Source organism: Epinephelus lanceolatus, chromosome 9 (genome assembly GCF_041903045.1).
Source record: "Epinephelus lanceolatus isolate andai-2023 chromosome 9, ASM4190304v1, whole genome shotgun sequence".
Lineage (NCBI taxonomy): Eukaryota > Metazoa > Chordata > Actinopteri > Perciformes > Serranidae > Epinephelus > Epinephelus lanceolatus.
This window is the reverse complement of record NC_135742.1, coordinates 40,647,686-40,791,864: the sequence shown is the minus strand read 5'-3', so window position 1 is coordinate 40,791,864 and position 144,179 is coordinate 40,647,686. Positions and strand designations below refer to the sequence as shown.

At 40.6% G+C, this 144,179-nt stretch overlaps 7 protein-coding genes across 9 annotated transcripts in view; 1 reads left to right on the top strand and 6 right to left on the bottom strand.

Annotated features, from left to right (window-relative positions):
* The window catches only part of fxn (frataxin), a 13,840-nt gene extending 9,957 nt beyond the window's left edge, over positions 1–3,883 (bottom strand). Inside the window, exons 1-4 of the mRNA XM_033618635.2 lie at positions 3,711–3,883; positions 3,474–3,554; positions 3,012–3,103; positions 2,801–2,921 (exon numbers count right to left, since the gene is read on the bottom strand). Of these exons, the coding sequence (XP_033474526.2) occupies positions 2,801–2,921; positions 3,012–3,103; positions 3,474–3,554; positions 3,711–3,818 (402 nt within the window). The 5' untranslated portion in view covers positions 3,819–3,883. The remainder of the gene's footprint in view (positions 1–2,800; positions 2,922–3,011; positions 3,104–3,473; positions 3,555–3,710) is intronic.
* Positions 3,884–7,988: 4,105 nt separating this feature from the next.
* On the bottom strand, positions 7,989–31,995 carry LOC117252815 (3-hydroxy-3-methylglutaryl-coenzyme A reductase). The gene is made up of 20 exons (XM_033620016.2): positions 31,837–31,995; positions 27,983–28,159; positions 26,494–26,605; positions 26,276–26,363; positions 26,109–26,193; positions 25,910–26,015; positions 24,534–24,640; positions 24,329–24,448; positions 24,088–24,248; positions 21,410–21,663; positions 21,160–21,326; positions 17,215–17,409; positions 16,957–17,115; positions 16,447–16,604; positions 16,226–16,331; positions 15,962–16,132; positions 12,297–12,437; positions 12,044–12,202; positions 9,826–9,980; positions 7,989–9,183 (listed from the first exon to the last, which is right to left on the bottom strand). The coding sequence occupies exons 2-20, from the start codon at positions 28,145–28,147 to the stop codon at positions 9,129–9,131; spliced, it is 2,664 nt and encodes an 887-aa protein (XP_033475907.1). The 5' UTR covers positions 28,148–28,159; positions 31,837–31,995; the 3' UTR covers positions 7,989–9,128.
* A 31,242-nt stretch (positions 31,996–63,237) lies between these two features.
* On the top strand, positions 63,238–71,996 carry LOC117252370 (perforin-1-like). Its single transcript, XM_033619190.2, has 2 exons — positions 63,238–63,362; positions 71,307–71,996. Exon 2 carries the CDS (start codon positions 71,321–71,323, stop codon positions 71,708–71,710), a length of 390 nt encoding a protein of 129 aa, XP_033475081.2. The 5' UTR covers positions 63,238–63,362; positions 71,307–71,320; the 3' UTR covers positions 71,711–71,996.
* Positions 71,997–76,801: 4,805 nt separating this feature from the next.
* On the bottom strand, positions 76,802–78,966 carry ankrd34bb (ankyrin repeat domain 34Bb). Its single transcript, XM_033618585.2, has 2 exons — positions 78,747–78,966; positions 76,802–78,625 (listed from the first exon to the last, which is right to left on the bottom strand). The coding sequence occupies exons 1-2, from the start codon at positions 78,947–78,949 to the stop codon at positions 77,131–77,133; spliced, it is 1,698 nt and encodes a 565-aa protein (XP_033474476.1). The 5' UTR covers positions 78,950–78,966; the 3' UTR covers positions 76,802–77,130.
* Positions 78,967–90,541: 11,575 nt separating this feature from the next.
* Positions 90,542–99,732, bottom strand: dhfr (dihydrofolate reductase). The gene is made up of 6 exons (XM_033620083.2): positions 99,577–99,732; positions 99,331–99,380; positions 96,014–96,119; positions 94,942–95,065; positions 93,278–93,393; positions 90,542–90,712 (listed from the first exon to the last, which is right to left on the bottom strand). Exons 1-6 carry the CDS (start codon positions 99,666–99,668, stop codon positions 90,631–90,633), a joined length of 570 nt encoding a protein of 189 aa, XP_033475974.1. The 5' UTR covers positions 99,669–99,732; the 3' UTR covers positions 90,542–90,630.
* Positions 99,733–100,967: 1,235 nt separating this feature from the next.
* On the bottom strand, positions 100,968–114,315 carry gtf2h2 (general transcription factor IIH, polypeptide 2). Of its 3 annotated transcripts, none has more exons than XM_033620081.2 (15): positions 114,273–114,315; positions 113,234–113,326; positions 113,069–113,146; positions 112,848–112,884; positions 112,193–112,279; positions 112,044–112,094; positions 110,307–110,361; positions 109,846–109,951; positions 109,671–109,761; positions 108,841–109,036; positions 105,992–106,055; positions 105,792–105,895; positions 105,461–105,563; positions 105,335–105,374; positions 100,968–101,405 (listed from the first exon to the last, which is right to left on the bottom strand). In XM_033620081.2, exons 2-15 carry the CDS (start codon positions 113,287–113,289, stop codon positions 101,295–101,297), a joined length of 1,179 nt encoding a protein of 392 aa, XP_033475972.1. In that variant the 5' UTR covers positions 113,290–113,326; positions 114,273–114,315; the 3' UTR covers positions 100,968–101,294. The 3 variants fall into 3 exon arrangements, with proteins under 3 accessions (XP_033475972.1, XP_033475971.1, XP_033475970.1); XM_033620080.2 differs by having other exon boundaries at positions 114,269–114,310; XM_033620079.2 differs by having other exon boundaries at positions 114,180–114,302.
* Positions 114,316–114,851: 536 nt separating this feature from the next.
* Positions 114,852–143,228, bottom strand: marveld2b (MARVEL domain containing 2b). Its single transcript, XM_078171079.1, has 16 exons — positions 143,166–143,228; positions 137,546–138,743; positions 135,634–135,669; positions 135,359–135,537; positions 132,508–132,679; positions 131,554–131,604; positions 130,298–130,388; positions 129,202–129,209; positions 125,484–125,548; positions 122,922–123,636; positions 120,943–121,107; positions 118,120–118,235; positions 117,875–117,979; positions 117,492–117,663; positions 115,922–115,963; positions 114,852–115,803 (listed from the first exon to the last, which is right to left on the bottom strand). The coding sequence occupies exons 2-16, from the start codon at positions 138,719–138,721 to the stop codon at positions 115,705–115,707; spliced, it is 3,192 nt and encodes a 1,063-aa protein (XP_078027205.1). The 5' UTR covers positions 138,722–138,743; positions 143,166–143,228; the 3' UTR covers positions 114,852–115,704.
* Positions 143,229–144,179: the final 951 nt, after the last annotated feature.

Below are 144,179 nucleotides of genomic sequence, written 5' to 3'. Positions count from 1 at the left end.
CAAAGGAAGTGGAAGCCTTCACAGAACACATCAATGCAGTGGACCCTTACATCAAGTTCATGCAGGAAGAGGTCAGAGGAGACAGTCTACCCTCCTTTTTAGTCCTAACGAATTAATGTTTGGACTGTGCAGTGCACACTGAAGGGGACAGAAGCCCCAACATTCAAGTGGACAGAAAACCCCCACACACATCTCAATACTTGCTGTTTGACTCTCACCACCCACTGGAGCACAATCTGGGGGTCAACAGAACCATAAACCATCGGGCTGAGAACATACCCACAAGGACAGAGAGGGAGAAGGCACAGAAACACATCAGAGAAGCACTTAAAACCTGTGGCTACCCTAACTGGGCCTTTGCCAAAACCTCAAAAGGTGCCAGAGCAGACAGAGAGGAAGAGACAAAAAATAAAACAACACTGTCATTCCTTATGTCACAGGAATATTAGAGAAACTCAGGAGGATCTTTAACAAACACCACATCCCTGTGCATTTCAATCCCGGTAACACACTGAGGCAGAAGCTTGTCCATTTTAAGGACAAAACACCCAGGCACGAGCAGAGTAATGTAGTGTATGCTGTTCAATGCAGCATGGGATGTACAGATTTGCACATTGGGGACACTAAACAACAACCAGCACAGCACAGGAAAGCCAGCTCCTCAGGTCAAAACTCAGCTGTCCATTTACATCTAAGGGAGAAGGGACATTCCTTTGAGGACAGCAATATCTTAGCCAGAGAAGACCAATGGTTTGAAAGAGGTGTGAAAGATGCAAGTACTGATCTGTGTGTAGGTTTTTGTACACTTCAATGTTGAGGCTTCTGTCCCCTTCAGTGTGCACTGCACAGTCCAAGAAAGGAAAGCTGTCTCCTCTGACATCTTCCTGCATGAACTTGATGCAAGGGTCCACTGTATTGATGTTTTTTGTGAGGGCTTCCACTTCCTTTGGGAAGGGACATTCTTTCGAGGACCATTCAGAGCTGAGGAGTCAATCACGTGAATCACTGCTCATGAACTGCAGTCAAACTGTCAAACTAACAGTTCAAATATGAATCAAATTTTGTTTGTGCATTGTCTATTTATCACCTCAAATGTTTTCAGAAACATATTTAGGGTTCTGTTTCACTGCAAAATAAGAAAGTCTGTGACACGGCCGCCATGTTTTAAACAGCTGAGCCAAAACAAAGCACCACCCACCAGCCAGAGAAAACAGAGCTGTGCCTGGAAATAGCAAAACAAGAAGTAAATAAGAATATCCTGGTAGAGGGCCAGATATTTTAGGTTTTGATTCTAACTGCTGTGACAGACAAGCTATTTTCCTGCGGTCAAAGGATGCTTATAGCCACAGTGTCTTAATTTAAAGGAAGTCAGGAGTACAGCTTCCAGTAGTGCTTCAGAGCTTTGGAGAGCCAATATTGCAACACTGAAGCAATGGTATATACAGCCATATTTTGTTTAACTGATTGATACAGAAAACACTGAGTGAAGAAGTGGATCAAGAAGCAGGAGTGGTTTGAGCAGCCTCTTTGAATGTTTTGGAACTTTTTAGAGATGTGAAACTTGGCACCATTGAAACTATCGTAGCTAGGTCTTGCTGACCACAGTGTTATTTCAGTGCATTAGTATGATGCACTTAAGATGCCAGGTTACAGTGAGCTTTCTCCAATAATCTGATTTCGTAAACTCTGCAAAATATACAGGTAACTAGGCTTCTAATTGGATTTTGACATGTGATCTTGTGCAGGACAACGACTTCAGACAGAGAAAGTGTCACTGAAAGCTTAACAGGAGAATGAAAGGAAAAATCATATTATGTAATGATGTAATATCAAATACCTCCATCCAAAGTCAGTCTAAAACTCAAAGTAACGTAGCGAAGTCTATGTTAAGACAAAATAAGCCTGTTTCTGCAGTACATTTGACCATTTGTAAACATAAACGTTCTGCCACTGTAAGAATAAAGTGTGCTCTGCCTGCCTGTCTTTTGTGTCAGTTAGGAGGCAAAAACAAGCCAGGAGGTAATGTCTTCATTTCATCTGTCTTTTCTTTGATAAAGGATAGAAAGATAGAAATTAAAATTATTTATTATTATTATTTCTTCCACTGCACTTTTATTCTTGTATTCTATCTACTTTTATTTCTATTCTATTGGCTCTTTAATGACTGCTTTGATTGTATTACAGCTTTATGTAAAGCACTTTGAATTGCCTTGTTGCTGAAATGTGCTATGCAAATTAACTTGCTTTGCCTAATAAGAAACTAAGCTTCCAGATAAGGCTGAGGGAAGGCGAATAGTCTGATAACCTGTATGCTGCATGTATATGTTAACTGATAGTAAACATGGTACTAACATGCATGTAAATGCACTTTCTAAATTTACTCTCTGCAGAACCTGGTTTCTCTGATTGCACGTTAAAGTACTGCTCGTGAAGGAGCAACCCCTGACCTTTTACTGTACAGTCATAACTGAAGACTGCAGGAGGTAGACACCCCACAGCTTGTTTCAAGGTGTTTGAGAGTACTACTGCATTTGTGAAAAAAGGTTTTTATGGCTCTGAAGGGGGCTGTTTGAAGTCTGATAAAGTGCCTCAAGTGATGTCACACTCATTATTCTTTTTACTCATCTTCCCCATTACCAAGGTGTAAAAACTAAACACCAGGATAAAACACCAGTTACCTCGCTCTCAGGTGAATAGCAGGATCAACTGATGCCCATCACTCTATTATTAGTGTAAAAAATACCATGTACTGCAGTTAGATGTTGAAAAATGAAAGTGCACTGAAAATGGACTGACTTACAGAGAAAACAACATCGTAGTCTTCTCCAGTGAAAGCTTCATCTGTCAGGTCTTCAAAATAGTCAGATAGAGCATCCAACGTCTCGTCTGCCAGCTTCTCATATGCTGCTTCAGACAGCTCACTTGTAAACAGTGACACAGAGTTACAGATTAGTTTCACCATTCAGAACCGGACTAGAGATGCTTTAAAAAAGAAAGTAACTGCCGGTCACCTTGTCTGCACTGGGGTGGCTTTCTCCAGCCTCGGTGACAGCAGATGGATGTTCTTCCTCCACCTATCACCATCTACTCTGCTCTTAAACCACTGACACAGAAAAACTGAGGTCACACACTAAACAACAAGGACTCATCAGTTATTGATCTCAAGAATCGTATTAGTTATCTAAAACCACTTTGGACCTTTGTATTTCCACATTTCCTCTGTATGCACCTTGTAGACTTTTCACATGACATAATGATTTATCACAATGGTATTCTTAAGTTCACTCAGCTTCTTTCACCTAAATAGATCTCTTATAAAGGGAATCGTTATGTGACAGTTTAGTTGTAAACTCTATATGTGGCAAAATTTAGGAGAATAAAGCATTACACGTATCCTATTAACGTTAATTATTTCCTTTGTACAAACTCTATGACAGTCAAACTTGTAAATGGATTCTGGCAGCAGGACTTACTTTGTTTGCAGGGTGACAGATGGGATTCAGCGTGTGCGTACTAAGTGCACGTGCCCCCGTAAGGTGAGACAAGCTCCCGAGCTGAAATATTAAATAGCGTTAATATAAAAGTATTAGTGACATATTATGAATGATGCAATAACCAGCTAACTTATGTCAAGTGCTACTGTTAGCTAATGTTAGCTACGTAACATCAACATGGCAGTGTGTGTCGTCAGCTCGTATGGACTTATCTACCGGGGTAAATAGATTCCTGATTCTCTGCGGTGTCACCATGATGAGCTGTGTGTTCGCCAGGCGACATATCTGCGAATAAATACAAGACGTTTTAATGAGGGAAAGCATAGTTCACCGCTGTCCTATGTGACTTCGTCTGTTCCTGCCTCTTCTTCTTCGTGTTAATGACTAGCCGCAAACTGACGTTCAATGTCCATACTGCCACCTACTGGATGGGAGTGTGTGCGTCAGGAAACGTGAGCGATTCTTCTGATGTTGTATGGCAGAGCAGTAAAAAAATAAAACAAATGTAAGCTCAGGCACATATTCCCATATTAATTAATGCCAGAACTGGTTTTGTTTCACCTCATGACATAAAATAGATGAAAACTGGTTAATCACTTTAATCCTAAATTTGAGAAAAATTTATATATAAAAAATATATTTCATAGAGAATCAAATTATAATTTAAAGGTCCAGTGTGTAGGGTTTAGGGGGATATATTGACAGAAATAAAATATTATATATTAATTACATTTTCTTCAGTGTATAATCAGCTGAAAATAAGAATTGTGTTTTCGTTACCTTGAATGAGCTGTTTATATTTACATTGGCAGCAGGTCCTCATCCACAGAGTCTGCCATGCTGCATCACCATGTTTCTACAGTAGCCAAGAATGTACAAACTAAACGCTGGCTCTAGATAGGGACATTTGCAATTTTTGCATTGGCCACTGTAGTTAGCAGCCCTTCTGCAATGAGCCAAATAGCATATTAAAAACGCCAATATTTAACGAGAAACTGTCTTATTCAGTGATCGTACAAGTTTTAATTATTGGATATGTTTGTTTTGGAGAGATAGAAACCTCTGCGAATAATTCAGCTCCCAGTAAAAACCCCTTCTAGATTTTAAGTTATTAGAGCAATTACACCCCACCCTTGGGCAGCCCTATAGAGTGAACAAAACTTCACCATTGGCCCACAGTAACCATAATACTCCTTGAAAACAACCAAATCCATGGGATTTATTAAAAAAATCGAGCAAACAAGGCAATAAAAGCCCAGGCAGCAGGACCAGCAGTCCCCACACTGCAGGCCTCTCTCCTCTGCTGCTGGCACAGAAGCTCTTAATCATCTCCTCTTCATGCCAGGTGCAATGCACCTAGGCAGATCTGTAACAAAGGGAAAGGGACAGCAGCACAGAACACATACAGCTGTAACAGAGGTGAGCACATATTAAGTATTTAGAGAAAAGGGCAAACACACATTAGCATTTTGTATAATTTGATACATTTCTAACAAGACACTTTCTTTGTGCCCATTTCTCACACCGTGAATGTGGAATCATCTCACTGACAGTCTGAGCATCCTCAGCATGAATTAATTATTGCAGGGCTACCTTAAAAGTGGCTTTTACATTGTGTCTATGCCCTCCTTCTGAATACTGAGTGCTGCTCATCTCACTGTTTCGCCTTTTCTTTCCTCAGACACAACATGCATTCTGTTTATTTAACTACCTACACTGATGCTTTAATAAATGAAGCAAAGTCCAAGACATTTTGTGATTACAGAGCATTTTATGTACTGTGTTATGCCAACCATGCTCAGACAATTTCTCCATTGTGTCATCATTAAAAATATGTATCAGTCTCATAAATGGGACAATTTAAGATCATTTAGCAGTACATTTGAACATCCTGTTCACTCCTCTACATTCCTTACATCCTCAATAACTCACAAAGTGCTACATAGATGTGTTCATGTCACAAGTGCTAATTCATATAACTATTGTGTTACCAGGAGAGTAGAAATGTGTCTGTTAACCCCTGCCCGCTCTTCTATCCTAAATGCAGAGCAGCTCACTGTTTACATTATTCATGACTCTGCAGCCATCCTACCAGGGGTTAGCCAATCAGTCCACTCACAACTGGTGAGATGTGTTGGGCTCTCTTCTCATTGGCTGGCAGCTTCTCTGGTGAGGGCCTAGCACTGAGGGATCAGTGGAGGATTTCTGACTGAGACCTCTGCTGAGGTGATCCATTGGACAGGATGTGGGGAAAAGGGAAGAAAGTTAAAGCCATGTAATCTCATTAGAAGGGAAACTTTCACTGATCTGCAGTTGTCATTCATCAATGAGACTGATCTGTGCTAAAGATGTGTTCCTGAGTTCAACAGGGTGACTGCAGGTCTCATTGCAGGGCACAGTACTTATTTAGGCCAAATTAACCTTACAGAGTTTCATTTCTGCAGACCATTTTCCATGGTATACTATAGTGCACACTAAATATTTAACACGCTTCCACTTTCAGGCAGCTATAAGCCATTAGTTATACTACTTAAATAAGTGCATACTAATTCTAAAAGTCACAACCACACAATGATAATTTAAGTTTGACAAATGTGCACATAAATTATGTGTCATTTAGTAAATTATTTAAAACATGCAAAATACTGATTTAAAGGAAAATATGAACTGAGCATAACTAATGGGAGTTGTTAAAACTATGAATAGGAACAAAAGAAGCACCAGAGAATTAACTGTTGAGTAGAAACACATTAACCATGAGAGGGGCCAGACATAAACTGTGGCACTCAGTGGGCTCCCCATGCCCCACTCTTTCATTGTATATGTGTTAGTAAGTAATTCATTTGTGTTAATTTGCAAAAATACATTTAGGACTTTCTTTTAAGGAACACACTGTTAAGAAATACATTTTTGGGTAATAAATCTGATTATGCAAATACAATTCTGCAATGCAGCATGTAAGTCCAAACATAATAACTGAAAATAATAAATCAATCATTGTTATTATTACATACTTATGATCAGTTGCATAAGGTAGTTACAACGGGCCCCAGTGCACGCTATCATGACAGGCCAAAGATACCTAATTACTAGTTATGTGCTTAAAGCTACCATATTATCTTATCATCACATGATCAGATAGAGATCATATATATGACAAAAATATCAATGGAAATAAGGGATTGCTCATTTATTGTATAGTTTTATAGTTTATGGAGAGTAGGCATATATTTTGTAACATTTTATTATAGATTGCTACTGGATATTTTACAAAACAAGAAAAGAAAAACATGATGGAGATGGGTCTGCACATATAGCAAATGGCAAATGGAGTTTTTCTTTAAACACAGGCATATTTCTGAGGTAGCATTTTGAATTATTCACAAAGGGCCTGTTTTCTGCCCAACATACAGTTAGCATTCCCTACATTTCTATATTCATTTCAGGACAACAGTAACCAATAAAAATCCAGGAAATAATTAAGTTGGTCATCATGCAATGCTAGGATAAACCTCTGTGGCATTTTTACGGAGTATGTAAGAGTAAAATCAGCAGCTCACTGCACATTCTCAGCCAGAATCTGACGGCTGGACAGACAGTAGCTTTTTAAGCACAAACAGGATTTGATTGCATAGCCTGCTCTGTGAATCAAATTTGAGTCTCCTGAATCTACTTTTTCGAAAATCTGGTGCCAGAAGCACAAACCATGTTTAAGTTTTCTCCATAAGTATGTATGATTTTTTTCCTAAGCTGAGGGACTTACTGGGTGTTGCACAGAAACCCTGAGAAGGTTTCCTTAGTTATGTAAAAATGTTAAGGCATTTACAGCAGTGAAATATTCTACAGTGGTGAAATACTAAGGTTTTCATGATAGCTATTTGTTTGCTTATGCTCAAGCTTATGATACCTTTAGTCTATTGTGCAATGGTTTAACTAACTTTAAGGGATTCCTTAAGTATAAGACCAAGATAAGGAGAAAATCTTAAATACTTAAATGAACATTTTAAGGAAACCTGAGGGAGAGGATGTGTTTTGTGCAACTGATTTTATTTTAAGAAAGCCTTACCATGGACTTAAAGGAAAATCTTACCTTAAGGTGTTTTGTGCAACTGGCCCCAGAAACTTAAAATTTGGGATCTTAATTTGTGAACACTGAATAAAATACTGAGTTTCAGCTTTTGGAATTGCGAATGAAGAAATTTCATATTTAAGTTTCAAAGAGGTGAATTCAGAAATAAGTTAATCTTCAGTGTAAAAAATGTCAATGCTTTGAATTTGGTGGTTTTTCAATTTCAATATTAGGTTATTCAGCGACTGTTAAAACTCAAATAAATATCTTATATTTGCATCCATAGAGACGGATTAATTGCTGACATGAACGTTAGCTCTTCAGTGTCAAGGCCAGTAGTGCATTTACTGTTAGGCTATTATAAAGTCCATACTTCACCTCATGTGCAATTCATGACAAAGCATTAATCAAAACAGTACAATGTGTCATTGTAAAATCTGTTTGTATTTATTACAAAATATATCCAAAATATTTGCCATCCCCTGGTGCAACAGGAAGACTCACTGTAATTGAATTCATTTCACCCACATCTGCAGTACCTTACATTGCATTTTGAAGCATCAATATGCTTTGAATTTGCAATTTAAAGTGCATTAGCATGCACTTTAAATTGCAGACTGATTGGAAAAGTCACTCTATCACTGCACAGTGACACCATAACCTGGTCTGAACTGTGTGGATTCGAGAACACACACATATCTGTAGTAAAAACTGTTGATAAAAAGTTATTTTCTTTGGTACTGGACATGCAGAGCAGAGGTGAGTTAGGCCATTAGATTTGTTTCTGTATGGTAATAATATGGTATAAACCCAATGGGAATGCGCTAATAATTTGTTTCATGGTTACATCAGCAGTACAGGCACCTGAAGCCTTGTTTATTTATCCTCAACCCGAGCTCAGCCTTTAGGTGAGCCTTGAAATCTTCAAGTGCCTCTTGGATCCACATATTCAATCATTCATACATTCATTGATTCACTCCTGATGTCAGTCATGGTTAATCTTTCTGTCTTGTTGTGGTTGAGCCAGGACTGGAGTCTGCTTTGCAGTACTGCTGAACTGTGTGGGCTGATTGACACTGTGTCCCTGTTAGCTTCACAAAGCACCCCAATGAAGACATCAAATGATGCAGAATCAGTCGCAAGCAGCATTGTACTTAAGTTGCCGTGCGCAGTCACACATTCAACATTGACTGTATCTGTATTAACAATGCTCCATTTGGCAACAGGACAGCAGAAATTTTCATTTAAATTCAAAATGTCTGTTTCCCAAAACTCTGACAGCATTCCCAAATGTGGAAATAAATGAAGTTAAGTGCTCCTAGCCAGCCCCATAAAACACAGACAGATACAGAAAATGAATATACTCCCACTGATTAGCTCTTCCTATCCAGCATAGAGATTGGTCAAAAGACACTCCAGTGTCTCTTAGAAAGCACTTGGAAGACGTGTGAGGTCTGCTTTCTCAACAAATGATTAGTCCCTTTCATAATGTCCATATTTCCTGGGTTCACCCCTCCGTCCAGTCACCTGGGCTCACTGAAGGAGGCAGGGCTGCTCTCAGGCTCTCAGGAGGCTTTCTTGGTGCATGTTCCTGGAGTCTCATGTAGGTTCACCTTGGATCTGCAGGAGGAACAGAGTCCATCACCCTTTGTATGTCAAATCAAACTTAATTGCTAGAAACATGTTGGCACTGTGCGTTCCTGCAAACCATGGATATTTTACATTTGCATGTTATGTACAGTAGGTGATACATTGGAAAGGCTGTGGTTAAAATGGTCAGCTTTAGACACAAAAAAACACTTTGTTATGGTTGATAAAAGACAGCCCATTCTCATTCTGAACTTGTCAAATACTGCTGCTTTCAGTGATTTCAGAGTCAGATACCGACATACAAAGTCACCTTTCGCAGCATTATGGTATGCTGCTGGGTGGTATCAGTTTCTAACGCTACTGAGTGGCAACAGCTTGTAACAGCGACAACGTAATATAAAGAGCTAGAAAGTCCTTATGGGGGGAGGGGATGGGTCCAATAGACCCCAGACTTTTACCCAGGAGCCCGCTGTTCACTTCACATGTGAGTTTTAAGCCATTTAAGCCACCTGTTGCAACCGCACCCCAATTCCCTACCACTAACTGCCCACCCAATATCTCCCTCTCCCTTTTCTCTCTGAAAGTTGACAACTTAATGCAACTATGTGCAAAATTGGCCCAATACTGATTTGCTGAAAAACTGGCTCACAGACAGAGGTTCCTTGCTCTTACCTGTTGTGCGTCATGTGGCTCTTTACCAGGTGGCCGGCAGCCAAAGCAGCCATCAGTGAGAGCTCTCCAGCCAGCACGGTGGCACACACAACCCTGGCCAGCTGCCGTGCGTTCTCCCCTGGACAGTCCTGACTGGCTCCCTGTACACCCAGCATCTGCACACACACACAAACACACACACACACAAATTATTGATTATCTGATAAGCCCAATTCAGACCAAAGATTTGAGACGAGATGAGTTGAAACAGGCAACTACTTGCAATGTGCCGCTCTGCAACATTCTAAAAACCTGCCGGTTCACACCAATGCAACTACGTGAGACAGTGTATCATCTCGATGCAACAACTCTGTACTTCGGTTCTGATTTCCAGCTTATCGGGTTTATTTTGAGGCTGAATATAATTTGTAGCTTCTTAAAATAAGAATGAAGACAGTGATAGTGAGATACTGGCTAAAGTTACATTTTTAGTAGTGATGAAACAGCGGAAAAGAAACTGAAACAAAACGAGCACCACAATACACCACAATAATATAAATAAGCACATACAGCAAGTAGCAGTAGCAACCCACCGTCCAACACACACCATGAGACTGGAAACAGAGGGCTTGGTGGGGACAAAGCGCCTGCCGCAGCAAGCGAACATACCATCTGTGGTTATTTTGACTTGACCAACGGACTTTACCACAAGCTGATCGGCTGTTAAAACAGGTGATGTGTTTTACGTTCTAAAACCAGCCGCCGGTGATTTGACCAGCTGAGATGCAGGTGACATCATCAGGCTGTCCTACTGCTGCAACTTTTCTCTGCAACGTTCTTAAACGGTTTGTCTCATTGGGAATCTTTGGTCTGAACTGGGCTTTAAATATGTTGTGAGCCACCAAGCTTAGCAGAATTATCATTGATTACATTCATTCTAACAGGACTTCTTGCCAGATATGTGTTCATATGACATCCAACGAAAATGCATGCTCAACAACTGGTATGATATCCTACGAATTTATGCCCCACGAATGACGTTACCTCCTTAACGTACAGTTACATAACTGACATAAAATTAGGGAGGACAGGTTTTGGCAATGAAAGTTACTGAGGTGAGGTTTAAGAAAAGAAACGTGGTGAGGACATACCTTAAAATGACTCAAAGTTTACTTAACGTTGTGACAACCCAGACAATTTTCCCTGGACCCACCGGAAACTCTCGCTACTCGCGGGGAAAAAAAAACTATATCTGGGGAGTCAAAAAGAGAGAGACGGCAGAGCAGTGGGCCGGTCGTGAGAGCATCAGGGCTCTGTGTGCAGAACAGACAGAGAGAAATAACGTACCTCTCGTTGGCCACAATTGCCACAACCGACATCAATACTCACCTCCTCACGCCATAGATCCTCTCATCTGGACACACACGTGGAACAAAGTACTACGATCAGCTGATCCGGTCACATTCATTCACCCTCCCGGAAAAAAACCCACAAAGCCTACACAGCCCGCAGCTCACGCACACACACTGACGGAAACTGTAAGTAGGAAGACGGGTTTTTTTTTTTTACTTTATTGACTGATTTTCTTTTGACAAAACGAACTGAATTGAAAAACAAACTGATTTATTTTTTTGTTTTGTAAAACTAAAAGGAACTGAACTGAAAAGTGAATTGATTTATTTTTGGTTTTGAAGAGGAATTGCTTATTTCTGAGTTGAACTGCCTATTTTATTTTGCTTCGTTTACTTTATTGAAAAGAAAGTCAAAACTAAGAGACATTTTGTTGTGGTTTTCCCTGTTGCTTCCAATACAAACTTTTTATCTGTATATGTCAATGTGGTATATTTAATTTAAAAAAGGGTGTAATCTCTAGTAAGGTTTCGTCCTTGTGTGGGGTTTGTACTGACTAAAAACAAAATCTTACATTCCAGGAGAGAGACCTGGCTGGCACCCCAGTCAACTAAAAATAAACACAAACCGTCACAAAGTTTACACGCATTCGAACATGCATATCCAGGAGAAAGTCCCAGGCTAAAGTCTTGTTTTTTGTGGCCCATCCACCACTCCAACCTGCCTTCTTAAAGCACTCCAGACTGCTTCCTTGTTTAGTGCCATCAGCACATTGGTCACGTGATCGCAGCCTTTCAAGATACGTGGGATATGTACGAATTTGTGTGCATTGCTTTACATAGGGAAACATACGAAAAATTTGTGAGAACAGCCTGGTGTGTGTGTGTACCTGGAGGCAGGCTTGCTGGGGGGGCAGGTTGGTGCCTCCTCCTACAGTGCCCAGCTCTATGGAAGGCATGGTGCAGCTGATGTACAGGTCCTCTCCTGTTGGTCCTGATGCCTCCATCAGGGTTATGCAGTTACTGCTGCCTACTGACTGGGCAGGATCCTGGCAGACACAAACAGCCACTTACATTAACACAACAAATACAAGAATACATTGAAATAAACACATGCACAATATTTTCTCAGAACTCCTTTACCTGTCCACAGGCTATGTAGATGGCAGCCACCAGGTTGGCTGCATGTGCGTTAAATCCACCGATGCTGCCTGCCATGGCAGAGCCCACCAGGTTCTTACTGATGTTCACCTCCACCAAGGCTTCTGTTGTTGTTTTCAACACCTGCAGCACAGCAACAAGGAGTGAACATTAATTTGCTGGTATAGAGTAAATATGAGATTGGATGATTCTCATTAATAGAGCACAACATCGTATAAAACATCATGGTAAACGGATTGGATGGACCTGCACTTGTATAGCACCTTTCGAGCCTTCCAACCATTCAAAGTGCTTTTTCCACTACAAGTCACATTCACCCATTCACACACACATTCATTCACTGGTGGCCAAAGCTACTGTACAAGGTGCCACCTGCTATACAGCTTTATCACATTCACACACCGATGGAACAGCCATTGGGAGCAATTTGGGGTCTAATATCTTGCTCAAGAATACTTCAACGTGGAGTGGGGGAGGCGGGGATCAAACGGCTGACCTTCCCATTAGTGGATGACCCACTCCACCTTCTGAGCCACAACATTTTTTTATTTACACTAAGAGATTTTGATATTGAATCTAGATTTACCATTTATTATCTCCTTCTGTGTGTTTTTGTAATGTTTAATTCAATATTTGTAAGACAGATTAAAGTATTTCACTGAAGAACCATTGGACAAGAGTTAATTTCCCATGTTTTTTCAACTTCTTACACAATACAAAGACAGTAAGATCAGCTAAAAATTTCCCTGTAACAGTGTCCCTGCTCATTCTGTGATTGACAAGCAGTATATTAAAGCTCATTACAAACTGTCCTGCCTGTCTTCTGTGTTGCTGATGGGTTCAATCCACATCCATTACAGCACATATACTATACATGTCTACTTGTTATTGTATCAACTTCACTACACTCCTTCAATATTTGTCTGAAGGATTAGCTCAGGGCGTAGTGAATTAGTGCTGGTTAAGCGAACAAGGGAGCAACAGTTACAGTGGAAGTGCTCAGAGGAGAAACTAGCAGAAAACTTTTCAAATGTTCACGAATAAATACAGCAGCTCCTCAAGTTAAGTTTCCATGTTGTGCTTCTCAATGTAGGTTGGCTCGTTCACATATGAACGTGCACTTATGCAGTACCCTACCACTCCACAAAATAGGGCTCCACTGAAAAGCCACAGTGTAATTCTAACAATGGAATTTACCAATGGTGGAAAAAGTACTCAAATGTTTTACTGAAGTAAAAGCAGTAATACCACATTTTAAAAAAAATACTGTTACAAGTAAAAGTCCCGCATTCAAAATCTTACTAAGTAAAAGCACGTCAGTATTAGAATTAAAATATACTTTAAGTACCAAAAGTAAAAGTTCTCATTATGCAGAATGGCTCATTTAAGAGTAATATATTATTGGATTATAATTACTGTAACATTTATGTGTTCATCACTTTAATGTTGCAGCTGGTAAAGGTGTATATGCTATATGGAACATTAAATGTCATTATTCTTTACGTTAAATGATGTCTGATCTAAATATTATTCCCACATTTAGAACATCGATTTCCAAAGTGGCAGATAAAATTTCTGAGTGGCAGACAGAAAGAAAACGTCCTTCCTTCCACAGGGGCAGGTAGTGAAAAACATTTTTGACCCTGTTCAGGAGTCTGAATTAGTCAAATCAAGTGAGTATCTCCCAAAGTCTTTGAGACAGAATTCCTGAAATGTTCCCCTGCTGAGCTGTAACCTAGTAACACAAAGAAGGAATTTTGTACTAACAAACTGTAATTTGGGGGATGCTGTGTTTTAAATGTTCTAATGTACTTTTGTATTTATGTAAAGCACTTTCAAATTTGGAAGATCCTAAACAAATATAGGGTAAATTTGAATCCTGTTTCCTAATAGCTACTGCAGGGAACCAGCATCCACTGTTACAACTCACTGAAAATTGTACCACAACTACAGTCTAAGATTTTGATGGGCTAATAGCAGTATCCTTTCTTAAGTGTGTCCATTTACAACTTTTAAGTCTCCTTTACTATAGATTCTGTTACACTTCCATCTATTGACAAAAGGCCACCAGTTGAAATCAATTATTTCAACTATTTCAGGGTGTTTTCAGTTCATGAAAGTTAATATTAACATTTTAGTCACGTGAAACTGGCTTGTTCAGCATTTGGTTATACTAAAGGACCCTCTATGATGAAGTTTTAAGTTTTTCTGGTAAGTTTGTTTTGTTTTAATGGTTTTAAGCCTGTTCTTTAGAGCACTAGCATTAACATGGACCGCAACTACACTGTGCTCACAAAGCTAGCAGCTAGTGTTATCTTCACCCTCTCGTCCAAATATGGTCACTTCTGATTCTAAACTAGAATTACTGCCAATTGTATGCCTCCACGCACCAGTCAAGATTCTCTTACAGTTTACATCCATATCTGTGAAAACATGGATGCTTCACATACATCTTCTTCCTGATAACACATAAGATCTATACAATCAGCACAACATATTTTGTGAAGTCACACTGACCTTGACTTGCTGACCCTAAACCATAAAATTCTAATCAGTTTATTCTTCAGTCCAAGTTGACTTTTGTGTCAAATTTTTAACAAACACCCTTTAGGTGTTCTTGAGATATCACATTTACAAGAATGAGACAGATGCAAGGTCATATTGACCTTGAACTTTGACCATCAAAATCCAATCAGTTCATTGTTGAGTCCAAGTGAGCATAAGTTTGATGAAATTCCCTCAAGGTGTTCTTGAGACATTGCATTCACAAGAATGAGACAGACAAGGTCACAGTGACCTTGACCTTTGACCCATGACCACCAAAATCTAATCAGTTCATTGCTGATTCATGGACATTTTTGCAAAATTTTTAAGAATTTCACTCAAGCTGATCTTAAAATATTGCATTCACTAGAATATGATGAATGGCGACCTTGACCTTTGACCACCAAAATCTCATCATATCATATCCTTGAGTCCAAGTTATTGTTTGTGCCAAATTGAAAGAAATTCCCTCAAGGCATTCTTGAGATATTGCATTCACAAGAATGGGACCGACAGACAGACAATATGAAAACATAATTTCTCTGGCCACAGCTGTCACTGGCGCAGAGGCATAAAAATCCAAGATGGCGACAGTCTAAATGCCGAAATCAAGTTAAGTTTAAGTTTATTTACTTTATTAATCCCCCTGAGGGGAAATTCAATGTTTTCATTCTTGCTTGTCAATTACACACAGGTCCGAAAGACACACACATGCACAAACAGGACCTATACATGCACAAAGTGGAGAGATGTCAGAGTGAGGGGGCTGCCCTTGGTGAGGCGCCCCGAGCAGCTGGGGGGTTTGGTGCCTTGCTCAAGGGCACCTCGGCAGTGCCCAGGAGGTGAACTGGCACCTCTCCGCCACCAGTCCACACTCCATATTTTGGTCCGGACGGGGACTCGAACAGGCGACCCTCCGGTTCCCAACCCAAGTCCCTATGGACTGAGCTACTGCCGCCCAAATGTGTCTTCAAAATGGGAGCCCATAAACCAGTGGGTGACATCACATTGGATATGTCCATTATTTTTTCCATTTATGGTTTAGTTTGTTTAAATCCAGCAAAGACATCAGTAAGCTGCACTCTCAGTGCTAGTTCTCCTACCTCTCTGACCACTTTAGCTGGGATGGTAGCTTCACAGACAGCAGACTTGCCCCTGCCTTCGATCCAGTTGATGGCAGCTGGTTTCTTGTCGGTACAGTAGTTCCCACTGACAGCCACCACCTGAAGTTCTGGGAAGTTCTGCTGCAGTCTGTTCAGGGCCTGCTCTGTACCCTGCAGGTACACCACTTATCATTTAAACAAGGCCCTGAAGGATGTAAGGAATAAATCTCTACTCTCACACACACACAGTTATAAAACAGTTACCTTAGAGATCATGTTCATCCCCATGGCATCTCCAGTCTTGGAATGGAAGCGGATGTAGAGATTTCTCCCAGCAAGACCAACCAGCAGCTTCTCTAGCCGAGCAAACCTGCCAACAGTGACCACAGCCTCATTCATACAGAAACAACATGTATACACACACAACAAACATTTAGCAAATACTTTGAATTCTAGTTCTTTCCATGTCAGGCTTCATGTTTTACCTGCTGGTGTTGTCGAAGGCCTCCTTGATGGCCTGAAATCCATCGGTGCTCTCCAGCCAGGCCTTGACCTCAGCAGCCTGACAGGCAGAAGGCAGCCTCACCACAGGTCCACGAGTCATGCTGTCACCCAGGATACGACAGCTGGCTCCGCCTCCCAGCTACAACACAGTTCAGATACAGAACATATTAACACTCACATAACATATTTTTGAGAAATCACAATTATAAAGCAGCTACTGTTTTTTATGCTTATGATTTTTCAGAGTTCTGCACTGCTAGTACTCTAAAACAATAACAGTGACTAAAATAAGCCAAAGTCAGAAGTCAGATGTGAATAAAAGGAGCCTCATCACCACCACCTCTCTCACTGTATGTGTTAGATTTAAAGCAGGATCAGAAAGTATGAATATGGATGGATATTCATCATTCTTATGTTGCTAACTGTTTCAGTTATTTTGTCCACTCTGGTACTTGTCCTGTAGGACCCTATCACACATATCTGACACTCACAGCAATTGCTCTACAGCCACGGTTGGTGCTGGCAACCAAGCAGCCCTCAGTTGTTGCCATGGGAACCTGGAACTGCTTCCCATCCAGGTGCAGTGGTCCGGCAACACCTACTGGTACAGGCATGTAACCAATCACATTCTCACAGCAGGCGCCCATAACCTGGAAAACAGTAACATAGAAATGCTGACAACTTAGTAAAAGAGGAAGTAGAGGGTCACAGGGAGCATGGCAGTTTGTCTTGTGTGTGTAGCTCTTTACCTTGGAGTAATCGTAGTCAGTGTATGGCAGGGAGGAGAGTGCAGAAGGAGAGGGAAGTTTGGCAGATATCATCTGTCTTCGTATGGCCACACCTCTCTCTGGTCTCTCCATCATGGCCTCCAGTTTGTATGCAGGTATGTGTTTGGAGTTGACCAACCGCAGCACCTCAGCATCGCTCAGGAAACGAGCCCCCAGCTGCATCAGACACCATCAAGCAGTGACTTATTATTTACTGTGTCGTCTGGTCAGACCAGTGAATCCGCTACAAAAATTCACTCAAGATTAGAAGAAATGGATTGTGGTTATTATTTACACTAATACATTATAGATTCTTACACACTGCTTAGTATTTTCAACAGAAATATGTTTACAGCCATTTGCTGGAAGGTATAGTGATACCTGTTACTATGGATATAATTTAATATCTGTGTCAATCCAATAGGCAGTTATTTCCATACCAACATAATCTTGACTCATTGCAGGCAACATCTTTGTTCTGGCTGTAGACTGAAAGTAATCATCAACTGCCATGATAGCTGTGTATCAAGCTCAGCATTAATTTAAAGGGACAGTTCACCCCAAAAATCAAAAATACATATTTTTCCTCTTACCAATCTATAATTATCTATTATCAATCGAGACTGTTTTCTTGTTGTGTTCACACCAAACGCAACCCAAGTATTTGCGTCATGTTACTGGTGCAAGTTTGAATGTGAGAATATTTTTTGTTGACTCACTTCATACGCTTGAATAACTTGCAACATATGTGCATGAAATCTGTCTGGGCTGAAGTCTGAGCTCCTCATTATTCCTGTTTCTATAAAAGTAGCACATGGTGTCATAAACCTCGGGGTAGCCACAGACCGACACGACATGGCTATTACAGCACGACTCTGTCGCTGAAGTTCAGAATTTTCAACTCTTGCGAATAAGCGTGTGATGCGAAATCACGTCCAGCAGGAATTTGCATCTAATCACATCTTTACATTGACATGTTATTCACTTGCTCATATGTTATATTTGTGCCCAGTGTAACCACAAGATTAGCGTGAGGTGCCAAGTATTGGAGACATAGGCTGCCTTTTCTCTAAGATAATGGAACTAGATAGCACTCAGCTTGTGCGCTCATTAAAATCCATTTAAAAAAACTCAACAGCAATGTCTTACTCCAGAAATCATGACCCGGTTACTCAAGATTATCGACAGACCTCGTCATGAGTGGATTTTAAGACAATGGGTCCCTGGGCACAGACAAGCAGATGGCACCACCATCTCTTCAACATGCATAGGAACAAGACACAGTTCTTGTGATAGTTTTGCCCCTTTTTTGTTGTTGTTTTGTGTCTCTTTGTAGTCTTGTTGTGTATTTTTGAGGTAATTTGTGTAATCTGTGGTCATTTTGAGTCTCTTTCTTCTTGTTTAATGTCTCTTTGACACATTTTGTTTTTTTTGGTGTTTTTGTGTTTGCAGTTGTTTTACCCCTTTTTGTAGTTATTTTGTGTCTATTTCTAATGCATCTCCTTATGGTCGTTTTATGTCTTTTTGTGATCATATTAACCTGCTGGTCAGTAGGTGTTAATGTGAGTGACATTTTGTAGGTGAAGTCCAGGGAGGCCTGGGGCCGCGTGCCTGTGCCTGGTAGGCCCGTTCAATAACCCATCCATGGTTGTGAGGAGTTTCACGTACAAACACTTTTCTTTCTACCAAACCACAACTGCAAACCATGTCACCATGCAACTCCTGCTAGCTCACCTAGCACCACTGAGCTAGCCAATGTTACAGCTCAGCCAAGGAGGACACCATCAATGTTTACATCTCATGCTGTCACAAGCATGAGCCTCTTGTCCACGAGTAGATGCACACGTCATTCTGCACGGTGATACCGTTGGTGGGTGTAGGTTGGTAGAAAGAAAATTTTTCAACAGCTCACAACAGGGTCTGTGGATTATCTTGAGTAACTGAGTCACGCTATTCAGTTTTTCAAATTGATTTTTTTGGCGCTTTGAGCACCACAAGCCGAGTGCCATCTAGTTCCATAATACTGAAGAGAAAGCAGATACCTCTGCAGCCGATATCTCCAACATTCGGCAACTCACAACAAAACAATCTAGACTGATTAATAGCACTACAGGTAAGAGGAAAAATATGTGTTTTTGATTATGGTGTGAGCTGTCCCTTTAGGTGTGACCAGCTTAATGACTCTGCTTCTCATAATGTTAAAATTCCATTTCTGTGCTCACATTATTTTCATTTGAAATATTCTTATCTCCCATGTCTTACTCTCCAGTGCAGTGTGGGAGATCTAATTTGCAATGAAACCCCACCTACATGTGATGTGCACCAATATGTCTTCTCTGAGAAAGTGGAGCGCTAAGTAGATGTGATGCCACACAAAGCCAAAGGAATCAGTGCAAGTGTCTTTACTACTGGCGTCATGCTCTAATTGGTTCAGCCTCAAAGAAAGAGTGCAGTAACTAAGCTCATTACAACACAGTTAAATCACACAACCGCCTCAAACCCTGCAGACATTTTAGTGGGATACGGCTTTATGATGGAAACAGACACCTTGTGGAGCTGGGAGGTGGGCCGAGTGATGTAACCATTCATCTACCTGAGAGATTAGCAGCAGTGCTTAATTTGTAAAATTAGAAGTAGGGGAACACTTTGGGCCTCTGAAAGAGCAGTGTTCCCCCACTCCCAAAACTTTTTTAAGCGGCACCCGAGCCGCCTCACTGCGAGACTCCGAATGGAATGGTTGTGACATCTAGTGTTGTCACTGTACCAAAATTGGGACCCACAGTACGATACCAGTGAAAGTATCATGGTTCTGAGTAGTATCACAATACCACAGCAAAAATGAGGCAGATGTTCCTTTTGTCATTTATAAAAAGATAAATCACTTTTGTATAATACATCACTGATATTTCAATGGAATAAATTACTTACTGACTTATTCATACTTCAAAAACAGCATCAATAAGTGATTAACATAGGGGTGGATCAAAATAAAATAAATAAATAAAATAAAAATCAACCAGCCACCCTCCTCCCCTGACAAGTAAAGAACAGTCCCTTCATAAGTAAAGAACAGTCCCTAAAGTGTGGTGAGGTTTGTGGGCCGTTACCTGCCACAAAGAGAGAAATGTGAACGGCTCGTTTCTCTTCTGACACGCTACATACCTGTGTGCCGCCATGGCTCAGTTGTCCAGGTACTACTGGGCAGTCATGACACCAAGAAGAGGAAATTACTGGACCTGGAGTCGGACTCGTCGGTAAGCCGTTATGTTGCGGCGCGGAGCACTATGAGCCTTCGCCGTATTTGACCGCCGTATCCTGTCTGTGACCCCTGTTCATCCCACAACCGGCAGGATTTGATTTTCCTTTCTGCTGCTGGTTAAAATCTGTACTTGCACAGCCTGCTGAATGATTTAATTTGCGCGCACAAAACTATTTTTAGTCGCAAATGCGAGTAAAATGCTTGCACGTAGAGCTCTGTAGAAAACAAATCACTGCCGACAAGTAAAAATAAATAAATAATAACTTTCACTGCTCAAAGATACTCACATGCCTGGAAAACAAACCACTACAGCAGCATGTTGAGTGCCAGGTGGCCGGCGCGTTCCGTTATTGACCAGCGCAGCGGACGGCGCATGGACACTCACTGTCTTGTGATTGGACTTTGAACTTTCATATGTAGGCTACTGTGGAGTTTTAGTACCGCGGTCGACCATTACCAGTATACCCCGCAACACTAGTGACATCAGCCAATACTGTATGTAGTTTTTAGATGCAAAAAGTTCTAGACCCCTGCAAATTAGTTCCGGAACGTACCAGGGCCTTTTCTAAAAAGATCCTGGTACGCGTTCCAGTACGTTACGGCTCAAATTAAGCACTGGTTAGCAGACTTATCAGCTGTGAAAGGCAGGCTTGTGTGAAATGTCATACCTCAGGGTTGTTGAGGATGGCCACACATTCATCCACTTCTCTGGGCTTTGTTGGGATGCTCAGCTGATCAGTCTCAGACTTGAACCCCTCCTCTTCCTCCCCTACGATAAAGAGGCTCTTTGGCTGAGGATCAGCCACCGGGGCAGACAGGGGCCGGATAACCTCATCTAGGGAAACAAGGCGTAGTTTGATACCACAGTGCTACACAAGTCCATCTGCTACAGCATCATCACACAGAACACAGACACACCTCTCTCTGCCTGGTTGGCAGGTGCCGGGGCAGCCACGCTCTGGGCAGGGGGGAACGGTCGTGGAGCACATGGCTCCTTCCTGCAGCAGGTCTCAGTGGGCCTTCGTGGGGTCAGGGCAGGGGCAGACATAGTGATGGGGTTCTTCAACGACAGCGTAGACTCCATCTCAACCTGCTCAAAGAAGATGTATTTGATAGCCAGCAGCAGGGCCAAGGCCAGACAGATCACCTGCTCTATGTCCATAGTTATCATTCTGCAGGGAGAGAGGCACAATAACATGTAGTACAAGTATTAGTATTGATTTTAGGCCTTGGTTAACAATTGTTCAGTTTTTAATTGGTCCTTTATCTTAAATACACACTTTGATGTTCTCTTTATGCCGTCATACCAAAAGGAACTGTTGAGAGAAAAGTTTTACTTTAACATCATTTACAACGCTGCTGTTGTTTGTGAATACAACCAGTCTTCATGGTGTCAGAAACAAAGTCAGAGCAAAAAATCTGGAGTATTAAGCGAGAAGGCCGCTGTGTAACACCATTGCATATCTGGAGATACTTAAAATAATTAAATCTCATCAAGAGAGTATAAAATAGAGAAGTAGTAGTGTTGCTGGAGTTTTGACCTGTTCTTACTTTAAATTAGGGCTGAAACTATACCTCAAGAAACTACAGTAACTCAATTACTAAAAATCATCCATACAACCAATTTGCATCAAGGCTTGGTTTAATTCATATAACTACATACAGCAATATGTTTCACATGGATGATCACTGTGGACAGGTCATGTGAAGACACCTCACAATAGAAGACTTGATTTGATGGCATGGATTGAAAAATGGAGGGAGTAAAAATGAGGGGCGCAGAAAACAGAAAGACCAGAGAAAACAACAGAAAGCGTCAAAGTTTGGGATTATTTCCAGCTGAAACCAAACAAAAACTCTGTACAGTGTGTCTAATACTTCAGCATCTCAACAGAAAGCATTCAGTCCACGAAGCGGACCCAGCACAAGGTAATATTAGCCTTAGCATTTAACGTAAATCAATATGATTGCCAGTTGAGATGAAAACTTAGCTAAGTATGCAGATTTTCAACCAGCTCTGTGTCATTGCAATGTGGAAAGTAATGTTGAATGCAAATTAACAACGTTCAGCTTCCCTTATGGATGGCTTGTGCCTCAAAAGTGTGCCAAATGATGCAAAACCAGAGCTGCGGGCAGCATGAAGGGAAGCCACACACGGTTCAGCTACACAAATTTCCCACACTGTGGTGAGACAGAGCTGCTTTCAAATCAGCAGTTTTTCTTTTGAGAACATAAATCAAAATTGTGGCTGGTAATGCTTTAGTTTCCTTTTTAGAATAATCAACATTATTATTGTTTAAATTGCATACAGTATTTAGGCTCTAATAGCTATTTACACCATCTGATATTTTGGTTTTTGCAGTATTTTATGCATTTCTGTGAGGGGAGTAGGTGTGTGTGTGTTTTTGTGTTAGTGTGACTATCTTAATGATAACTGAATGAAGCTCAGCCTTTCACAAATTGACTGCAAGATTTTATTTTCTGTGATTATGTCCATAAGTTGTAAAGTTTTGCTTAAGAAAATAAACAGAAAATAAAATGCTGCAGTCAATTTATGAAAGGCTGAAGTTGTTCAGTTATTATTAAGAGTCAAGAGTCACACAAGAATATGCGCGCGCACACACACACACACACACTCCCCTCACAGTAATGCATAAAACACCCAAAAAAGCAAAATATCAGGTGGTGTAAATGACTATTGGGGCCTAATTATTGTATGCAATTTAAGCAATAATAATGTTTATTATTCTAAAATGGAAACCAGAGCTTAACTAGCCACAATTCTGATTTATGTTCTCAAAAGGAAAACTGCTGATTTTCAAGCAGCTCAACCTCAAGTAGTGTGGGGATTGTGTACATGACCCGCGTTTGGCGTATCTGGTTTTGCATCATTTGGCACACTTTTGAGGCACACTCTTTATGAGCTTCATCACAACTAGCAATCATATTGATATACATTAAATGCGGAGGTTATTATTACCTTGTGTTGGATCCTGTTGAGATGCTGAAATATTAGACACATTGTACATAGCTTTGGTTTTGTTTAAGCTGGAAATGATCCCAAACTTAAAACACTTTTCTCTGGTCTGTCTGTTTTCTTCACCCCTCACTTTTGCTCTCTCCATTTTGCAATCCATCCCATCAAATCACGCCTATTCTGAGGTGTCTCACGTCACCTGTCTACAGTAATTGTCCATGTGAAACACAGTGCTGTATGTAGTATGCAATTTAAGCAACAATAATGTTGATAATTCTAAAATTAGTTGTTCATTTAAGAGACCTTTGTTATTTTCTCTCTGCTCTTTAATATAGAAAAGTATTTGAAAGTAAATACATAAGCAAAAGTATTTTACTCGATTAATGGATGGATTAATCAGTAGAAAACCCAATTACTATAGCAATCGATAGCTGCAGCTCTACTTTACATGCTGACATACAGTCTCCACTGCTGATGAGCTTAATTGCATCCTGTGGATGTGTAGCAATAATGTCTGAGGACAAGCACAACTGATGCTTCTAAGCACTGCAGGAAAGACAAGGTAGCCACCAGGCACAAGCAAACATGGAATTAAAAGCAAGCATATCACAAGCCTAACCTGGTGAGGTAGAAGTGCCACAGGGGTTTCTCTGGCTCAATCCTCCTGGGTGAGAGGTGGTCAAGCTCCATGCCCACCTGTGGGATCCCCACTGTGGTGTTGATAGACAAAGGCTCAGCGATCCAGCGGCTGTGGGCGTGAACCATCACCAGGCCCAGAGACTGTGTACAGAGCAGACATTAAAAATCACACTCATGTTCAAATCCAGGCAAAGAAACAAATAAATCAAGAGAGGTGTTACCATGATCATTTTGACTCTCTGGGTTACAGGGTTGGGTTTGTTGTCCTCCTCCTCCTCCATCACTCTGGAGAAGTGGCTCAGCTGCCAGATAGGATGGCCCTCCTGACTCTCCCGGGACAACTATACGGGCCAACACAAAACACATTAATCAAAATGACATTAACACACACACGTACACACATACAATGAAACACTGTAGCCTTACCTCCAGCACCAGTGACACACATGCAGGGAAGAAAGTCATGAACACAAAGTAGTTGGCCAAGACAGACATGCAGCCAAAGCAGCACATGATCTCCAACTGCCGCACACCTGAAAGATAAAGGACAGATACTTTTATTTCATTCATCTTGGTCAGCTAAATCCAAATAGGCCATTGTTTGCATAAGAGTCTGGTTGGATGGATGGGCCATTTTAACTGATATGGTGTCAGCAGGGTTAAGGTTAGAGCATTAAATTAGTTTGTACAATATATGAGAGAAAAGTGTAGCTGTTCCAAAGACCTGAAGGTGGATTGCAAAGGGAGGTGCAAGACATGGGGAGTTAAAATTAAAAGAAGATTCAAATCCTACTTACTTTTTCACATCAACACACCTTGACAATTGTTGCACGAAGTTAGCATACTGAAGCCTCAAAATTCTGTTATGTCTCCCTCAACTCCATTAACGCTTCATTTTGCTTAAGCGGCAACCTCCAGGGTGGCCAAAAACTGTGGTTCCTCTAATGGCCACATGAGGCTGGCTCTAAAGCAAGTCAGTAGACCCCTATGTTAAAATGTCCAACTTTACAGCAGAAATGAACACGTTTTCAGTCTGGTGCAAAAAACAGTTTTGGTCTCTATAGCTAATCTCCCTGCTCATAATAACTCAATATTTGTATAACTGACCCATTTAAATGTTATTAAGGCTTTAAGTGACAGATGAGGGCCATCTGATGAAAAGTCATGACCACAGCAACAACTTTGGTTAGGTAACGTAACTATTGCATAACCCCAGATTCACACAGTATAGGCATAGTGTGTTTTCAGTTCATGAAAGTTAATTTGTTCACGGAAATTAATTGTAATGTTTTGTTCATCTCAAAAGTCTTGATCAGTGTTTGGTTGTACTAAAAGACCATCTACAGAGTTGGATATTCAGTTTTTCTGGTAAGTACTGTTTTTTTTTGTCATTTTAAACCTGTTTTTCGGTTGCAAAAACTAGCATTAGCATTATCACAGTTAAACATAGCTGTCAATGCACCATGCTAACCAAGCTAGCAGCTATCGTTAGGATTATCTTTACCCTCTTGTCCAAATACAGTCGCTTCTGGCTCCAAAAACCCAAGATGGCAACGGCCAAATTGCCAACCTCAAAGCTTCAAAGTAGGTGTCCACAAACCAATGGGTGACATTACACTGGCTATGTCCATTATTTTATACAGTCTGGGATCTGACTCACAACCAAATTAAGCAATCCTAACAAGGGTTACAGGTACTGTTCTGTCCTGTCTGGCTGAACGCCTGTTTCATCTCTGTAACCACGCCTGACAGTGATGTTATGGTGTAACAACAACAGGAAAACTAGGAATGGCAGCAAGTACCTGACATGGTTCCCACTCCGATCACTAAGCACTCCACCAAGGCATCAAGCGTGAAGGTAGGTCCCAATACTGCCATGCCACGAGCAATGTTGTCTCTTACTTCATCCTGAAAATGTTATAGTGTGTATTGTAGTAGTCAGGGCAACTGTTGGATTTCCTGTGGCATGTTGCAATGTGATCAGTAAATATTTTGTCATACCTGAGAACTAGAGCTTAAGGCAAACTTGGCGAGAGCGCATGCTTTTGAGAGGTCGATGAGAAGCAGGAAGAATGGCAAAGCCTCACTGGAGGACAGAACAGAACAATCAACTGGGGTTTTAACAGAGATTCTGCTAAGAAAGCACTGTAAGCTGAGTGTGTCCTTACTTGAGGCCTGTGAGCTCTTTATCAAGAAAGTGAATGACCACTGTGCTGAATACGAAGCTGGAGAATATGGTGAAGAGGCCTGCAATACCTGCAAAAGAGCAGATGAGATACATTTTAGCTATTTCTTGCTAGTTAGGTCAAAGAATCCACTCCCTTTACAGCATCTTAGTCACATCTAAGCATCTTATAAACAGCTCAAGTATCCATCAATATTTTACCTAAAATATATTTGGACCCCAGTTGTCTCAGGTTCTGGAACTGGAAGTAAATATATACGATGGCGATGCAACGTGTGATAGTCAGGATGATGATATCACTGCTCAGAATTTGCTGTAAGGAGATAAAAAATCTTATCAGTGTACACAGACATTCATTAGAAATATATAGTGAAGTAAAGGATAAACCTCAATCAAAGACTTAAAGGATAAGTTGGACATTTAGGGAAATACCCTTATTCACTGCCATGCTAAATATAAAGTTACAGCCAGCAGCTGGTTAGCTTAGCTTAGCGTAAAGACCTAAAATAGCTAAAAACAGCTAGCCTGGCTTTATCCAAAATCCTCCTAGCAGTACCTCTAAAGCTCACACTAATTAACCTGTTAACCACATTTGTTAAATTTCTGTGTGTAAAAACATGATTTTTCGTAAGGTTATGTGCCAGGCTATTCCTTGGTTAGCAGTCTCACAACTCACTGGCTCTTGTCTAACTGGGATAAAGCCTCTAGGGGCGAGGGCCAACATCTCTGGAGATCCGGTGTAGCAAGCAGATACCTGGGCCAAGACTTCCTCCTTCATGCACACATGGGAGAAGTTTACCTAGAGGGCTTCTGCCAGAAAGAGTTTTCTGGCAGAAGCCCATTAGCCCATTTTTGTCCACATTAAGAGTTTTCCCCCCTAACCTTAACCAAGAAGTCCCCTTCTGTCAGAAAACCCTCCAAGTGAATTTTTCTGTCAGACATTTCAGCTAATCTTTATAAACAACTCTGTGTATGAATACAAAATGCACTAAAAAACTAACATAAGCTAAAGCTCTGAGATAGCATTTTGGTGCACATGTGAGAAGTTTTCCTTGTAGGCTTTCTCCAAGAAAGCCCTTTTTGACAGAAATTTGTTCATTTTTACCCAAACTACAACTTTTTTCCTAACCTTAACCAATAGATTCCTTTCTGGTAGAAAACCCTTAAGGAAAATTTCCCCCCACTGCCGTTTTGGCAAGTTCCTCTTCATACAGACAGTTTACAGTTTGCATAAATGCGACTGGGTAATACTACTCGGACTTCAAACGGAAACCAGTATGCCTCTGCCTCCAGTAAGAGATAAGGTGCCAGATGAGAAATCAGGGGATTGCTAAAGAAATATGGACACATGCTTGAGTGTCTGTACCAAGTCTAATGGCAATCCATCTGGTAGTCATTGAGATATATGGAGTAACGTGGTGGCTCTACCGCTGCTAAAAATGCTTTATAGGAGTCCTAGCAATTGGTCATGACAATGCATATTAATTTTTAGTGGCGATAACATACTAGTCAGGGCTGTGTGGTTAGTTAAAGTATTTACCTAATGTAAGCATGACATATAATTTGAATTACAAGTGGGAGGACTGTCCTGAGGCTCTTTCAAACTACATTGGTGGCCTACTTTACACCGTGGTGGATTCTCTACTACAGATAACTGACATATTCTCAACCATCTCATTCATTTACTCACCTCCTCTGTTTTGGGGCAGTCAAAGTTCCAGCCACAGATCTGGTCATTACCAGTGAACATGTTCATGGACATCATACAGATGGTGAGGGTGACTGTGCCAACAATCACCTCCCAGGGGTGGGAGGCCACCAGGAGGCCATGCATACGGAACAGACGGGTCAGCATGGTGCAACAGAGCTACCAAATTACACAAGGAGAGTAATGTAAGCTGGAGATGACTGTACACCATTACATAACAAGAGGAAGAAACAAGAGCATCCACAATGGGAGCAGGTCAGGTCAGTGATCACAGAAAACATCACTATGCCATTTTATACTTCAGCTCCACAAGTCAAGCTCAAGGGGAAATATTGTACTTCAATTTCATCATTATATAAAGACAAATCACAATTTTTATTTTTATTTTTTATATTATTTTTCGGGGCTTTTGCCTTTAATTGACAGGACAGTGTGAAATGGGGAGAGAGAGAGAGAGAGTGGGGGGGTGACATGCAGCAAAGTGTTGCAAGCCAGAACCGAACCTGCGACCGCTGCAGTGAAGCATCGCCTCTGTACATGGGGCGCCTGGGGCTATAATCCGGCATATTTACATGCAAATGTTCATTAATGTGTACTGTTGCTTCTAACTTAAATAAATAAATAAATATCCATTACGCTACTGGTGCCCCAAGACAAATCACTATTTTAATCAGAGGAATGAAATAGTATTCTTAAATTAGTACGCTTCATTAATGTGAACTTACCAAGATAATGGCCTATAACACTGATTCCCAACTGGTGGGTCACGGTCTAAAAGTGGGTCACAGGTTTCACTGAATGGACCGCAAGTGACTCGCGAATGGGTCTAGTTTGTAAAAAACATACTTTCTTTTTGAAGTACAGTGAATTTACGGCAAAAGCTTTTATTTTGAAGTGCTGTTTCCTGCTGCAGAGTGAGTGAATAGAATAACAGCTATTTAACAGACACAGCAAACTAGCTTGAAGACATGGCCAAACACAAGGATGACCCTGAATATATTAAACTTTGTGGACCTTGAGGTAATGTCTAAGGAGCAATTCGGACCCCGTGGCTGGACATGTTGGGAACCACTGGCCTGTAATGTATTAGGCCTACTTACATTCAATTAGTTACTTTAAATACTTTAAATATTTTAACTGCATCAGGTGCAGTGGTGTAAAGTAGTTACGATGGGCTCCAATGCACGCTATTATGATGGGCCCTAGGGCACGCTATCATGCACATATCGTCTCATCATATGGTCAGAGACTTGACATTGGATAACATCAACATACATATTACCCACCTATCATCATGGCATATCTGTATATAACAAAAAATACCAAAGAAAATAAGAAATTGAGATATTATTAATTTAATTTAAGAAATTCAATAGCTGATTTATAAAATAGTTTATTGATAGTTATACAATATTTGATTTATAGAACAGTTGATTTATAGTTATAGAATAATCATTTAATTTTGTTATAAATGCTACTGACTATTTTACAAAAAAAAAGAAAAAAGAAACATGACAGAAATTGGTTTGCCTTTTTTAAGGGAATATATAAAAAAGGCCACTGTTTTTAATTTAATGAGAGTTCTTCTTTGAACACAGGCATATTTCCAAGGTGGCAATCACTCATACGGACCCATTCTACACCCAAGTAGGCTATGGACCCCCCACCTCACGGGCGGCAGTGCAGCTACACTCCCTGCATTGATCATATTTATGCCCCTGGTCAGGTGGGTCAGGTGTAATAGCCTAATCATGTCGCTCTCAAAATTAAAATAAAAAAAACACGTAATAGGCTAATTATAATACTACCAGCACTACTACTACTAGTCTAGTAGGAAGGGGGGGTCCCCATGGTCACGGTGGATTTCTAAATGAAACCTATATTTTTAAAATGTATGTCTATGCGTAATTGGCTTTTCTTTGCAAAATTTAGCAGAAAAAATATGAAAAAAGCTAGTTTTGTGCCTGACTTCATCCCGACTTGCTCTGACGTATTACAAAAGCGGACGGCGATAAAACCGCGAGAGCGAGGCAGCCGCAGTTTTTAGAGCCAGGCGCTGCAGTTGCTCTCCACCGACTGCACCGCCTGGCTCTCACCTGATCTATCAGCTGATTGGTTAAGATGTCGACTCAACAATATGACGTTTTAGATAAACTACTCATTTTTGTTGAATTTTAGAGATTAAGATTGTATTTGTCTGATTTGAAGGTTTATTCTGTGAACAGAAAATATGTTGTGTGACTGATGGTGAAATTTAGTTGTCAGAGACTGAAAATATTCATCATAAACTATACAGAGTCTACTGTACTATATTAATATTGGACGGTTTAATTATTGAAGTATTTAGCAACACAGAGACTTGTGGTCAGTGGGATGTGAGGATTCTTAAACTAACATCTGATGTGAAGCCCTGACTGTATCTGACTGAGCCTTAATGAAAGCTGTTGTCTTGTATTTTTTTCCCTCTGAAAATATTAACCTTATAGTCAAACACAGTTTATTCAGCCTGTGTAGTTGAGGGGACAGGTCAAACTGATATGATGCTGATTTACAGGAGAATTCATATCAAATGGAGGATAAACCATGAACACAAACTACAGATCACCTGTAAAGCATTTTAATAAATTAATCTATCATAATTAAAACAATTTGAGACTGAAAACAAATTGATATATGGGTCTGATCACTTTTTTAATGAATTGACATCATTCCAGACAGGATGTAAGTGTGTCTGTGACTTGGTTCATTAATATATGTATGATGTATGATTCAAGAGTTATGGTTATCCCTCATTTTGACCTGTCTATCACAAATTTGGGAGTAGACATAGCTCCAACAGTCTCCCAGACTTAATTTTTTTAGTTACAGCAACATGTAACCAATCAAATGAAAGCTTAGAGTGCTGGGCAGTTTTCTATAGCTATTAAAAAGCTGATGTTTCTCACCAAATACCGACAAATTGGGAAGATTTCCTATAGGTCATAGCTTTTTTCATATTTTTTCTGCTAAATTTTGCAAAGAAAAGGCAATTACGCATAGACATACATTTTAAATCATTAAAATAACCATTTTAATTGATTTCTCATGCTTAATTTATGCAAAAAAGATGGTTTATTTGTCTCTGTACAATATATGGTTCAAAAGTTGTGGATACATTTGACTTTTAATTTTTTCCATATATTCCGATTGACGGAATTCGAAATTCCGCCGGAATTCCGAGGACTACCCTTTTTCGCGATCATCAAACATCAAAATTCATTATCTACAGACCTTCACGATTCCAAAAATATAGGTTTCATTTAGAAATCCACCGTGACCATGGGGACCCCCTCTTCCTACTACTAGACTATACTACTTATACTACACTACTACTACTACTACTACTACTAGGCCTACTACTACTACTACTACTACTAATAATAATAATAATAATAATAATAATAGCCTAATAATAATTTATTATCACCATTAAATTCTTAATTACTCCCGTCGTTGCTTTAAATAAGGCATTAACATATGACCTTTTTGAGAAAAAGAAACATCAGTAAATGCTGCTAATTTGTTCATGCTGGTGATTAAACTGACACGTTAAAGCCAATATCCTGTACAGTGCGCAGCGGCGGCTGCAGCCGGTTCTATCCAATATATCACTCCGCTGGATGCGTTAACGGAGCGGCTTTGTAGAGGCTATTATCCCCGCTCCGCTTACTGTCTACTTCTGATGTACCGAAGCGCGTCCTAGGTTGAATTCACTTCTCAATGTTGCCTATAGGCTAGGCCTATATTTACTGGCAACTAACATAAATGCATTTATTTGAATAGATACACAGACTTACCTTAGGTGGGTAAATTGATGATTACTGAGAGAGAGATGTGATGGTGTCTTGAGTGCAGCCTCCCGGTGTGAAGCACAGAAAGCCGGTCTCACCGACACACCGAGTGGCTCCTCCGCACTCCAATAGGGCAGATGGAACGATGGCACGCTACTACATCATCCGACACGTCAGCCAATCACGTCAGTCACCTGCTTCACCAGCGCATTATCCACGCCCCGTTTCCTAGGCGACAGCAGTAATGGGGGCATGGCCAGAGCGAGAACGCCTAATCTCGCCACCACACACACTCAGAAGGTGTTGCACAGTGGGAGTGGGCTGGCCCCTGCGGGAGCTATTGATGCTTCGTAGACTGGTAGTGTAAAACACAGGTTTTATGCTACGTTGTTGGGCTTTTGTCACGCCAAGTCGTAACTTTTTTATGTCATTATAACAACTTATAAGTTAGTAGCAACACTTCACAGTACTGTGTGGGCTACAAATGCTCCATAAAATCACGGAATGGTATGGACGTGATATGATGTGAACACCTGTTTTCAGAGCGATGGAACGATGGAATTGCTGGCATTTTAACAGGGTCTGAGCCCATTTAAACATTTAACAGTTGCTCTATTTCATGTTGCATGGGATCATGTTATGACTACCTGTATTTTCAGTGTGGACTTCTTATTTTAATAAGTAGGTTGCATTGCATTTTCTACATGTGGGCTTATGCACAGAGTACTCAGCAAAGTTCTGCAGAAATGAGCTTTATAATGTGCATTTAGCATTTTTTTTGTGGATGGGATTCTCCCAGCATTTCAAGTACAGTGCCTATTCAGACGTTTGATGGCATAGGCTATCTGTTTTGTTTGTTCACAGTGAGGCTAAAAACATCTGAGGATGATTTAGGTTCAAGGCTGAACACAGTGATCCACTATCAAAGTCCAGAAATTGCACATAAGAGATATGCTGTTCTGCCCTTTTCAAAGTCTGTACACATGGAAGGATAGAACTGTAGCCTACCACAGTGGATGGACACAAAAGAACATAACTTTTATTCAGTTACTAGTTCTGTACAAACCAACAGTATACAAAGTGTACCACTGACATAAGAAATTGTATGTTTTTCAAATGTATGTATTTTCAGGTTTTCTGTTGTTATAAACAAAAATGTTTGGTGTTGGGTAATAGTACCAAAACTAAAGGTATAACACATCAGAATATCCTCTTAAGAGGTGTTTTATTGAAAAGATTGACCCCAAAAAACTAAGGAGAAGACACTAAATATGTTGGATAAATGTACATTGAATATTAACATGCTTTTACTGAGACCACTGTAAATGTTGAAACTTTGCTTTTTACCTTGAAAAAAAATGTTCCACTGAATTCATGAATGTATAGCCTACTTTTATCATTTGATGCAGGAGGGTATTAGGACCAATACAAACTGTGAAACATTACTATTGTAATGTCTCCAAGATCAGGCACTTCCGGTGGCTATTTATTTGATGCAGCTGCCACTGACCTGGTTTTACAGACCTGCCGCGGCAACTAAAGCAGTTTGACGTTAACTGCAGAGGTGCTACAATGAATTTCTTTTTTTTTCTTTGAAAGATAGAAATAGAACATGTTTTTATAACACTGCAGACTCATCATTTCACTGGTCTGAACACCATTAGAAATATTCAATCATTATTCTCAAAAAGATGTCTGTGTTGATTTTGGTAGCATTTGAAATAAGAGAAAGGAGATATAGAGATATCAGATTGAGGGACTGAGGCACCATGGGCACCGGGGGGACAATATAATTTATATGCTCAGAATTTCTTCTCTCTCTCTCTCTCTCTCCCTATATATATATATATATATGTGTGTGTGTGTATATATATATATATATATATATATATCTCCAAACGAGGGCCATTCATTCAGTCATTATTATTTAATTCTGAGTGAGCCTAGTTCAAATGACCATGAACATGTTCCCCCAAAATATAATCACACATATATGACTAAATTACTCACCATGTTTTGTAGCCTACAGTTCTTATATCGGGCTTGAAATGCCACGGACAGATAACGTCTGGTCCACGTCCTAAATGCTGCTCTGACAAAAACAGGGATCACCCCTTTGATATAATTCAGTTGACAAGTACATTTCTGAAAAATAATTATTTTAGTAGGCCCTACTTACCTTGCCTTTGATGCTCCATATCTCCTGCCGCCTCCTTTTTTACGAATGTTAACCAAACATGTATATGTTTCAAAAAATTCAGTGACTTCAAGGCAGGACTATTTGTACATATAGGGCTACTGTACTAGAGCTGTAGTCTCCTGGTCGACTAGTTGATCGTTTGGTCGCTACACTCTCATCCGACCAAATTCTCATTAGTCGAATAATCGCTGTGTTACTTTCATAAGGAGAAAAGTGCTACATCAATAGCTTTCCAGGATTAATCCATTATTTCCTGCGGCGGGGGACAGGCTAAGTTACCGAGTCAAGCCATAACTTTATTGACAGAAAGTTGGATTCGCCCACCATCAGGCTCAGCTTCATGGTAATGCAGACCTCCTGTCTGTTTCTGTAAGCTGAGACCAATTCCCTCAGTGGAAATGTGTATTTGTATTTGCTTGTATTTACTTGTATTTCACAGATGAGAAACAATAAATTGTGAAGACAGTAAAGCCTCCACTAAAATAGCATTTTAAATCTTGTGTGTTATTTATCCTTCAGGGATTTATCCTGGCTTCATATGAGCAGAGGAAATCTCTGCTTGTCGCTAGGCTAATGTATATGGGGTACCGTTTGTAAAGTGGCTCACGCTGAAAATAACATCAACATTTTGCCACATTTAGCTTCTTACTTCTTACTTGAACATACATTAACGTGAAAATAACTACCTAAAATAACAAGAAACGTGTTTCTAACCGTTAGCTGTTAGCCCCGTTAGCGGTGTCTGTAATGACTCACTAACTCTAAACGGTCCGTGAAAAAAATATTTTTTTCCAGTGGATGTCTTAGTTACAACATGATTGAGCTAACTGGAGTAGTTTCATGTCGTATCCGACAACGGGAGACTTTTAACAGATGACGTCCTGATAGCTTTGCTGCTGCTACAGCCACTGATGCTTTCTAGACATCGTGATTTCCCAAAACTGAATAAATACCACACATCGCAACACAAAACTGCTTTGCTAGCTCAATCATGTTGTAACTAAGACATCCTCTGGAAAAAAATATTTTTTTCACGGACCGTTTAAGAGTTAATGAGTCATTACAGACACTGCTAACGGGGCTAAGAGCTAACGGTTGTTAGCTTAGCTTAGGTTGTTAATCCCTCCGAAGGGACACTAACAAATCAAACTACACGTCAAATAAAATTTCTCCAAACATGTTTCTTGTTATTTTAGGTAGTTATTATTACGCTAATGTATGTTCAAGTGTTCATTTCCCCCGATAAGTTGGTTTTAATTCGTTATTTGATTCTATAAACACAGTCTGACCATCTCAAGCTTTTATTTTGGTACTTCCGGTGACCGGCAGTGTGAATTTGCATATTAGCTAAATATTTAGTTTCACCCAGAACATTTAGATTTAACATTTAACATTTATATTTAGCATATAAATATTTATATTTAGCATTTAGATTTAACATTTAGATTTAGATTTAGATTTAATATTTAGATTTAGATTTAGCATTTAGATTTAACATTTAGATTTAGATTTAATATTTAGATTTAACATTTAACATTTAGGTGCCACATTTAATATTTAGATTTAACTATTTAATATATTTCTAAGTTAACAAATATTGCTGTAAATGTGGTAAAAGATGATGTTAAAAAATTCACAATACTTTTTTAAACATTGTTTGAAGCTAAATGTGGCAAAATGTTGATGTTATTTTCAGCATGAAACACTTTACAAATGGCACCCCATAAATGTATACAGTATTACAGAGCTAATAACGTTAGCATGTTGTATTTGCTTGGAAAACGTGTTTAGTATAAGACAGTTGTTTTGTTGGTGAATGTTGTGAGTTGTAATGGAGCCACATTGTGTGCCATTACCTTTGTTAAGTGTTGCCGTTGTCCCCGGTTTTATATGAGAAGAGGAAAAGATCGCTAGATGCTGGGCTAGTTTATTCAATGTAAAATGCAATAGACTTGTGCTAATAACGTTAGCATGTTGTATTGGTGGGGGAAATGTGTCCAGATAAAGACAAGTGTATGTGTCAGTTCTGAGATTTATAGTGCAGCCAGTTTGTGTACTTGTGTTTGAAATTGTCTCTATTAAGCCATATTTAATGTGTGTTTTGAATCAACTATACAAATAAAGTTTGATTTGAACTAAACTTTACAGCACTTAACACAGTCCTCCACCGCCGACTAGTATTTTGGAGGTGTAACTGCAGAGTGACACAGACATACCACTGCAAAAGTAAAAATAACGTGCAGATTTTTTTTTTCCACAACTATTTGATTAGTTGAAGATTATGTGTGACTTCAGTCGACCAAGATTTTCTTTGGTTGACTACAGCCCTAGTATTTACGTCTACTTATGTCATAACACAGGCCTATAGACGACTTTTCAAATGTGACTGTTAAAAGTGACTACACACAAATCTGGCAACCATTAAAATATTTATTTTGTCAATAGACTGTAAACTGTATTAAAATTAGTAATGAAAAGTGTTGACATTTTATTGAGTTTAAAATTTGCAGGGTGGGACATAGTAGGCCTATGTTATGAAAATGTGTAACTCATGCATACAAGTTGCTTCATATCAATACAATGATAATAATGCCACACATAACCAAACTACCAACTCAAAGTGGGGGGCAGGGGCAGTAGCGAAAATGAGAGGATGTGCCCTATCAGCTGCCCTCTTGAATGATGAAAATGAGCAGATGTACCCTTTTGGCTGCCCTCTTGAGTGGTGAAAATGAGAGGATGGCCCCACTGTTGCCAACTCCTCAGTAAGAAAAGTAGCTATTGGCTGTCCTAAAAGTTGCTAGAAGTCGCTAAATGACATCATCGCCTAATTTGCATAATGGTCCATATGCATGTAATTGTAATGGCTGCTGTAGGAGAAAGGAATAACGTCGTGGAAGAGACAAAAACTGAGTAAAAAAACACCCTGAATATGTTTAGAACTACAAATGAACCTTCTTTCAGTGATTTATATTAGACAAAGAAAATTTTACATTTACATCCCGCCCTGACTGTAAACCAGCGATTCGCGATGCGCGATTCACTTGCAGTCTGGACGTGGAGGGGTTAATATCTCCTGCTCTGACTGCTGCTGGGAGGGAGGACTGGGCCGTCTGTGAGTGCTTTGAGGCGAGAGAGGAGCCCACAGCAGAAGAATAAGAATGATACGTGCTCTCACAACAGAGTGTCCAGAAGTCTTCAATAACATCAGAAAAAGTCGCTAGATTTGTCGCTAGTCACTTTTTTGAAAAAGAGTCTCTAGAGGGGTCTGAAAAGTCGCTAAATATAGCGACAAAGTCACTAAGTTGGCAACACTGGATGGCCCCTTTTGGCTGCCTTCTTGATTGATCAAAACAAGACGATGTGCCGGATGAAAACGAGCAGACGTGCCCTTTTGGCTGTCCTCTTGTCCCCATGTCTTGCAGGTGCCCGTTTTTCCTTTTCGCCCCTGCCCGTCAAACATCCTGAGTGAGACTGATGCGACCAATCATTGAAAGGGGAAGCACTTCCAGTTCTTATGTTAGCTCTAAGCTTGTCCACCATATCCAAAAATTCAATATGAAGAAAAATTTGGGGTTTCTGGGAATGATATTAAATTTGTTTTATTAGGATAAACCCCTTGAGGTGAATCACCTCGTTTTCAAGGGGGTCCTAACATACAATACATACAAGAACAAAACAGAACAACGATCAACAACAGACTTACATACAAACGACAACTAATACAACACACATCAACATATAAACACCAGAGAGACGAATATGGAACAAAACTAAACACAACCACTAGGTGGCCAGCAACAGGCCATTGACAATTAAACAGATGCATGCCTAGCAAAACTATTAGATTAAATAAATAATAAATGATAAATCAGTATCATCTGAAACGTGCAATTTAGCTCAACATAAAAAAAACAAACCATATTTAAACATGTGAAATGATGTCAAGGATCGTATATTTAACGGTAGGTTATTCCAGTCTGAAGGGGCTTTAAACAAAAATGCTTTTTTTCCAATTGATCTTTTGACTGAAGGAGTAAAGAAGAAGTATTGTGTTAAGTGCCTTAATTGATATCTTGAGGAGTATGGGCCAAAAGTTCTTGTAGATAACGAGGAAAATTGAAATGAATACATTTAAAAATGAGTTGTAACCAATGAATATGTCTTCTTATATTGAGTGTGGGCCATTTGCTCTCTCTTTCTCTCTCACAGTCTCACTCTGTTTCTTTTCTTTTGGCTTTTCTAAGATGACAGATGCTGAATATATACTCCCTATCTGATGCTGTGGCTGTTTGTGGTTGGCTGAGAGGGATGTGAACTCATTAGTTTTGTTAATCAAATCAGGTTGGGTTTCCATTATGCGTGCCAAACGTGCCAAACGTGCCAAATGGTGCCAATCCCCTTTGATCTGACATAAGATGTGACGGGACAGTCGATATAGAGATACATTTATGTGCTGATTGCAGATAGTTGCATTGAATAGTGTTTTTTGGGGTATTTATTGCATTATTAATGTGCCTGACATTCTGGAAACCTGCCTGTGAGGTTTTGGTGACGTGTGCGCGCTGTCTGCCGGTCAGCCAAACTTCGGCTTACACCGGCTGCGCTCCGCCTGCGCTGACAGTAGACGTGGTTTCAGCTGGCGAGCTTTTAGCGCACCTTTGGCGAAGCCTTTTGGCACAAAACTGTCACTGCGCCAAGCTGGATCTGTTGACACCTCCCCCTGCTGCGCCGCCACACCCATCTCAGCACACCTCGGTCTGCCAAACTACCAAACTGAGAGGCCGTTTACACGTACGTACACGGTGATTTTGATAAACGGAGACATCTTCCTTCGTTTGTGCCCTTTGTTTACACGCAAACGGAGATTTCTCCTCTGAAAATGAGTCTTTCTAAAAACTCCGGCCAGAGTGGAGATTTTGGAAAACACTGGTTGCGCATTTGCATGTAGTGTGTATGGCCTCCATGTGCTTGTATACATTCCCTAACCGTAGTGTATTTACCTTTAATTGTCTCAGTACTTGATTGACAGTGACAAATTATTTATTCATTGTTTTAAGGGTGGGGTTGTTACGGCTGTGTATGTGTTTTGTGCTGCTGTCCTTTTTTCCCTCCCTTGTAGATCTGCCCAGGTGTGCTGCATTACTTAACGAGGTGCAGCGCACCTGGCATGGAGGAGGTGCTGAAGAGCTCCTGTGCCAGCAGCAGAGGAGAGAGGCTTCTGGTGTGTGGACTGCTGGTCCTGCTGCCTCTAACCGTGGGATTTTTGTTGTCTTTGTTGCTTGTTTTGATTCTAATAAATCCCATGGATTTGATTGTTTTAAAGGTGTTCATGTGGTTAATATTGGGTCAGTGTTGGAGATTTGTTCTCCCCATAGGGCCGCCTAAGGGTGGGGCGTAACAAATGGGGGCTCGCCAGGGAGAGAACATCCATGAGTTGATGTAAATGTTTCTGTGTGTATCTTATGGCCTTTTTTGTGTAGAGGTCATCTCTTTTGTTAAATTCTTTGTGGTTGTTGCTCTATGTTTAGTTGAAACTTTAGTTTTGAGCACCCTGACTACGTAGTCACCGGGCAGGTAAGATCTTGCCACTTTGTTATTTTGCCTTTTTTATTTTTGGTGGTAATCCTGAGTGGGGGCACGCTTCAGTATGTTACAGATGACTACATCATTGGTCTTCTGTGACAAACTGAGTTCAGCGTTTAAAGCCGCCTCAAGCTCAGCAGGCCACTGAAGACTAGCTAGGTTAGTTAGCTGTCTGAATAGGTATGTCAGGGTTGGGGTGCCTCAACAACTTGTTTCCTAGTTTTTTGGCACTTTGCAGAGTAACTTGATTATGATTTTGTTTTGTTTGAGATGACTAGTTTGACTAATTTGTTGGGTCATTTTTGGTTGCTGCTTAGGTGTAGGCTAGCAACATTTGTGTAGTGGTTGACTACATTGTAGCCATTTTGTTCCGTGGTTGTTGCAGTCCACTTTTTGGTGTGGTCACTTGTGTGTTACTGTAATTGGTTATTTGTTGTAGTAAAATTTGTTGTGACCTTGTTTTGTGGTTTGGGATGTAGTCACCCCTACAGATCATTGGATCTTAGAGTGGTGGGTGTGGCTTCCCGATTTATCAGGTCCATTTGTGTTGCTGGTTTCCTGCATCCATCACAGTAACTTGTGTGTGGTTGAAAACAATATGGTGTCCGTTTTGTGTTGTGGCAGTGGCAGTTCACTTTTGTTGGATCTTTGTGTTGCTGTTGGTATGGCAGCAACTTTGTAGCTGGTCTATGTGTGACGTATGTGGCTGTTGCATTCCACTGTTTTTGGTGTTGGTAATGAAGTAACTTTGTTTGGCTTTGGGTTTCTTTTCACCTCATGGTCGTAGCCATTTTGCACCTGGTGGGAGTGGCACCCACTGATTTAGCTACCTGTGCAGCTGCTGCTAATTCTTGCCTCTCCTTTCTACCTGTTGTCTGATTTGCACAACAGCAGGTGAAATTGATTCACAATCAGTATTGCTTCCTAACTGGACAGGTTGATATCCCAGGAGTTTGATTGACTTTGAGTTACACTGTGATTTGTGTTCCCTTTTATTTTTTTGAGCAGTGAAATAATTAAGTACACCCAGAAATAATAACAATTGCATGTACAATTCAGATCTCCATCAAAAGTGCCCTAAAAGATTAACAGACCTTCTACTGCATGACTGATAAATAAAGCTGACTTGACAAACACAAGGATTACTGTGGGGGCAGATTAAAAATATTAAACTGAACATTTATAAGTATAAAAAAATGTACAAAAAAATCAATAAGAAATAAAGTGAGAGAGAGATTTTTTATCCATTTTAATAGAAATTCCATCCCTTGATCTTCCTCCTTATTACAAGCTTCTGCGCAAAGACTTCCACTTCACTTAACTGGTAACAGACAACACAATGGGCTCTAGTTTTGCAGACCGGGTGAGGCGGGGGTGCAGCTGGGTGTGGCCAGGCGCATTTTGCAAGTTTGGCACACCGTGCGCGCTGGCGCAGCTACTCCTCTCTCCCACCTCTGTCCCTCCTACCTGCGCAAGTCGGAAAGAGGGAGGAGAGAGTTTACTCAATTCACCATGGCAGAAGAGAGCAGCAGCGTCAGACGGCCAAACTTCTCCCAGGAGGAAACTGATGTTTTGGTCCGGGAGGTCCAAGCTCGCAGTGTCCGAATATACGGAACTGCGAGCAGACCTCCACGGGCTGATGATGCAAAGGTAGCCTGGGAGGAGGTCACCACAATTGTAAATCAATGTTGCATTTCTCTCGTGCGCGCGCGCTGTCTCTTTCTCTCTTGCAGTCTCACTCTGTTTCTTTTCTTTTGACTTTTTAAGATGACAGATGCTGAATATATACTCCCTATCTGATGCTGTGGCTGTTTGTGGTTGGCTGAGAGGGGTGTGAACTCATTAGTTTGCAGCTGTGTTAATCAAATCAGGTTGGGTTTCCATTACGCGTGCCAAAGGTGCCAAACGGTGCCAATCCCCTTTGATCTGACATCAGATGTGACGGGACAGTCGATATGGAGATACATTTATGTGCTGATTGCAGATAGTTGCATTGAATAGTGTTTTTTGGTATTTATTGCATTGTTAATGTGCCTGACATTCTGGAAACCTGCCTGTGAGGTTTTGGTGACGTGTGTGCACTGTCCGCCGGTCAGCCAAACTTCCACTTACACTGGCTGTGCTCCCCCTGCGCTGACAGTAGACCTGGTTTCAAGTGGCGAGCTTTAAGCACACCTTTGGCGAAGCCTTTTGGCATGAAACTGTCACTGCGCCAAGCTGGATCTGTCGACACCTCCCCCTGCAGCGCCGCCACACCCATCTCAGCACACCTCAGTCTGCCAAACTGCCAAACTGAGTGCGCCTCAGGTTGCGCTGCTCGAAACTAGCTCTGCACGAGGTTCACCACCCTGCGCTGTGCCAGGAAACTAGAGCCCCTAGACTTACATTCCTCTGAGGTGACCAAAAGTGAGGGATCGAGGAGAGTTGTGTTTGTCGACTCAAGACTTGAGGACAAAAGGCCTGTCACTGAGTCTTGCAGACTCAGTATTATAGTGGTAGAGCTAGAGGGGCTGGGCTGCAGTGCTTCAGAAGTGGAAGTGGTGGTGGCAATCCATTTTGAAGGGATTCTTGGCTGTGGTTCCACATATCTCTTCAGATGGTCGATATTGATCTTTTCAATGATGTTTCCTTTTTGGGTTGTGAGAGCAACACTTTTTCCTTCAAGGTTGGTGATGGTAAATGGACCCAATAAATCAGCCTCTAATTTCCCTCCCTTTCTTTGTTCTTGCCTAATGTTTTCACGAAGTACTTTGTCACCCACCACAAAGATGTAATCCTCCCCCTATAATAACTTCCTCTTCATCACTTTTTGTTGTCCCTCTGTGATATTGGCCTCCACTTTGGTGTAGACATCTTTGAGGTCAGTCACGCGTTTGCACGGTTCCTCATTTTCAATCAGGGCATGTAGGTTGTCATCACTTATTTGAAACATTAGCATAGATAAATAAACACAAGGGCCTCTAGTTTCCCGGCACGGCGCAGGGTGGCGAACCCCGCGCAGAGCTAGTTTCGAGCAGTGCAACCCGAGGCGCGCTCAGTTTGGTAGTTTGGCAGACCGAGGTGCGCTGAGATGGGTGTGGCGGCGCAGCAGGGGGAGGTGTCAACAGATCCAGCTTGGCGCAGTGACAGTTTCGTGCCAAAAGGCTTCACCAAAGGTGCGCTAAAAGCTCGCCAGCTGAAACCAGGTCTACTGTCAGCGCAGGCGGAGTGCAGCCGGTGTAAGTGGAAGTTTGGCTGACCGGCAGACAGTGCGCACACGTTACCAAAACCTCACAGGCAGGTTTCCCGAATGTCAGGCACATTAACAATGCAATAAATACCAAAAAACACTATTCAATGCAACTATCTGCAATCAGCACATAAATGTATCTCTGTATCGACTGTCTTGTCACATCTTATGTCAGATCAAAGGGGATTGGCACCGTTTGGCACCTTTGGCACGCGTAATGGAAACCCAACCTGATTTGATTAACACAGCTGCAAACTAATGAGTTCACATCCCTCTCAGCCAACCACAAACAGCCACAGCATCAGATAGGGAGTATATATTCAGCAACTGTCATCTTAGAAAAGTCAAAAGAAAAGAAACAGAGTGAGACTGCGAGAGAGAAAGAGAGAGCGCGCGCACGAGAGAAACGCAGCATTGATTTACAATTGTGGTGACCTCCTCCCAGGCCACCTTTGCATCATCAGCCCGTGGAGGTCTGCTCACAGTTCTGTATATTCGGACACTGCGAGCTTGGACCTCCCGGACCAAAACATCAGTTTCCTCCTGGGAGAAGTTTGGCCGCCTGTCGCTGCTGCTCTCTTCTGCCATGGCGAATTGAGTAAACTCTCATTACTCCTTCGCACGGTGCATTTAAGGGTGAGGAGAGGGGCTCATTTGATTGGTGTGATGTGTGTAAAACCCACTCCACGCCTTCTCTCCTCCCTCTTTCCGACTTGCGCAGGTAGGAGGGACAGAGGTGGGAAAGAGGAGTAGCTGCGTCAGCTTGCAAAATCCGCCTGGCCACACCCAGCTGGTGAAGCGCAGGTGCACTGTGCCCCCGCCACGCCCAGTCTGCGAAACTAGAGGCCAAGGACTCATATATGAATGCATATGGTTGCCAAAGCAGCACCTACTGTAGGAAAATGCCATCATACCGGCCACTTGTCTGGAATTTGAGATGGATAGCGGGCCTCCCTTCCATACATGAGGTAGTAAGGTGAATATTTTGTTATTTGTTTTTTTGTACGCAATCCAAATACAGTTGGCTTTATACATCTGTCCCCATTATTTGGATTGTCCTGCACCATCTTTTTCAAAGCCCTGGAACCGAAAAACAAAACAAAACATATTGTCATTTTCTATGTAGGCATGAGAGGAGATTATATGAAGACAAAATGTAGAAAGTTGTATTTTCACCCTTGAATGGTGCCATTTAGTGGTATGGGTGGTATGGTGCACAGAGGCTTCTTGCGATTCCAAGCTTGGCACACAAATCCAGGTTGATCTAGAATATGTATTGCATATGAAAATTAAGAACATATACATTTTTATGTCATACCATGTTGATTCTCCCACTGGTGCTGTGAACAAAAATACAGTAATATCACATTTTTGACTTAGGTACTTTGTTGACAAATTCTTTTCCGCGATCAGTCAGAATTCATTTGGGTGCACCGTATTTGTAGAAGAAATCAAGTATGCATTCAGTTTTTAGTGGATATACTTCAAGCCATTTTGTGAAGTAGTCCACCATAACACAAATATATGTGTATCCATTGTTGGAGCACTTCAATTTGTTAACAAGGTCCATGCCCAGAAGTTCAAATGGCTCTGATACCTTAAATGCAAACCAAAGCACAACATCAGCTGTTGTTCTACATTAACATTGTTGTTGCATGTTAAACAACATGTTTAATTTAGAAAGATCATTCACCTCAATGGGTTGATATTGAGTCTTCTCCTTTAAAGACGCCTTCTATTTTTGACAGTCATCACACTGGGCAATCTAATACAGTAAATGAATTCAGAACACTCAGATATGATGTGTAAAAGTTGTTTATATTTGCTTGAGATCCAAAGTAATAGAGCAATTGTGCACTCACCCATTTTGTGATGTCTGCTTTCATACCAGGCCAGTAATATTGCTGAAGGATTGCATGCATTGTCTTCTCCACTCCACAGTGGGCTCCAATTGCACTGGCATGGAACTCCAGAAAGATGTTGTTTGCTTCATGTGGACTACGCACTACTTAACAAGGTGATGCTGCTTATCATCACGCTTTCTCTGGCACTGGTAATACAGTTCCCCATCTGGAGAATGCATTGCCATGTTTGAAATGTCATTTAAACAGAGATGGAAAGACCACTGAAATATTTTACTCAAATAAAAGTACTTTCTTGTGTAGTGCGAAAAGGATGGGGGGGTAGCCTATAAATATCAATCTAGTTGTTTTTAATTACTAATTAAAGTGCAATAAAATGTCAATTCACAGCATTAGAAACATTTAGGGAGGTATAATGTTTCATTTTCGTGCAGACCATCCCATAAAACTGTGGATTCTCTAAACCATCCTTTTCTTTACCAGAAGTCATACTGCTAATCTATCAATCAAAACGGGCCATGGTCATTTGATAATTCATCCTCTTTTGCATGATTTAATATGTATTGTTTAGGTTATTTATCCAAAGGAGAAGCGGGCTGTTTACATAAACCCCTTAGGTGAAACGCCTGAGCAAATAAAGAAATGCAAGGATATAACAAGGCAAGTTATAAATCAGTGGTAATGTCATAAAAGACTCTCGGGCACAAATGGCTAAAATATTTTGCTATTCTACAGAGCCTTCATGAGACACAAACATATCCACATTTTAAGATGGACTTGTGACACACTAAATCATCTGTGTCAGCAAGATTCTACATCCTGTGGGGCCTTTATTTGCAAGGTGTGAGTACAACTACCCCTTTGATGAAGAGAGCTATTAAATGTTACTAATTGTACTATGTGTTGTGTAGTTTTCAGAGCTAATCATAACCAGTGGGGTGCTGCATTTCAGCCCTGGGACTTCCATCACTCAGGTTAGGAGGGAAATAGCTGGTAGGCTGCTTGCTGCTTCAGGTTTGTCTTTGGTTTTATTTTGTTGTTGTGTCATATGAATTAAGGTGTTGCTGAGAAATTAATTGCACGTGTAATGTTTAGAAAACCTGTCAAATCAAATTTATCCAGTTGACCCATCCCTGTAAAAAACGGCTGTGCCACTGTGCACCATTCCCTCAAATTTCTCATATCCGACGCTGTCCTGTGCACTTGAAAGCATCATGTCACTGCATGCCTTTACCTGCAGGGTGAGACAGATGATGGCACAATGTCTAATGGACATTTCTTTTAGTGTGCGTCCTAAAATATGTGAGTTTTTTCCGTTAGAATTTACATGAGAGCTAGCTGCCAGGTTGTCATAGAGTGTAATACTATTATTATTGTGTCATGGTAGTTAACGCTTCTATACAATTTTGTTTGCTTTTTAAAAAAATATTATTTCGGCCAACATTTTTTAACTCAGTAAGGGATGTCATTTAAAATGTGGCAAACTGCATACTTCAAACAAAACACACTTAAGTAAAACTAACATTACAGTACACATACACGAAAATTAAAGAACCCAATGGATTCGGTACTGTTGTGTTATTCACCGTGGTGAAGTTAGTTTCAGGTGCCCACAATGAATATCCGAATGAATATCCAGCCTGTAACTAACTTCACTGCGCTGTGTTATTTGACTTACTCAGTTGCTGGAAACTCTCTGCCCTTCATTTCAGAACGTAACGCAGAGTTTTGGTGAAGTTTGGCGGGTAGATGTTGATCTGTTTCGACCTCACTCAGACCGTCACCACGGTCTTCACCTTGAATGATGCCATCCTCCTACCTATCCTCGAGACCTTATGTCAACAAAGTCATGTGACTGACCTTAGGAGGCTTGACTCGTAGTCTATAAGAGTATCCGGGTGACACTGCCTCCTCCTCTTTGCCTTACTCGCCTCATCCGAGACCGTGTCTTTCCAGGTGAGGAGTGCTCCTGAGTGAGCTCGGTACCAGCTAGCAGCGGCGCTGGTAAGTGAACGGCTTGTTCTCACCATCGTTCGTTATTATAAAGTAAGTTTAAGTTTGTTTGTGCCCTGACGACTCGCTGTTCGCAGCGGGAGGGACGTTTGTTCGGCCTACCCTCGTGCGCGCACAGTGAGTAGAAGCCATATAGCCTCGTTTTCTTCAACTGTGGTCTCTTTTTGTTGATTTTGGTTATTGGACTGAACGCTACTGAAGTTTATTACAAGTAAGTGATTTAGTGAACTAATTTGAGTTATATTATTCTCATACACCGGTCGGTGTTGTTTTGGTTTGTTTGTTCACAATATTTCAATTACATTTTTGAACTGATTAAAGCTATATTATTCTCATACACCAGATGGTGTTATTTTGATTTGTTTGTTCACAATACGGGTAGGTGAATTGGTGAATTGATCTGAGTTGTATTATTCTCATACACTTGACGGTGGTATTTTGATTTGGTTGTTTGTTTAATTGGTCCCCTGTTCGCATTGGGCACTCAAGCGTGACACAAGCCTCCGCTGTTCGCAGCGGCTGTGTTTGGGAATGGCCTCCCAGTGGTGTAGATATTGCCAGGTGACCATGGATCCCCGTGATGGCCATAGAGAGTGCCCCCACTGTTTGGGAGTGGCACATCTGGTGGAGGACATTGAGAATCGATGCCCTGCAGCTGCAGAGCTCTCTCTGGAGGAGCGTAGGTGCAGGGCAAAGCTGGTGGAGGAGACAGCACGAAATAAGATGGCAGCTCACCCTCCTCCAAGTAAAACAAAAGAAGGCAGACATGCTCCTAAGCAGAGCAAGAGGCACAAGTGGGACCGCAGTCCCGATCACTATCACTCAGGGAAGTCTGCACATAAGAGGCAGCTTAGCCCTGAAAAGCGGGGACAGCAGGAGGACACACAAATTCAAATCCTAGCTGCAATTCAGAGCCTATCAAATCGGCTGACTAGGATCGAAGCTCAACGCCCAGTCGCTGGCTCATCCTCAGGGGTTCAGGAGCCTAGCATGGCCTCTCAGCATGACCTGCCACCATACCAGTCAGAGAGGCAAGGTTCACCGGATGTCCTCTCACTGTATGCTCACAGTTCCTTTGGGGGGAGCACCGGACTATCCGGAAATGCTGAGGAGGAGAAGCTCAACTCCTCACTGGGTGGATTGCAGTCAGATCTGGGAACTATACCAGACAATGAGACCCCAGCTCAGGATGTTATGGGGAAAATATTGAGTGTGGCCAAGATTGTCGGGCTCTCAGTTCCGGCAGAGGCTCCGAGTACAGTAGAGGGAGTGTGGGCAGGTATTTCTCAGCCCCAGCCCTCAATGACTATTCCAGCAGCGGCAGACTATCTGCAGATGCTTAGAAAAGCTTGGAACAACCCAGTAGCTGTGCCACAATTTAACGCAGGGTGTCGCAGGCTGACAAGAGCCCAATACGCCTCTGAGACCGACCTGGCGGACATGCCACCTGTGGAAAGGGAGATGGCAGCCCTGACATCGCTCGGCCCAGAGCGAGTAACCGCCAACCCTCGTTACCCAGTTAAAGAGTGTCGCAAATCCGACAGTCTTGTGTGCCGTACATATAATGCAGCCACGAGAGCAGCACACTCAGGTAATGCATTGGCTATTCTGCTGGCGGCCATTAGGAAAAACCATCAGCTAAGAGGATCAGGACATTATGAGCCTGATTGAGGGGGCTCTGGTTACTCATGCCCAACTCACGAGAGATATGGGGGTAGCCATGTCATCTGCCATGCTAGCACGCCGGTAGGTTTGGCTAGCACAGACCATTTTACCTGAGAATATCAGGAAAAAATTGACTAATTTGCCAGTGGTGCCTGGCAGGGTTTTTCATCCAGACTCTCAGAGCCTACTGGACAAAGCGGAGAAGTCTCACCGCAGCAGGGATAGTGTGCAGCGCACATTTAACCGCCCAGGCGCCACTAGGTATAGGAGTAGGGGACCTCAGCCTTCATCTCAGACATCATGGTCCCACAGTTTCAATAGGCGGCAGGGTCAGTGAGGCTAATGAGGCTGTTAGACAGCCTTTACAGCATCAAAGGTACCAGTCTCGCTCGGGTCCTAGAGGGACGTCGCAGAGGACATGCCCCCCCAGAGGTCCGGGACCTCAGGGGCGTAGTACCTGACGCCACAGGGTGGGCTGCCGAAACTGTTTCCCAGCTACGCCTGGACAGCTGGGAACATTCCATGTCAGATCCTTGGGTTCTGGCGATGGTGAGGAAAGGTTACAGGATTCAGTTTCGGCAGCGCCCCCCTCCCTTTACCGGGGTCCATATGACCGTAGTAAAGGACCCAGTCCAGGCACAGGTGCTGGCCGCGGAGATTGCGACCCTCCTTCAGAAGGAGGTGATCGTCAGAGTAGGCTCAGACAAACAGCGCGCTGGGTTCTACTCCAAGTACTTTTTAATTCCAAAAAAGGACGGCGGCCTGCATCCCATTCTAGATCTAAGACAACTAAACAGATTCATAAAGGTGCTACCATTCAAAATGTTGACAACATGGCAGATCCTACTGTCAATCGAGAGAGGGGTGTGGTTCACCTCTCTGGATCTAAAGGATGCCTACTTCCATGTTCCTATTTGCAAGGACCATTGGCAATTTCTGCGGTTTGCATTCCAGGGACAGGCCTATAAGTTCAAGGTCCTCCCTTTCAGCCTGTCACTTTCCCCCAGAGTGTTTACCAGGGTGGTGGCAGCCGCGTTGTCTCCATTGCAGATGGCCGGTCTGAAAATCTTGCCCTATCTGGACAACTGGCTGGTCTGTGCTCCAAGTCGCAGTCAGGTGCTCCAGGACACAAGGAGGGTCATGGACCATGTGCAGGACTTGGGCTTTGAGGTGAATTTGGGAAAAAGCAATCTCGAACCAACACAGCATGCAGTGTTTGTGGGGTTATGTCTCAACTCTCTCACTATGTCAGCAGCAGTTTCAGCTTGGCAGGCGGATGGAGGTAGCTCAGATTCAGAGACTGCTATGGATGATCTCAGCAGCAGTGTCAGTGGTTCCCTTGGGCCTGCTCAGAGCTCGGCCTTTGCAGAGGTGGCTAAATGCTTTCTGTCTGCATCCAAAACAGGACAGACGGGTAAAGCTCAGGATAACATGGCGGTTTGTAAAAGCCCTCCGCCCTTGGAGGGACAAATCCCTCTTGACTGTGGGAGTTCCAATGGGGGACGTCCCGTCGCGTCGAGCAGTGGTTTCCACAGATGCCTTCCTGACAGGCTGGGGTGCAGTCTGGGAAGGCAGGACAGTGAGGGGTGTGTGGAGTCCCCAGTGGGGGGGCCAACACATCAACCTGTTGGAATTGAGGGCAGTCCACCTGGCGTTGATGGGACTTCTCCCCTTTATCAGGGGCAAGCATGTCTTGGTGAGGTCAGACAACTCTTCCACTGTCTACCACATCAATCATCAAGGGGGCACCAGGTCTCTCCGGTGTCTACAGGCGACCAAGGAATTTTTGTTGTGGGCATGTCCCCGTCTAGCATCCCTCAGGGCCATTTTCATCCCGGGGGTTCATAATCAGGCAGCCAATCTCCTGTCCAGGACGGGACCCCTTCCGGGCGACTGGAGGTTGCACCCAGAGGTAGTGGCATGGCTCTGGTCCCGATTCGGCAGGGCGCAGACCGATCTCTTTGCGTCAGCGAGGACGATGCACTGCCAGGAGTGGTTCTCTCTGGAGCCCCAAGGAGCTCCCCTGGGAATAGATGCAGTATCGCAGGAGTGGCTGACAGGCTTGTTGTACGCTTTTCCCCCGTTGCCTCTGATTCCCCATGTCCTCCACAGGGTGGCGACAGGACATTACAGGGTTCTACTGATAGCTTCCAGGTGGCCAGGGAGACCTTGGTTCCCAGCTCTTTTCCGTCTTCTTCATGGACTGCCATGGCCCCTGCCTGTCAGGGCGGATCTGCTGTCGCAAGCGGACAGTCAGATCTGGCACCCCAAACCAGCAACTCTGCCGTTGTGGGCATGGCCGATCTGCAGCCCCAGCCTAAGGAGTTAGATGAGGCAGTTATGCAGACAATATGTAGTGCCAGAGCTCCTTCCACTCGGGCTAGCTACAGTCAGAAATGGAGGGTGTTCTCTGATTGGTGTCACAGGCAGCAGGTAAACCCGGCCGCTTGTTCTGTTCACCTGGTATTGCACTTCCTGCAGTCTCTTTTGGATTCAGGAAAGGCGTCTAGTACGATAAGGGTGTATTCAGTTGCAATTTCTTGCTTTCATGAACCAGTGGGGGGAGTCTCAGTAGGGAGACACCCCTTGGTCTCTCAGTTTATTAAGGGTGCATATCGGTTCTGTCTGGCCAGGTTGCTGAGGGCTCCATCATGGGATCTCCCTTTGGTCTTGAGGTCACTGACTCAAGCACCTTTATGAACCCACTGAGCAGGCGGATTTGAAGTCCCTGTCTCGTAAGACTTTGTTCCTGCTGGCAATTTGTTCAGCCAAAAGAGTCGGTGAACTACATGCTTTATCTGTCAGTGAGCAGTGTTTGCGATGGAAGGCTGATGGCGTGGGGTTGTCTTTGTAGCCTAATCCGGCATTCCTTCCTAAGGTAGTGAACTCTAGGACAGTGAATCAGGTCTTTGAGATCAGCTCATTTCAGCCAAGGCTGACTTCTGGAGAGAGGGACATGCACACATTGTGTCCAGTGAGGAGCTTGAGGGCTTATTTGGCATGCACCCAATCTCTGAGAACCTCACACTCACAACTATTTGTATGTTATGGTGGTAACAAACTAGGTTCTGCTGTGTCCAAACAACGCTTGTCACACTGGGTGGTGGACACCATCTCATAGGCTTATGACGGGCAGAGTCTCCCTGTCCCTGGTAATCTGGTGGCACACTCTACTAGGAGTATGGCAACCTCCTGGGCTGCTTTAAGGGGTGTGTCTATGGCAGAGATTTGTGCTGCTGCATCTTGGAACACTCCATGTACTTTCTCCCGGTTTTACAGGGTCAACGTGGCGGCACCAGCACCTCTGGGTGTGGCTGTGCTTTCAGCAACTGCTGGACGGAGTTGTGATGACGTGGGGTCCTCCGTTCTTCACGACCCTGATGGTATGAGTCATCCAAGGTGAAGACCGTGGTGACGGTCTGAGTGAGGTCGAAATAGATCATAAGTTATACCTATAACTATGGATCTATGAGACCAAACGATGACCGTCACCATTCTCTTGTCGTGCAGAACGGGCTGAGGCGTTCCAGGCAAGAGGAGGAGGCAGTGTCACCCGGATACTCTTATAGACTACGAGTCAAGCCTCCTAAGGTCAGTCACATGACTTTGTTGACATAAGGTCCCGAGGATAGGTAGTAGGATGGCATCATTCAAGGTGAAGACCGTGGTGATGGTCATCGTTTGGTCTCATAGATCCATAGTTATAGGTATAACTTACATTCAGTTTCAAGTCAAGGATTTCTTTAACTTTACAAGGATCCATCGTTTTGTCCTTAATTAATTAGGTTTGTAGTTGCTTACTCGATTGTTTGATTGCTCAAAAGCCACTTTCTTGCTACAAAGCAAAATTAATATCACCTGGTCCATTTTCCTTTTATACTCGCTCATGGTCTGTGAATTGTATTTTACTAAACAATATATGATAATAATAATAATAATAATAGGCTATAAAATAATATCAAAATACAATACATATATATATTTAGCGTATTTTGAGAGCATTTTCCGAGTTAGATCGTCACTTTTTAAACATGACAGGCTTTGTCATAGTGTGCAGTGTTGTGCAGACTGTAATGTGGCACTGAATATGTTTGTAGACTCGTGGAAAAAGAACAAGAAACATTGATAAATATGTTTGGGTATTTTCAAGGCAAGCCGAGGGTAACTGGTTGTCTCAGGTCAGCCCAAATCAAAATGTTACCTGGATGCTGACGTAATCTACTAATACCTGAGGAAAGCCTTGCTCTCTGTGAGTCTCAGTGGCTCACACAGGTAGACATGCGATTTGTGTTATATTGTCTTTTTGTTGACGTGAAATCGAGTCCAGCTCGACGCAAATTTGTGTATATCATATTTTATTTACTTTCTTTTTTTAATGTCGCTGGTACGTAGTGCTCACTTACAGAAGCATATTCGCTGTGGTAGATGTGGGCTGCAACTTTAAAATCGGCATTAGGCTAATATGTTGTGTAGGCCTATGTTTGTGAATTTGTGACGAATCTGCTGACGGAGGCGCAGCACATCTGCAGCTGTTCTGTAAGGAAACCAGTTAAATTGGAAACCAGTAGGGACATAACACCGGCACCTGCGCGCCAACACATCCACAGAAACACATACACAGCGCACCGAATATGAGTTACATTGTAGTCAAAACTATTAATAGAAGAGGAAGTTATGAGTCTGAGAAATGAAAAACCAAACCAAGTTCAGACTGAGACAGCCTACCGATCAAGAAGCCTACTCCACTGTGGGCTTGATTTTCTTGTCATAAAACTATTCATGCTCTGCTTCAGTATGCAACATTTACGCTCAATATAAATGTTAAATTCAATCCAGAGTTGTCTGACTGAACTTTAATTATGTTAGGCCTACATATGTTGTAGTGTCGACTACTTGAACATTAAAGCCATCAGTAATGCGTTATTTTAAAATTAGAGGAGTGTCGGGCGGGAGACAAACAAATCACAGCATGGCACTGGAAACCGGAAGCCGAAAAAAAATATAATATACCAACACAAGATGTTGTACTCCGACATTTATTCAAATAAAATTGTCTGTTTTCTAGAACAAATTCCAATTCCAACACATAGTGGAACATGTCAGGAGGCTGCATATACATTTTCAGACAGCCACTCTCCAATCGTTCAGTCTGATTTCGGGGTATATACTTAACTTGAACATGAGTGACCTTTTTTCTATTAATACAGCTGCTATGGCATATCCTTTACATAACTTACCCTTTAAAATTGCATAACACAGTTTTGAATAATTGGGGGTCCATGTCACACATAGAATGGAAGATCTCTATAAAGCAAACTTTGCCCCTTTGTTGACTTGAATTTGAGAGGATTTTGATTGGTGGTCTGTTCTTAATCTTTCTTTAGTTGCGTGAGTTAACACAGTCAAGAGCTGAACATCCTTCCACGCTTTTCTTATTTGTTTTAATGTATTCCTCTTTTTCTTCCGCAGTCCTTTTTCCATAAACTGGATAGTCTGATTTTAGAATTTAATTAAGAATTATAGCTGCTGCGCAGCAATGGTTCGGGGCCGGGCAATTTTAGGCAAAATTAGGCAATTCTGAGCAACAAGCAGAGTGTAGGAAGATGAAAAAAGGTGGCATTCTAAGCATAAGAGACTATCCTCTATCTCACTGAGCTAATTAGCAAGAGACAACTCTGCGGTATATATGTTTAAAACTTCTTCTAGCTCATTATAGGAATTCTACAGCTGCAATGATTAGTCAGTAAATCAATAAGTCAAACACATAATTAATCCACAACTATTTCATGATGGATTGATTGTTTCAGGCATCAGTGTTGGAGTTACCTTCACAGATTAGGTTAGGTTTAAATGTACAAACGTTTCTTCAGTATTGGGGCTACATTTTGGTGAAAGTTGCAAATCTGTAGCACATATGGTTGATTTGCTGTGAATTTTCAAAATTTTTAAATTTAAAGGCTTGCTGTAGCGCCACCATCAGGACTATTGGCCTGTTTTTGCAGCTGAGGCAGTCTGGCATGGGACTGGACCTTTGTGCAAAGTTTGGTGATTTTTCGCATAGAAGAAGAAGAAGAAGAAGAAGAGGTCCAATCTGAAATCCATCGGTAAAAAAAATATATATATATATTTTCTCTTCCTTTACCTCTGGAGGCACTGCCCGGAGTTTTTCGACTAACCGGAAGTGCAGGGGCCTCACGCCCTTCACTTCCGGCGGTGCCCCCAGGGAATCGCTGTGTTGTTTACAAATACTTCGGGTAGAAAACCAGCAGAGTTTAGCTATATATCACATTTTTCACATCACTATATCACCGTGTAGACTAATCTTATGTTTGTTAAGTCTATAAACACAATGACTGAACAGACGTTACTATTTCTGTGTGCATGTAATTAATATGGTTATCGTAGATTAGCTGGACTAACCGTTAGCTGTTAACGTTAGCCGTTAGCGTTGTCTATAACCATAGACTATAAAAATAAGGTAATAACTCAATAAACGGTCTGTAAATAAAACATTTTTTCCAGCGAATATCTTAGTTACAACATTATTGAGCTAGCAAAGCAGTTTTGTGTTGCTGTGTGTGGTATTTATTCAGTTATGGGAAATCACAATGTCTAGAAAGCAGCAGTGGCTGCAGCTGACAGGGACAGTTAGCAAAGCTAACATCAGGACGTCATCTGTTAAAAGCCTCCCGTTGCTGGATACGACATGAAACTACTCCAGTTAGCTCAATCATGTTGTAACTCAGACATCCGTTGGAAAAAAATTTTTTTTTCATGTTGACGAGACGGCATTACTGGAGTGGTCGCTATGGACGCGGAGCTTGCTGTTTCTGTAGGTACACATTTCCTGGGGACACCTGCACGGCTCGGCCGCGCCCCCTCCATTGTGATTGGCTAAAGCGCAGCATGTTCAAACTCAAAGCCCCGCCCTCCCTCCCTCTCTAGTTGTCTTTCACGCAGGGCTGCCGACAGATTCTACAATGTAGATTGCAGAATCTGTCTTGAGAGATTATCCGACCCCTAATAAGAAGGTCCCCAGAATCTGAAAGCGATATTTGCAAAGACCTAAATCTCTTGGAGGGATGGCTCTGCCTAATTTTAGATTTTATTATTGGGCTGCTAAGATCCGGATTTTCAAATACTGGCTCCAATTTGTGGCTACTGATTCTACTCCAGCATGGCTAGTTATAGAATCAAATTCTGTTAAACCTGTGTCACTGAAGGCCTTGATACACTCTCCTATCCATTCCTCTACCTCCCCTTATACTAGGAATTTGATTACTTATTACATTTGATTGGTTTACAGTCATTTTCCACTTATACCCCTTTAACAGCTAATCATGTTTTTCCTCCGTCCCTGTCAGATAGTGTCTTTCTGAGATGGGAAAGGCTTGGCATCAGCTCCTTTAAAGATATATACCTTGATAATGTTTTGCCTCTTTTCAACAATTGTCAGATTTTTAGATATTTACAGGTGCAGAGTTTTTCCCGTAATACCTTCCCATCATTTCCTAACCATGATTCAGTTTTAGATGTTTTCTTAACTCCAGTTCCAAATTTGAAAGGCTCGATCTCAGTTATTTATAATCAAATTATTCTTTTACGTCCACAGTCTTTAAACTGTATTAAGATGCACTGGGAGAAGGATTTGGGTGAAGTGTTATCAAATGATGTCTGGGATGAGATTTTGGTCTCATGTTTGTAGGTCTGCTCTTTCAGTTCATTCGGAACAGGATTTTCCCCCATATTCCGGATTGAGATTCCTCCTTTTTTTACTATCCTTTTTCTTTTCTCTTGTATTTTGAAGGTACTGACATTATGTGTGGTGCATTCTCCCAGTAATAATGTACGGCTTATTCTTATTGTTTACTGTCTGATGGGGTTTTGATTTTGATTTTTTTTTTTTTTTTTTTTTTTTCAGTTTTAGTGACTAGTTTGGGTTTTGTTTTAGATTGTTGCACTATTTTATAGAATTGCACTTCTTTTGTCACTTTTTATATGTTATCCTGTGATCTTCTCTCTTGTGAAATTCAATAAACAAAATTTAAAAAAAATAAAAATAAATTTTCAGACAAGTAAGGATGGACTTTTAAACCAAAAGCCCTTCAAAAGTCATATAGACTAACAACAGATGTCATGATCACAATATTATGAAATGTAAACTCTATTCAATCTCTAATGACAAATAATTAAAATTAGTGAACATATCTGTTATAAGTACTCAGTGGTATTTTAAAATAAAGGCCATTTAACTTTGACATAAAGGAAATAAAAATGCTTTATCCAGTATGTTTTAACATGAAGAATCTCACTTCATTTCATGAATTTAGAAATAAACCCATTTCAACTTCAAAATCATCAGTGAACAAAAAACATATTTACAGCCTTACGCACAGAGGCAACAATGTCCATACTCAGACAACTTTAGTGGAACCATCTCTCTGGTGTCACACTGGATCTGTAAAATATTAAAGTGACAAGACTTAAGATGGCTTTCGTTACATCAGAATAGGGAAGCAAGATCATTGGCAAGAAGATTGACTATTTCTGTATGATTACAAATGTTCATTGCTGGTTTCTGTCCCTTTTGCATTCTAATTGAACAATTTGTATCTAGAATATAGATAGAAAAATCCACAAATACATAGTTGCAAACACTGATATATTACTTCATCACTAGGCATCTTTCTTAATCCACTACTACATCTTCGAAAGAGTAAAGTAAGTTTGTCCTGAGGCATTTGAGATCATTGTAGGTGTAATCTTTATTTTATGAAGCCAATACATTTCCAAAACTCCTTGTAAAAGCATTAAGAAAGGTCAGCTATTTTGTGATATGGCATGTCCTTTATTTGCTTTTGCTGAAAAACACTCAGCAATAAAGTGCAAACCACTGGCAACAGTTCTCTTTACACTGAATTAATGATGGTTGCGCAATTTTCTCCATAAAAAAGTACTTTTAAAATACATGTTTTTTTTGTCAGTAATATTACATGAAGGTCTTATACCATGGTATGTACATTGAAAAAAAACAAACAAACAAAAAAGTTCCATAGCCCAGAAGTGAAAAACTCCACAGGGTAACAAACATTAAGTGTGAAACTGACTTTTCACTTATCTGGAGTGGATGAATACTAGAATTTAAACCCCTAATTTTAATTATGAACACACCTATCATTACATACATTGGAATTAGGTACAAAATCAAATTATAGGTGTAGATAGTGGTGGTTCTAGCCTAAATGGTGCCCTGATATTGTCAGGGGCAGCCTCTAGCTCAGCGAATAGAGTGTCTGCCCCATGGAAGTTGAGCCCTTTGCAGCAGCCAGGATGCAGTTCCAAACCTGTGGCCCTTTGCTGCATGTCATTCCCATTCTCTATCCCCCTTTTCTATCACCCTTTAGCTGCGCTGTAATAGAGGCAATACAAGCCCCAAAAATAATCTCTAAATAAGGATAGTATCAGTGATAATATTACTGAAAGACTGACTAAAAACCCACATAAATGTGCTGCAGTTTCTCACAGTGACCACTTGAGGGCAGTGAAAACCAATGACTTTAAATACACATTTGCATTGACTGTTCAACCCTAAACCCAGCATCAAGGCAAACAAAATGTCATGTCAACACTTCTGGTGAAAACTTTGACAATAGAACAACCCAAAAAGACAGTAATGGTTTTGTTAATTTCCGAATGCTTCAGTGTGATTACTTTAGTTTGAAAGAACACACTTAAGTCTCAGTATATTATCTTGTCTGCCTTGATGCTGCTATGAACATTTGCAATTGATTATCACCACTGTACTGATCTCCACAACAGAAAACAGCATTATGAGCAATACTGAATTTAGAGTTGTTAAAGTAATTGTCTCACTAATGAGAAGTTGAACATCTTAACACAAATAACAAGTATACTAATATTAGCAAGTGTTACTATGAGCCATGTAAAGACGAGAGGGCTGTACTTAAAAATGTGACGTTCAAGAAGTTAGTTTGATCATTTGTCTGGTAATATACAAACAATTTAGGCTATCCGGCCTTCATCAGTGTGTATAAATGCAGGGATACAATCCCTACTTGAGGAGGTCAGTTAACAGGTGAATATAACCACTAATCACTGTGGCGTCACCAAGCACAGATTCACATAGGACCTCAGAGTTGATCATTGCTATACATTAACATTCTGTCCACTTTTCAAGGGCTGTCATTCAGATGTTTTGAATAATATTCGTTGAAAAACTAGTTACAAAACAGTGGTAATCATTGGGGAACCTAAAAAATAATGAAGAGTCATTATGTCAGTAACAGCTTTCGAACTGAGCATAACTGGCCGCTGATAAACCCAAGGTACCATTCTCATTACCAACTATGACAAATTACAATGCCTTTGACCAGAGCCACCACCGTGAGTTCCTGTTACCAGTGTTAATTTTGACAGCAATTTCAGATTTAGTCTTAGTCTCAGTCTTGAGAGGAAAATGCTCATTAGTTTATCATTTTTATCCTTCATAGTTTTAGTCTAATTTTAGTCAACGAAAATTCAAAATGTTTAAGTCGATGAAAATTCATGACATTTTAGTCAACTTTAATTTCAGTTTATTTCTATTTTTTTTTTCTTTAAACCAATCTAGTGAGGGTAATTCATGTATCATAAATAAGAATCACAGTCACAGGTTGTATAAAAATTTTGCCTGCGGGGATCAACTATGAAGACTGGCAGCTGGTGGCAACTGGTGGCTGCTTGTGCCACTGCCATTCAGCAGCTGACAATCGGAGCTGCTAAGAGTAACTGACAAACTCCAAAAATCCATTCAGCTCCACCATCCACTGTTGAACACACACAACTGCTTATTCATTGCTGAATTACAGCTCACAACTTGCACCAATGGCTGACGCTGCTCCTGTGTGAGTGTTTGTGCTGGTTAGCAAAACATCCTGGTGCAGGCTATTTGCTGGAGTTTACCAGCCTGTCGCTTGTGCAGCATTTGAAGGTAATTACAAGCACTGCCGTTCTCGGCTTTAAACGTCCCATTGTCAACCACAAACATTTTCGTCATGCCTCATCTCATCAACGAAAATGAAACATTGATTTTGTCTTAGTTTTTATTATCAAGATCTATTTTTAGCTCGTCATAGTGTAGTTTTTTTCGTGGAAATCAACAGAATTAACATTGCCTGTTACCCAGTATACCCAGTGTATTACGAAGCAAAGAGCTTAAAGACATTGCTAGAAATGCTGAAAGCCAAATTTTAACCCTGCCAAAGCTGGAAGTCGAGATGATGTCATAAAGCTCTAAAAGAAGATAATGCTTTGAATGCTTCGCCATGATAAGAAATGATAAAAAAAGCACAACTATATGTAACTTTATGTGCTATTTATTGCCTGAATCCAGACCTTTGAATCCACCCACTCCACTGAGTTCGAGCTGACGTATTCTGGGTCAGCTTCATTTCAGTAGGCTGGTGCACCACTAACACGTATTAAGTGTTTATTTTCCTGAGCAAATTTTAAACAGTGATAATTTCAGCATTTATTACAGTACTGCTCAGGAATACATCACAGTTCAATGTTTTATATTGTTTGACAGCTGTAAATAAAAGTTGGAAACCTTCAACAGTCTGGTGGGTGGTGCTGTTCTGGACATCCATCTCTGCTTTTCTACAGCCATAGCAACGTGCATCTAAGTTTGCCACAAAATTTACTGAGCACATTCATGTTCCTGTGAGGATTACCCATTTTATTTTGAATGATCACTGAACTTTCCTCAAGTGGAATGCAGTGATCAAAATCTGTACGGTTCACAAAATTCATACTCCCAAAGGGATGAACTCTTTTGATCATGCTGACATCACAGTGTTTCTTCCAGTACCACTCTCAGGACAAAGTTTATATTTTTAGTGAGGTTCTACCAGGAGAAAAAGTCTCTCTGTTTTTCATTTTCTCCACATAGGGTGCAAGTGGGGCTTTGGATGTTAATTTAGAGGCAGCAATATGTAAATAAGAGCAATATTTAAAATAAAAATTAAAAAAAAATCTGCTGCAGCTTTTTAGAAATTTTGCTGTCATTGAACCTCTGCATTACAATCTGGGTTCAAACACAAATCTTGTGGAAAGGGCTGTTTTTCCCTTTTCCCTAGGTTCAACGGGCGCACCAAAAAACAAACAAACAAACAAACCAACAACAAACAACAACAACAACAACAACAACAACAACAGAAAAGAACAAAACAAAATATCTGGGTCCCTGAGAAAAGATATAGAATAACATGAAGGAAGGAGACATCAACAATTGAAGTGGAAAAGAAGATAATAACAGGACATTATAATACAAAAGTAAAGCATGACAAGTTGGACATTTGGAGGTATTTTCCAGGAAAAATAATAACATCAATTCCCAGGGACACCACATTAATTGTTATTATGAATGTGATTATGTACTAGAATATGTAATTTCGCTACTTATAATCTTTGGAAAGTCCATGACCAAACGTTGATGTGTGACGAAGTTGGAGTGAGAATGTGTAAGAACCCAGGTCCTTTTCCATAAAGTCCACCATATTGTTCTACAGTAGCCCAGAATGGACAAACCAAACACTGACCCTAGATGGCGCCATTCATGTTTTTGCATTTTTACATCCGCTACTGTATAATTCTCCTACATCCAGAAGAGAATTTTCAGTTCTGCAACCTCACCACCAGATGCCACTAAATCCTACACACTGGACATTCAATACAACATACTGCAGAATTAATCTATGAATTTAGCTTTTTCCATGTTATTGTTATTTTCAAACAGAAATTCATTGCTACATTATATCTACACTTACAAGATAATTTGCACTTTCATCCAGAGTGACCAACTGTATACTTAATACTTTAAAAAAGTAAACTTCAATTCTTACATTTGCAGAAACTAATAGTAAAAAAAGAAACCTTGGAGGTCAGGCACCATTGTAAGTGTCTGAAATGTCCCTGACAGATTGTGAATGAAGGCAAAACTGTGAAAGGAGAAACAGTCCAAACAATTCCAGCTGTTATGGTACTGAATTTTCACACCTGGCTCCACGTGGATGACGCAACATTGCAGCGTCTAACCCAAGAAGTTATTTGTGGAAAGACAACAACCAAATAGATCTGTATTATCTTTAGGGGGAGGAGGTGTTATTTTGTAGGGTAACAACCACAGGTGCAACATGGCCTTTCCATAGTTGTTTTCCAATTCATGATTTCAGCACACCTTATCAGCAATTTTGTTTTATAGAGTTTTAGTCACAATTAGTTAAGTTAAATCAGGGGTCTTCAAATTTGTTAGACCAAGGACTTCTTAGCTGAAAGAGAGATGGAGCAGGGACCCCTACTACATATATTGTATAAAATTGAGTTGCATATCTAACGGGGCAGATGGAGGTTGTCAGGCAGAGGGCCATATCAGCCTCTGGCTACAGTCTTGACCTGAATTTGCTTTTCAGGTAGGTGAGGGAGGGAAATCTACATTTTGACAAAAATAAGTTGTTGCAAAAGGCAAAATACATTGGATTCATGTTAAATGTATTTCAGATATTTTTCAGAATTTTTGAAAAGAGAAAAAAAAACTTTAAAAAAAATATCAAAAAAGACCTAGGAATTAAATAATGTCCTTGGGATGTGAGAGTTGCTGCAAAATAGATTTTTCTTCTCTTATTTATACATATTTCCCATTTTTTCAGTGTTGAGAGTGTTTATTTATACAGACACCGCTGTCAAACACCTGCATCACGAATACAGGAAGTGGTGGGCCACATATGAAGCGCAGCATAAGGACTGGGTTGGTGGATTTCGATACAGGAGACTAAGAAGACTATGTGTTCTGTCACAGCACTGCAATGAAAATTTGCCTTTCTGTATTAATCGTAGCCACACTGTTTTCCTAACTTGAACCATAGTTGCCATGCACAGATATGGAGAAAAAAAGTTTGACAATGGCATTTAACATAAAAAAATCATTACATGTAATCCAGGGTTTTTGCAAAATCATGTAGTATCATTGTTCTGTCTGACAACAAAATGGGTTTGAAGTAACTGTTTATGTCAGTGTTAGTATGGCACAGAAGCTTGTTTTTATTCAGTCTTTGCACAATGTTACATACAGTATCAAAGAGCCACAAGATAAGCTGACTTTTTTGTCTCCTCTTACATATCTGTGCACACACCACATGGCACATTTGTTTATGCTACAGGTTTTCTCTGGATATTTTCACTGAGCTACAACTGCCTGGCTGAATGTATGATTACAGTATACTTGTATCATGCAATGTTATTTAGCTTTGCTTCACTTCTTAAAGCCTGTGCAACTGACCAATTCACCCATATGAGTGAACTGCCAGTTTTAGCTGGCTCACTGACTTTGTTCAACTCTGATCATGTGGACAGTCAATCATGCTGTACAATTAATCTAAATATTATTAAAAATAATATAGCCATGTGCAATGTCTAAATTGCAGTAGCTGCATTTTTTTTGCATGTCCTGCAGTCGAACATTAAGTGTTAAAGCTGATCCACTGGTGACTTACCTCTTGTCTGACATCAATGTTTGCAGTCAGTAATGCACTTTAGGTAGCATTATGTAAATACAAAAGGAGGAGAAGATGTCTGCATGATGATTTAAACAGCAGATGGCAAAACTGCTATGTCAATACAGAAAAAAGCACAGGTGTAACTGATAATGTTAATGGAAGCTCCACTTTATTTAGATCTGCCAATAATTCAACATGCACAGTAATAGAGCCCTGAAACTACTAGATAAGGTGACCAAAAGGCCAAACAATCCAGCCCAAAGCCTCAAATTCTAGTTCTGCTGTATTATGCAATGCTGAGAGTGGAGCAGGTTGTGTTGTCAGTGTGTTGTGGGAGGGTAAGATGAAGCTAATGACATTTGTTGCCCTTTAAAAACATGGAACAGCACACAGAGGAGGTGAGAGGAAAGGTATCAAAACTACAGGTAAGACCTTACACCTGTTGGCATTGTTTTTCCTTTTAGTTTCTTCAAAATAATCCATTCCTTTAGGAGATTTGTCTCTGCATGTTTGTCAAGTGGCATCTCCACTCTTTATCCCCACCACGATGGCATATTTGCTGTGTGTCACTCATGTCTTGATGTTGTGAAAGCATGTTGCACATGACAGGTACTGTCAAAGCTTGAATTGTATTGCAAGGATCTGAAATTACCTCTGCCAAGGAGGTTATGTTTTCGCTGGTGTTGGTCTGTTTGTTTTTCTGTTTGTTTGTCTACAAAATAACTCAAAATCGGTTGAAGCAAAGTGGTTAAATAATAAAATAGCGGGAAATCCGAGCTGCTTGGCGGAGGCCTGCACTCTCCGAGTGCTTTTCTAGTTGTCTATGTTAGGGGCTCTCTGTACACTTCTGAAACCCAATGGAACAGTTTTCTGAGGACACTCAATAGAAAATATGTAAAAAGGCTTAAAGAAAAAAAAAAAAAAAAAAGCCAGATGGCAAAAAAGGCACACCAAGAGCATTTGCAGGGCTGGAAACATAATTAAGATAATTTCTTTTGTGAATAGAAATTGTGGGGAAAGCCATACAAAACATACCTTTTTTGCCTGACCCTTCTTATCATTTAGTAACATTATGATCACATCAGGCATCCCCTCTTGCTAATGAAAATATACATATTTTTACTACTACTTCATCATTACTTTTTCATTAAGCCATGTGTATCCCCTATGTTTCATGTTTTTTTTTTTCTTTTTAATTTTCAGTACTTGGTGATTCTTACTTGACTAAAACGTTTTGTGCCCAATATTTCATAAAACCTTCATTTTATTTCTGTTTTCTTGTTCAAGCATTTTTTTCTTTTTACTATTTCTTCATTTTTTTTAAATCAATAAATGTTCCGCTTTGCCATTCATTAGAGATTATTAAGCTACTTCCATAGCAAATATTGTTGTAAATGTAAATGCATGTGGTTGAGGGTTTCATCCTTCTGTGCACTATGACCAACACTGACAAGCAATCAAATGTTTGAAGGTCTGCATTTTAAATAAAAAAATAACTAGTTTCATCGTTACAGAAAGTCCAATTTGAAAACAGATTTTTCTTATAAGTAAAACAAAAATGACTTGTGACCCCATCATTTTTTTATCCATTGAATGCAATGCACTTCTGTGTGTTGCAGAAGATGTGCAGACTGATTTGACATTTGACAGACTAATGAACATTTTAAGATTAAAGCTTTATAAGAGGCACTTTTGGTGAGACATGGTCACTGGTAGATTAATAAATTAAAATGATCAGTGGGTCTGAAACAAATAGGTCACAAGCTGAAGGATGCGTCCACACCATAAAATGCGTGTTTGGACTGATTAGAGATAACATAGAGAGATATGGAATAACAGTCAAACAAACCCAGCTGTTATTAGACTAAATGTTCACACTCTTTTCCTTTGAAGATGATAAACTCTCTCTCACTGCTGAGAACTCAGTGAGTGGAGCATGATTTGACATAGCTGCTTATTTCTATGAATCAGAAGGATAGTGCAACATGGCTTTCCTACATGTTGCCATTTGGCACTATCCTTTGTAGCTGGTCTAGATAATTGAGTTGTTTTCTGTTCCATCTTATGTTTTGTGATTTTTAAATACTGTATTATGTGTCTTAATTCTGTTCCATATAGGGGCTGAAATTACATGTTTAACCAACATGTTATAATAATTTTATATGTGTCTTCCAGAGGTCCCAAACTATTGAATAGCAGTGGTGGATCACCCTGCTTCACAATGACAGTGCATTGTATTCACAAAAGGGAAATAAAAAAAAAAAAAATAATAATAATAAAAAAAAAAATCTAAGTTTTGTTGTAATAATGATTTCCATCTACCGGTATCTGATAAACATGGCTTTCAACTTCCTCATAATATTGAAATTAAGAGCTAATGACGATCTCTGGGCATTCTTATGACTGGATCTCTTGGGTTTGTGAGATTGTATTCACAATCTTTTCTTGACCTTAATCATACAGAGGTTGCCAGGTGCAGATACTGTGGAAAGAATTTTTAAAACCCTGTCATTGAATCTCTAGTAATAGTGGTCTCCTCAAGATTCAACTCTCAAAATGTCTTTATACTAAACGTATTGATTTGTTAAAGAAGGCGTAACAATCAAAGAAATATGATCCTGAATGATTTCACCAAGAGGAAGCAAGTGGGGGACCTGAGAGTGATCCTTCAGTCCTTTATTGTTTTCCTGTTGAACTGTAGCCTATAACTATATTGATTTAAACATAATTGTATGGATGGGAAATGATTCATTAAAATTAATTACAAAAAAAGTGATCCTTTAGCAACCCTACAGAAGATACGTAGCCTGGCGTTGCCAGACCCAATTCGCAAAACGCGTATGACACTGGACACGGAGTATACGTTTCTTCTATTCCCGAGGGATGGTATCAACGGCTGTCACTCAAAGTGCCCCTTCACGCAAATGGAAAGATGGAAAACCAATCAGAGTAAACAAACCATGTGACGTAGGCTAGCACAACGCCACTGTAAACAGACCAGCAAGCTGTAGCGGAGATGAGCTGTGATGATGTCTGGAAAAGAGTGTTGCGTCTTTGCGGAACTCTTCCTCGCTTCCCTGACCTGGGGGGTATTCCATCAAGCAGGCTAAAGGCAAATCCAGACTTAAATGGCCAAGTCTGGCTAATGTGAGCCAGAGTTCTGTTCCATCAAAGTGACTAAGATTAGCCTCACATCGATAACCATGGAAACCATGGTTCTGGCTAAGCCTGATACATCGAGCTAAACTCCGGTTTCCGTTCCATCAAACTGAGCCACAACTCCGTTCCATCAAGGTGGTTAACCTGAATCCCAGCCTAGTAACCATGGTAATTTATACTGCCGGGCAATCCTGGACGTAGCAGGATTAAGGTGAGAATTAGCTCCATCTATGATCAAAAAATGTTCAATAGACAAGAACAGACACCTAAAAGACAGTTCTGCGAGTGCTTTTACACACTCACAACTGACATGTAATGATAAATAATATGTAGATCATAAAATATATAACATAATTAATAAAAAAATAACTATTAAAAAATAAATTAAAATGTAATAAAAATAAGATAATTAAAAAGAAAACACAACAGTAAAGCCAAAATCAATTTAATAAAAACAAAAGTATAATAAAATGAAACTGAGGCATTAAAAAAAAAATGTACATGAATATGTGGTGTGCTCTCATGAGAGTGTGTTGTTGAGACAGAGACAGGTCTTGAACAAAGTAAATTTTCTCCTGATTTGTCAGTCTGAAATTTGTCATTTTGGTGTCAGAATGTTCTGAAGATATGTGGCTTGTGATAAATGGGTCCAATATTCGCTTCTGTGACTATGGGGCGAAAGAATCGGCCATAATCTGTAATCACGTTCATTTCTCCCACTGAAGTCAATGGACTCAGGACCTGCTGTTAGTCTCCTAAAGGGGCGTGGTGGTCGCGAACCCCACGTGACACTGATACAGGAAACTGACTCCCAGTGGAACGTCTTGGTTTATCCACCGTCTTTGACGAAAGTTAAGCGGGTGAAAGTACAAGTGGGGTTGGTGGGAGGGGTAATAGATGGGTCCAACAACCATCGACTTTCACCCGGGAGGCTGGTGTTCATTTCCCGTAAGATTGTACAGCCAAACCATGTTCTTTTTCCGTAAAGCCATCTGCATGCTTTTGTTGCCTAAACCCAATCACGTGTGTAGCCAAAATGTGAACATGTGTGTTTGTTGTTGAAGGGAAAAAACAATTTGTGGTATTGTACCGATGTCGTTTATTTTGAAAGAGACTGTATGCATTGTGCCTGTCCTTTGAAAATGGAAGTGTATTGTAAACAGACAATGCATGTAACAGGCTGAAGTTGAAACTACATCCCAGAACATCTACAACCAACACACCCAGGGTACCTTGCATGTCATATCACAACATGGAAAGTTCATGACCAATTGTCGATAGATGATGAGGTTGGAATGAGAATATGATTGGGTCAGCAGCATGGCAGGCGTGTTATGTCGTTGACACACTATCTGCCATCCCCTCCAAAAATTCAGCTCATATATTGTATCATTTCAGAAATGTATCATGCAAATGTGAATTCGTGGTTTGCAAAAACATGCAATGCCAACATATTTTTCTGGCAACTGAGCTGCAGCCTCATCACGCACTTCTTCTGATGAGCTACCACATCATCCACTTTTTTAAAAGCAGACATGAGGTAAGGGGCGTAGCATCAATGCCTAAAAAGTCTAAGCAACAGTTTTAGCAAGTGGTACATAAATGACTGACATAACTGCTCAACTTGCTTATGATATACCATATGGATATTGTGGATAAAACAAACTTCCCCTTTTTTTTCAGGATTTCTTTTTTGAAAAAGATTTTTTGAAGATCAGATCTTGTTTATATAAAGGAAACAATTCAATCTGACCAGGAACCACCAGTAACACGGTGAAAAAAAAGTAAGCTGCGGTAAGCCAGTTTCTAAGATCATTTAACCATCTACGGTGTCATGCAAAATTTTGGGCACCCCTGGACAAAGTTTCTGTCACTGTGAAAAGTCAGTAGAAGATAAACTGATCTCCAAAAGGAATTAAGTAAAAGATGAAACATTGAATTTTTTTTTTTTAGTTTTTTATTGGTACAATTTTAAAGTGAAAAAAGGAAAGAACCACCAAAAGTTTGGGCACACCAAGACATCTGAGCTCTCAGACAACTTTTACCAGGGTTTCAGACCATAATTAACTTGTTAGGACTCTGGCTTGTTCACAATCATCGTTAGGAAAGGCCAGGTGATGAAAATTTCAAAGCTTTTTAAATATTCTGAATCCTGAAATCTTGTCCCAACAATCAGCAGCCATGGGCTCCTCTAAACAGCTGACTAGTACTCTGGAAACTAAAATAACTGATGCCCACAAAGCAGGAGAAGGCTATAAGAAGATAGCAAAGTGTTTTCAGGTAGATGTTTCGTCAGTTCATAATGTAATTACAAAATGTTACCAGGAACTGTGGAGGTCAAGTTGAAGACCACGAAACCTCTCTGAGAGAGCTGCTCATTCGATTGCCAGAAAGGCAAATCAAAACTCCTGTTTGACTGCAAAAGACCTGCAGACAGATTTAGCAGACTCATGGAAGTGTCATCAGAAGAAAATCTTTCCTCTGTCCTCACCACAAAATCCAGTGTCAGAAGTTTGCAAAGGAACATCTAAACAAGCCTGATGCTTTTTAGAAACAAGTCCTGTGGACTGATGAATTCAAAATAGAACTTTCTGGACACAATGCACAAAGGTATGTTTGGAGAAAAAAGGGTGCAGAGTTTCATGAAAAGAACACCTGTCCAACTGATAAACACGGGGAAGGATCGATCACACTTTGAGCTTGTGTTGCAGCCAGTGACACAGGGAACATTTCACAGGTAGAGGGAAGAATGGATTCAGTCAAATTCCAGCAAATTCTGGAAGCAAACATCACACCATCTGTAAAAACACTGAAGATGAAATGAGGATGGCTTCTACAACAGGACCTTTTCCACCGACATTTCCAGGAACTTTAATTTCCAGGAATTTATTTACCTGGGTAAAAGAATTCCTGGTAATCTGTGTGGTTTGTGTTTCCACCTCAAAGTTCCGGAAAATTTATTCAAATCAGGCTGATGATGTAGATGATTTGGCGTGTGCCCTATATTTAGCTCCGCTAGCTTGTTGGCTGGTAACATGGTAACCTTAGTGCTGGTAGAGAGAAGAGGGGCTGTTTGTCTCAGCCAGCAGCTAACTTTTAAAGTATTTTAAGATAAGTGTCAAACTAAGTTAGTCTACATACAGACAGATGTCATTTGAGCTTATTAATAACAATTTGCTATTAGCCGAACTAGCACGCTGTCCTTGTGTAAGACATAACATTGTTGTCTGTGGATGAGACACTGAGCACGGAGCATATTGAATATCATTGTCTACATGTTTACATGTTCATGCTTGCATAACACTTGTATTGATAAGGTATTGGCTTCTTACTTGTAAGGTTTATTGCACTTACAGTAACTCGTGTAGCTCCCGTCAACTCGAGTGATTTTTGAGTTATCTTCACTTCGTTTCCACCAGGGCCCCTCGGCTGTTCACCAGTCACAGTGTGATGTAGGCATGTGTGTGTGGATGTGTGTGTATGTGGAGGAGTTCAGCGCCAGCACAAAAGAACCAATACCGTTAGCGCTTATCAATACTACAGTCTTTGATAATTTAGCCCCTGGGCTAATTTAGTACCGGGTCTCAGTGCCCATCATTAATCAAAACACAAACGAGGTGAAGCTTGTAGAAATTAAATAAAGTTTGCAGCCACACTGGCACGGTGCGGAACACTGCAAGTGTGTGTTCCACCAATCAGCGTTCTTCAGCAAACAGCCCCGTCCCTCAAGAATTCCGGGTAATCTGAAAAGTCCTACCCTCTTACTAGGTACTTTTTTCAGGGAAAGTCTGGGGTTGAGGTAAAGTTTTTTCCCGGGGAACGATAAAAGTTCCTGCGGTGGAAAAGGGGCTAATGATTCTAAACAGACCTTGAAATTCACAATGAACTACCTTAAGAGGAGCAAGCTGAAAGTGTTGCCATGGCCCTCACAGTCCCCCGACCTAAACATCATTAAAAATCTGTGGATAGACCTCAAAAGAGCAGCACATGCAAGACGGCCCAAGAATCTCACAGAGCTAGAAGCCTTTTGCAGAAGAGTGGGTGAAAATCCCCCAAACAAGAATTAAAAGACACTTTGCTGCTTGCAAAAAGCATTTAGCAGCTGTGATACTTGCCAAGGGGCCTGCTACTAAGTACTGACCATGCAGGGTGCCCAACCTTTTGCTTCAGGCCCTTTTCCTTTTTTGTTATTTTGAAACTGTTATAGATTGAAATAAAACAGTAATCTTGCTTAAAATATTGAAGGAATGTGCCATTTTTAACTTCCTGCCTTTTGGAAATCAGGTCATCTTTTTCTTGCTTAGCTATACATAGGAAACAGAATTTCGGCAAGGATTGCCCAAACTTTTGCATGCTACTGTAAAAGTGAAAAATTTACAAAAAATTTAGGTTACATTTTAGTTAGATTCTGCCTCACTGATCACCATAATTTTTTTTTTTTTTTTTGGGGGGGGGGGGGGTATTACCCTCCTTCTTGGTTAAACAAATTGGCCATGTGTATGTGCAACACCTCAATGTCAAATAATTGCTTGTTAACTCTTAGTAGCCCCTTCATAAGCTCCCCCTGTCTCACATCCTCAGTAACATTAACAGGAGATGATGAGGGACCTGCTGCTCCACTCCACTCCACTGGCTGTTTGATATGTTGGGGGTCAGATATGGTTCATGAAGTTAAGCTTTCGGTTGACTGCTGATGCATATAATGCCATAACACTGTCGCTACGATGGTAATTTGTGATACTGAATCATTTATGTTATACAATGCAAATATGCTCCAAGCAAGATGACTGACAGCCTCCAATCTAAACAACTTCTGGCAGCTAAACCACTCTTTAAATGTGATCACCTTTCTTTTGAAAGAAGTCAGCTAAAAGTTGTTTTCCCTCAGCTTGCTTTCTCTCCCTTTCTGTTCTTTCTTTTCTTTTTTAAAACAAATTTAGTTATGTCAGTAATTACCCAAAAATAGAAATTGCAAAGAAAGCCAAACTTTTCATTTCAGGCTTTTTGAGTGACCCCCTCTCATTTGAGCCATGGGTAATCAGTCCTACTTAACCCCCACTACGACACCCCTGCATGAGGTCTAAGTGAGGTAAAATAGTGCAGTCACACAAGCAAGTCAAGTGTGTGTCATAAGACCCTCACAAGGAGTGATTCATTGCTGTGTAAATCCATGTCCCCGGATTAAAATGCATGCTGTTCCTCCTCCACAGCATCCTATGAAGTCATGGCCTCCAGTCGTCCCCTCCTCCTGTTGGTCCTCTTGTGCAGTCTGACTGTGACTGAAGCCCAGCTGAGGCTGTTTAACCTGCGGGCCAGCGATCTTCCCTCCAACATCCTGGGAACCACAGATGGTTATGTCAAGGTTTATTGTGGCGCCACCTATGTGGGTGAAACATCTGTTCGCAACAACAACCAAAACCCCTGGTGGGAGGAGGAGTTCACCCACTTCAAGGCCCAGGAGAATGAAGTACTGAGGCTGGAGGTTCATGACAGTGACTTCTTCTTTGATGACCTGGTGGGAGTTTGCCAGAGACAGATGAAGCAGGGGACCCATAAGCACGACTGCTACCTGGAGAAAGGCGGGATCCTCCATTACTCCTACACTCTTGGTTGAAAAAGTCATAGATGCATGTGACCCTGTGACCTGATCTGTATTGATCACAGTATGACTAATTCTTGATGCATGGTTTTAAGAGACTAGTGCATAGGTTCTCTGAGTCCTCATCCCAGTATTTAGGGTTTTGATCAATTACATCATTTTCACATTGCCCAAAAACATCTTAACTACTTTATTCACTCAACCTTGTGAACCTTCATTCCAATCTTTTTATGCTTAATCATGGATAACAACCCCGCTGCCCTGTTTGTCAAATAAAAATAAACCTTCCCTGCAACAAGTACATTGCCTTTTTTTTTTTTTTTTTTACAAATGTAAATTAATATAATAATAATGGACAATAATTTTGTGAATGTTATCCAGTTGCATTCAGAGATGTGAATATAAAATGTGTACAGTGTTGATATTTGGGGTCTAGACTCTGACCTTGTCATTCTCCACAAGGTAAAATCAAACCCACCATAGCTGGCAGAGGGCACTGACAGTTTAAGGTCACAACCACAGTAATATGTTGTTGTTTTAAAATGAAAACAACTGATACAGACTGATCTCGACTGATTAATATGTGTATATATATATATATATATATATATATATAAATATATATATGGTATGCTGTACATAATCACGGAAACTGTCAATGTGTCATTCTGTCAGTCAGTCATTTCTGTCTGTCCCACGTTTTTCTACTCACTGACATGGTCAATCTACTGTACTTTCAATAAATTCTTACTACTTTCAATGACTTTCAATCGTACCATCAAATTAACAAAAACTCTGTCTGAATACATTGCTCTTCTTAATGGGTTCAGTTGACTATTTAATCTGCAATTTCCTATGACCTGTATCCCAAACACACACCATGTGAAAATGTACATGGGCAAATGTGCACTCAATGGGTATGGACTAGTCTCTAATAAATTTTCTAAATACACATTTTCATCTTTGGAGCCTGCTTAAATAAACATGTGTCATGTTAAACAACTAGTCAGCCCTTTAAAAAAAGAGAACATTTTTCAAACTCATCCCACTGTGGGAAAATAAATAAAACAGATAATCAACTCCACGCACCACCACCCCTATATAGTTTTATAGCCATACATTCTAAAAAGCCTCCTGTTTTAAGACACATACAGCTATATTTTAAAAACAGGAGGCAGCCAGATCAACTTGTTACCACACTGTCAATGCAGCTAAGGAACATTTTAGTATTTTACTGGTTTACAACACAGAAAGCAGCTTAAAACCAGTGAATTCATAAATATAGCGTTCATTGTAGTGCTACAGACCAATAAAGCCAGTATTTATGTAATCACATGGACATTGTTTATGCAGCAGCTGTTTAATAGATTCATCAACCCATTATGGGCTAGATTCAAAATCACACCATTCACAATCAAAGAAAAAAATTTAAATTACAGGGTGATCCAAATTGCGTGAATCTTATCATGGCAACTCATAATGTGACTCAGTAGTGTGTATGGCTCCCACGTTCCTGTGTCCACTTCCAACAACATCTGGGCCTGCTTCTGCTGAGTCAGCAGATGGTGTCCTGGGAGATCTCCTCCCAGACCAGGATCAGGGCATCATTGAGTTCCTAGACAGTCTGTGGTGGTACTAGGTGGCGTCAGATGCACTGATACATAATGTCCCACAGGTGCTCAATTGGATTTAGGTTAAGGGAACAAGAGGACCAGTCAGTAGCATCAACGCCGTATGCTGCATCTGGTTTAAGTTATGTTTGGGAGCAATAGAGTACACTTGGCCATCCCCATTATGATTTTTCACTACCTTATGGAGACAATTTTCTAATGTATCCTGTATTTTTTTTTTCTACCTTGAATGCTAAAATTGTAGGTATACAGTCTGCACCCCCCCCCCCCCCCCCACCCCCCCCCCCCCCCCGCAGACCTTCTTTTGTCCCTTCCGTAGCCATCTAGAGGCACAGCCGATGGTCCCTGATCCACTCGCAAACAGTGCCAGTTTCTCCTCCAGCTATCTGGCCTGAGGGGAAATCAATGGGTTTGTGAGGATCCTGACCAAACATAAAAAGGTGGGGGGTCTCAAAAGTGGATTGGTGTAGGGGGGGTCTTGTATGTAAAAATGATTTATTTTGGCCAGTTGGTCTTGTGTTCGGGTGGAAGAATACACAGAAGCCCATAAAGTGTCCTGCTGAATCATTCACACTTGCCATTGCCTTGGGGGTGGTAAAGGGTGGTGTGAATCTTTTGGATCCCATAGACGCCACACAGCTGATGAATTACAGTACTCTCAAAGTCACAGCCTTAGTCTGATACATCTTTAAGAAATGATAATTTGTAGCATAACAACAATTAACTGATTAAACCATTTTTATGCAGATTAAGTAAACACAATGATTTATAATGCTCAAAATATAATTCCCACGCACCACTTTTCTAGTCTATATTGTGGATTGAAAATGGATATTTCTTGAGCTGTATTTTCACACTGTGCTATTCTTTGATGTAAGGTCATGCTCAAAGAAGTGTCAGTGTGCTCAAAGCTTTCCATTATGTCACATCCGCTCTCAAACCTCTTTGGCTTTGAAAAAGTAAATGTCTTGTTTCCTAACAGCCCATCTCTGACATGCCAAACACAGTTGATGTGAAACTGCTTTATTTAGTGTTACTGGTTAAAATCACCTAGTCTGTTTCTTTTGGAGAGGAAGAAATAATAATAATTTGGCTCCCAGTAAAAATCTTAAGTGCTATATTGTAGGCAGCAAGTCCAGTTGCCTACAATATAAGTTTCTTTCTCACCCTGCCATTCACTCCTTGCACACATGCTCACTCACTATTTATAGTTGTCATTGTCTGGGTCTGTCAATTGAGTCATCGGCTGTTCTTCGGCTGATTCACGATCAGCCAATAGCACAGTGACACACCTTCTCTGTCAGCCTGTCATCTTACTGCCCCTCATTTTAAATACGGCTCTTTCTCTGCCATAATTCTGTCTTGCTGCAGTTGTGCGCACCCTTCACCTCCCCCTCACCACCCAGTCTTTACAGATTCATCAGCCTCATCCGCCTCCGCAGTCAGCAGCCTCAGAGTCAGCAGCCACCACCACCATCAGTGTCTAGACTCCATCAGGGGGTTTATCTTGCTGCCGCTCAGATGTCCCTTGATCACAAAATATCTCCCTTTGGTGTGAAGTGCCAAAGACTTCTGTCAAATCTTAATCAGCACAAATCATTTGTTAATCTGTACACTCATATTCTGTATTAAATATAATCTTTACGTCATTCTTTTGTCTCTCCTGATAGAAATTGCTGTATGAATGCTGGATGTTGAAAAGCTAATGCTACACTGTTGTTGCCTTTTGTGTGTAAAAAGGTGAAGTAGTAAGAATAGCTGGATAAAGAATGGATTTATTTAGTGTGGATGCCACTGAAAGCTGAATGACACCAATAATGTAAAAAAAAATAGAAAAAATTTCAGGTTTGTTTAGAATTTGATGCTACACTGAATCGCTGGCTTTAGGTTGGATAATGCCTGTAATATATGACAGGTGTGGAACACTGTAAGGTTTGAATGGAGTATAAGTATGAAAAGTAGTGAAGACATAAAATATGCTTTTAAAATGCCTGAAAATGTCTAGGTTTTGTGTTTGTGTGTGTGTGTGTGTGTTTGTGAAACTGCACTAATTGGCTCATTAGTCAGCTCTGTGGCTCTGTTTATACCTGGTATTAAAATGCATGTTGGGTGATCCAATCACAGGCGGACAGCTCTAAAAAGAGGAGTTAACAGTCACCAAGATCCACTGTGATCCAGTCATTCAAACCACTTGCAGAAATGGTCTGCGACACATTTGAGAACAAATCCTCTGTAGTGTAAATGCTAATGTGCCCTGATATGTCGCTGACAAGGACTATGTCATTAGCGCAAGATGTGGTGGTTGTTTCGGTTACAGTACGATAACACTCTATAACTTGCACATTTTATGAAGAGTTGGACAAAGTGTTGCGTGACCATCCACTGTTTTGTACTGTGGAAGGAGATGTGTTTGGGAATTCTGCTGACGGCAATATCTCCAGCTGTACCGACACAACCTCAACCATGACTAGCAAACAGCTAGCCAGAGTGTGGATGTACAGTAGGCTTTGACCTTGCAGCTTAAGTAACATAGGCAGTAGGCAGTAACAAGATCTGGTAACGTAGTAGTAGTAGTAGTAGTAGTAGTCAGCTATAGATGCATTGTAGACATGGGTGTTATTGGTGATGTGTCTTAGCTGTCCACTTGTGTTTGGATCACTGAAACACGTGGAACAGATGTAAACAGTGTCCATGTTACCACCTGCAGTCAAAGGTTGCCATAGTAAAAAAAAAAAAGCAAATGTTAAGTGACACCCATCTCAGAGAGTTAATTTCACAGAGATTAGGCTGAGGTACACCTCTCATACTCCTGCTTCTGACTCAAAGACAGTAACTCATAATCATAATACCATGAGAGCTGTGGAACATTTTGAAGTTTGAATGGAGTTTCTATGTGAATGTATGAATGAGGAGATAAGACTCAAAAATATAAGAAATAGCATTTTCTCCATCATTTGATTGAGGAAAATTTCTGGGAAAATGTTGAATATTTCTTAAAGTACTAGCCAGCATGTTGTAATTCAGATAAAAAAAATGCAGCAGTAAAATAAATATAAAGATTTAGAAGAACATAGTTTTTCTCTCTGCAGCTAACAGCTTCTGTCTGTAAAGCTGAAAACACACAGGCGCCTCCATCAGGACACACTAGACGCATTGCGCTGCAGCTCGTCAACAGATGCAGAGTTATCAAAGGGATTATCAACCAGCAGTCAGTGAACAACCGTGAAAGATCAAAGAGGACATTCACATCCAATGACTATCTGGCGAAAGACAGTTTGCCATCTCTACCCCACTGAGGACCTCCTGTTATCATTTGACTAGAATTCTGTATTTAGGTTATGAAATTAAAACAAAACCATCTCTATGAACTAAGCAACTCCATCCACTGCAAAAGGAAATGAGATGTTGAAATCTCTGGAAATAAGTAATTTAGACCTTGTGTTAAGAATGTTTTGGTCAAATCATGTAGCAGTTCTGGAAAAGTGCTTACCACATTTTTTTAAATTATTTTCTCAGCTAATTATAATGCAGAATTTCACACTAAAGTTAAATTAGACTTTGTTGTATGTTTCATTATGTAGAGCTCAAACTGTCCCTGTTGCTGGTATGACAATATGAAATTCTGTCATGAGAAGTTTAAAACGGTACATCAACACAGGCTCAGAATTCCAAAACTGTATGACCAGCAAGTCTTAAAAGCACATGTGAGCTGGCATCAGCAATGGCATCATAGGTATAATACAGCACTGTATGACACTAGTAAGAGCACATGCATTTTTTTCCTTATACTTGCAATATTTTATTCTAATGACCAAAAGTTTCCTCGAAGTTGGCCAGCTGTTTTATCTGCTCACTCTGCATTGAGTGGCGTCTCCAAAGCATTTTCTTGGACTTTAGATCCTTCGGGAAAACAGGTGCACAGGGTAAAATAGGCTTTGACCCTGTAAGAACACCATTCAGTGTCTTGCTACTTCCACTCAAAGGGTAGGAAGAATTAGAGCTGACCCCAATATCTGGTATAGGAGCATGGGGATTCAGAGGAGGAAGATATCCAGGGCGAGTGTGGGCGATGTGATCCAGAAGGAGAGCCCCTGAGCCTCTTCGCTCCAGCCCAGCAGCACCTCGTTTCTGGACAGTGCTCTCCAAGGACTCCCTGGACCCTGACAGAGTGGAAGATCTGCTGTTGACCAGCTTGTGCTTTTCTGATCCCACTCCAGCTCCACCACTGTTTTTGGAGTTATTGTATTGGCTGCCAAACTGAGGTAACTGAGAGTCAGAACTGTAGTGGTCAATACCAATGTTCCGCCGACGGACCACATTTTGCAGACTGGAAACGTTCAGTTGTCTGAGACAGTCTGAGGAATCTTCATCCACAGGGCTTGATCCATGGGGAAAGGGGAGACTGTCATGATGCAAGTTTGGGTGTGATGCAGAATGTGGTGAACTTGCAGCACTGTCATATGACATCTTTCGAAAGCTTTTTCTTCCACCTCCTCCCCTTTTCTCATTTCCTGACATGTTCTCTAGTGCTTTCAGAAGCCCTGTTGCATCTTTGACATCAATGCTGTTGTAGCATGAAACAGCTGGAGGTCTTCCATGAAAGGCCAGGCCATTGACTCTGAAGGACAACTCCTCCTCAGGTGTAATTTCCACTGACTCCTCTGTCAGAGAGGAAGCCTGACTCTGCTGGAGCAGCAGGGAAGGACTTTTGGACCACTGCTCTGAGTGTAGCCTCTGGAGACTAAGCCGCTTATCCACTCCAGGAACACGTAAAGGACTAGGATGTTGGATTGGAGAACCTGGTCGAGATGTGACCAGGCCAGGCCCTGAACCTAAACACAGGGGATCCCTGAGGCCAAGAAGGGGGCTACTGGGTTGGGAAGAAGCACCTGCTATGAAGCCCTGTGAAGGAGATCGCAGTGGGACCTCATATGGAGACAAGCAACAAGATGCTGGGGTGTAATGCATCCGCTCCTCAAGGTCCGTAGGTGGAGGGACATTGAGGTATTGCTTTGTCATTTGGTGGCCTGATGGCAGTTTGTTTGTGGTAATGATGATAACCTCCTTTCCCTTTGCTTTACAGGCATCCAGTAGGACCCTGAGGACACCCCTGTTGCCTGAATTGACTGCATAAACTAATGCTGATAAGCCTGCATGATCTTCCAAAGTTGGATCAGCTCCACTGCTCAACAGGAGTGACAGAATTTCAGCTCCAGCTTGTTCAAGACATGCATGCATCAGAGCTGTTTTTCCTGTTTTGTCTTGGATGTTTGGATCAGCACCATTTTCCAGAAGATACCTATAGGGAGTAAAGATCACTTTGATTACACAAGGTACCTCCTGAAGTGAAAGCCAGTAATTCTCAACAAACCACATGGATCTAAGAATCAATTGCATACATGAATCCTGATAGAACGTACCGAACCATCTTTTGTTTGGGAACACTCTGTGAATCTGTATGCCGAGTCTTGCAGGCCACCATAAGTGGTGTCTCGCCTTGTTCATTACTCTCATTTATGTAGGCCCCTCCTTCCAGGAGCAGCCGAGTCAGACGTAGACGACTCAAATAGACAGCCTTCAGCAGAGAATTGCCATCTGTTCGAACCTCTGTTGACTCATTCATTGTAAAGGTTGTGGCTGCCTCTAATCCACCTTCAGTGTCTCTCATGAAGACTTGTTGCTTTAGTCCAAAGATCCACACAACCCCAGTCCCTGCAACAGAGAAAGAGAAACACTAGATTCTCAGATATAAGATACATACGTTTTTGCTGTGATTCCAGACTCCTCCAAACCCATCCTCAGTCTTCTCTGCACATACTTATACCTGTGCAGTCTGAGATCCTCACATACTTGCTGCACATATATAAATACTGATTTTCAAAAACACCTTGTATGTGATATATTGTAATACCTTTTCAAATACAGAAAAAACCCTGTATCTTAAACTGAAACCATTGTCCCAGGTTATGTAGGTTATTCAGGTGTTATTCTGATTCAGAATACCTAACATGTTTTGCTGCGAGACGATAGCTGACTTGGGATCTACCCAGGTTTGGAGAGCTGGTCACAGGGTGGGAGCTGGTCTGGTCCATTCATTTTGCTCCGCTTTGTTGACCCCCTACTGTGGGTGGGGGCCTTATGTTACCTAAATGATACTGACATTTGAAAGTCATAATGTTTAAATGTGAAAGAGTAGCAGGTGACACCTTGTACTGTAGCCTCGGCTACCTGTGTGTGAATGTATGTATGTATGTGTGTGGGTGAATGTGACTGATAGTGTAAAAAGTGCTTTGAGTGGTTGGAAGACCAAGTGTAGATTCATTTACCATTTATTGGCAAAGTTGTGATCTTTTAAAGTGGGGTTGTGTGAGGTGCTTATCCATAGTCAGTGTACATAAAGTAGATGTCAGTCGGCATTCCCTGAGTTTGAAAAAGCATAATGGTGTCCGACTCGGTAGCTAAGCAATGTACTGCTTTGGACGAGGCCAGCAACAAATCATATTTTAGCCACCTAAAAAAATCAGTATCATTTTAAGTGTATGCTATATTTAGAATATTTTCACTGCTTTAACCTCTGTCAGCCATTTCCGACAGGGAAATAGGCCATTATATCGCTCTCTTCAAAGCCAGACTCCATTAAGAAAACAGTGAGATTCCACATTGTTGAATACAGGAGCTGCTGGTCTACTGCCGCCTCCATCAGTGTGTATTTTGTGTGTTTTTGTGTCACTTTGGTGTTAGCAAAGGTTAGTTCAGATTCACCAAAGTCACATAATAACACAACCAAACTTACTGAGGGAGGGATCTGTTGACTTTGATGAGAGTACAGATGAGGAACTGAAGCCGTTAATAGCTTCCCCTTCGGAACGGGTTGTCTGACAGCAAGGTAAAGCGGTGAGGAAATTCTCAGTACAGCGTACACCTACACTGATATAAAATTTTTAGGTGGAACTTTTTCAGGTGGCTAAAAAATAAGTTTTGCTGTTGCCTCCCATTCATAGCGGTACATTACTATGCTTCCATGTCAGTGTTCCTGCCTGCCTCGCCAAACCGATAGCATGCCAAAAGACATCTACTGTATGCAACACACTGACAATGGAAGAGTACCTCATACAGCAACAACAACAAATAAATCCAAACTATCCATTTAATTGCATTTATCTGGTTTGCTGATTTGTAAGACATGCTTGAAAACAAGGTAGAATGTAGAACCTACACCTTGGATGTTATCACATATGCTCACTTTAGGACCATGATTTGCCCATTAGTGTGAATGTGAGTGTGAATGGTTTGTCTGTCTATGTATGTTAGTCCTGTAAGTTCCTCTCCAAAGTGTTCGTCTCTCATTTAGTGCATGCTGGGATAGGTTCCAGCCCACTCTTGACCCTGAACAGGGTAAACAGATTAGAAAATGGATGAATGGTATCCATAGCAACATTTGATTACCAAATTAGGTGACTGTAGCACACTTACAACATAGATGTATTGTTAATGTCTCAGGAAAGTTCATAGCACACTGAAATGAATGCAAACTGATGACTGCCTGGGAGGAGGGAGAAATACATTTAAAACATTTGAAAATCTATGAAATGCTTTAAAAAATGGTTAGTGTAATGTAAAATATACACAAATGCACAAGTGGTCCTTGAAACCCATATTGTGATAAGCGTTATTCAGTGTTGAAGAGAGTCTACCACAGAGCTGAATTTGGCATATGATGTCATGACATTTCTGTTTGGATGCTGACTAATTTTGCAGTTAGCAAAGCAGCAGTTGAAGCAGCAGCTGTATCTGCAGTGGCGCCCATAAAGAAAGGCTGGGGGAGGGGGCGGGTCAGGTTTTATCTACCTATTTCATCACGCTGCTGCTGTTCTTATTTCACGTTGACAGCTACTCACGTTGGCACGACCAAGGCTGTCCCATTTAGAGGGCTCCTTCAAATGCGGCAGAGGAATGGTATTGGTAATGGACCTGCATTTGTATAGCGCCTTTCTAGTCATCCGACCACTCAAAGTGCTTTTACACTACGAGTCACATTCACCCATTCACACACCCATTCACACACTGATGGAAGCATCATCGGGAGCAATTTGGGGTTCAGTATCTTGCTCAAGGATGCTTCGACATGCAGACTGGAGGAGCCGGGGATCGACCCACTGATCTTCCAATTGGTGGACGCCCCGCTCTACCTCTGAGCCACAGTGGCCCCAAATACAGCCTTCTTTCTCAGAATTTGGAGGATGCAACTGATAAATACTTCGTGGCGCAGCTTATCCCAAGAGGCATTGCGCGCCGGTGACAATTATATATTAAGTTAACTAACAGTTGTTAACTAGCTAATGGTTAAAGGAACTATATGTAAGAAATCTAAAGCAAATAGTCATAAAATCATCCTAATATGTCACAGAGACTAAGGAATAATGTTCATATAACATACTGATCTCACCGACAACAATAGTACGGCCAGAATATTCGCATTTAAAAAAATATTTTACGGTCCGCAAATCATGTTTATGTTTTGAATTTGTGTTTTGGCCTGTTGCGCCACCCACCGCCGTCTACCAGTCACACAGTCAGTAGAGTCTCAGCATCAGTTACAGTTACGACTGAGCTACAGCAGCACGGCAAGCAGCATTAGCAGTGTCCCAGTACATAGCATTAACAGTCTCCTCAGCTGTATCCCGGCAGCAGCGTTAGCAGCAGAGAAGCCGGCCTTGCTCGAATGGTCCGCTGGAAAACCGAAGATCAAGGACGCGGCAACGTGGCCCTGCCACGGCAGCCGTCCGTGGGCAAACAAATCAGTCTCCAGCGTGCCGCTGTCCAGCAACCTCGAATCTGTAGGGGAGGGGGGGCGGACACGACTTGCGGCAGTATTTTGAATTTGAGTGCAGTAACCATTTTGGCCACATTCTTACATACAGTGCCTTTAAGTGTTGTTTCCATTACTATTATCTAAAAGCACGCAGCTTAAAAAATCTTAATTTCAATTACTAGTTTACCTGAAAACGGTCCATCAGCCTGAAATATATCAGACAGTGGCGTGAATCATCTCAAGTATTTACCTGTACAATAAAAAAAATCTGTCTGTCTGTCTGTCTGTCTATCTAGTACAGCTAGTTGCTAGGTAACAGTAACGCCAACTGGTTGAGGCGAGAACAACTGGTGATGCAACAAGGAAATCCTCTGCAGACCAGACCGTCCCATTTCGGAGACCTTCGGTTGTGTGAAGCATGATAGGTTCTCTGGGAAGGGGCTAAATAACGCTCTGTAAAATATATGATTATAATTATAGTAAAATCTTAAATAAGAAACCAAAGTATATCAGCATGAGATTCCTTAACTCTCATATTGACATAGTTTTAAACTAGCCTCAACAGCATAATGGAATACCTGAACAACAGTTATGGGTTTTGGTTTTGATGTGCCACCCCAAGATTTTCAGTGGCCCTATCTGGGGGCGACACTGTTTATCTGGCATCCTTGTACCTCTTTAAAGGTCCTGACACACCAAGCCGACGGTCAGCCAATGGTCAGTGTTGCTGTCAGTGAGCCTCTGTTGCCCTAGTCAGTGCATTGTGTCCCACACCATTGGACCCCATCAGCTCTTTTGGCTGATTCAGCATGTTGAATTGGCGTCGGCAATGGCAGAGTCTGTCAGTGGATAAAATCACTCTGATTGGCAATTCAGCTCAGAACGCGAAAGAAGAAACGGAAGTGAGGAATGTAAACAAAAAGCTAAAGTCAATAGGAAGTGAGACCAAAACAAAGTTAACACACAGGGTATTTTTCTTTAGCCACTGAGCTATGTAGCAGAAATGTTACATTATGGTTTTAGTTAATGTTCACTGGTGCATGGACAATATGCTCTGTTCTTTCAAAATTAGATTGTGTTGTTAATGTTCTAACTGGCTAAATAGAGACATGATGGTTTTAAGGTTTCCCTTTTGGATTGACAAATACAGACTACTGCCATCTCCTGGTGTTAAGAGTTATTTCCTCTCAGGATGTATGTGCTGGCTAGCCATGGGCTGCAATCTTTGCGGTGTGTTTATGTGCAACTATTTGGCTGAGACACAGACGACGTGAGGCAATGCAGCAGTTGGCTGTCATTACCCCCAGTTCTTTGAATTCGATTTGGTGTGTCTGGGCCCTAAGAGGCCTTATGGTTCCTTAAATTCTCTATGATTTTAGGATTCCTGATGAAGATGACACACCCATACGTCTGCATTTCACTTGAAGATTCACTTGTATAGTTGCCACTGTCTTTGCAGATGAAGATGCACAATGGCAACTGCTAAGAACCCAATTATCCAATCAGTTGTTGAATGTAGAGAGAATGTGAAGCGATGGAAGTCAGACAGCTAAAGACCATAACTTCTGTTCCTTTATCCTTCCAGTTTCAGACAAGAACACAATGTGTTTGTCATCTTCTCTTGGACTGTCTGTATTCACTTCTGCAGCCTATTGTGTGTTTGGCCTTGTGTTTCTCTCATCCACGTCTGTAAAACTCTGTGACCAGTGACAAATTTTAACTGCATAGGTGTGTGTGTGTGTGTGTGTAAAAGTAAGGTATAAAGCATGTCTGTAAATGCAGCACAGGACAAATTATATAATGATGCAAAAACACTGCAATGTACTTTTCAGTGTAAACACTACCTGTACTTTGCTCAGGAGTTGATTGTAGCTTAGCCCAAAAAGAGACCAACTTATTTAATCAAACAGATAACGTGCAGTCACCCCATATGTGTTAGATGTTAATTCTGGGTACATTACAGGGATCACACAACACAATATCATAGAGTCCAATAACAGCCCAACTTGACAAGTGTGGAGAGGCTGGAACAAAAATGGTAATCCTGTATAGTGTGTCATCATGGAAGATTATCGACACAGTATCTGGACACCTCATGACATCCAAACAAAAATAGTTTTTTTGCCTGCTTTCACTTAGTTTGAATATTTCTATATCATCTTCAGTGACAATGACCAATAGGAGCACAGAGCTCTCTTCAGCTGTAAACACTGGGAAGAGAAAACGTAATGATTTAATTTCAGTGAACCTGTAACTATCTGACTATCTTCCTCAGGTCAGGAGCATTATACCAAACGTTTCAGAAGTGGGGCTTTGGCGTCACCCTCCTCACACATACGTCTGCTGCTTACGCACACACTCACACTCTCTCTAAGAAAAAAGACAGAGGCCACCTTCACCACCCAGTGACCATGAACAGTCTCAGCTCCACTTCTCTTCACAAATCTCCAATTACTGACAGAAACACTTGCTGTCAGTGCTGTGATGCAAGTCCTGAAAGACAGCAAGCTATGATTAATTGGGGTCCAACTTGTACCTGCAATGCCTCTCCAATTATTGTATAGTAGCTTAATGTGTAGGTATTATGCTGCAACACAGGAACTGAACTATGGTGAGAAGAATTTATACATTTGTATAAGTCCTGCTATTTTGCTTCCAGGTAATCTTCAGATATTATATTCACAGGCTGCAGCTGGAAATGCGGTTGATGAGAGCAGTCTGTGGATGGTAAATGACCTAATAAGCCCAACTACCAGAAAAAAATGTTGCCATAGTAAATTTCTGCAAACTACAGATACATTAAATTTATGCATTTTGTTTATCATATCAGCATTTCTATAGTGACGCATTATATATGCAAACTTTGTCATCGAGAGGTGGAGGAAATGGTGGATGGTGTGACACTTAGCTGAGAAACCTGCTAAGATGCAGAACACTGAAAACAACAACAACAAAACCAGTTTTTTTTAGTAACGTCTCGCTATTTTGTAAGTGGCTGTTTTGGCACCAACCCCATGACTTTCTTTCCACTGAGGATAGAGCGTGTTCTGCAGGGATAGTGCCACAAAAAGCGTTTTTTTTTTTTTTTTTTTTTTTTTTTATCAAGACACTGCTGCGTTTTCTGCCAGGATTGTACCACCAAAAGCAGGTATTTTAAACCAAAACATGATCGTTTCCTAACCATAACCAAGTGTATGTATCTGTTACATAAGACTGTACAAATGTAACATATACGTGGTTTGTGGAAACATACAATGCCAGCTTTTTTTATGGTGATGAGGTTGACCTTATAGGGAGGCCAAAAGCTCCATAGAGCTCAGGACAATTGCAAAGGTCTTTGTGGTTTAGTCATATGAGCCATCCCTTTCATATTACACACAACTATCTGTTTCAATGTGAAATAAAAACATTGATCGGTTCAGCTTTAGGCTATAGTAGAAGTGTAAATTATGCAAAATGGCTTGTTTAATACTATCATACATGTAAATATACATTATTGGATTACTATCATTAATTCAGTAGCATGTAAACAACAATTTACTATTGTAGCTGGTCGTGGTGCAGCTCATTTAACTACTGTAAACTGTTGGGTAGTTTTTTCTTTAACACTGCATATTTAAGAAGTTGACAATCATTTTTGTAGGTAAAATCTTATTCTGTCAAGTAATCAGTAAACGTGGAGGAGTAAAACATACAATATTTCCCTCTGAAATGTAGTTGAGTAGAGGCATCAAGTACCCTAAAATGCAAATTCCCAAGTACAAAATCCTTCAGAGTTGTCCTTGAGCAAATGTATTTGTTTACTTTCCACCAATGGAGCTTGGAGACCACTAATTCAAATAAGGAGAGCCTGTTTTACAAACCTGGTGCTTGGAGTTACTACTAATGGGAAATGTAATCAGCCATTTTCTGGACTTTCACCAACTCAAGCAACTAAAATATTTTGGCCTCTTCTAAGCAGATTTTGACCATTCTTACTTAGATCTCTACCTTGTAAGTGCCCTAGCTTTATGGTTGCACAATGCTACATCCAACCCAATCGCCAGATAAAAATGCTGGCACCTTATGTGTTTGCAAACCACGATACATTACATTTGTACTTTATTATTTAGGAGATACTTTGAAACTTAACATTTCAAAGCAACTGGTTAACATGAGGTTAAGTTAAAGCACAAAGCCAACTTGGTTATGGTTAGAAAAAGATCATGTTTTGGCTTAAAATACCTGGTTTTGGGGGCACAATCCATGCTGGAAAAACAGTGATGTTTTAGTATGAAACAATCATTTTTTTGTGCCTCTATCCCATGTGTTGTGATGTCTCAGCAAAAAAACAACTGCTTCTCATGGCACCATCCCTGCTGGAAAAACAGTGACAGGATGCTGGGAAAAAAAGCACTTTTGGGGACTGAAAAGCGGCTGGAAAAAGCCATGTCACTTAAAAAAAATCAACCACATTTGGGGACTAACAAGCTGCTCGAAAAAGAGCAACAGGTTGCTGAAAAACACCCTTGTTTGGGGGCTGATAAACTGCTGATAAAAGAGCGGCAGGTCACAAAGAAAAAACAAAACAAAAAGAACACCCACATAAGCGAGAGCTGCTGGAAAAAAAAGTCACAGATTGCTATAATAACACCCACCTTTGGGGCCCGAAGAATTGCTGGAAAAAGAGCAACTGGTCACCTAAAAAATACCAATATTTGCACGCTAGAGAGCCACTTGAAAAAGAGCCACAGATCTCTAAAGAAACAACCGAACTTGAGGGCTAAAAAGCTGCTCGAAAAAGAGTCACTGGTCGCCATAAACGGCTGCATTTTGGGGCTAAATAGCTGCAGTTAAAAGCGCCACAGTTTGCTGAAAAAACACCAGCATTTGGGGGCTAAACGGCTTCTGAAAAATAGCGACAGGTTGCAAAAACACAAACCCGCTAAAGCACCCCTACGTTTGATAAAAACAACCATTTTTTTTGGTTTTGAACAGTGGTCTGCAGCTTGGCAGGCATCTTGCCCAGGTGTCACACCATCCACCATCTCCTCCACCTCCTGATGACCAAGTAAGCTTCTCTGTTTTGTCACAGAAATGTTGATATGATATGTATGAAATGTACAAATTGAAGGTATTTGTGGTTTGAAGAAATGTAAAATGCCAATATTTTCTTCTGGCGGGTGGGCTGCTAAATCACTACAGTACTTTGCTTTTATGATCTGTACAAAGCTGTCATGGTTCTTGTGGGAGGACCATAATGTATGTGTGAGGAGCAGGAAATTTTAACCTATGTTAGCAGCCCTTTCTGCATGGTGACATTCAAACCCCCCACCTGTGCTTCCGTGAGGGGTCAGGCCTGGCCTTCAACCAGCGCCAACACAGACAGAATTGCTAATGATAGAGGCAGCAGAGAAAATGTCATTCCTTAACATTTTATCATGTTTTTTTATTCCATGTTTCCACAGTAGAGTCTGAGATATTATCGTTATTATGACAATCTGCGTAACATACTGGTGCTCTATCTGTATGTACGTGTATTCATGAATGTGTTAAGAGCTACTTATGGATATAGTCAAGTGGTTACAGGTAGCACTGGAATCTGCTGTCAATTCATCACAGAAGCACAGTTCGAAATATGACTCAAACAGAATGAAGAATCTTTTACTGGACAGCACAGAAAGAACTCAAGGACACATTTCATCTTCTGCTACCTCTCTTCCAGCATATACTTAATGTCAATTTATGGCTACTAGATAAACCAGATGATATTTTTACATCATAAGTCTCCACACTGATACTCCTGTTTCACGGCATGATACTGTTAACGTCATATGATGCAGAAAATACACTAACAAGTAACACTTGATAATTCTATGTGAATTATTATCTCTGCTTGAGTGTTGAGGGGTCTGATTTCTCTAAATACTATTATTTCTACTGTGATTATTAACAAACAAGGCTTACTTTACCAATACACATAATATTAGGGAAATTTATGGTACATACAATGCAGCAACAAACTGTAACTACCCATTTCTGAAAGAACAACAACACTACAGGTTATTGTTGGTATGTGCATAAACTTACCTGAATGTCTCTCATTCTTTAGTGTGAAAGCTGCAAGTCCCTTCCAGTTGACAGGGCACCATCACCGTACACGCTGAGGGGAAACCAGTGGAAAGAGCATCTGCGCAGGGGAGTGACTGATGAAAGCAGGGAGTGAAGACTAATATATGTCAGATGAGAGTGAAAGGCGAGCCTATGGGAGCCGAGAAGCAGGAAGCACGCAGCAAATGACAGCACATCCTATTGTGAGCAGCCACAGAGCAGACACTGGTCTTTGGTTAAGTACTTGCGCAGGTAAGACTCATTTCTTTTCACCTTCGGGTATTCAGACTGTTGATGTGTGGAATGACAATAGTGCCTACGACGTCACCGGAAAGTTCAAGGCTGCAGATTGATGTATTTTAGTGAAGATTGCACAACAGACAGCTTCACTTACTTCATGGACAATTTACCATATTCAGAAGTCAATGATGGAGAGAGGCTCAGAGAATAAGTCACTTGGATGTATGGTTGATTAACAAGGATTTAGATTAGGTCATTTTTGAATCGGGTAATGAGGGAATTGTTTTTTAAAAGGCTAATTCAATCCAATGACCTTCTCCAGTGTGTGGAAATTTCAAAACGATGTCTGTCCGAGTTATTAGAGTCAGTATGAAGTGTTAAAATTTACTGTTCTGGTGTACTATTTTTTCCTCTCACTGATTCATTTATTCCAGTTTGTGATTTCCTGTTTACTCTGCTTTTATAGAGAAGGGGTTTTAACTTGATGCATTATAGTGCTTTTGACATTGCACTCAGCTCTGGCCAGGTATGACTAAAACAAATTAATGTGTATGTGTTACCCAAAATCTCTAAGGTGCTTTCACACAGCAAGCATCCACTTTTTTCCAGTTTTTTTAAGGATGCATTTTTTAATCTGTCATCTGAAAAAAAAAAATTGTTACACTCAGAAACCTTGCACATTTATTCCAATACATTCTATTCACTGTGAACATTCGCAACACGGGACAAAATGAAAAGACACATTTCCTCCTTTGCCCCTTTCCACTGGAGTTACCTGTCTGGCTGTCACCATTTCCTTCCTGTCTAGCATTTGGCACCTCAGCTCCATGAAGGGGCGGAGCTGTTCTCCACATCCTGTGAGCGGTCCACATCCTTGTTAAGGTTGGATTTATTTTAAGAGGTGTGATAATTTCGGACGAAAAACAGAGACTCAGTGTGCCTCCTGTGACCCTGGGTCCTTAGGTAGAACACTGATCAGCCAAGACATTAAAACCACTGAGAAGTGATGTGAAAAACACTGATCATCTTATTACAATGCAATGCTTGGCTGGGTAACCTTTGGTCCTGGCATTCCTGGGGATGCAACTTGACACACTCCACTCCACTCACCCACACACCACTGCAGAACAAGTACCCCTCACCTCACCCAAAGGGCTCAAGGCGTCACCCTAACCTCAAAAATCCCCCAGACTTCAATTTGATCGAGCATTCATGGGGCATAGCGGTACCCTAGACCCAGGTACCCAACTTCTTTGTCATAAGTGGTGAAACTGTCACTATATCCCGACAGTAGTGCATGAGACAGGCAGGCTACTCTATGAAAAAAAAAATCAGGTTCCTCTGGCTCCTCCCAGTGCTCCTAATGACATTTGCAAGGATCCTGTGCAAATAAACCAATCAGGGCTAGGTGAAGTCTGTGATGCATGTCAATCACTGCTCATATACATGCATGTTTACAACAAAGACAAGTAAACTGAATAAGACCAATGATGAAAAGCAAGCTAAAAAGTAAGAGTTAATCTGAGCCCGAGGTAAAGTAAGAGTAAACATTGGAGCAATTTTTCCAAGGAGAGAGCTACAGGACCTGAAAGCACTCAAAACTAATGCCAGATAGGGCTTGGTTTACCTCCTTCTGTTTAGCTTGGTTTTCTTCGTCAGTCGTCTTCTGTTTATTTGTCTTTGGGCAGTTTTTCATTGCTGGTGGTTGTTTTTCATTGAGTTCGCAAAGCTCCTCCTGAAGCTGATGATACTGACAGTATTGAACTTGACTGAGAGAGAGCAAGTGTGAGGGAGGGGGGCGCCGTGCAGTGTGGGCACGAGAGAGGCTCCACATGGGCTCTGATTGGTTGTTTCCGCTCAGGTGGAGTGGATTCTTTCCAGTGCCATTAGTAGCACTATGAGGTGCCAGAGGAACATGATTTTTTTGCAGATTACTTGTCTCATGTTCTACTTTTGGGATATAGTGACAGTTTCAGAAAATATAACAGAAAGCTTCGCACCCTGAAGAGCTGCTAAGACAGAGACTGACCTGCTCAGCTGGTTTTATTGTAAAATGCCAGACAATATATATGATCATGTTAAGGATAAACCCTTTTTTTAATCAATACAGTACAGGTGCTTTTTAGGATTTACACTGTTTTGGTTTTATTTATAATTTCTGTTCATTGCTCGATGCTTTCATACACTTCAAATCTGTACTGGATACCATTCTCCTCCTGCAGCTCTTGGGGCACTCCTGGAAACCTGTAGGAGAAACAAGCCTTAAAGTTTGTTTCATCTGGAATACACATACAGTAGCATGCAAAAGTAGTTGATGAACTGATTTCCAAAAGGAATGAAGTTAAAGAGGACACATTTCTTCAATATTTTAAGATTACATTTTAATATTTAATCTTTCCCAGTTTCAAAATAACAATAAACAAAAAGGTCTAAACCAAAAGTTTGGGCATCCTGCATAGTCAGTACTTAGTAGCAAGTATCACAGCTGCTAAATGCTTTTTGTAGCCAGTTAAGAGTTTTTCTATCCTTGCTTCCTGCAAAAGGCTTCTAGCTCTGCACTGCTCTTTTGAGGTCTATCCACAGATTTGGTGTTTAGGTCGGGGGACTGTGAGGACCATGGCAAACCTTCAGTTGTGCCTCTTGAAGTAGTTTATTGTGGATTTTGAGGTGTGTATAGGATCATTGTCCTGTTGTTGAAGCCATCCTCTCTTCATCTTCAGCTTGTTTACAGATGGTGTGATGTTTGCTTCCAGAATTTGCTGGAATTTAATTGAATCCATTCTTCCCTCTACCTGTGAAATGTTCCCTGTGCCACTGGCTGCAGCACAAGCCCAAAGCATGATCGATCCACCCCCATGTTTAACAGCTGGACTTTTCATGAAACTCTGCACCCTCTTTTCTCCAAACATACCTTTGCTCATTGTGTCCACAAGTTCTATTTTAACCTCATCAGTCCACAGGACTTGTCTCCAAAAGGCATCAGGCTTGTTTAGATGTTTCTTTGCAAACTTCTGACGCTGAATTTTGTGGTGAGAACACAGGAAAGGTTTCCTTCTGATGATTCTTCCATGACAGATATATTTGTGCAGGTGTGGTGTGCAGTAGAACAGTGCACCACCACTCCAGAGCCTGATAAATCTTCCTGCAGGTCTTTTGCAGACAAATTGGGGTTTTGATTTGCCTTTCTGGCAATCCTACAGAAAGTTTTCTTGGTCCTCCAGACCTCAACTTGACCTCCACACTTCCTGTTAACTGCCATTTCTTAATTACATTAAGAACTGAGGAAGCTACCTGAAAACACTTTGCTATCTTTTTATAGCCTTCTCCTGCTTTGTGGGCATTGATTATTTTAGTTTAGAGGAGCCCATGCTTGCTGATTGTTTGGACAAGGTTTCAGGAGTCAGAGTAGAGAGTATTTATAAAGCTTTAAAATCTGCATGGCCTTTACTTACGATGACTGTGCACAAGCCATAGCCCTAACAAGCTAATTAAGGTCTGAGGTCTGATCAAATTGTGTGAGAGCTCAAATGTCCTGGAGTGCCCAAACTTTTGTATGGTGCTCAATTCTTTTTTTCACTCTAAAATTGTACAAAATAAAATAGTAGCCTTATCTTTTTCTGTAAAGGCCACTAATCAGTGGAACACCCTGCCTGATGTTGTGAGGAGCTGCAGCTCTGTCAGCACTTTCAAAATCACCCTAAAAAATCTGTTAAAAGCTGCTCAGCTCTTTAATCACTGACTTGGTCTTTAGAACTTGGTTTTTGGAGTGAGTGTGTGTGTGTGTGTGTGTGTGTGTGTGTGTGTGTGTGTGTGTGTGTGTGTTTGTGCGCGAGTAGCTTGTTATTTTCTGTCTATCCTTGTATGCTGTTTTTATCTGTTTTGCTATTGTACTGTATTTTTTACTGTGACCTGCCAAGGGACTACAGACGCGAATTAGCTTGAAGCTATAATCTGGTACGGTGCATCAAATGGTGACATTTATGTTTGAGCTGTACATTGTCCCTTTTAAATAAATAAAAGAAAAAAAAATCTTGCTTAAAATATTGAAAAGCATGTTCCATCATTAACTTCAAGCCTTTTGGAAATCAGTTCATTTACTACTTACTTAACTACTCACACAGTAAATGAAATTTGACCTAGTGTACTTGCTTTGGTTGTACACACAGTTTTCCTGTATATTGAGGGATTATTAGTGTGCTTTAAGGTGCGTCACTTTCAGTTAGACAGCCAAATATATCTCTTTCACACCAACGACCTGGGTCTGATTGTGGTGATCTAGCCCATCTTAGACCCTTCTTTTGTCAGTTCAAACCAAGCCAGCCTACATTAATCCCTGTTCATGACAATGCAAATACAAATCCATTTTATTCCAACTGTAGCTATAATGTTGGCTGAAAACATTTCTGCTACCATTGTATTGTTTGTTTATGGCCTGCAGCGACCTGTGACAATGGCGTCATGACTGTGCACCCCCATTTTCAAACAATGTCATAATTTGTTTTACCCTGGTTGTCAGCAACCCCGGGATTGTATCATTCAAGTAGAAATCAACCCCTGTCCGACCCACCTATTGACCTGGGTCACGAAGGCAAGTCGGTCAAATCGGGTTAACTCTTTCATGCGCAATGTAACTGCTCAAGTTGCTTGAACTACCTGATGTCAGCTTTCTTTAAGATCTCAGCAATTACCTTGGTTAGAACAAGATAATCAGAACTGAAAGAAATTACTGCCAAAAAAGATAAATAGTCTAAAGTTGGAATAAACCTGAATTATCCACAACAATGTGCTGAATGTGTCTGCTGATCTTACTCTGGCAGCAGATGATATTTGTCTGGACTGATTTCAGGAAGGAAAGTGTCACACTCAAACTGCTTCAGTATTCGTGTGATAAACAGTCTCCTGGTCCCCGGGCTCTCCATCATCTCCTAGACAGCCAAAAGCAACCAAAACATAATTACAGAAAAAATACTGCTGTGTGTGTGCACAAGTGTGTGTAATTTCAGCAGATCCTGAAGTTGTTCCAAGACCATCATTGATAAGTTCTACCAGTATGACAGTAAAATTAAACACTGCACAACTATTTAGATAGTATTTTCCATTGTTAATTAGTAATCAGATACTCAAGCCTACTCTTCACTGATTTTTTGAAAATCGCCAATTTCTATAGCAGTTTTCCACCAAGACTCCAAAAATAATGACAAAAACAGAAAATTTAAGACTAAACAATTGTGACAACATGTGTGAGATATTACAGACATAAAAACATCCAAAAAGATTGTGGTCAGTGGACAGCCATAGGGATTCATAATCTGTGAGCATGGTGTGAATTTCGCAGCTATGCTGGCAACAGACAGCTGTATGTGCCCGTGAGGCCAGATGATCCAAATATTCTGTCCAATCTGACTGTGTAGCTACTATTAATGAGATCGTGAGCAATTTCCTTAAAATAAATTAAGACTGATATCCTCCTGGTTGGCCTCTAAAATATAAACCAGGACCAAAAGTGCAATTTATCATTTGCGTGACATAGTGAAGGCAAGACCTCTAATGAACCAGCAAGATGCTGAGAAGCTTGTTTGAGCTTTTGTTTCTTCTTGTCTTGACTGCTGCAACACTCAATTTACTGGCAACTGCAAAACTGCAGAGAATTCCTCAAAATATGGACACTCTGCCTTTATCCTACTATTAAATGGAGAAACCTCTGTCCCTCCGTCCTTCATTCTGTCATCATCCGTTTTCCTCCTCACTGCTTTGACCTACTTCTCTGAACTTGCACATAGGCTTTCATTTTGGTCATGTGCAGACAGCCACCATGCCGTTTTTGCATTTTGCCCACATTTCTACTGTTTATATTCGCGTTTTTGTCCACTACCCATTCATACTGTGAGCACCATTAGCAGCGCGAGCTGTGCATGCGCGGGGACCATTTCGAAAACACCTGCGATGGGACCACAGTTTGGCTGGGAAGCCTTCATCTCCAACACATGCAGATTGAAACCTGTATGTGTGTACCTGTGTGCCCGCGCACGCGAGTGCCTCTGTGCCGTCAGCCAAAACTATGCTCCATGTATTTTGCCATAAAGCATGTTTCTAAATACAGTGTGCATTGTTTGTCTTACACTGATATTTATTACACAGTGCATTTACAGTGCTCTGATTTTGCATCTCCTCTAATATACTGTTTTTGATTTCTTATTCCTCCATACATAACACATCCCCGGGTATGGACTAGTATATTAGATGTGCCGAATCAGTGGACAGTTTTAAATGACAACTCAAAAAGTTTTTTTTATATAGCCTATACTTACCAGCTGACCGTTTTAATCTTTTCTGATTTTCTTTTTTATCTAATGATTTCTATATGTTTGTATGATTTTAAACTTGTGTTTTTGCTGCTGAATTGTAAAGCACTTTGTGCTGAATTCTGTGCACAAAAGGTGCTGTAGAAATAAAGTTCCTTTATTCATTCCTACCTTGTACACAGAGCTGCCCCCTATAACCCAGACCTGGTCAGCCTGTTCTGCCAGTTCTGAGTCAACCAGCCTGAGAGCCGAACTGAAGTCTGGTGCCAGGTGGTGTGCCCCTGCAGGGGGCACTCTGGAGGAGAAGTAACAATGTATCAGGTCACTGTTACAAGTGAACAACAACTAATGCAGAGCAACATTTCACTTAGCACCTTTGGGCCCTGCATCACACAAACAACATATTTTCATATTGCTTTTACACAATAAATGACAACCTGAATGACTTATTTAGGGCCAATGTTAGGTTTGTCCGTTCTGAGCTACTTTAGAAACATAGTGGTGCAACATGGCTATCTCGGTAGCTGAGGACCTGCTCCCTATGTAGGTATAAACGGCTAATTCTAAGGAAACAAAAACAAAATTATTCTTATTTTCAGGTAATTGTACACTAAAGAAAATATACTTATTATATTACATTCCATTTCTGCCCATTCATTCCCCGAAATCCTACACACAGAACCTTTAAAAGTAGAAAGTCCATTATTAAATAACCCCCAACATAATCCATGGGGAGCAACTGAGTAACAGTCAAAATTTTATACTTTTTAATGTACTTTAGAATTAAAGTGGACTTTTTTTCTTAATTACAAATTCAATTTGAAATCCTTTTTGAAGGCAGAAATGTCATAAGATCAGGCTAAGCAAAGGAGACATTTCTGTCAATAAGAATTACTGTTGACTGAATACGAACATTGCATTGAGACTGAATTGAAAATTTTGCCTTCATTACTCACTTGTGTAACATTAGCTATTTTCTGCAGCTTTTGTCATCTTCTGATGGCATCTTATCTATACTTTTTACATCATCTGTCAAAATTATTACATCATCAGTGTTTTTAAAAAAAAAGCCCTGAGAGGTATAACATTATTGTAAAAATCTTATTACATATTGGTCAGGACATTTTATTACATTATTGGGTTTAATTCAATTTTCAATCTGGTTAAGTGTAAATTTTACTACATTTCAGAAAATGATTCCATTATTGGGTGATTCAAAGTATTAACTGTGTGTGCTACATACTTGAGCTCCCTGCTAAGGATGATGTTGATCCTGTTGTTTAGAGGTCTGTTCTTCTCTGGGATGGAAAACCACGTTTTCCTACCCATGATCACCACATTCTGCTTGCCTGTAGGACAGCAAGGTTTGAATTAATTAGTAGCAAACACTCCTTCACCGCTGGTAAAGTCCCACCTGTTTACATCTTTATAGGTGACATATTAACATCATTTTCAGGTTCATGCGCTTATTGTGCAAGTCTACTAGAAGATGTGTACATGCCTTTATGTTAAATAAATACATAATTTTGTCTAATGCTGCAGTACCTGTAATCACCCTCTGTCGCATAGTCTGTTTTAGTGCCTGTCTCCTTAATACCCTCCTTTCGAGAAGGCCAGTTGGCTCTTATTGGTCAGTGTTTCAGTCAGAAGACTCCTCCATTGTTGGATGCATCAGCACAGACAAGGAGGAGTACAGAGGACTCATATACCCCCTTTCCACAAAATTAGCACGAGTATGTGTTTTGTTTTGTTTTTTTTAAAAAAAACAACAACAACATGGTTAAATAGACTAAAGACTTCTTTCCCATTGCCAGTAGACTAAAGCCATGTATACAGCTCTGCTGTCAACAAGCATGCATTTGTTTTTGTTTAGTGTCACATTCAACATCACTGATAAGCTGGAAAACAGCTTAGTAAACAGTAGAAAGCAACATAGAGGCCAGTGAAAACTGTTACAGTGGTCACCTCTTTTTATACATCTCTTACGTATTCAGTCTGTCTTTCAAGCTCAGAACAGACTAATTTGGCATGATGCTTGATGGCTGCTTTGGCGGAGACAGGTGGTGTTTTGTGGTGGTGCGTCAATGCATCTCCCGTTTAAAGGGCTAAAATTAACACGTTCATGTTGGGTTTCCATCACTGCCAATTGGCGCCGGAGTGGAGTCAGTAAAATACCTGTGACTATTGCAGAGTCACCTGACCCAGATGTGAATACCAATCGCAGGCTTTCCATTACATACAAAAACAGATGTTAGTGGGTGTTAGTGTATTTTTGCTTTTGGTTTTTTTGGTGGGAAAGGGGCTAGAGAATGCTTTGTCACATGGTGCACTAAAAATCACCTGAAGCTCAATATCAAGACCAAAGAGCTGGTCGTGGACTACCAGAAAAACAGGAGGCCCCATGTCCCAGTTACCATCCAGAGGGAGGAAGTGGAGAGGCTGGACTCCTACAAGTACCCTAGGGTTTAAATCCAGAATAAGCTGGAATGGACTCAAAATACCAGCACCCCCTGTCAGGAGGGGACAGAACAGTCTGTTCTTCCTGAGAAGACTCATATCCTTTGGTGTGTGCACAAGGCTGCTGCAGACCTTTTAAAGGTCTGCAGTAGCCAGTGCCCTGTTGGGGTAGTGGCATTAAGCTGGTGAGGCCAGCAGACTCAACAAGTTAGTAAAGAAAGCCAGCTGTGTTTTCAGGAGCTGGACAGTCTGAAGGCAGTGCGGAGAGGGGAATGAACAATCAAAGCCATCCAAGATAACTCCTCTCATCCTCGATACGAGGAGCTGTGGCAGAACATGCTGGGCAGCTCATTCAGCCACTAGATCATGACACCCTGGTGCAAAACGGAGTGCTTCAGGTGCTCAAATATGTCCGCTGCCATCAGACAGTACAACAGCAGCAACTGTTGTAGACTGTCTCTGAACAGCCAGCTGCAATCCCCCAGTGTGTCTTAGGGCACACTCCAGGAGGACATGGTCTCTTCCGCTGCCTTCCCCTCCAGTGGTTACCAACAGTGAATCCGATTGCAAGGCCTAGCATGTACAAAATAAAATAGTAGACATGGGTACATACAAAGACCTCCATGCGGGCCCAACTGGGCCCTGCTCCATTCCTGTTAATGAGTTTCAAAGGGCAAAGAGCAGTGGGTGAGCTGGTGTTTATAGTTTTAGTGAGTGCAAAGATCTGTGTCAGAGTGAGGAATGCATCTATCTTCAGTAGAAAACTACTGTTTAAAAAAAAAAAAAAAAAAAAAAAAAAATCAATCTAACAGCTGCAACTGATTCAGAATGCTGCTGCTCAAACCCTCATTACCACCGAGAAAGTGAATCATATCACTCCAGGTCTGAGGTTTTTACACTGGCTTCCTGTCTTAAAAAGAAAATACTTAATTAATCCCAGAGGGGAAATTCAATTTGTTTCACCCTGTTGTCATATACACACAGGCCTGAAATGAACAAACAGTAACTATACATGCATTAAATGGAGAGATGTCAGAATGAGAGGACTGCATTGGACAGGCACCCCAAGCGGTTGCCTTGCTCAAGGGCACCTCGGCATTGCCCAGAGGCTAGCTGGCACTTCTCCAGCTACCAGTCCACACTCTATACTTGGATTGTATGGAGACTTGAGTTGGCGACCCTCTGGTTCCCAAGCCAAGTCCCTACGGACTGATCTACTGCCGCCCTGTCTCTCAGAGAACCAGCGTCAAAATACTATTGTTGGTTTAGAAAGCACTGATTGATTTAGGGCCAAAATACATTTCTGACCTTCTGCTACAGTATGAGCCATCCAGACCTCTCAAGTCTTCAGGGACAAGTCTGCTTTGTGTCCTCAAAGTCAAAACGTAACATGGAGAAACAGCATTTAGTATTTATACACCACATATCTGGGAACAAACTCCCATAAAACTGCAGGTCTGCTGCAACTCTATGTTCTTTTAAATCTGACTTTTCTTTTTGCTGCTGCCTTTTTTAAATCTAATATCTAGGCTAATCACTTCTTACACCGCACTCAACTTGTATTTAGGGATGCACGATATTATCTGCTTGGTACTGGCTGAAATTGGCTTTAAAATTAACTGCCAGAATCAGCAAACATGCTTTTTATTTTGCACAATGAATAAAAATTACATTCACTGAAAAGCATTCTATTTCATGTCTCCATCTGCTGGTGGGCCATCACACTAAGAGTATGCATGCATAATATGATGTTAATTCCGCTAGAGAGGAGACTTGATGATCACTTAAATTAGGGGGGTTAAAAAGTGGATATTTCCATATCTGTATTAGTTGTCAGCAAAATAAGTTGTTTTAAATATATTGGCATATGGGATATAGCCAAAAAATCGAATACTGTGCATCATTACTTTTATTCTTGTTTTATACCTGTCTTAGTATTTTTAGCGTGTTAATATTTTCTACTCTCTCGCTCTTAAATTATGTTTTTAATTGCATTGAGGTGCTCTTTTTACAAAGGAGAGGGAACATCATATGTTACAGCTAGTAACATTAGGGTACCACTATGATTTAAATTAATCCCAAAACAAGGTGAACTTTAGTTACCTTTCTCAGATGGCGTCGATGTCATCTTTCGGAAATGTCTGAATTCGTTACTATAAAAGAAAAAACATATAATTCAAATTTGATAAAGTTAATGCATTCATAGCTCACGGCTGCACGCGAGCTTTAGTCTCGTGCTCTTCGTTGTGTAAACACTCGTCTCGAGCTCAGCAGAACAGCGTGCTGAAGCCTTTATTTCAAGGTTTTATCATTTCCACATTAACAAAGTCCGCCATTAACGTGACTTACTTGAGTCTAACAGGATGCCAGGGCAAGTTTCCATTATTCCCGATCCCCAGGTCAGGACATACCGCCACGATACTGTTCAATATGCGGGACATTGTGAGTTGTGTTATTACCGCAGCTTCCCGCCGACAGATGTTAGAAAAGACAAGTTCTTGTTCCTCTTCAAGTTTCACGGCAGCTCACAATCGTGTCCTTACATTACTGCCCTCTTATGGAGTTAAAGGGAAACTCCACCTTAAATAAGAATTCCAATATCATTTCTGTGGCCTAAAAAAGTCCAGTAAATACTTGTGAACATGAGCTAATTACTTCTTAAAGCCAGAAACCAGAGCCGTAGGCCTAAGTCTCAAACTTGTGATTTCATTATGTAGGCTATAAAGTCTGGAGCTGCTCCATAGACAATGAAGGGAGACTTCATAGAATGTTCCTTTCTTTTTATACCCACCTGAGATTCATTCTGTTATAGTGTTCTCAGTTGAGGAACCGAAAATGTTCTCATATATTCAGAACATTCCCCTGGCTGCGCCCAGTGTCATCTAGAGCATTGTTCACCATTCACAGTCTGTGGAGCAGGTTCAGTCTTTATACCCGCAACAAGTCTTAGTACTCTAGTTTTTGGATTGGGAGACATTTGTTCATGTTTACTGATATTTTTTGCACTGTCTGAGACCATAAGAATACTGGGTATGAATTCTGAAAATGGGTTAAGTTCCTCTTTAACCCTAACTTCTTCAATGTCAATTTAATTCTGCTAAAAAAAATCACCCACCACTCCTGTTATCCCCTGAAAATTATACAATTAAAATCTGTTTAAAAAATACTAAGGTCAAGGGTTAAGCATCTCAATGCATCCTCATTATTTTTTAACTCAATGCCAGGAATAACATTCTGATGGGGGAATTGTGATTATTTCTTATATTTGGTAGAAAAATAGTCCAATTTAAATATGAGTCATCAAAGAATCAACTTATCAAATATCTGCAATGTATACATTTTTAACTGTAAAATGTAAACTTGTGAAACATGGGGGAGCTTAACTACAAGTTTCCATAAAAATACCAGACAGACTCCCAGCTTTCTTGATGAAAGCTACAGCCAACAGGCTATTTGTTCATTTATAACAGGGCAGATGGATAGGACAGCATCTGAGTCTAGACCCGAGGGATGGAGAGGGAAAGGGGGATGCATTTTGATAATAGCTAACAAGGGGGGGGTGGCTTCCCCCCTCCTCCCACATCAAATCCCCTACTGGCTACAGCCCTGCTTCTAACCCTAAATTTAGCATAGAAAATACAAGACTTGGGACCTGATAATGGGAAATCTGGGTAAATGGATAATGGCCTGCTTTGAAACTATGCAACAAAATGTCTGACTGGTTAAAGCATTTTAATAAGTACAAAAGAAATTATATTTTATTGTAACTGTCATGTCACACACAACTGTAGTACAAAACTATATAAACAATGCACACAGACCATTTCTGTCAAATATTAAGCACTGCTTCCACCTTTAAACGATATGGGTTGACCAGAATTGTCCATTTTTGTGCCAGTCTTCAACACCTTTGGAATATAACCATTTGGGTGGTCCACAGATTGACTGTGTGCATCATATCCACGCTATCAGAGGCAGACAGCACTAACAGGACAGATATGATGAGCCAGTAAGGGCAGATGACCAATGAGTATTTCAGTCTCAGTCTGACAGTTAGTCACTCAGCTTCAGGAGGTGCTCAGATTGTGAATACAGCAGGGGCAGCAGTGCAGTGAGTCATGGATGAAGAGATCACACTCCATACAGAACGCATTTCTACATGATGGACAGGTGAATATCTAGTGAGAGTGAGAGGGAGAGAGAGCAGATTAATAAAGATGGATAGAGGGACGGAAGTTACAATGAATAAATGACTAACACATTTTTTACACGATATATATCTATATCTATATATATGTGTATATACACACACACACACAGTTGTGCTCATAAGTTTACATACCTTGGCAGAATTTGTGAAACTTTTCTTTCTTTCAGGGTGCAGTCGAGCAAAGCTATTTATTATCACACAATTGTGTTTGCTCTCTTTAAATTATGACAAGTGGAACCATCCAAATGGCCCTGATCAAAAGTTTACATACCCTTGAAGTTTTAGGGTGATAATGTACACCAAGTTGACACATGCAGGTTTAAATGGCTATTAAGGGTAACTGTCCACACCTGTGACCTCTTTGCTTGTAATTAGTGTCTGTGCATAAAAAGTCAGTGAGAGGCCGTTTACACATACACGGTGATTTTGATAAACGGAGACATCTTCCTTCGTTTGTGCCCTTCGTTTACACGCAAACGGAGATTTCTCCTCTGAAAACGAGTCTTTCTAAAAACTCCGGCCAGAGTGGAGATTTTGGAAAACTCCGGTTGCGCGTTTGCATGTAAACTGAGATAAACGGAGATAAACGGAGTTATAGGCAGCCCACGTCATAGTATGCGCCGGAACTTGCGCCTGTGTAAAAAATGCGACCTATGTTGCTATGGTGACAATGGATACATGGAAGGCTTGAGCTTCTCGTTACACTGCCACCTACAGGTTTGGCATGCTCTTGTGTATATATACACGGGTAAGTGTAAATGAAGATCTTTTTGAAAACGGAGACGGTGAAATGTCCTTTTATGAAAATAGCCGGCAACGTGTAAATGGCGTCTGAGTCTCTGGGCTCTTGACAGACCTCTGCATATTTCATCCAGTGCTGCACTGACTTTGCTGGATACTGAGCCATGGGGAAAGCAGCAGAACTGTCAAGAGAAGGACCTGTGAGAGAAGGTAGTTGAACTCTATAAACCAGGAAAAGGATATAAATTTAAAAAAAAAAAAAAGCCATCGTCCGGTAGACCAACAAAAATTTCCGCCACAACTGCCAGTAAAATTGTTCGAGATGCAAAGAAAAACCCACAAATAACTTCAGCTGACATATGGGCTTCTCTACAAAAAAATGGTGTGGCTGTTTCAAGATGCACAATAAGGAGGCACTTGAAGAAAAATGGGCTGCATGGTCGAGTTGCCAGAACAAATCCATTAATACGCCAATGCCACAAAACAGCCTGCTTACAATATGCCAAACAGCACCTAGACAAGCCTCAAAACTTGTGGAAAAAAGTCATTTGGAGTGATGAGACCAAAATTGAACTTTATGGTTACAACCATAAATGCTATGTTTGAAGAGGAGTCAACAAGGCCTATGGTAAAAAGTACACCATCCCACTGTGAAGCATGGAGGTGGATCTCTGATGTTTTGGGGGTGTGTGGGCTACAGCGGCACTGGGAATTTGGTTAAAATTGATGGCAAGAAAAATGCAGCATGTTATTAATAAATACTGCAGGACAATTTGCTTTCATCAGCCTGGAAGCTGCGCATGGGACGCACTTGGACTTTCCAACATGACAATGATCAAAAACACAAGGCCAAGTCGACGCGCCATTTGCTACAGCAGAAAAAAGTAAAGGTTCTGGAGTGGCCATCACAGTCTTCGACCACAATATCATTGAGCCCCTTTAGGGAAATCTCAAACGTTCTGTTCATGCAAGATAGCCCAAGAATTTACAGGACCTGGAGGCTTTTTGCTAATAAAAATGGGCAGCTTTTCTCATCTGAGAAAATAAGGTGCCTCACCCACAACTATCACAAAAGACTTCAAGCTTTCATTGATGCTAAAGGGGGCAATACACAATATTAAGAACTAAGGGTATGTAAACTTTCGAACAGGGACCACCTCAGTATTTGTTTTTGTTATGTTTTGTTTAATAGTAGTGCTATTTCAAGATGCCTCATAGTTTAATTTGAACCCCACTTAAAATAAAAAAAATTGTGTTTTGCCTCATAACTCATGTTTTCTTTTAATAATGGTACACATTTTACAAATTCTAATATATACTGTTAAAAAAAATTAAGGGAACACTTATCGGTAACAGTATAACACCAAGTCAGTTAAACTTCAGGGATATCAATCTGTCCATTGAGGAAGCACAAGTGATTGTCAATCAGTTTTACCTGCTGTGGTGCAAATGAAAGTGGAGACAGGTGCAATGCTGTTACAAAAGGAGAACTGGACAGAACCATAGAAGGGTATCCACTGAGCAGCAGGACCAGTATCTGCTCCTTTTTGTGAGGAGGAACAGGAGCTCGCTGATGCCTGATCCAGGTCTGGGAGGAGATCCCCATCCCCACCCCATCCGTCGACTCATCAGGAGCATGCCCAGACATTGCTGTAAGTACATACAGGCACGCAGGGGCCATACACACTGCTGAGTCACATTATGAGTTGCTGTGATAAAATTCAAACCGGTTGTAACAGCCTGTGATTCTAATTTCTTACTTTTATTTTTAATGCGATTCTAAATCCAGCCCTCAGTGGGTTGATGATTTTGGGTCCACTGACTGTTGTTGTCATTTTGTTCTCAACAAGCTATACAATGTACATCAATAAAGATTTTCAACTTGAATAATTAGTTTATCAAGATCTGATGTTTGAGTTGTTTGAGAAGTGTTCCCTTAATTTTTTTGAGCAGAGTATATACAAAAATTTTTTTCTCAACCACCCAGCAGCTCCACATATTAAAATTGAAAATTGAAGCAGTGGAGGCTGAGACAGCCCCAAAGACACCGATTCCTGCAGTTCCTATAATGCAACTCCACAGCATCTCTCCTCTGCCTGGTAAATGTCTAATAAACTCCTCACCTCAAGTTTGTAATGTGGCCTTTTTTACCTGGAAGATTGACAGTAATTGTGACAATAAAAATGAAAAAGACCAGGGTGGCCAAAGTATAAGCACCCAGACACACAAAGCCAACGGTCAGCCGTTGGTCAACGTCAGCCATCAGTGTGCGCCTGTCGCTCTAATTTTTTGCAGCATGTCCTGCATTGTTGGCTCTAGTGGCTGCTAAGTAAACAAACGTTTAAAGTTAAGAGGGTGTGAGGTTGAAACGAAAGTGTTATATCAGGTCGTCAGCGCACTGTAAATAGCCTTTATTCTTTCATTATTTTGTTGTGTTATTAATGTGCTAACTCGCGTCTGGAATCTGTTCTGTCAGTCTTTTGGTTTCCTTATTGGAATGACAAATGCAGACTATCGCCATCTGCTTGTATGAAGTCATTTCCTGTCATGCAGGCTCAGAACCTACATGCTAGTTGGCCGGTGGCTGTAGTCTTTGTAGTGTGTTCAAGTGTGACCTTTTGCCAAGACACAGTTGACATGAGGCGACGCAACAGTCAGCCTTCATCGCAAGTAGTTCTCTGATGTCGATTTGGTGTGTGTGTGTGCCTTTAGGCACAGTCTATGAATTGAAATGCCCATGGTTCTCATCTGCCCTGGGACCTGCGTGTCAATCCCAAACTCTCTCTTCCCCAATTTCCTGTCATCCCTATACTGTTACAATCCAATAAAGGCATAAGGCCCCCCCCCCCCCAAACTAAAGATCATAACACTGATTTGTAAACCTATTTGTGTGATTATTTTCCTCCAAAAAACAAATATGTGTAAAAACTGGGTATATTTTCTAAGTTCTAGTTTTTGAAATGATCTGAGCTTACCCCCTTCCCCTTGATAACAGAAGTACAACCTGGGATACATGTACCTATGGTTGGAAATATCTGTAACACCAGTGCATGAATTTCTAAAATGGTAAAATATGGGGAGCGCCCCTTTAAAGGGGAAAAGTACCAGCTGAAAGGCCTCTCCAGATGCAGACACACATCCAGCTACTGTACTTACACTTTTATCTTTCAATTCCCCTTGACAAGCTTGACAGAACCTGAAACCAAATCAAGACAGGTTTAGATATGAGGCGGCACAGTATCTGTGTGTGACTGTGTGAGTTTGTGAGTGTGTCAGAACTACCTCTCTTTTTGGAGCTCCTCCACAGGACTCTCTATAAAGGCTTGGAGAGGGAAGAGGTGGTGGAAGGATCTGGCGAGGTGGGGAGCCGACACCAGAGTCAAACCTTGGAGACAATACACCACCCCCACCCACCCACACACACACACACACACACACACACACACACAAACAAACACACACGTCACAGCTGTGGTGCTTCAATTGTTTTGAAAACACAGTACTTTAAAATAAGCAAGGAGAATTACTTTTTTGATGCCACAGGGAGAAAACGAATCAAGGTTTCCTCTAATCTTACAGTGACACACAGACTGATTCGTCCCATCACACCTACCACAGACTTTACACTCCACAGGAAGCTCTGTGTACTTGGCATGGCACTGCGGACAGAAGTATCCTCCCAGAGTCAGACCACCACCACTGCTGCTGTCCAGATGACTGGGAAGAGGAGCATATTGCAAAGAGACACTTTAGCACCAAGTGGCTTCTCACAGTGCTGACCACGAAGTTTAAATCACACCGTTTTCAACTTACGACATGCTGAATGACGGCTTGGCATCCTGGTCAGTCAGAGAGGCGACAGTGTGCTGAGGAAAACCTGAGCAAACAAGAGGGTGTGAGACAGATATTCAGTAGATGCTTAAATAATTATAATATTTTGATGAGAAGCAAGAATGGTTGCATTTTATGGAAACAAAAAGAAATATTTTATTGGTTGTTTTTTTGTCTAATGGGAAAATGGGGCATTCAAAATCGCAAATGGGTTTCAGTAATTTCCTACAACAGACAGACATGTTAGGGTTTTTAACAAATGTTACTCATACATGTATTTGTTGGGGACTATTTTCAACAGCTGATTAATCCACATTTGATGCTTTAGTGAGTATTTGTGGCAGCATATAAACTAATCTCTCTCTGACTCTGTCTCTCTCAGTTTCTCTCTCTTTCTCTTTACATATCATTTTTTCATATGGATTACTGCAAATGTATTATGTTGATCTGTTCTGTACGACATCTATTGCATGTCTGTCCATCCTGGAAGAGGGCTCCCTCCTCAGTTGCTCTCTTTTTTTTCCCCTGTTAAAGGGTTTTTTGGGGAGTTTTTCCTTATCCGCTGTGAGGGTCCAAAGGACAGAGGGATGTCGTATGCTGTAAAGCCCTGTGAGGCAAATTGTGATTTGTGATATTTATATTTATAAATAAAATTGAGTTGAATTGAATTATAGTGTGTGTTCATGGTAGTAATGGAACACATGATATTTGTTGACAATGAGAAAAATATTGTTATATGTGGATCCCTGCAAATTAAAATGAATTGGTAAATGCATCATATTGCCCTCACAGTGATATCTTTATGCCTACAAAAGTCACAAGTAAACAACCAGAATCCCAGCTGTATCTGTCATGTCCCCCCCATGTTAATATTGTTAATGTTTTAAGACAAAGACCTAAATCTGTGATGGCAGCAGAATGCCCAGCCTTACAGCCAGTTTACAAGTGCTGTTACGTTTCTGTGTTTCAGGAGATAGTTTGGATCTCTAGAAGTGGGGCTGTATGAGGCGTATACAGTAGATGGCAGTCAGCATGCCCCCAGTTTGGAGAAGCAGGCAGGCGTTCCACCACGGAAGCTAACAATGTACTGCTGTGGAGAGGTCAGCAACAAAATGTATTTTAGCCACCTAAAAAAAAAAATCATCTTCAGTTACCCTGACAGGGAACTGTCATAATGCTCTCTTCAAAGCCAGACTCCATTAAAACAAATGGTAATTTAACATTGCTAAACAGTGGAGCTGCTGGTCTACTGCTACCATGAGTTTTTTTTGTACTACTGTGTTATTTTGGCATTTAAAAGATTCGGTTTGGATTCACCAAAGTCACACAATAACACAAACTAACCAAAGCCCCATATCCACCAAGCAGTCCGGTACGGTTCAGGTCAGTTCGGTACACAAAAGTTGCTGATGGTACCAATGGAACCGTTCCGTTCTGTCCCCATTTTTTCCCCCTCTGTTGAGGTACCCAGCACACAGATCTGGTACTTAAAGGTGGAGCTGTGAATACTGCTGTCCGTTGATTGGCCAATAGAGGACGGTCATCTTGCTCAGGGTTGAGATGTAGCTGGTTTTGAAACTTGTCTGACCACTGTTCATACCGTGGCAAGTCTTACATATATTAGTAAAATATGATTATAAAATGAAATGATGTTGTGCTGCCTCTCGCAGCAGCTGCAGTCTGAGAGACAAATAACTTAATTCACTGGGCCGCCTGCCCGCAACTTTAAAGGTTGAACATTTACTTGTAATATTACTCAATGCATAAGCTAACAATGTGAATCCATCAACACACCTTAAATTTCAACATGACAACTTTGACCATTCCATCAGTTTTTATTGTTTCTTTTGGATGACATACACTTTTAGTAATGAGTGAATCCTCAAATGTTTGAATTTTTTTTTCTTAATTCAACCAGATTATATGAACTGCATATATTCTACTCCTTACATGGAGAAAAAAAAAGTGTAGCGGAGCGTTTTTCCTTGGGGCTTCGGCAACACTAAACCCCTGCGCTCGACTGAGACGGACTAAATGCACAAAGCCGCTATTTTTAAATATTCCGTGGAGAGAGACTCTCACGCAGCCTGTTCTATTTTTTATTTTGAAACTGTCTGCGTGTAACCTCGTTCTGTGGTCCATCTGTGTCACCGGTAATGAGGAAATACAGCGAGCGCTGGACTGAGCAATGAGTGACAACAGCCCTGCCCACATTTAAGACTACTGTTTGCGGTGGAAACGCTAAATGGACCTTGGGTCTAGGTAACATGTCTGAAGGGTTACTTTTGGTTTCAAAGGTACTATACTGAAAGTGTTTGGTGGAAACAGGGTTTACCTCATCGAGGCAGCTTTAGACCAGCGTTCCCATGTTCAGCAAGCTAAAATTACTTTTTTTGTCAATGGAGTCTGGTGGCTTTAATAAGAGCATAGATGTGAACCCGAAGCTGTTAACAGCATCCACGTTGGAAAGGCCCTTCTGACGGCAAGGTCAAGCAGTGAAAACTCTCAATATAGCATACACTTGAGCTACTATTCATTTTTTTAGGTAGGACTTTTTTAGGTAGCTAAAATACATTTTGCTGCTGACCTCATCCACAGCAGTACAATGCTTAGTTTCTGTGTCAGCTAAACTGGGTGTGTTGAGTGACATCTACTGTATGTAATACACAGACTATTGTTAAGTTCCCCAAACAATCCCCCTTTTCAAAATTTGTACTATCCCTTCAACACTTGGTATCTCATAGCTCTGATGTGTTTTATGTTCACTTTAGAAACAGAAGAGGAGCTGATTCTTAAACAAAGTGTCTTAAACACAGTGTCTGAATACTGACCCATGCGTATTAAAGAGCATTCGGACGAGGAGCTGGCTGGAGGTGGTTTGACATGCAGCATCAGCAGCTCTTTGAAGTGACTCTCATCCAGGATAACATGGTACAAGCCGCCCGTCTCCCTGGTCAATACTGTACACACCCTGACCTCTGCTGACAGGCCGATCACAGATACCCGCATCTTCAGAGACTTCAGGGTCTGACAGAGGAGGCACATGACAGTATTTATATTGTTATAAATGACACATGAAATGCCAAAAATTAAAAAGAAATCTCTAAACATCACAAGAAAAAGTTTGGGGGAAGTGGAAACTTTGGTGTATTGATAAATGTGACTTTGTGCGATGGAAACAGATTTAGTGAATTGAGGACGACATACAGTCATGCTGTACCATCATTGTATAGGCCATGGTAAGCTCTCTCCATCATCTCTGGAAGACTTTTAACACGCTTAAGTACACAGGGGTGTTACCAGAACTCTTCCACGAGCACAGAGCTGTACTATTAGTTATTAAAAACTCTCTTTTTCCATTGTCCTGTGTGCTCCCCATTATTATACATCCATAATTTTTGTTTGTTTGTCTCTTGGCTCTTTTGCTCTTACTACGTCATTTCATTGTACCCTCTTCTTCTGCAAACTTCTGACTGGAGAATTAGCACCACCTACTGCTTATCTTGATGAACTCCCAATAACAGCATAAGACAGTAGTGGATGGAAATGTGGATAAATTTGCATTTTCTTTTGCCAATTTTCTAAAAATGTGGTTAAAATTTGCACAACATTTGGATGGAAACCCAACTTGTAAACTGTACAGCCCTAGCTGTGACCTTACCTTAATCAGGTCACAGATGTTGGCTGGGTCACATGTCGTGAGGCTGCTGAGTATGATCAGGATCTCCCGACTCGTGTGTCCAGGCATGTGCCTTCATACAAAGACAGACACCAGCTGAGTGACATTCAGTGATATTACACAAACCTATCTAGAACACAAACACTGCACAACCTACTTGAGGGTCTGTATGGCCAGGTTAAGAGAGTTGTACAAAGATGGCTCTCCTACACACACAGTGTCCACTGCTTTCTTCAGAGCAGCAGTGTGCTTCTTTGGATTTCCTGGTGGTGAAACAAAACAACACATCACATCTCATGAAAACTACATAGGGTAACTCAACAGACTGGACACTGAATGGAGAGGAGCTTTCTCTAGATGCAGTGATGTTGGGTGCTGTTTAAATGGCGGTCATACATGCTTTATTTGCAGCATCATTAACAGTGATGTGATATTTTTTTCTGAAGTAGTGACAACTGGTTTAAATGAGAAATCCTAACACTGATAACATGCCCTTGTTTGTTAAAAAGATAAAGCTAAAACATTTTCACTGTTCTGTACAGGGAGCTCATGATGAAACTCATTGAGGCGTTAAACTGATGGGTCGAGTCTAACATTGTCAGTTTATGTGATCCTCACCTGCCAGGTCAGTCAGCTTCTCCGCCCTTTTATTCTTTGTGATGATAATGCCCAGCTGAAGACACACAAAACATGCTGTTAGGCTACTGACAGCTTGTTGAAGGTCCAGTCCACAGCTATGTTTAAACTTCCCATTGACAAAAAATGTACAGTACCATTCCTGCTCAGTGTCTTTGTTATCTGACCACCACACCCCAGACAAACCCAATCTTATGTTTCGTATGTCTGCTTGTTGAAGAGCTTATCAATGGATGACCAGCTGCTCGAATCTCTGTCTTGTTGTGAATGATGGTTGTAAGACTTTCCTTATACACCTTTACAATATGCATCACTTAACATGGTTGATAACATGAGATAAGAGTGATTTGTAGTTTATTTAAATCAGGGATGCTCAAAGTGTTGATGACTGAGTGCCACATTCGGAAAGCAGGCATATAATTGAAGGTCGCACAGGAAAAGTGCAGTTGTGAGTTGTCCACTGAAATCGCCAGCATTCGCTAACAGCACTAATGACAGAATGCTATCCCGCAACACTGTCACAGAAGCTTTCTACAAGTTATCACCCATAACCTGACAGACGCTTGTTAGTGGGGCACAGTAAGGGTCTCATAGTAGTGTATTAAACATAAGCTTTTAAAAGTGAAAGTTTTGAAATGGACAGTAAATGATTCAGATATAATGCATCAACTTCATATCATTTTCAGGGCTGCAACAAATGTGTCTGACAGCCACCAAATTAGTTCAGTCAAAAATGATTCGGTGCATTGTTGATACAATACAGTTATATTGTTGGAAAATGGAATTGATATCATGAAGTCTTAAAAAGTAGAATAGAACAAAGTATGTAGCATCTAAATGGGGACTGAAAGGAGCAGTGTTGTGGTGCTTTAACAAATGTGCTTGAACATTTGTTGTGTTGCTGCTTTATTTAGTTCCCCTCAATGACAAGGGATACAATACCATAAGAACCTGTAAAATGGCATTCAGTCAAACTACAGCAACAACTGATGATTTTTTTAACTACTGATTCATTCATGGATTATTTAACATTCAGCCTGCACCCAGGACAAAAGCATTTGGTAGTGCAGCAACAGGGTCGGGAACCCTTCTATTCCTGTGTAGTAGTGTAAGAAAATATCGATACGTTAAAATATCACAATATTTTGTTATGCAATACTGTATTGATTCTCAAAAGTACTATACTGATATTTAATCAGTAGTTTAAATGCAAACATTTCTGGCAGTGGTTATTTTGTGTGTTGTATTTAACCCTCCTACCGCTAGTTACCAGCAGTCACACGGCCGTTTAACTATTCCACTCCACCGAAACAACAAGATCTCGCAAGCGTAAAAGCCTGGCCAGACTCTGGAGTGTCGTGTTAGCAAACACAGGTGACCGAAGGTGGAATCTGAGTCCATGAAATCCATAAATTAGATTCTTTTGGAAAAAAAAAAAAAAAAAAATCATATTTATCGCCTTGCTTAAAGTATTGCAATATAACGCAATATATCGAATCATCACCTCTGTATCGTGATATGTATTGTAACCCTGGATTTTTGCCAATACACAACCCTATTCCTGTGTACTTGCAACAGGATGGTGCAGACCTACACTTATTAACGGCATCTTCATACAGGAAAATAACTTTTTCTCAAATAAACTCACCCGAACCTGAAAAGTTAAGTCTCAGTAGTGTTCAGTGTAAAACATGAAAAGACATGATTGTATACACATACCTGACTGATGGGGTTTTGGTCGAAATACTCATCAACAAAAGTTTCCATCAGCTGAGGAGAGAAGGAAAAAAGGAGAAGGTGCTTTACAGCTAATAATACTACATAGCTGCTGCTGATGTACAGTGTGATGGCTCTGCAACAGAATTTACCTTCAAAGTCGAAGTGAGGCGGTTTGGTTTCAAGTCCTGGTCTTCCATAGTTCTTGAACAGTCAATCACCACTTGGAGGTGACGCATCTACAGAACGTGACATTTTTTAACATCTTTATGATCTTAACATGATATTTTATTTTCCTGACATCAAAATATACTAATCTTTATATGGCACTTAACTAATGCTGGTGTGTCCAAAGTGGTCCCTAGTACAGTGTTCCCTAACCCTAACCAAAACCATTCCTGTGCACTGCACTGCAAACAGACCAGTATAACACTGAACTGCTAAAGCTCTTAGCTCATTTCTTGTAAGCATTCCAATCAGCAACATTACCTTGAAATTGGGTTGTTTTTGCCGTGTTACAAGCTACCATGCCATTTATGACTTGTATGTTATATTAACAGTTATACTGTGAAACAGAGATAAAAATGCTTCCACTTTTTGTCTAATGATGAAGATGTCAAATATATCAAAACAATAATGTTATATACAGTGATGACCAAAAGTTGCATAATTTTGGTCTTTGAAAAATTAGAATCCTCTGTAAAATTTTCCACCATGTTGGCATGAGATCTTAGACACCATGGGGTTTAGAACCATACAGATAAATGAAGCACAAGGCTCTGCAGAAAGGAGGCAGAACTCACACACCATTCCAAGCCTCACTTGTCCATGGCTCTCGATCACCCTATGAGGTAAACAAAGCAGCAGATACGGTTGGTATAACAGACAATACAGTGTTGCATACATTGATATCAGAAAAAAGAGCACGTGAAGCAAAATGCATTTCAAACTTGCGCGCGTGCGCGCACACACGCACACACACACACACACACACACACACACACACACACACACACACACACACACACCTTTTCCTTTTGGACTGGAACAGAATCTCTTCCACTGTGGCTTTCAGTGAGCCAGATTCGTCCTCCTTCAGCACCTCCCTGTAGGAGAATACGTACGTTCCGCAATGTTGCATCAAATGACAACACATATCTCAAGTGGAAGTTTCCATATGTTAAAGGTCTTACCATGTCCTCTCATAGCCCCCTTCCCAGCGCTTGGCTCTCTCTGGTTCTTCATCCATTATGTCTGTCAGCCAGAAATTCAAGTGATGCTAATAGCTTAAGAGCAGAGAAAATGCAGCTTTACATTAGTACATAAGTCTACTGCAAAGACTGTCAAACTCCATTCGTGGCACAGGAAGGAGTCACTTCTCACCTTACTAACCTGATTTTAATAAAATATTACATCTAAAACTGGTTGGTGAAATATTAGTATGTTTAATAAAATATATCAGAAGACAATAATGATTCATAAAAGTCTGTGTTCTACAAAGTAGGCAGTAAAGACAATGAGAATTGTATTAATCAGCTGCAAATATACTTTATGGCAGTGGTAAATATTATCAGAACCGCTAACGTTACCATAAAAAAATAGCTAACAGCCTGAGCCGAATTATTTGCGGACCTTGCAGTTGATCAATAGCATTGCACATCATGTGTTGTGTCATTATGTCTTGTGTGCCTAACAATGTATACCTGACATCAATTCATTACTTAAAGACTGTGTATACTGAATGGAGTCTGTCATGACCCTGTGTCAAAGCAGAAAACATTAACATATGTGATAGTCCGTAATACCGTTATAAATAATAGCTAACGCTAACTGGGTAACAGAATTGCTTGCTGACCTTACAGTTCCTCAGCGGCACTATGTACATAATATACATTATAATGTTTATTATCTCCTTGTTTCAAATTAATCTTTGCAGTGAGATAAAGTAAGTTCTTAGCCACATGTCGCTTTTACTCGAAGTCATTAACATAGCTAGCTACAACTTTAAATACAGAAAGCTAGCTAACAATTGTGTTCACGAGCTTTATTGGAGGTAACGTTAACGTTAGTTTACCTAAGGCTAACTAAAACTGCTAACGTAAACCAAAATATGATATATATATATAATCTAGTCAATACCTTAACAATGTGTGTGATACAACTTTCTATCTCACTACGCTTGCATTAGTTACAAATCAAAAAAATATGAACAAAACAATCAGTTGTACCTACAGCACCGGTTTAGTGCAACACCAGCTGGTGCAACGGATTTATTTTCCGGAGAGAAACATGACTTGTAGAGAAAAGCATCCGCTCAGTCAACTATTATTGAATACATAACGTCGAAGGTATATTACGTACGTAATGAGTATTAACACATTTGGAGTCCTAATTTTTTGTCCGAAATGCAGTTTTCAGGCGGTTAGTATTGTTTTTAATTTCATATCTCTTATGAGCCCATCCGTTTTGATTTATTTATCCATTTTCGTTTTCTATAGCCTATATTTATGTATAATTAATTCATGTATTTATTAAATCATTTATTTATTATTTACAGACTTACTGACATACCTACTTGTTGAATAAATGTGATTCACCGGAACATAGCTTTTATTTTGAAGTCTGCTCTTACCATGCCTGCCATAGGCCGGCTACACACCGCAAAACAGCGTGGGGGCGCCATACTGTTATTTTCGGCATGGAGACTGGCTTGACTGTGTCTCACACTGCTACCCATATTGACGATGACAGGTCTTATTTTCAGTGGATTCATATTAACATGTTATTTCAGACACAGTAAACAAAAGGAGCTTATTAAGTTAATTGTTGTTTTTTATTGAAAGCTTACATTCCTGTGTTCAAACGGATGATTGCACTTTAAACAGTATATCATGGATTGCACACCAAAACATACAGGCATGATTTCTACTAATACAAAATACGCAAAATAAAAAATATTGACTCAGTGGGAATATAAAATCATTTGCTTTTGGATAACATTGAAATGAGAAATAAAATTCATGAGAGTAAAAAACAAATGTAACACAAATGTTAATTAGACACTTTTAAAGGGAACTGAGCCTCCATAGCTTCTTTTAATATCTATCATGATAAAAGTCTACAGGCTACAACAAAGACTTACAATCACATATGTTTCACCAACTCCAGCACTAAAAAATCTTACTAAAGAACAATTAAAATTGTTTCAAAAGTCTAAAATTAACATTATTTACAAGGGATGGTCAGTGTTTCAATGAGGCCAAGCAAATGCATGTCTCATCTAAGCTGTGCCTTCATTTTACATAAAAGTGTCAAACTCGTTAAAAGGCTATAAAAGAAGCACTTTAACTGCTTCATAAATGTAACAAGTACTGAAAAACATCTCATATCACATCTCTCACTTTCTGACTTAAAAATAAAAAAAATTTTGTACACCTCAATAGTTCTTCATTGAATAACTGATCAAAGACGATAACAATTTCCTTCACCCTTTCTCTGGATAAATATATAAATTACAGTTGATTGGCTTGATACAGATGCAATACAAAGGCAACAGGCTTTCACTATAGTAACCCCATCTAGATTTGTGATAAACTCAAACACAGCGGGGTAGGGAATTGCAAATTTGTCTCTTTCCCTGCGCGAGGGGGTCAGAGGTGAAGGTTTAAGGCCGGCGATCATATTCGCTGATCTTCCTCTTGATGTGTGACAGTTTGGACCTGAGATATTTACACCTCTTCTTCTTAATCTGGTACTCTGGGGACTGCAAAAGATTTTTAAAAAAAATAATTCAGTTTATTCACCAAACCTCTTTTCTGTTTTCAGAGTAATGTATTTCAATCTGGAGAAAACACTGCTGGAAATCACTGAAATTGACTTACCTTCTTGACATTCTTCAATTTGATGTATTCATCCATGGCATCCTGAGATTGGAGAGATAGCGATCAATAATATAAAGTGACCACTCAGAGGAAAGCATCATCCCAGATTCACACACAAATTTGACTGATGCGGAATCAAAGTTTTCCAGCCCTTGACCCTTGTCATCCAAAATTTAAGTTGCCCCTGCAATCAGGTGTCTGAATTAGGCATACTTTCCCTTTATGGTTACTGTATTTTCAGCAATATTAGGGGGAACCAATATGAACGACTATGACAATACAATTGTATTTACAAGGGACTGTTCATTATTTATGAGGGATTGGGGGAGTGGTGCAAAAGGGTGAGGCATGATAATTTTTTTTTTTTTTAAGCACTGAGGAGGAGCTTATATTTTTTTCATTTTGGCTTAGGGGAGGGACATTCAACTTTATATGGTTGAATTTTGTATTCATTTTAAACATCTGAACCCCCAAACCAGCTGACGGGTTTGAAGAGCGCAGTTTCTTTAAAGAAAAAAAAGAAAAAAAGGCAAAATAACCCCACTTACCATGGCCAGAAACGGTAAAAACAGATTTTTTTGTTGGATATTCAAATTCTTGATTACAGCATGTGCAATGAAGACTTCCAGCAGGACTCATAACCAAATCTAACCTTAAAATAGTGATATTTCATCACAATCATTGTATTCTACATGTGTCATTTAAAATTTTCACCAAACATAAATCGTTCCAGAACCTTTAATAAACATTAAATTCTGCACTTCTGTATGACAACAGATAAAAGCAAGGCTTTTTTCAACTCTCAGATTTTGTTTTTAACTTATTACTTTTAATGATCAAAGGGTAAGTTTTAAAAATCTAATAACATCCACCGTGCCAAGTTACTGATTCTGATTCATTCTGACCAGCTGCTGCTGCCACTGTTACGTTATGTTACGGTTCATCTGGGAAAACAGTCATTATGCACACGTTGCTGACTGGGTGCACACTGTGATGCGCACATGCGTATGTATGTAATAAATATAATAACAAATAATAATTTGTAAGCTTCTTAAATTTTGTTGGTTTTGTGAGGTGACTGCTATCCACCCATATTCTGCTACAGTGCACACAGCTTGTTTAATAACAATGCAATTTGTAAGAAGATTTGCGTTTTGCTTTAGAAATACGCTGTTCATTTTTGTCATAACTCTCACTCCTGTGCTGTTTGCTTGTTGCATTGGCTCCAAAACTTACATTTGTTGTGAATATTAAAAAAGAAAAAGAAAAAAAGATTAAGGCCTTTTAATGGTGGCGGGAGGGTCATGCATTTTCCCAGTCACTCAGGGAGTTTAAAAGAAAAATATTTAAAAGAACACACACACACACACACACACACACACACACACACACACACACACACACACACACACAAAAAGAAACACATGTATTCACCCCCCCAGCCACCCCCTTTTCTGATAAATGAAGAGCAGTCCCTTACTACACATTGTAGAAAAGCTCTTTAAAAGAAGAGTGGAGTGCTCCCCCTTACTTAAAAGAAGTAAACCTCAAGTGGCACTGCCACACTTACCAAGAACTGCGGGCTGCCTTCAGGGTGTTGGTGCAGCTCTCTGTCCAGGTCAGCCAGGTCCTGGTTTATGCTGTCCAGCTCAGCCTGCAGGCTCTTGTACTCCCGATGATCTTGGTCAAATTCCCGCTTGTAGATTAGACGCTCTTGCTCATCCAAAATGGGAGGAAACAAACTGCAAATGAAAACCGAAAGAAATTTGAGCAATTTATCATGTGATAATCAGCCATTATTAGTAATGCCCTCTTTACATATATTTGGGTAAAACACACACAAGATGGATTTATGGTGAAGAAATGTACATAAATCCCTGCCAAAAACTGTCATTCATCAAAAAAAAGCAGCTTTTTCATAATTTGCTATCAGATTCCTTTACATCCACTTACACTGAGAAGTCCTCCTCCTCCAGGTCATCTCCAGACTCCACACCAGTGTCATAGTCCTTCAGCCTGTGCTTCAGGACATCCACAGAGCTGCTGATGTCTGAGTCTCTGCAAATACAATCACTGATTACGTTTTGCCTCGTTGAGTATCTTTTATTTAAATTTCATTGCTGCTACAGCTTTGTAACGCTTTTTTTATCCGCATATGAAAAGCCCTTGTGAGGTGCACTTCAAGGTGCATAGCTTACCCTGGCAGGTAAAGAGGCTTGTTGTTGTCCAGTTGGTCCAAATAGTCTCTGGACCCTCTAAATTTGGGATTAGGGTCATTCACCAGCACCTCTGGGTCACCAGACACATTGTTCACCTGAAGCAAGAGACAAGGTCAGACCAGGTCAGGTCATTTTTTGTGTTGTGTTCAAGTTTGACAGAAAACATCTAACTGTAGATAGAACTGAGTTTTGTATAGAATGAATTAAAAATTCTTAAAGGATCACTACCAATTTCAAATGACAATCAGTTTAATGGTGAATGAGGGCAGTAATAAGTCTCTGGAAAAAGATGAATCTGTCCTCTGTGGCTCTGGATCAGCGTTTTTAAGTCTCAGAAAATAACCCTGACAATGTCTGCAGGACTTGGAAATTCTATGTTACAAACTGGGAGCATGAAAGGGGAGAGCATTTGCCAGGCACGGAGACTGTAATGATGAGGGTCTCACTGGAAATACTCTTTTATGGGATTTATTTTTGCTTGATTTCAGATATCGTACTACAAAAGTACCAAAGATATTAATGATTGAAATAAAACTACTAAGTTTGCTTGCCTGGGGTTTCAATCAGGTTATCCTCATGCTCCTGTCCTACTTTAGGCAATGTAACCTGTTCTCTCCATATAATAAACATTCTGGTTGTATGCAGCATTCACCAGGACCAACCGGTTCCTCTACTTCTCCCTGCTTGCCTGAATGCCACCGATACCATCACTACCATCAGCAGGAAGCCTGTCTCTCAGCCAGTACAACTGCTGTGACGTCAGGTCTGCATGCATTCCTGGGAAAGTTCACACCTCAGGAGTGAAACAGGTGCTGTTATGGAAGTACAGCCTTCAGGTAAACACTTTCCTTTGTGCCATTGTCCTCAAAAAACAAATTATGTCATTAGTAGAAAGTATTTATGTCCTTTTCTACATTCACTCATTAGGATTTCAAAGAGTGGTTTAGCTATTGGACGTTCTGATACTTGTTGGAGAAGTTTTTATCTTTAGAACACATCCTTCAGACAACACCGCACATCACACTGCAGTGAGTTCACAGACCACACCCAGAAACTGCAAATGAAACCATCCTTCCTTGCCTCACGTCTCACCTTCAAAACGCACGCGCACACACACACACACACACACACACACACACACACACACACACACCTTTAACACATCTTATTTGTCCTTTAGGCATTTTCTTTAAGAATGTGCCACAACAACGTAGGTTAGACTGTGCCCACTTCCTTGAAGTCAAATATTTCACGATGTAGGTGGAGGAGGAAAAACGACAGCTGCGCAAACTGAGGTCATGGCCTCAGAATAACCATAAGACATGGTAGAAGTGTGTTTCAAGACCCTAAAAGGTTCAGTATTTTCCCAACTGGACCCCATTTTTACATGTTTATGTGTCTAAGTGACAAATGGGAACAAACATTTTTGAAACTGGTCCAGTATCGAGCAAGCCAGCAGTGGTGAAACTGGATGCAATGTAATCACTCTGGGCGATCGGCACCATCAATTTACGTCCACTACAGAGTGCTTGTTTTTGACACTGAATTATAGTAAGGTTCTTAGTTTGGTAGGCTTTTTTTTTTTGAGAATGTCAATTTTTTTTTGTTTTATCAGAAACAGTTTGGAAATTGCTATCACCAAACCCCCTAGCCTCTTTTTAAATAAACATTCATTTTAGTGTGTATAGAGCCAGCGTATATTCAGATTTTACTAGGTAAATTAAGGGTTTATTTCAGCCAAATTGGAGTTGGTGATTGATGGAACAATGTAAATACAAACCAAGATAGTGTCTTGGAGTTTTATTTTGTTTCTGTTGACTTTAAACAAAGTGTGTAGTACAATGATAAAATAACTGTGTATTTAAATGCAGTCTGGTGGGTTTGGCAATAGCAATGTCCAGGCTGTTTCTGGTTCAACAAAAGAGATCTTACTCTTTAACAAAGAGGTTGACCTCTGTAGGGATCCTTTCCATGATGTCATCAAACACTTCTAATAATAATCTGAGCCTGTCAGTGGCAAACAGGCACTTTTAGTGGATGGAAATTGTTGCTGCGAGCATGCCCTGAGTGGACACATTGCAGCCTGTTTTGCTACGGCCAGTTGCAGCAATCTCACTTAATACTGGACCAATATCAAAAATTGTCATTCAGACACAAAAAAAAATGAAAAATAGGTCCCAGGCAGAAAAAAACTCAAGTTACCCTTTTGAGGTCTGAAAAGAGCATTTTGCAAAGGAAAAAAAAAGTTTTCTTGTCAAATTTTCACCAAACTATAAAAAGACAAACAACAGCAATGGAGAGATAAGTTAACCTCTCTCGGCATCCACTTTTTCCATTTTATTTCACTCTATCTACTATATCACATACAATATATTGAGTATCATCCATTCACTAAGGCTATATGACGCTTAAGTGGGTGAAATATTCAAACCCAAAATTTCATATTTTTATGGCTGCATCACACCATTATTTGATTTTACCATATGTCTCTTGTGCATCAATTTACTCATTTTTCACTAAAATTCACCCTTATATATCTGGTAACTTTCGAATTTATCTTGAGTGGGCTTCAATATGTTAATTTCAGTGGATTAAATGCTGATTGCACAAATGAATATCTAAAATGGCCACTTAAAAAAGTACACACTTATTTTAATTAGTTCACAGTTTAAAACTACTGCCAATAAGTTAAATTGACTTGATGTACGTAGTTCTTTTTTTTTGTTTGAACCAAATCTTTTCTCTTAAACAAACATGTCACGTAGATGGCACACACACATATACACATGCACACACACTCACCCATTCCCCGACACTGTTATGCAGACCATCATTGACGACCTTCACTTCCTCCCACAGAATACGATCCCGGCCCCAATGTCTGATCTTGGAGCGAGTCTTGACTGCAAACACCAGCAGGATGATGAGGGCAACAAAGACCAGGAAGCCCAGGACGATAGCTATGGCCTGCAGGAACAACAGCACTCAACGTCAGTGGGCTGGACTTACATCCATGAGTCCACAAAGCAAACAGGATAGTGCCAAGCCAACACCTCCACAGTGGACTATGTTAAATAGTCAGTTCACAAAAATCCCCCCAAAATTAAACTGGAATGTCTGCCACTACCCCCAAACAACACAAATGAATCATCTGGCTTACAGAGCTCAAAGCATCCAAAATTAAATTTGAAAAACTCAACAGCAACATGTTTACCTAGAAACGGCTACTAGGAATTATTCGCAGTGTGTTGTGGGCAACCTGCTATCTATCTCTGTGCTTAGGGATGTGACCAGTGAGCCTCGAAATATTCTTGGGTGTCCATCACAGTGGTCATTATTTCAGCTACAGAGAAATGTTGCTGAATGTGATAGATTACCTGCAGTTTCTCCATGAAGACTCTGCCAAGTATTTTTCACATCATACTAAAATGAATTAAAACCAAAGGCTGTCTGGGTGGTAAGTGAAACATTGTAAAAGCTGCAGTAGAATACAACATAATGCCTTGGGAAATGGACAGCAATGATAAAGTGAAAGCACAAGCGATTTGTAGTAAATAGGGCTAAAACATGCTACTGGTATGGTCTTTTGAGACTTGAGACAACACTGCTTCATGACATATTTTTGGAAATGAGGACCTACATTACATCTGAATTGAGTTTAATTAGTAACTCTGAGAACAGAGTTTAGTTAGTAACTCTGATATGTACAATAAAAAAGGTCTCAACTTATTTGTCTGTGAATCTGAATCTGCACCACATAGAACTATTAAGGTCGGCTACACACTGTATGAAACTGTAAAATACTTGTTTTGGATTTACAGCTGTAAGAAATGAATTTGAACATAGAATTTTATCTTGTGTTTAGTCTTGATAAAATAAATTATTCTTCTTAAAAACAGTGTCATCTTTGTCCAGTGCAATTTACTTTGTTCTGGGAATTTAAGAGGTTTGTATTATCGTCTTAAAAACAGTCTGACTGAGGCTTGATAGCTCCAGAATCTACAGTACCTCTCGTACATGTCCAGTAGGGCTGCAACTAACAATTATTTTCACTATTGATTTTTTTGCTGATAATTTTCACAATGAATCGTTTAGTTCATAAATATTTTGAAAAATACTGATCTAATTTTCTCCAAAGTGACATCTTTAGATTGCTTCTTTTGTCCGACTGACAGTCCAAAACCCAAAGACTCATTTACTATTATACACGACACAGAAAAACATCAAAGTGTCACATTAAGAGGCTAAAGTCAGCAAATGTTTGACATTTTGCTTGAAAAATGACTGAAATAATTGATCACAATAGTTGGAAATTAATTTTCTATCAACTGACTGATCGATTGCAGCTTTAATGTTGAGAATTGGAAAGTGTAGATTTCATAATGAAAAGGGGATAAATAATTTCCTTTCACATGCAGAATTTTTGTTTTTGCTCATGATTTCTTGCATAGAATATCACTTACAGATTCATAAACACAGAAAACTATGGTGAGCAAGATGAACATTTTTGCAGTATTTGCTACTCTTGATTCCACTCAATTCCCTTATTTTTTTCCCCAAATCTTTTAGAGCAATATTTTTATTTTTATGGTCACTTTTAGCTAGCATTGGAAAATAACTGTTGACTATAAGGTTAAAACTGAATATTTTATCTGTGATACCTGTGTACACAAACCACTGGATTCATCATGAATTCCTTTTGGTAAAGAAGTTATACAGTATATGACCCCTCATAGAATCTACATTACCACGGCCTCCCAAAAAAAGCAAGCGTATCACACCTCTTGGGGCTCCACCACACAGTAATGGTAGAGGTACTGGTTGAGGAAGATGCCCTGGGCCTGGGTCTGGGTCTGGTACTGGGCACACAGCTGGCGGATCTGGCTGTAGTAGACAGACCCTGTGGACTGAGCTGTTGGGTTCACTGCCACCAGGTACACAATAGTGGCGATGATCATCAGAAATGCCAAGATGGCACAGATGATGATGGCAGCTAGGTAGAACTTTGATGAGCGGGCAGCATTTTGCCTTGAAACAACCAACACAAATATGATGAGCACAGCTATGAAGGTAATAGCAGAGATGGCGATGATGAAGCCTTTGCCAGCTTTGGGATCCATTTGTGTTTCTCCATAGCCATATCCATAGGAGCCTCCAGTGCCGGAGCCAATGCCGCCTCCATATGGGCTGCTACCATAAGCGCCACCGATTGCGCCACCATATGTGCCGGCGTATGAGCTGCCGTATGAGCCGCCATAACCTGGCAACAAGCCACCTCCCCCTCCTAGGCCCATCATGCTCATATCGTAGTCCCAGGCCAGTGTGGAGGCCACACAGGCAAACACAGCCACACACATGATGATAATGATGATGCACAATATCTTCATCACACCAGGTGGGGAAGTCCAGCGATAGAAGTGAAGCATCTTATCTCCTGGGTAGTAGGAAAAGGCTGGGTTGGACATGAGCTCGCTGTGCCTGTGTCTGCTGCTGTGGCTGTAATAGAAGAAGACAGAGGGACTGTGCTCAATGTGTGTTGTACAGAACAAACTTTGTGAAATGGTCTGCAACCTCCTGACAGTTGCTGCCTTGTACATATAGCATGGAAACACATGTAAATACACGGGCATGTCTAAATACTGATGTAAAAGGAAACCAGCTATGCCAGTGATACTGGTCAAAGCTGACATGAAGCTGAAATAAATTAATGTTCAATGTTTTACTAATAATGCAAGCCTTTCATTTTAGGGTGACTTATTTTTGGTTGATTGTTTAATAAAAGTAACAGGTCAACATTTTTGTGGAATCTGGTTGTTGTCTTAAGCCCCATTCAGATGGGATTAACATCACAAAGGGAGGTTTGGGGTAATATATTCACTTTGCTCCTCTGTAACAATTTATCATTCCAGATAAACCATCCCAAAACTACAGGTGTAAGCTTCTGATTTCTCCATTTTCACAAAAAAGTAAAATTTCACACTGAGTTGGTTAAGAAAAATAGGAGAATATCACACAGCTCTTACTGCGAAAAAAAAAAACAAACAATAAAATTACCCATATATGCACACTGACAAGTCAGAGTAATGTTAAAGAAATAGTTGGGATCTTTTAAAGTGAGGCTGTATGAGCTACTATCCATAGCCAGCATATTACATACAGCAGATTCAGATTCAGAATGCTTTATTAGTCCCAAAAGGGCAATTCATTTCTGTCTATAGCAACAAAAACACAATGCAACAAACAGCCAACATCCCCAATCAAGCATCATCACATCAGCAACAACAACAGCACCAACTAAAACCAGTGACAGCATAGCAGAGCAGGAAGCAAAATAATTCACAGGTCACAATAATTTATGGTAAAATAAATCACAGTTCATTCTGCAATTGTGCATTTAGCAGCCTTATGGCAGACAGGATAAAAGAATTTGCATAGCGGTTTGTTTTCCGCACCGGCACATAATACCGCCGACCTGAAGGCATGATTACAAACTCACTGGCAAGAGCATGATCAGGGTGGGATAATATCCTGTAGATGTCTGTTGGCATGCCCTCAGTTTGAAGACATAGGTTGGAGTCCAACATGGAAGATAAGCAATGTACTGCTGTGATTGTGGACTGCAGCAAAATGTATTTTAGCCACCTACAACAATCAATATCAGATTAAACATATACTATATTGAGAATATTTTCACAGCTTTATCTTGCCATCAAGAAGCAATTTCCAGTAACCCAGGGAAATTCAATCTACTAAAATACAGTCCAAGGAAAAGCAACAAATACTTATATTTGAGAAGCGGGAAGCATTAAATGTTTGGCAATTTTGCTTGAAAATTGACTCAAATGATTAATCAACTGTGAAAATAGTTGCCCCTGAATTTTCTGTCAATCAACCACAGTAATCAATTAATCATTGCAGCTGTGTGTATCCACCATGTCTATACAGACTCACAGAGATCTGATGGTTGGTTATTTTGTGGAGAGGCATGAATCTCAAAATGTCAAACTGTTCCTTTAAACAATTATGTTGTAATGTAAAACCCTCAGCTGCTACAGGTATGTGTATTTTTTTTTAGATATTTTTTGGGGCATTTTTCTAGCCTTTTTTTGATAGGACAGACAAGCGTGAAAGGGGGAGAGAGAGAGGGAGTGACATGCAGCAAAGGGCCACAGGCTGGAGTCGAACCCAGGCTGCTGTGGCAACAGCCTTGTACATGGGGCGTCTGCTCTACCACTAAGCCACCGATGCCCCACAGGTATGTGTCTTAAAAGTAAAAATATAAATTGTGTCTGAGACATGTGGGTGAGAGTGTAGTAGTGAGGGATAAATGTAGGTCAACTTACTGTTTGCTACCACTTGGCTGGTATGGTGGGGGGCTGTGCTTGTGACCCGGCATACTGAAATTCAACTAGAACACCGCCTGCCAAAATTAAAAAAAAAAAACACGCACACAACAATTGATATTGTGAAAACATAAGAAAAGGCATCTGATGCTAATTATCAGACCTCTTTAACAACCCCAGCAACTTTATTTCTCAAATCTATGCAGCTACCTTTTGGGACCACTGAGGAAATAAATAAATATAAAGATGATACAGTTGGGTTTAGTTTAGGTAGCATGTTTTATCTTCTATAGCATATGAGTATAATTCATATTAGTGCCATGGTTTTCCTTACACTAATTTCTATTCAATTTGAAAAAAAAAAAAAAAAAAACATTCACAGAGAAACTGGTTGAATTAGATGACACCTCAAAGTTCTGTCGGTGTTGCTGTTATGTAGTGCAAACTTGTAGATAAACAACAGTTTATGTAATACCTTGCTTAAAAAAAAATCCAATAAAACCTTTTTCTTTTATAATAAAATTAGTCAAACTTATTAAATGTTATGCTAAACACTATCCAAACACAAGCAGTCGTGCAAAACCTGTCTAAGTCTAAAATTGTCCAAAGGTGAAAAAAAAAAGAAAAAAAGAATGTGAATATTTCATTCAAGATAAATAAGCAAGACCACATATGTAACCAGATTGTTAATGTTAGCTTTAAGTACTTGACAGTTTGTAATACTGTGTTTTGGGCAAACTTCTGGTTGGTACCGAGAGGTATGGATTGGAAAATAACTTGTTTGTCCACCTGCCATTGTGACTGGTGGATCCCAATATCTACCAGATACCCAATCGATTGCCATTGTTTTTTGGCTGGTGAGTGAAGCAAATCTAGCAGCCACTTGAATATTTTACCAGCAATTAGCTGGTGGCTGGTGCTAATTTCCAACCCTGGTTTGGAGGTTCCATACCCAGCCCTTGATATGAATGAGCCAAAATGTAAAACATTATGCTTGTGTAAATCTGGTATTGATTTGTAGATGTTTAAGTGTTTTAGTATTTAGGCCTATGTGTCAATGTTTCAGGCTACAGCATGATGGATAGTTCACTTCATCCACAACAAATCTTCAAATATTGACCTTCACCTGTGAACTGCTGTTCAGCTATTCAACCGAAAGAAGAGGCAAGCCTACTGCTTGGACTTCAGGATTGTTTGTGGTGAAACAAAGCCGCAGTAAGTGGGCGGAGACACACTGAGACAAACTGAGACTATGTTTTCAAAAAAGAGCAGCTGATAAGTCAAACAGAGCAGGGTTAGCTGGTTTCACAGAGAGCGAAACTAGACTACCGTTCAGTCGTTAGAGTTGCCATTACATTCCTAATCATTTGAAGTTACAAGGGGGATTCACACAGCAGTAAAACAGACTAATAACGAATAACTATAATTTAAATATTCACATTTAAAGTAAGCCCAATGATCATTTCATGCTGTCATCACTGTAAAGATGAGAGTAAAGGCAATCTGCCATTTAAGAAAGCAAAGTGTAGCTAACTGCTCAACAAACAAACGCAGGTGTAAAACAATTCTTGGCTAAATTTCGGCCTAACGTTATCTCTAAAAAATGGCGTAAGTTAACTAAACTCGATATTTTCTCACGAAGGTAGCCTATTGTTTTTAACGACTTTAAAAGCTTTAATAAATGCTGTATATTCTGAAAATAGCGAGTCAGTTTGTCTCTTATTACATTCCGCACTCAAAATTAGCTTATAAGTTTTAATTTGACCCACCTTTGATGATGAACCGTCTGATCCCGATGAAGACAGCAGTGACGAACGCAAACAATACCCTAGGAGCGCGGCCGCATGCGTACTATAGGCTGCGCGAGTACAAAGGCACGCGCCTACAGGTGTGGGTTCATCATGTGGGCTCCTCCCCAGGTCATACAGGACTAACCTGTCCTCTCTCTCCGTAGCTCCCAGTTTACTCCACTTCAACTGAGACTCCACCCACCCCCATGACAAATAATGTTACTTACAGCATGAAATTACTAGGCTATTAAAATATTGGCATTAGACAAAAACAATAACACAGAGGGAGATAGGCTACATGTTAATATTTTGGTTTTATTATCAGTGTCCTAATATATTTCATACATTCAGTATTTTTTTCATTATCTTCAAATTCATAGGCTACTTTAAAATCAATTTAAAAAAATAATTGTAGGCCTACAGAACTGTATGGTCAATTCTTTTTGACTGTTAGAAACCTTACTTACTCATTAGATTTTTTTTTTTTTTAATGATTTATTTTACAAAATAATTTGAACATGGTAAATGCTGATTTTGAGTGTGATAAATAGGCTACTAGTTGCTCACTAACATTTTAAAAATTCAAATTAAAACCTAATGTAACTTGAGGCAGAAAGGCTGACCTGTTGATCCAGCCTTTCTGCCAAGTAAAATCAACAGGAAACGCCTCCAGTGCTGCAAAACCTGACACCGGGGGAAGCAGTTAAAAAAATACACCTTGGCTTTACAAAACCAGTCCTTCGGGCTGTATACCAGCAGAGCCACAACAGCAGCCATTTTAAGAGGGTGACAGTTGTTTACTGGCATGGAGCTAGAAATTGCGTTTTGCTGCAGCCAGGTTTATCCAGGTCTTTCTAGATTTAAAGAATATTCAGTGTTGCTGAGGTGAAAATTTCATTACATCATTAGGGAGGGGAGCCGCACCTCTTTATGTAACAAAGCTCCCTGGATTCTTACAGAGGGATTCAATTACTTACTGTACACTACCACGAATGCTGCAAATGATAGCCTACTTAAGTATCCAATGCATACACACATTTTGTCCATTTTGCTCTGTGGTTGCAATTATTGTGAACAATATTAGAGATTATAAAAAAGAAATAACATTTGGACCATTATTCTTAAATAAGGCAAGAATCTGAACATGGTTTTCCAGAAAAAGATTGTTGCGGTTATAATTTCTTTAAGAAACCAAAATGCTCTTTAATAATTACCAGCATACAGTTAATCAGACTGTATTCTTATATAGCTAACTATAGATCCAAACATTTATTTTATATACAATTGCTATGCATATTTTGTATTTCTAGCTGTACCAATGATAATAAAGGATAGATCAACAAGGATTTACAGTAAATAACTAGAATTACTGCCTCATGGTTGTATGCCTCTATGCAACCAGTCAAGTTGCAGTGCAGTTAACATCCATGTCTGTAAAAACATGGATGCTTCACACACATCTTACCCCCAGCAGCACAGAAGATCTATACAGTCAGAACAGTTTTAAGGTGGACACCCAACATTAGTGTTACCAATTCAGTATCCGATCAAAGGTATCCTCGTAACATAATGATGTCATAGTGAAGTTGTCTTTTGACCTTTTGAATATAAAATGTCATCTCTTCATCATTTTATCCTCTTAGACATTTCTGTGCAATTGTTCAACTTGGCTTATAATTTCTTCCAGTTTTGCTAAAAACATATGTTGTGAGGTCACAGCAACCTTTGACCTCCAAAATCTAATCAGTTCTTCCTTGAGTCCAAGTTGACGTTGCCAAATTTGAAAAAAATCTCTTGCCTTTGGCCACAGCTATATTAATTATGAAAATATTATTTTTTTCTGATTGTACTTTTTTTCAATAGTATTATTAACTTCATTGGCTCCCCTTAAGTATTCCTACTGCCCTGGACTAACTGAGCTTGGGCACCTGTTGGACTGAAACAGTGAACAGCAGATGTAACAGAAGTAAATCAAACAGGGCGTTAGCTTCATGCTTAAAGTCAAACACTGGAAAAATACAAGTATTTAAAAGGGTGCTTCATTATTGGCATAAAGCAGCAGGACATACTTATTATCATACAAAACAATAATACACACAATGGAACATATCAATGTACAAATAAGAGATTACAACAGGAGTCACTTAAACTAATTACAAAACAGCCATCTATTATATATAGCCTACCACATTGTGATTTCAGTAACAGGGTGAGACAAAGTTTGTAGCTTTTCATAAATGTTCACATTGTATCTCACAGTTTGAAAAGACTACTGGATAGAAGACATGCAATGTAAAAAACAATAATGGCAGCATATAATGAACATCATAGCAAGCAGCTAAACCTCTACAGTCTGACACATGCAATACATTAAAGTATTTTCTAAAATAAACCAACCACAACAAACTGCTGTTGGCACCTCTGTGCGCTTAAGTAAAGTAATAAACGTACTTTTTTGAACCTAAAACGTGATCTTTCCTTCTAAACCTAACCAAGTAGTTCTGTTGCCTAAAGTTCACCACAACCATTTCACATTAACCAAATGTGACAAAGTGTTTCAGCTGTGCATCACACAGAGATGCTGAAGGCCCTGTGCATCTCCATGAGACGGTGAGGCATATGAGAACAGGTTGGGCTTGCTGGATGTTATATACAATGAAGACCCTATCAATTATTTCTAGTTACACCTGACCCACTCCAGCTCTCGACAAGATTTTCAGGTCACATTTTTGATAAGGCTTCTTTTCTTAGCCTTTGGCTGCTGTATATAAGGACATTCCTACTGATTTATCTACTGATAGATGTTGTTTAAAGCTGTGAAAATGATCTTCTGTTTGTGATGACACCTAACAGCAGTAATCATGTTTTAATGTGATAATGGCATACAATCAGCAGTTGTGGTTTTACCAGTTCAGTACCCGCCTCCGTCCCTATACTCTGTTCTCTGTGCGACAGAGCACGTTCTCTTATATAGCTGCAGACTCCATATGAATTCCAGGTGAGTTAATGAAAGTGTTTAGTTGCTGTTGTTGTACTCCTGAATCTTCTGTTTGATATGAGAGAGTTTGCTCTTTAGGTACTCACACCTCTCCCTTTTTTCCAAATATGTTGGGTCCTGGCAAGAAAAACAGAAATACATTAAATAAAATGTGTTACTTTCTTTCCTTTCCTATATATCAGAAACAGTCTCTGTGATAGTCAGAGAATATATAAGAAATTTTAGTGGTGGGTTACTGTAATGGCATTTGGGTCCAGGCTGCACCAACCAGCCAGCACGAGATCAGCGAAAGCAAGCACACACACATGAACGCGGTGCCCATGTCTCACGGTCTCGTGCAAGCGTGCACACTTGAACGTGGTGCCCAGAGAGGCAGTTAGAGCTACAGGCTACAATGAGGCTAAAAGGCGAGCTAAATCCGTTGTGTTTGATAACACTGTTGAACGTAAACAGAAGTGAAGTGTTTTTGTTGCCATTTGCGGAGCCTGGACTGCCTACAGAGACCGGACTTTTTCACAGCATATTCAGAGGACATGTAGCTAGCGGATCGCGAGGAGATGTTTGCTGTATGTGACAAAAAACTTTTCAAGCTTAGAAAGACTAAGAGAACCTTTAAAGGCACTGTATGTAAGAATGTGGCCAAAACAGTTACTGCACTCAAATTCAAAATACTGCTGTGAGTTGTGTCCGCCCCCCCTCCCCTACAGATTTGAGGTTGCTGGACAGCGGCACACTGGAGACTGATTTGTTTGCCCATGGACGGCTGCCTTGGCAGGGCCATGTCGCCGTGTCCATGATCTTCGGTTTTCCAGCGGACCATTCGAGCGAGTCCGGCTTCTCTGCTGCTAACGCTGCTGCCGGGATACAGCTGAGGAGAAGCCAGCTGCTAATGCTATGTACCGGGACACTGCTAATGCTGTTCTAAAACATAATAATGTGCTAAAACCTATTAATGAATGCACATTTCGATCTATTAGTAATGTTGATAGGCTAAATTCATCCTAAAAGGCTGTGTTATCTTTAATATGAGGCTCAAATATGTTTTGTGGCAGTTTTCTTCTGCCAAAAATGGCTCTTTTGATAGTAAAAGTTGCCAACCCCTTCCATATACAATAAGTAGCCTATGAGTTCGGCAGCTCACTCAGAATACAAAATAACAGTATTTTAACCATGTTCCATAAATCAATCAAAAAATACAGAATTGGACACTCTGGCACAGAAACAGCCTCTCAGAGAGTAACAGTGGCTGAATCATAAATAACATTTTATGATGTATACTTACAGCTTTCTTCCTCTGATACTCCATTAGTATGCCATTGATCCGCTCCTTTTCCTGAAACAAAATGATATTGTTACTGGACATTGTTATATAGTGTGTGTGTGTGTGTGTGTGTGTGTGTGTGTGTGTGCGTGTGTGTGTGTGTGTGTGTGCGTGTGTGTGTGTGCGCACGCGCGTGCCATGGACTTTATAAAAAAATAATGGACGTAGCCACCGTAACATCACCCATAGGTTTGTGGACTCCTGTTTTGAAGCCTTCAGTTTGGCATTTTTGCTGTCACCATCTTGGATTTTTGGAGCCAGAAGTGACCATATTTGGTCAGTGTGGTGATAATCCAAATGTTAGCTGCTAGCTTGGGCGCATGCTGATTTATAGCTATGGTTAACTTTGAAAATGCTGATGCTAATTTTAAAACATTAAAAACAAAAATTGCTTCCAGAAAAAACTGACTATCCAAGGCCTTAGAGGATCTTTTAGTACAACCAAATGCTACAACCAAAATGTTACAATTAACAATCATAAGCTGAAAAAACACTGAAATAGTGACTACTACAGTGACTTGTTAAGAGATGGCACCCAAGCAGCCACACCTTTAATTATGCATAACTTTGATGCCTTTCATAAGCCTTAATAATTTTAAATGGGTGAGTTATATAAAAATTCAACCCCTGATCAGCTGTCATGAGCAGGAAATTAGCCATCGAGACCAAAAACATGGTTTTATACCAGGCTGTAAACAGTTATTTCTGCTGTAAAGTTGGGCATTTTAACATGGGGGTCTATTGACTTTCTGTTGGAGCCAGCCTCAAATGGCCATTACTACAGGAACTGCAGTCTCTGGCACTTGCGCGTTGGATTCATTTTTCAGCCCCTGAGGTTGCAGCTGTGTGTGTGTGGATGTGCATGTATGTGTGTGTATGTGTATGTATTTGTGTAGAGAGGAGTGAGGGCTGTACCATTTGGCTGGAAGGCCGGGCGGAAAGGTTCTGCATCATCTCATCCATCTCTTCAAACTTCTTGGCCATGGCCTGAACCTCAGCGTGCAGCTCCTTGTACTCAGCATACTGGTCATTGAACACAGCCTTGTACTGGTCCCTCTCCTCCTCTGAGCGGATGCTGGGGTACTTCCTGTGGAAAGAGGACAGGAGACAATATATTTTCTTGGGCTTCTGTCTACATTCACACTACATCTGTATGTGAGAATGTGTCTCAGTCTCTTTGCACTAGTTCCTAAGGATGACAATAAAAAAATCAAACACAACTACTGGCATGATTACCACCATATGCCATATTCCTGTTTCCTGAATAAGGATCTTAGGATAGACTCACAACTTCCGTCTGCCTTAAAACAATAGTCAGGTGACCATACTCAAACAGTTGTTTGTCATAATCATTCCTCCCATTTATACTGGACATTAAGATATTACTTCGTGAATAAGGTACAAATTCCACAGTCCTTATATATATATATATATATATATATATATATATATATATATATACATATATACATATATACATATATATATATATATATATATATATATATATATACAGTACAGGTCAAAAGTTTGGACACACCTTCTCATTCAATGCGTTTTCTTTATTTTCATGACTATTTACATTGTAGATTCTCACTGAAGGCATCAAAACTATGAATGAACACATGTGGAGTTATGTACTTAACAAAAAAAGGTGAAATAACTGAAAACATGTTTTATATTCTAGTTTCTTCAAAATAGCCACCCTTTGCTCTGATTACTGCTTTGCACACTCTTGGCATTCTCTCCATGAGCTTCAAGAGGTAGTCACCTGAAATGGTTTTCCAACAGTCTTGAAGGAGTTCCCAGAGGTGTTTAGCACTTGTTGGCCCCTTTGCCTTCACTCTGCGGTCCAGCTCACCCCAAACCATCTGGATTGGGTTCAGGTCCGGTGACTGTGGAGGCCAGGTCATCTGCCGCAGCACTCCATCACTCTCCTTCTTGGTCAAATAGCCCTTATACAGCCTGGAGGTGTGTTTGGGGTCATTGTCCTGTTGAAAAATAAATGATCGTCCAACTAAACGCAAACCGGATGGGATGGCATGTCGCTGCAGGATGCTGTGGTAGCCATGCTGGTTCAGTGTGCCTTCAATTTTGAATAAATCCCCAACAGTGTCACCAGCAAAACACCCCCACACCATCACACCTCCTCCTCCATGCTTCACAGTGGGAACCAGGCATGTGGAATCCATCCGTTCACCTTTTCTGCGTCTCACAAAGACACGGCGGTTGGAACCAAAGATCTCAAATTTGGACTCATCAGACCAAAGCACAGATTTCCACTGGTCTAATGTCCATTCCTTGTGTTTCTTGGCCCAAACAAATCTCTTCTGCTTGTTGCCTCTCCTTAGCAGTGGTTTCCTAGCAGCTATTTGACCATGAAGGCCTGATTGGTGCAGTCTCCTCTTAACAGTTGTTCTAGAGATGGGTCTGCTGCTAGAACTCTGTGTGGCATTCATCTGGTCTCTGATCTGAGCTGCTGTTAACTTGCCCTTTCTGAGGCTGGTGACTCGGATGAACTTATCCTCAGAAGCAGAGGTGACTCTTGGTCTTCCTTTCCTGGGTCGGTCCTCATGTGTGCCAGTTTCGTTGTAGCGCTTGATGGTTTTTGCGACTTCACTTGGGGACACATTTAAAGTTTTTGCAATTTTCTGGACTGACTGACCTTCATTTCTTAAAGTAATGATGGCCACTCATTTTTCTTTAGTTAGCTGATTGGTTCTTGCCATAATATGAATTTTAACAGTTGTCCAATAGGGCTGTCGGCTGTGTATTAACCTGACCTCTGCACAACACAACTGATGGTCCCAACCCCATTGATAAAGCAAGAAATTCCACTAATTAACCCTGATAAGGCACACCTGTGAAGTGGAAACCATTTCAGGTGACTACCTCTTGAAGCTCATGGAGAGAATGCCAAGAGTGTGCAAAGCAGTAATCAGAGCAAAGGGTGGCTATTTTGAAGAAACTAGAATATAAAACATGTTTTCAGTTATTTCACCTTTTTTTGTTAAGTACATAACTCCACATGTGTTCATTCATAGTTTTGATGCCTTCAGTGAGAATCTACAATGTAAATAGTCATGAAAATAAAGAAAATGCATTGAATGAGAAGGTGTGTCCAAACTTTTGGCCTGTACTGTATATATATATATATATATATATATATATATATATATATATATACTCCAAAAGCAAGTCAATACGATTTTTATGTCAGAACATCACCTAACACCACTGACCACTTGGTGAGTTTCATGGCTTTGAAAACAAACGTTTAGGGTGGTTTTAGGACAGGTTCACACATTGCCATAGGCAGCAGTGTTAAGCCAGGCAGGGGAAAGCCAAATTCTCCGAAAATGAGCAATCATCACTATTTTGGTCTTAGCCACTCTATTTCATCATAAACAATCCAGAAATAGGGATTAAAGTGCAAAATACTGGATTTCTCCTTTAAAACAGTATCAATGGAAACCTGTGGACTATTTCAGTAAATACCATACAAACTGATAAAAGTCAGTATATTTGAACAGAAAAGTAATAACACGAACAAGACAGAATAATAAAAAATCTTGGACAGGGACTGTATCTTAATGTATCTGTATCTCTTAAAAATACTTTTGAGAACTTTCCTACCAGAATTCATTCATCACAGTATATGCATGACATTTATATTTAAGAAGCTGAACTTGAGCTTTCATATCCAGGGTGTCAGAGGACAGCAATATATTTTTTGAAAAACTGAGACTAACAGGGTAATACTCACGCCACATAGTCAGCTATAACGACAGGTTTGGGGATGTGTCCCGCTGGTATGTGACCTCTGAGGATCTCTGGCTCCAGCGTCCTTAGAGGAGCAGCTGCAGAGCTGTTAGCAGCATCCATGATGTCTGGCTGGATAGTGGGGAGAGGAGTCGGATCTGAAGCCCTGGAGCCTGGGCCCAGCTACAGCAGATAAACAGAATCACCTGTTTAGTTCATGTGCACTGTGTGCAATTCAGTGTCTGCTATAACACCGAGCAAGCAATCCTTGATACTTACTATGGACAGAGGGACTGATGATCCAATTGTTTTCATCTAGGTTTATGAGAGGAAGAGACAGGGAGGGATTCATTAGATATTTACAATTTCCAAAGTCTTATCAGGGTATTCTCCTGGTGAAGCTGACTGAACACCTTCTTCTGTTTAGTTAAACACATCTTAGTTAAATTGCAGTTGAGAGAGAAAGCAGTCACATTGAACTAACTGTGTGTCAGGTCAAGTTTAGAAAGAGGCATTGTGGTGTAATGCTGTTGGTCAAACCTAGGCGAGATACCTGCAGACCACCGTTCGAGGCCAACAAACAACAAATCTGAATGGATATTGTGTTTGTCAGCAAATAGTGCCACGAAAAGTGGTTGTTTTTACCTAGACATCGCTACTTTTCAGGCAGGGATTGTTCCCCGAAAACTGGGTATTTTCAGACAAAACAAGATCTTTTCCTGACCATAACCAAGTGATTTTGTGCCTAAACCTTACCACACATTAGCAACAGCATTGTTAAATCCCAAGGTTTCAGTGTATCCACTACATAATAACATACAAATACAATGTATCTGTGGTTTGCAGAGATGTACAATGCCAAAATGTATTCTGGCTATTGGGTTGGGCATGAGATCCCTGGTCTAAACCACCAAGATGTTTACAGCTAGTGATCCAAATGATTTAATTTTGGACTTACATGACAAAATGTTTTCCTGGGCAAAAAACAGTGCTTGAATCAACAATTTCAACAAACAATGCCGCTTTGCTTTGCTCCACTTCTCTACTGCAAATAAATAATGGACTTGAACGCTGGTTTTGCAATGCAAATATTTTATCAGTCTGGGCAGAAAATAAACATCTGTAAAATAAAATAAAAATACCTTTCAAGATACAATCTGCTCAAGTATTAAAAGTAGAAAGTAACATTTTTGATTTTTCCACGAAGGTTTGCATAAGGATGGAGTAACGTACAGTGCACTGAGGTCTAGGGCTGTGCTGAAAAGTTAGACATTTATGACACTGACATCAAAATTTAAACACTGTGCAGCATTCTTTTTTCCCCCCATGTCTATTTATTCTATTTAAACCTGGTATATCTATAAAGTTGCATATAAAGACTAGGCTACACTAATATTATCATGGAAGTAGATTCCAGGGGTGGCTACGTGTGATCCAAAAATTTCCTATAATTTCAGAGCATTGCAACATCTAGATGTAATCATTTCCAAAATTCACCTTTTTAATCTAACAAAATAATCTGCTTCATTTGTTGTGATTAGCTTTATAAAAACATTTTCACTGCATTTAAAAAAAAATCATTCTCTCCCGCTTGCCACTCAGAAAGGGAGGCATGCACTTATATTAACGGGGCACTCTAGCAGCAATCTAACAGCGCCATTAATCCATTCATTCATTGAAGAAAACTGATGTGATTAAAAAATATTAACTCCCTCAATCCAATGAATTATTTTAGTTAAACTGAGGATTTTGTATCAAGATTTTTTTTTCTTTTTAGGGTTACGACATCATAAAATATGACAAAGCAGAAAATCAACATTTCACTCAAAAACCTAAACATAAGCTTTGAATGGAAAAAAGTACACTCAGCACAGCCCAGCCGAGGTCACAGATGGACAATCACCTTTTAAGGGATGTTTACAGTGTTCCTTCTAAGCTTATGTGCACTGACAGCAACTTCAGGTCTACTTTTCATGCCACTGCAGCAAATTATCCAACAGATAACTGTAGTACGTATTTGTAGTTAAAATGACTGTATTTTTGAAGTGGAGAGAGTATTAGTCAGGGTAAGGGCTGGGGTTAGGCATTTTTAGTGATGGTTAAATTTAGGGGGTAGGGAATGCCTTGTGTTTATGAATGTGCTCAATGGAATACAAAAACGTGCTTGTATGTGTATGCGTGTGTTTCAAACCTCTTGTGCCAGCCCTTCCCTCCTCATCCTGGCTGCTTCGTGCCTCCACAGCTTCAGACACACTCCTGCACTAATGAAGTAGAGCACCATGTTGATGAAGAGGAAGACAATGGCTGCCGTTTGGCCGGCCTCAGTCCGACAAAATGCCCCATTAATTCCGTTATTGAAGACCGGCAGGTTGCACAGTCCTCCTCGAGTGGTGTCCCTCACATACACTATCCCTGCTGCTAAATAGAGCACCGCCAGGACGAGGTTGATGGAGCACTCTGTGAGAGGCCACCAAGAAGAGTCTAGAAGAATGGCTCTGTAGTATAAGGTCATTCCAAGAACCACCAGCATGACGGTCACTATCCATGCAAGGCCGGCCACCACCAGGACAAAAGGTGTCTTGGGGCCTGTGTAGTAACCACCCCCAGATCCATACGCACCAGCACCACCACCAAGCCCACCAAACAGCTGTGGCTGGGAGTATCCATACATATTGAACCACTCATTGTCCTTATGAACATAAGCACAGACGCAGGCGAATACAGCAGCTCCCAGCAGCAGCTGCACGCAGCCCAGGATCCTCAGCAGGCCGGCCCAGGACTTCATGTAGGCGTAGCGCTGATGGTACTCCTCCACCCGCTCATGGTAGGTCAAGGCTGACAGATTGGTGGGTACTGCAGATGCTGAGTCGAGGGCCTCAGCACCCAGCAGCAGTGCGTCTCGCTCCTTCTGAGAGGTGTAGCTGCCCCCAGAGCCACCATAGGGGTCCCGATAGGACCCTGGAAGGGACGGAGATGGGGGGGCGGAGTTAGGGGGTGAGCAGGGGACTCCTGCTGTGGTGTGGCATTTTTCACCCTTACTGCCACGGTTACTGCCACGGAAGAAGTCCTTGACAGAGTCAGGGATGAAGCGATGGACTGGCTTAATGTCCATAACGTCACTGTCGGGCTCCACTGGCTCACCATCGCTGGGGGGATAAAAGGATTCATACCCAACAGCTGACTGTTGAGGTAGAGGGGGAGGGGGAAGGGGGTCTAAGCTTACGGCAGGCAATGTTCCGTGAAAGGACTCCGGCGGTGGAGGAAAATCCGAGTACTGCCATGAGGCGCCCACAGGTACCTGGTCATAGTGTGGGATCTCCCGCACCCGGTCAAACCTGGTGACAGAACCAACTCCTCCTGAAGACATCTGGACCAGGACTCTGTGCTCACTACAGAGAAAAACACAGCACATTAAAACCATCTACTTTCAACAGATGGGCCTACAGTGGCATTACATGACAACTTAAGTTTACTAAAAGCTGTGTTTTCTAGCAGCAATATTTCTTTCTTGCAACAGCTTTTTTGGGTTTCCATTACCAATTTCTTTTTATTTCATACGTTTATGTTACAATAATATTACATTTTATGTCTATGCGGCTGCGCTGCTGATAGCTGTGGCTGGAGGCATTATGTTTTCAGGCTATTCGTCCATCCCATTCTCATGAACATGATATCTCAAGAAGGCCACGAGAAAATTTTATCAAATTTGGCACAAACGTCCACTTGGACTGAACAATGTACTAATTCAATTTTGGTGGTCATAGATCAAATGTCAAGGTCACTGTGGCCTCCTCTGTCTCATTCTTGTGAACATGACATCTAGGTAAAACCTTTGTTTGTTTGTTTTCAAATTTGGCACAAACATTGACATGAAGTCAACAATGGACTGATAAGATTTTGGTGATCAAGGATCACTGTGACTTTGGTCTGATATTGAATTGAGTGCCCACCTTGAAACTGTGCTGATTGTACAGATCTTCTGTGCTGTCGGGGGGAAGATGGGTGTGAAGCATCCACGTTTTCACAGACACAAATGAAAACTGTAAGTGCAACTTGAGTGGTTTGCAGAGGCATGCAACCAGAGGCAGTCATTTTAGTTGATAATGTCATGTGTTTATTTCTACTTGATATATTTAACATTTCACAAAAATAAAATTAATTTCTTGCCAAAAAAACCCCAAAAACGTTTTACTGAACAAATGTCAGGATTTTTTCATAGAATAGAAAATGAGGGAGATTTAGGGTAAATGCTTGTATCTGATTGGCTATTCCTGTTAACTTCTTCCATACTGTATATATAAAGATTGGCATATCATTCTCCATTCACGTCCACTGTATTGGGGTGAAGGCAGAAATAACAAAGACATATCTCAAAACTTCCTACATGAACAGATATCACAAGAAGTAGGTGAATAAATGTTTATATATATATATATACATATATATATACAGTACAGGCCAAAAGTTTGGACACACCTTCTCATTCAATGTGTTTTCTTTATTTTCATGACTATTTACATTGTAGATTCTCACTGAAGGCATCAAAACTATGAATGAACACATGTGGAGTTATGTACTTAACAAAAAAAGGTGAAATAACTGAAAACATGTCTCATATTCTAGTTTCTTCAAAATAGCCACCCTTTGCTCTGATTACTGCTTTGCACACTCTTGGCATTCTCTCCATGAGCTTCAAGAGGTAGTCACCTGAAATGGTTTTCCAACAGTCTTGAAGGAGTTCCCAGAGGTGTTTAGCACTTGTTGGCCCCTTTGCCTTCACTCTGCGGTCCAGCTCACCCCAAACCATCTCGATTGGGTTCAGGTCCGGTGACTGTGGAGGCCAGGTCATCTGCCGCAGCACTCCATCACTCTCCTTCTTGGTCAAATAGCCCTTACACAGCCTGGAGGTGTGTTTGGGGTCATTGTCCTGTTGAAAAATAAATGATCGTCCAACTAAACGCAAACCGGATGGGATGGCATGTCGCTGCAGGATGCTGTGGTAGCCATGCTGGTTCAGTGTGCCTTCAATTTTGAATAAATCCCCAACAGTGTCACCAGCAAAACACCCCCACACCATCACACCTCCTCCTCCTCCATGCTTCACAGTGGGAACCAGGCATGTGGAATCCATCCGTTCACCTTTTCTGTGTCTCACAAAGACACGGCGGTTGGAACCAAAGATCTCAAATTTGGACTCATCAGACCAAAGCACAGATTTCCACTGGTCTAATGTCCATTCCTTGTGTTTCTTGGCCCAAACAAATCTCTTCTGCTTGTTGCCTCTCCTTAGCAGTGGTTTCCTAGCAGCTATTTGACCATGAAGGCCTGATTGGCGCAGTCTCCTCTTAACAGTTGTTCTAGAGATGGGTCTGCTGCTAGAACTCTGTGTGGCATTCATCTGGTCTCTGATCTGAGCTGCTGTTAACTTGCCATTTCTGAGGCTGGTGACTCGGATGAACTTATCCTCAGAAGCAGAGGTGACTCTTGGTCTTCCTTTCCTGGGTCGGTCCTCATGTGTGCCAGTTTCGTTGTAGCGCTTGATGGTTTTTGCGACTCCACTTGGGGACACATTTAAAGTTTTTGCAATTTTCCGGACTGACTGACCTTCATTTCTTAAAGTAATGATGGCCACTCGTTTTTCTTTAGTTAGCTGATTGGTTCTTGCCATAATATGAATTTTAACAGTTGTCCAATAGGGCTGTTGGCTGTGTATTAACCTGACTTCTGCACAACACAACTGATGGTCCCAACCCCATTGATAAAGCAAAAAATTCCACTAATTAACCCTGATAAGGCACACCTGTGAAGTGGAAACCATTTCAGGTGACTATCTCTTGAAGCTCATCGAGAGACTGCCAAGAGTGTGCAAAGCAGTAATCAGAGCAAAGGGTGGCTATTTTGAAGAAACTAGAATATAAAACATGTTTTCAGTTATTTCACCTTTTTTTGTTAAGTACATAACTCCACATGTGTTCATTCATAGTTTTGATGCCTTCAGTGAGAATCTACAATGTAAATAGTCATGAAAATAAAGAAAACGCATTGAATGAGAAGGTGTGTCCAAACTTTTGGCCTGTACTGTATATATATATATATATATATATATATATATATATATATGTAGTTGGTGTAACAAGATGCAGCATTAATATAGTTATTAAATTTCTGCAGTTCAGGATTTCACAAAGGCACAAGTTAAAATTGCATCTTCACAGATACATAGTCCTCCATAGCCAAAACATCCTGCCACCAAGCTTGTAAACTCTAAAAAAGTGAAACTGGTAAACCAGATTCCACTATTACCAGTAAACACCCTCTGTAGGCACAGATGACCTTAAATTAGAGTTAAATCTGTGCCAGAGTCAGCTGGAATGTAGAAGGACTCAGTCTGAGCTACGATGACACACATTCACAAACTGCTGTTGCTGCAAAGTAAATCTTAAATATTCAACAGCGTTTCATGGGTGTGCAGATAAAGGTTTGTCTCTGCAGGTGATGAGTTATTGCCTCAGAAAACGGTGTCATGCACTAATTTCTACCTTACTAAGTAATGATGCAACAGTGAAGAGATAATGGAGATGAGGAGAATGAATTTTCTATCCTATGACATTAAAAAAAATCACAAAATCATCTTATTTGCATAGTATTTATTTTGAACCAAAATTGCATTTAATTGTGTATATCCTTGTTTGTTAGCTGTCTGAAAATCAAAGAACCATACTGATGTGTTTATTTTAAAGATTTTTGACAATATCAGTGTCTTTAGATGGGGTGACACTCCAACATGGGTCTACTTTGAGGGCCCCTGTCTCCAAAATGGATGGCCATTCTGGAAATCCAAACCAGTTTTTAAAATACTCTGACATACACTCACTGGCCACTGGGTTGTACCCCCTTTGGCCTTCAGAACTGCCTCAATCCTTCGTGGCATAGATTCAACAAGGTGCTGGAAACATTCCTCAGAGATTTTGGTCCATATTTACTTGATAGCATCACACAGTTGCTGCAGATTTGTCGGCTGCACATCTAATATGCAAATCTCCCGTTCCACCACATCCCAAAGATGCAATAGTGGATTGAGGTCTGGGATTGTGGAGGCCACTGAGTACAGTGAACCTGTTGTCATGTTCAAGAAACCAGTCTGAGATGATTTGAGCTCTGACCTCTGGCATCAACAAGGCATTGTTGGAACCAACAACCATGCCACGTCCAAAGTCACTTAAATCACCTTCCCCATTCTGATGCTTGGTTTTAAATCCAGCAGGTCGTCTTGACCATGTCTACATGACTAAATGCATTGAGATGCTGCCACGTGACTGGCAGATAAGCTTTTTGTGTTAACAAGCAGTTGAACAGGTGTAGACCTACCTAATTAAGTGGATGGTGAATGTGGGTTAATATGGAGCAAAAATGGAAAGTGGGTGCTGTCAGAAAGTGACTGATGTCTAACAGAATGCCCCATTGTATATAATTTTGTAGAAGATGCCACACAATTATTAATAGAATAAGAATTTTTTTTGACTCATTACTTTGATACTGCACACTGTTACCCTTTGACTAAAAATCAAAGTAAAAATGACTCCACAAGTAAATATTAGTTTACATGAAGGGGTCACAAGCCAAGGAAGATAGGTCCCTAGGATCTCCTTGTCGGTGGTCTGATGAGTTAAATTTGAGCTCATTCAGTCTGCACATTCAATCTTAACAAAGGCAAACCCATGTCATTCGGCTTTTTAACACATTCAAATCTCTATTCCTGCCATTAAAAGCGAAAACGACACAACTAATTCGATATTTAGACGCTGACTTACCTGCTGATAGTTCTCCGTCTATTTTTCTCAGTGTAGCAGGTAGCAACATCCTGTCTGTCAACCGCCCTTTGTTCCCCACTCTCACGCTGATCTCAGGTCAGACATCACTACGAATTCCAGGCTAGCTTAGGTTAATTAGCTGGAGAGAAAACTGATCTCAGATCTCCGCCGCGGTGAAACTCACCTGGCCAGTCTGACCTGTCTCACGATGCGTTCAGTGTCTTCTCTCATATCCGACTTATCAATTTCAGAATCTTAAAAACGGATTTCGTCCATGAAATTAATGTGTTAGGCCTACTTCATATTTGGAACTACTAACCGTAGGCTACTCATTGGTGCCTTTGGTGCGAGCAATTTCTCGCTTATTTTTTCATTGTTGTTATTATTATTATTATTATTATTATTATTATGGTAGTAGTAGTAGTAGTAGTAGGCTAATAGTGGTAGTAGTAGCCTATTTAGCCTAACTTTTCTATTCCCACTCCTGCTACAGCTACAAGCTTTGTTCAATACTCTAATGTTTAGCATATTTAATAAATTATCTGTAATCGGCTTGTCGATGTGTTGTATAGAATCAAATCAAATTAAGTTTATTTGTATAGCACGTTTAAAAACAACAACCGGCTTTAACCCAGGTGTTGTACAAATGAGAGATGGCACACAAATGATAACTGAAATTTAAATAACAATAATTGTTTATAGAAATTAGAAAACAGCATTACATGTACACAAATTTAAAACAGAATAAAACTGGAAATCTACAAAATACTAAATATTAAAACCACTAAGAGCAGCCAAAGACCACTGAAAACGTCTTAAGATTTGTCTTGTGTCAATAGAGGAAACAGTCGGGCCTATTAGAAATATTCATCTTTTTATTATGCAAAATGAAAAAGAAAAGAAAGCCCCACTCAAACTCTACACATGTTATCAGAGAAACTCTGGGTTGTTGCTGTTATTAATATTGAAGGAAACTGATCCCAGATCCCGCTGCAGTGAAACTGACCAGTCTGA

Bases quoted from the DNA above. Each gene is read 5' to 3' on its own strand.
- ankrd34bb (XM_033618585.2), bottom strand. From the start codon at position 78,949: ATGAATGAGTCAACAGAGGTTCGAACAGATGGCAATTCTCTGCTGAAG. The intron at 78,626-78,746 runs GTACGTTCTATC...TACTCCCTATAG, and splicing joins CCCAAACAAAAGATGGTTCG to GTATCTTCTGGAAAATGGTG.
- dhfr (XM_033620083.2), bottom strand. From the start codon at position 99,668: ATGTCCCGCATATTGAACAGTATCGTGGCGGTATGTCCTGACCTGGGG. The intron at 95,066-96,013 runs GTATGTAGCACA...CTTCTCCTCCAG, and splicing joins ATCCTTAGCAGGGAGCTCAA to AGTGCCCCCTGCAGGGGCAC. The intron at 90,713-93,277 runs GTAAGATCAGCA...TTTCTCCTACAG, and splicing joins AAATATCATCTGCTGCCAGA to GTTTCCAGGAGTGCCCCAAG.
- gtf2h2 (XM_033620081.2), bottom strand. From the start codon at position 113,289: ATGGATGAAGAACCAGAGAGAGCCAAGCGCTGGGAAGGGGGCTATGAG. The intron at 110,362-112,043 runs GTATGTGTATAC...GTGTGTCTTCAG, and splicing joins ACCAAAACCCCATCAGTCAG to CTGGGCATTATCATCACAAA. The intron at 105,375-105,460 runs GTAGTTCTGACA...ATTTGGTTTCAG, and splicing joins GAGGAGCTCCAAAAAGAGAG to GTTCTGTCAAGCTTGTCAAG.
- LOC117252815 (XM_033620016.2), bottom strand. From the start codon at position 28,147: ATGCTGACCCGTCTGTTCCGTATGCATGGCCTCCTGGTGGCCTCCCAC. The intron at 24,249-24,328 runs GTAACACCTCTC...CTCTGTACACAG, and splicing joins AGAGAGTCAAAATGATCATG to TCTCTGGGCCTGGTGATGGT. The intron at 17,410-21,159 runs GTATGACATTTC...TGTCTGATGCAG, and splicing joins CCATCCTCAACAACCCTGAG to CTGGGGGCTCGTTTCCTGAG.
- marveld2b (XM_078171079.1), bottom strand. From the start codon at position 138,721: ATGTCTTCAGGAGGAGTTGGTTCTGTCACCAGGTTTGACCGGGTGCGG. The intron at 130,389-131,553 runs GTAAGTATACAT...TTTTCTTGCCAG, and splicing joins AGTATCAGAGGAAGAAAGCT to GACCCAACATATTTGGAAAA. The intron at 115,804-115,921 runs GTAAGTCAATTT...AATCTTTTGCAG, and splicing joins AATTGAAGAATGTCAAGAAG to TCCCCAGAGTACCAGATTAA.
- LOC117252370 (XM_033619190.2), top strand. From the start codon at position 71,321: ATGGCCTCCAGTCGTCCCCTCCTCCTGTTGGTCCTCTTGTGCAGTCTG.